Source organism: Streptopelia decaocto (assembly GCF_964273445.1).
Source record: "Streptopelia decaocto genome assembly, chromosome: 3".
Lineage (NCBI taxonomy): Eukaryota > Metazoa > Chordata > Aves > Columbiformes > Columbidae > Streptopelia > Streptopelia decaocto.
The window spans coordinates 114,136,880-114,281,058 of NC_138656.1; the positions used below are offsets into that span (position 1 = coordinate 114,136,880).

A 144,179-nucleotide genomic window follows, 5' to 3' on the forward strand; every position below is an offset into this window, starting at 1 on the left:
TTTAGTCAATGCTGGATCTTATAACAGTGAATCCACATCTTGCAGCACATGGCTGCTTTCTGAGAAGACTGGGGGGAGGAATTTTCTTGCACACACTAAAATGGGTCATTTAAATAAATGACCTGCAAGTGATGACTGATGTTGACCCTTAAAACCCTATAATATCATCACTGTCTGAGAACTGTTTCCTCTACTGGCCTATTTGTGTGTGTAGAAGTGGAAAAGTTCTCTAATGGACAGTTCTAAAGCCAAAAACCAAAGTGAAGATTTTTCTCCCCAGAGTTTTAGCCTTTAATGCGTACATTTGTTTCCTGTTTCTCAGAAGGCTTTAGAGATCATTCACATGAAAGCCATTATAGGAAGCCCGCCACAAAAAAAAAGAATGAGCGAAGCACTCCTGGTATCTATTACTAGCTCTACCAAGAGTCATGCCAATGGAAGAAGATAATGGCCTACATTTCTAAAGGAGGCTAGCAGTTTTGGGGGACCAGGTTTCCAAAGCAGCTGAGAACCATTCTTGACACCTGACAGTCAAGTCATGCATCTTCCTTTGGTCATGATACATTTATTGGCAAGCCTGAAAAACAGAGACAGCTTTGGAAATGTAGGAACTTTGCTGCATTTGGGATGGAAAAGACTCCGTTCATACAAAGAAAAGAAAAATGAAACACTCTTCTATAAATGAGCCAAAATCCATCTACCATGCCCAATTAAGATGTCTATATATCTTGTTTGACTTATGTCTCACTTCAAACTCAACATTGCTAATACCACATTCCTAACCTCCACTCCTTCCTTTTACTTGCTTTCTTCTCCCTTTTTCAGTCATTCTGAAAAATAACACCATCATCCTTTGCAACCAAGCTTATCATTTGGGGATGATATTCACCCAGATGGATTTGTCTCCATCACATCTAACTGTTTTTAAATCTTGCAGATGTTTCTTGAAAAATAGATGCAGATTTTCTAATCCATCCAGTTAAGTTGTATCCAGGCTCTGAGGACCTGATGTCTTAAGCCTCAATAAACATAATTTGGTCTTATTGATGTCTATCCAAAATTTGGGTGCAAAAATAAATTTCCTACCACATTGTTTTGATCATCTGATTTATTTTTGTCTATTTCTTTAACAAGAATTGTATATATTTTTACAAAGTCTTTTCTGTTTCATCAATTATAAGAAAGTTCTCTTCTCATGGTTTTACTTAGCTCTCTAGATCTTAACTCATTCTCTGTCATTTATCAGCAACAGACCTGTTTTCAGACCTCTGCTTCAAGCATAATGCCAACTTGCAGCTTTATTTTTTTTCCTTGTTTGGTCCCAGGTGCTTGGGATGAGTTCATCCAAAGTAACCTTGGGTTTATTATTAGTCTGAATATCAATAAGAATTCAGAATAACTGTTTTCCACAAGTCAGTGAGTTTAATGATTAGTACTGGGAAGACTGCAGCTAACTAGTAGCATAGGTGATATTACCAAATTCTGGTCTGGTATGTGTCATAGTATTTGTAAAAGAAGACCAGTTAAGAAATTATCTTGGACAGAAATATTTTTTTTTCACCTTGTTTATGGCATTGAGCTTAATGGAATGATACAATCTCCATCTCTAAGTCAAGATCAAAAGTAAAAAGCATTAGGGTAACAGGCATGCAGGCTGTAGGTCTGATATGCAACAAGAAGTATTATTCAGCAATTCTTGAATTCTTGCTGATCCACTGTGCTAAAAGGCAATGGAAAAAGTTTAGTTGATCCCTTAATATAATTATGTGTGCAACATAACACTATACAGACCATCTGTAATATGCAGGGGAGCTGAATCAGAATAGCCAAATAGCACCATCTGCCCATGATTTGCAAGGGCATGTCTTCTTTCTTCGTGGTTTTTCTTGACTGTCTTCTGTGATGTCTATAAAACCTAGATAACATACATCAGTTTCTTCACAACTACCTTTTTTGTTCACCTACTAAAAATATCTGCTGAAGGAGTTTTGAAGAAGGAATCACTTTGTCTTATATTTGTACAGTAGCTGTAGGGACTACAGTAAGATTTTTTAATTTTTTTTTTTTTTAAAGATAGCTAGTATATTGAGACCAAATTACTCAAACTGTTTCTAAAAGTGAACAGCTTTAAAAAATGCTTTTAAACAGCTAACACAATTCTAGTGAAATATCAAAATAATCTTGTGAGAGCCATCCCCATCTTTATTGAAGGTAATGACCTTCAAATAAAGGTATTTCTGAAAACATTTGGAGTCATCCTTCTCTATTAGACTCCAAAGCAAACATTTTAAATGGGGTCAGTGTTTACCTCACATCTTTACTGAACTGTTTACTTACTTTATTCTGCCTTTGTTACTCTACAAAATGAAACTAATTCCTTCAAATAATGGTCGATACAGAATGCTGTGCTACTTGGACGTGTTTACCTGAATTTTACATAAATGAATAAGTGAAGCGATGGTAGCTGTCGGTGCAATATTTCTCATTACTTGCTGAATTGCGAGTGCATAGTTTAAAGGACATAACTTATTAGCAATGACAATCTGCACAGGTTGTTCTAGCAAATGTCGTATTTTGTGCTTTTAACTTCAGCTGCAGCCTGGTGGTGAGCTGTATCAGGTATAATTCAGTTGTCAGTAAAACAGAGTTGTGTTGCTAGAAAACATCTGCAGCCCCACTGCTCTTCTGGGTCCTGCTCCAGAAGCACTCAAACAGGGACAAATGAGTGACGACCCTATCCCTTTAGACCCCTCCTGGAGGGAGGTGCAGGATGACACCAATGTCCCACAGGATCCCTGTCACATCTGCCAGAGCCAGGTGGGTGTTTCAGATGCTCTTGTGCATCACAAAATGTACCAAAGTCTCATGTGTGAGCAGTTTTATTGAGTCCCCAGGTCATATGTAAACAGGACCATGGACACCTTCAATTAGATGTGAATCTAGACTGGAATATCATTCAAGATGTCAAGACTAACATACACTGACTGACAGAATGAGAGTGGACAAAGGGGTATTCCCTGAAACTGCATCCATTCCTCTTGAGACAGAGGGAATTAAATGATCTCTGGACATGCCCTGAAGATCTGTGCATCTAGATGATCAGTCTAAAGTAATGACATAACAGTTAGATAAATAAAATTTGGGGAACTTATTTGTGTCCCTCTGAAAAAAAAAATAAAAAAAGATAAATAAAGAAAAAGGAAATCACAAGGAAATTGAGCTCATTATTTTTATCTAATAAAATCTGATGACTGACATTGAAAATGGACCGAGGTGGAGTTCATCAGCACTGAAAGCACATGACCCTATCAAATGAGCTGCAGAAATAGCTGCTAAGGGTCAGTGCATGCCAGACTGCTGGTACAGGATCCCGGTCTTATGATTGGAAGAAACTCCTCCTTTGAGTTACCTTTCCCATTCCCAGCTCTCTGTACAACACCACTAAATCTGCATTCAGCCTTAAATTGGCTTAATTAGTGGCACTGATTCAAAGTGAGAATCATAGGGGTGTGTAGAGCATAGATAATACTTTCTCAAAGACCTGCTCATTAAACTCTGATTTGCCAAGCACTGGGAAGGTAGTCATGGATTCTTGGGCAAAGTGGAGTGTATATTTTGTTGGAACTTGACCCAAATTTTATCCTACCTCAAGCTACTTTTGACATTAGCTCATGTAGCTAATAAAACAGAAGTGGTGTTTTAAAACAGCCCCATCTGAGCAGCTCGTGATGCATTAGAGCAATTTCTTGTTATTGCATAAACTGAAGCCATCTTGGCTCTAAGTTGGTGACACGTCAGATGTTAGGCTATTCTCAACTGGCTTCTGGAAAGATGTTTGCACCAATTTAGAGCTTGTTCCATCGAATACAAACACAGTCTCCTCTTCTCTAGAAGAACTGCTATAACTTGGATTTGGTAGGGTTTTAACAGTCCTTGTGTCAATGGACTTCACAGTGTTGCTTCTTATCTATGAAAAAAATTGTCACAACTACTATTTTTTGAGAAATTAGGTTTACAGCTTCGGTTCACACAAGAAACATGCCTGGAACAGAATCTAGGTTTGTCATAATTCCCAGAGAGAAAAAGAGATGATAAAAAGGGCTGACCCATCAACAGACTCTGTAATTTTCCTTGCATGCAAAATGATGCATTCTGAGTTGTTTTAGCTGAGAGATCACACTCAACATGCAGAGACACTGTTTGATTGCACAGTTTATCACACCCCTGAGTTTAAATCAGGAGCAATGCTCCCCAGTGCTTACTAGGGCCTTTGTGTTGCATATAAAACCTACCAAAACTCGTCCTCCATGAAGGAAACCCAGGTAAACATTAGTAATCAAGGTGGCAGGCCAAGCTGTGCCGGAGTTCCTAGCTATTCTACTACATTACATTACATTATTCTAGCTATATTTTTATCTATAAGCTTATAAGTTCATAGCTTATACTATTTTTTTTTTTTTTTTGCACAGATAAATATTAAAACATGTTTCTGTGCATTTCTCTGCATCTAGTTAAATGCAAAGAGTGTCTTCACCAGTTTTTCTACTGACTTACCTATACATTTCCATATTATCTCTTCCTGGGGTAGCAGCCACTTTATGTTCAAGTATAATTAGCACAGAGTATACAGCATGCATTTTGGCTGTGGTTTTCCCTTCAGATAATGCAGAAAACATCCTCTTCAATATTATCTTACTACAACTTGTATGTGGAGTGGTATTGCAACATCTATATTTTCCCAGTGACCCTTCAGGCAGCTGCATTCCCATAAACACCTGGGTGTTCCACATTATGCAGAGTGTTCTCTCTAAACAGCTGCAATAAATGACGAGATTCAACTGCTGAGGGAGTAACCTAATCAACATATAAGGTCACATTGAAGAGCTTGAATGTTACTTCCCAATTAGAACTATGTATCAGATGGAAGGCAAGAGATAAAATATTGATGATTTTCTTCACTGGTTAATGAATTTTTTTGGGGGGAGGTAGTTAAAGTTTCTCAGCTGTTGTTTGTATACAAGACACATTCTTCCACTCTGCATTTTTTTCTTCCTTTAAGCCAGTAGAATAGATCTGGAAGAAATTTTTAAAATATATCCTTCATTGGAGGCAACTCAGAGGTGGGTTTTTTCCATCATTCACATTGTGAATTGAAATCATAAAGATAATTGGCTACATTCTGTTTCCAATTACCCCTATTTCCACTCCACGGATATTACATAGATGCTGTAGAACAGAATTAAGCTCACATCTTTTCAAGGCAGTAGGTACTTCCATGTGCTGGGCAGGTTTTCCCACAGGAGATGTTCCTGGATGGGAGGGAGAAACATGATCTGGAGTCAGACCTGATGCACTGAAACAGCTGAATCCAAGCACGATGAGATGCGTTCGGTGTAAGGATGCTGGACCACAGAAGCAGTGAATAGGGCTTTCCCCCCTTTCTGCTATTAAAGAGTGATGTAGCAAAGTATTTCAGAGACCAGAAGAGACTTCCAGACTGTATCTTTCATAATGCCTGTTTCTTGGCTGTACTGTCACCCATCCATGCAGCTATAGACTTGCTGTTCATAGTTTTCTTATTTTTTTGCCCATTATCACTAATTCATTCCCTGCTTTTGGCATCATTAATTTGCACTATAAAATAAGTTTTTGATTAGAAATTAAAACTAAAGTATCTGCCCCCCCTCAAAAAAAAAAAAAAAAGTTCCACATTCCCTGGTCTTATGAAATGATCCTAAGGAAATTAAAAGGAAAAAAATGTAGAAGGTTCATGTCAAGTCCATCTACACTAAGAATACAGCTCAGATAGTTACAGGGCAGTAGCTGCTCTGAAAATACTTCTTTTGAGCTCCCATTCTTTGCCTAGACTCTTTGTATTCATTGAACGCTGGATATTCTTACTATAAAAACTGCTTCGTTGTGTAATTAATTTTACTGGAGAATTCTTTCATTCAGTTATTGCTTTGCATTATTCAATAATTAATTCCCTGTAAGCAGGTTCACATTTTTGTATATTCTTCATGTTATTCTTGATCTGTCTTCATTTTGTTAAGGTCACTGCAACAATCTTCTTCCCAGCCCTTCTCTCTGTCCTCTCATCACTCTTTTTCTGTCATCCAGCTCTCAGCCCAGGAGCAACATCCCATCCTCACTTTTGACAGCAAAGACAATTTTCATTCTTTGTTTTACAACCACATGAAGCCAGTTTAAAGACTCACACACACAAAAAAAGTGGATAGATAAGACAGCTACAAGACATTTGGGAGAATGGTTCAAACTAATTATTGGCATGCTCTGGGCTTCTTGACAGTGGTAGGGTGGTCCCAGGGAAGGGGCCAGTAAGTGTTTATGAGATCTGAGGTTAAGAACTGGGACGACTTTAGGAGATTTTATGAGGCTCAAAAGACCTGGAGTAAGTGAAGGGACCTGGGAGGAGATGTTAAGGTGCTCAGTGGGGGGAAACAGGATGAGACCATCTAGTGGGGTTTCAGAGGGCTGTTGATAGGAGGTCCTTTCTGCCTCCTTACTGTGAAGGGCCTCATAATAAACAGAACAATTTTGGCAATCTCACTTCTTCTAGGAGCTTCAGCAAATATCTTCTGTTTGTCTGGATCATAGCACTCAAGTTATATCCCTCATTGTGAGGGATATAATCCAATTGCTCTGGATTTTGATGTTCACAAAGCTCACCTTTTCTTCACAGGTTGGTTGTTTCTCAAACACAGGCTTAATCTCAATATCTGTTTCTTCATTTCTCATTGTTATATTGTCTATTAGTTGGTTTTCCCCTATTTGTAGTGCTTGATCAAACAAATCAATGGTAGGGTGAGATTTTTTATTATTGTTTTCTTTTTGTGTTGTCAATTATACTAATCACTGTTAATAAGTAATGACTTTTTGGTAGAATGTTGGCTTTGCAAATTGAATGTGACTTTTTATTCTTTTGGTTTAGACAGGAGTTTTGCCAGCATTATACAGAGTAGACTTTTTATGCTTCTTCGGTGGATATAGCTGGGTAAGATTGGTCCTTAAGAATTTTTTAAGTTAATTTGCATGTTTACAGGTTTGTGAATTTGCTGTTCCAAATATTTTCTATTTCCTCCAAGCTATTTTTTTTTCAAAAATTTCTGCAAAAAGATTATTTACTCCAGCATATATCTAATGGAGATGAATAAAAGAAAACTCAAAAACTTAGAACAACGTTATTAGTTGACTCCTTTGCTCAGTCCAAAAGGCACAATCCAAACATTCCTGATGACTTTATTTGCCTTTGGATTAAGTTCTGAATGCAAAGTTTGTTTTGTGGTGCATTTCTGAAGCACAAGACACTGTTCAAATCACCAGCCCAAAAGAGAACTGTGCTTCAGGGGAAAGAGCACAATTAAAAGATGATGTCTGGATTTGGCAAGCTTATGGAGACTTTTTTATCAAAGTAGAACTTACATCTTAATAAGTCAGGGCTCATCTACCTTAAATAGTCCATGATATTCCAAATATTAGCTTCAAAGTTGCTCATCTGAAATATTCTCAATAACCGTCGTTAGAAAAGTAATACAGACTTTAGGGATTAATCCAAATATCACAGGAGTTGCTAGGAGCTTTACTTTAAATACATTGGATTGGAGATACACCTGATTCATCTGCTCTTAATCTGTTTGGTTTGTAGCTGATTTCACAGCCTTTTGCAGGCTGATATTGGTTCGTTCAACCCACAATCTGCAATGGCTTGGAGCTATTGATAACAGCAGCATGGTACTGACTTTGAATTCTGATATCTTTTTTTTCTCTATAGAGCATCAGAATTGGTGTCTCACTGACTGCAACTGTGCAGCTTCTTGTCAGCTTGAAGTGTGGACATTGAAGGAGCTCAGGTCTCCTGCAGAAGATGCTGTAGCACATTGTCATTCATCAGTATTGAAATTCAGCAATAAAGGGAGAGCAAACATTTCAACCTCTGTCATTCAAGTCTCATCCTTTGAAAGGCTCTGGAAGGACAGTCTTGTGTAATTTGCAGAGTGCAACAACATACCTGATACTTGCCCCTGTTGAAGGCACAAAACCTTTGTTGTGGAATTTCTTTTGCAGGCACAGCACATCACGATCAGCACATTATATGGACTCAAAATGCTCAGAAAGTTTGCCCTTGCTTATCCCTCATTAAAACAAGATTTAATATGGACTCTATTTGAATGCATTAGCACACATATATTACCATTATTCCTCAATATTTTATCATGAGAACACATTAAGATGGCTCTATATGGGGACTGAGTCTCTGCTGGATGAAATTTGCGTCTATAATGAGCTCATACAGGATTTAAGCTTTCCCTCATCCCTGCCAGCATAAGGTATCGTTAATAACAGTAAAATTAAAAAAAAAAATAATTAAAAAAAAAATTAAAACTGAGCAAAGACAGAGGTGCAGTGGCACATGGTTCCTTGCCATAGAAAGAGAAATGAATTTCTGTTCAGAAAAGTTTAATATATTTAAAAAAAAAAAAAATAGACAAAGTAATTTAGGTTTAACATTTCTCAATGAAGTGGCAATTCCAAATTTAAAAAGTTACGGGTTACATGATAATTTTAAAAATTCTTCATCCTGATGTGTGATGAAAACTTTTGGGAAAGCAGTTTCCAAATGTGGAAATCTCAGTATTTTCCTCAGGATAGAGCCTCATGTTTGCAATTCCATTGCAGACTTTACAAATGCTGTGCACAAATGTTTAGGAAGACTATGTCCTCCATCAAAGGAAATGGAAAATGTTCTCACTTGGCTAAAGGTCTTGCCCCAGGCTCGATGTATACCTGCAACAGATCTCCGGTTCTCCATAATTTCTTGATTTTTTGTTCCTGCAACATGTGTCCATGGTCCATGGACACTGCCTATATCCCTGATGAAGATATTTCCTATGAGCCTACTTTATTTTGTGAATCAGTAATGGATTTAATTCTGACCATTAAAATCAAACCTTGTCATGCAGGTTTTCTGGTAGCATCTTAATCATTAAGACTAACTATGTACAAACTGTACTCCTTGATGTTTCAGAGAATTCTTCCAGTGAAGATTGAAACTATAAACTATTGCAGTTAATAAATTCATATCAGATTTCATCTGAGGTGTCCAGCTCAGCAGAGCTATTGACTTCTGCAGTTGCTGCAGAACTTACATGCTCTGTTGGTTCCTTCTTTCTTAGGAAGTTTCGTCTTAGGAAGAAATCTATAAAGAAGACTATTTTTGGATAAAGTTTGCTCCTGTAGAAGAAAGTTGTATTTTCCTCAAGAATTTCAGACCCATGAAAGCTATTAAAGAGAATGTAATTTTCAGTAAAGGATTAGTTTTTTTCACTGAAATGGAATCCTGTGACAGTCTGTTTTAACACTGATTCAATTTGATTATAGGTTAATTTTGAGAAAGCTACATATTCCAACTAAAATGTTGACCATCTCTGGTATTAGATGCTGAAATCTATCAACCTTTTAATTTCTAAATGTTTTTCAGGTTAAATTTTGAATTTTTCTGACCAGTAGAACACACTGATTCTAAGAAGAGTAGCCATGGCCTCCAAGAATGTCAAAGCATATAGTTTCTTCCTTATAATAAAAAAAACTAACAAAAAAACACCCCCAAACCTATTTATCGCTTGGTTTAATTCCCTTTCACTTTAATAGTAGATTTTTAAGCTATTTTTTCAGATGTACTCTTCATCCATTTCTCCACCATTTATTTCAAGTATTGATGTTCTCTTCCCTCAGTTTTCTTTCTGTCTTACATCTTCCTGCTCTTCGTTTGCCATTACAAAACAAACTCATGTGATTTGTTACAGTTATGCTCACCACTAAGGTATGAAAACATACCATGGTTTATATTTTTGGCTAAAACACCTACATAATTTTGCATTTTAAGTTTTTTGACATGTATTGATCTGTAAGACTTGGTGTTAATGCTACTGTCGTGCCAAAAAAATTAGAAGAAAGCAGAGACTCTGTGGCCTAAAGCTAAATTGCTTTCTTCCACACCACCCTCCACCAACTGTGTTTTGCATTATGTATTGGGCATTTTTTTTAATGCACATAATCTTTAATGTCACTAGAAAGTTAAGGAGGAAGAGAAGGGAATGTGTTTCTGTGTTGGGTGCCAGCCAAACCTTTTTTGGCAGGTCCAAGTTAAGAAAGCAAGAGTGAAGTTTTCAGAATCACCTTTTGAAGACAGATGTTTACCGAGAAAATAAAAATCAGATTGCCTCAACATATTAAAAAAAATATATATTGTAAAAGTGAAATCCTGACTCCATTGAAATCCCTGGCAAAGCTCTGACTTGCTTCAATGAAGCAAAGGTATTTGTTGTAAACTCTCTGATCTTGAAGGATTTTGGCTGATGGAAGTAATTGCAGATGATCCGTTAATTTGAACAATCAATTAAATAATGAGGAACTGCATAATGTTCAGAAGCTCACTGAAATCTTTAGACTGAAACAGACCAAAAATCAAGTCTGGGTTCACTATACAGAGCAGGATGAACCTCACCCCACCTTTTTTCTTTCAAAATCAGGCCTCTTCTGTCAGCTTGTTGTAGAGTCTGGGATTCAGCTCCAGCATCAGATATCTACATGTTGGCACCCACATGTGGGTGGATTCATGAAAGTGTTTAAATTGCCATTATGCTCAGTGGGAACCTGGTCAATACTGTCAAGCAACCCACAAAGCGATTTGACCGATGCTACACTCAATGTCGCGGTGCTGTTTCCAGTCACAGGGAGGAAAACAATGTCTCTGGTGGGAAATTTATCCCACTGCTTTGGAGACAAGGTGGACTGTGCACCCCCATGGGCCATTTGCTCCTCTACTGGTCACAGCAGGAGCCTAGAAAATCCAATTGAGATCAGACCTCTGAACTGTGCAAAATAGAAGTATCTTGTAACAGGAGAGCTTTTGCAAATGTTTGTGGCAGGCTAACATGTCAATCAAATTGATTCTTAATCATTACAGATGTGCTACTTGGCTCCAGCAGCTTCCTGGCAGATAGAGGATAATTGCCCAGGTTAAAATTTGTGAATGAGGGGGAAAAAAAAATAAAGTCAGAAAATGACTGACAGTGAAACTTTAAAATCAATAAGATACTTGAAATTTCCATTGATGAAACAGAAGTAAATGCATGTTTCAAATTTGAATGCCATGTTCATGTAGCATTATACCTTCTTCCTGGAAATATGTTTCAGAACATTTTCTTCCCTTAGCATGGAACGTTTTTTGATATTTGACACTTACTTAAGAATGAGTCCTTAGTGTGCTGCAGAAGGGAAGATGGCTGAAAATTGAAGGAATACTGTTTTAAGAATAGGAAAGCTGTTAAAAACAGGACACTATAGATTGAAAAACCTGAATATTTTAGAAGTAAATGGCTAGATGTAAAAAGGCAATTCCATGAATCTAACATTCACAAGTTCTTCCAGTCTGAAACACAGGAAATGACAGGGATGTGGTGCAGAATGGTTATGTGCTTAGAACTAGGAGATAAGGGAAAAAATGGAAATTAGATTAATACCTGCTTTGTCATCTAAAACCAAGATAGATTTTTATGTCTGTTATGGTGGCTATACATAAGTGTTATCTGATATACATCAAGAACTGTGTATATTTGTCAGAGTTAAGCAGTACCACAAAGCCCTTAGTGCCAAACTTTCCTGTTCTGAAATTACAGATAAGCAATTTGAAGGTGGTCAAACAAAATGTGAGGCATTGAAAACTAGAAATGATGGAGGCAAACATGGCAAGATTGCCATCTTTGCAAGTAGGGAATAGTACGAAACTCTAAAGAGAAGAGACTGTAAAGCTGTCAAATTAATACCCATAGCTTCCTTACTATGGCTGTACATCATACACTAGAAATTCAGTCCCTTGGTTGGAAGGGAAGCCTTCTTAATAAAACTAAAAATTTTGTGTCTGTTTCTAAAGACCATCAAAATCCCAATGGTAGGACTTATGTTCTCTGGGTAAAGGCTCAGAGGAAGCCTCTATGCTTGGATAATGAAGGATAACAGAAACAGGAAACAGACTGCAGGTAAAGCATAAATAAAATTGGTCAAACTAGAGGAGGCTGGAGTTGCTGTACAGGAGCTATGGTGCATTTTATAAATGAAATTCCACTACATGGTCAAAATGCTGCTACAAACTCTCAGCATTGGAAGATTTTGATCAGCTTTCTATCCTGGGAGCTAAGTCTATGAGTTTTATTACCTGGTTGCAAAAACCTATGGGAACTGTTTTTCATGGATTTATTTTTGTTTCAACATGAGAAATAATTTGCTAAGGTAACAAGAGGGGCAACTCTTATGGGTCTCTGGAGTTACCAGTTCCTGTAAAAAATACATCTTTAAGATATTGAGAACCTGTCTCTGTAGTTTCTTCCAGGAAGCATATATTTCTCAAGGTGTTATAAGACTGTAAACAGTGGCTTTTCATTGGATCCACAATTTAATAAGTGCATTCAAAGATTTTGTTGTTGTTGTTTGGCAATTGAAACAGTACAAAACACTATGGCAGAATGAGTGTAATTTTCATGTTGCATTGGGTTGGTTTGGTCTGTAACATCTGGCTGATCTTAGAATCTTTTACCTTCTTGAAGAAGTAAATTGAAGCTTATTAAATCCTGGGGTTTGTTTACATTACATTTTAAAATTGTATTACTGGTCACATGCTTAGGGGGATAATGTCCGATAAAGTGAATGGTATTACAAGGTCATTCTCTTACTTTATTTCCAGGCACAGTAAAAGGATTTTTAACATCCACTGAGAGGCTGTGATTCTGTGGTGTCATCTTGTCCCATGCTCTTCATGCAAGTAGCAAGTCCTGCTCCAGTGCAAAGAAGGAATAGGCCTCCTGTCTATCCAGTTGCCAGCACTTTTCACACCAGCACCCATTCTTCCTTACCAGGTGCCTGAGATGGTCCATCTCATGAGCCTTGATGCAATCCCATCACCTGTGTGTTCAAAGACCTGCCCTACCTTGCTCTGAACCTTCAGAAGTGTAAGGCTGGAAATACCCACGGAACTGTAAATTCAATCCCAAAATTTGCTTAAGAGATAATGTCAGTGCTATGCAGTGCTGTGACAGGATAATGGTCTCCTGACACAATAAAACTGCCAAAAAGAAGCCAAGCAGTTTATAGATAATAAATGCCAAGACGGAGGTAGATGTTTATTTACAGAGCATCACAAGCTATTATCCTGTCAGACCTTCCTGCTTCAATTTCTTTATTTCCATTATACTAAATGAATGAAGAACAGTGAGGAATGAGATATCCCGCAGGCCAATCACAATCCCCTTCAGCCCAACAACTCCAACAAGGCGTTAGCTCATGTCAACGTATGTCTTTATTGAGGAGCTGCATTGCTAGAGATCACTGACACATGAGCTTCAGACAAACAGAAATCCCTCTGTCTCTTCCAGGAAGTGTTTACCTGCCAACCATAAAGCTCTTGGTGCTTCTAAACCATCTTCAGTGAAGTGGGGCACATGTAGAGGAAACAAGGAGAAAATATTTATCACTGCATCACACTACTGGCACCTGGTATTAACTTGTCAGAGCTAAGCATTAAATGGGTCTTTAGAGGTCGTAGATGAGGGTTGTGGGCAGAGTCAAACAGATGTAAATTTTTGTAGGTACAGTGGCCATGAGAATGTAAAAGGCGATAACAGCTGCCTTCATTTATATCCACACTAGTAGTAGATGTAGGTTGAGTAAATTCAATATGATCTCTTATCTTGACATGTTTCCTCAGCTGAGCATTTTGCATTGTTCAGTCATATTTTTTTTGTTATTATTATTTAACTGTATGTATGTGTGTTATGGAATAGAATGGTAAGAATAATCTGATGCCCAAAAGAAATTTTGTGTGTTGCTTAACAGAAAAGGGAAGGGAAAAAGGAGCTGGTTGTGTTTTTTATTTGCTGTTGCAAAGCAAATTCAGAGCTGTAGTGGGAAAGATATCATGAACAAGCCATGCTGGTGTGGATCTGGAGAATGGATCTGAAAGACAGCAATTAGGAATGTCTGAAATGGGGTGAAAAGAGTGTTTCCAAAGGAAAATACACTGAGAATGAAAGGCCATCATGCGAGCAGAATGCTGTGGTGACATTTGGTCTCACAAACATTGTTTATTTTGTGTGCAGCTTTTCATGCACCAACTAAGTGAAGTCGAAAGGCCTCCAGAAAAAGCAGCATGACAAAGGAAAGTCCTGGCAGCTTTCCTATGCCTAGAATGCCAAGGGCATGGTATTAACCTTCAGAATTCTTGCTGGTCTTTTTCTCCTCCTTTGCTGGTTTTCCTGAGGCTGCTCCACCTTCTCTGGGGGAATGGCATTTCATTAACATTTTTTACTTTCCTTCTTTCTTTATGACTGAAGGGAAAACACTCAAGATAAAAACCCTCCACAGAGGAGTGTTCAGCTGAAGATGGGCCCTGGACAGCACCCTGGGTTTGACTCATGTTCTGCGTAGGAATGCCTGAACATCCAACAGTCAGCATGTGAAAAATGCACTTCCAGGGGGAAGATTGATCTGGGCACCAAGGGAAAGTGCCAGCCTGTCGTGATAAGGCTGTTTCAGGATTGTCTCATGGTGGAGAGGATGCAGCTCTTTGCATTTGCTCTGAATTGTAATTACATCTGTCATAGAATCATAGAATACCAAGTTGGAAGGGACCACAACGATCTTCTGGTCCAACCTTACTTGGCAAAAACAACCCTGCAGCCCTTTGCAGATTCATGTTGATTAACATCAATACAGAAGGGGGACAAACTTACTGAACTTACTGATTCCTGCCAAGCAGGAAGCTTCCCTGACCTTCCTTACTGGGTTTTTCTGCCCCACTGCACAGAATGATGTCTTTGGTAGGACCACCTGGATGAATGACGGTAGCTGACAATGCAAGTGACCTTCATAGTCTCTAAGAGTACATTCATCTTACCTGAGTTCAGCCATCTGAAGGTTAGGTGTCTGGTCTGAACTAACCATCAAGGAGCCATCAATAGTCCCTGGAGACAGACAGTCATGTCCAAAGGCTATTTCATCCCCACCTAGCAAAAGCTCTAAGACAAATCTAAGATGAATCTCCCAGTGAAGACGTCTTTTTGATTATTATTAAGGGACCTACCTAAATATATGAGACTAGGCACATAATTTTTAAACAGCTAATGTTAGGTGAGTTGTAACCTGTCCCATAAATGAATTTCATTACTTTTTATTGCATATTATTTTAATATTGCAATACAAAATACACTGTGTAAACTGAAATCACAGGAAAAATGGATAGATAATGAAATGCTAAAAATCAATTATATCAGATGAAATGATGAGATTTTCAATTATGTTTTTATTTTACTAATAAGTTTCCTTAACATTTAATTTTAAGTTCTGACACCTCCGTTAATCTACTTAGAATAAGCTAGAACTGAAATATATCACTACTGCCATTTATATAAATCATTTAGATTAAAACAATTTCAAGCAGTTCAAGGTTCTTAGCAAAGTTATAAAAATGTGAAACCATTTAACCTGTGAAAAGCACTGAGCAAGTAGCAGGAAATGGAATTTGTTAAAGAGCTAAATTAATGCTGATGCCACTAGACTTTGTCTCAGTGTGGAATATTTTCTGTTTATACCACTGATACAGTCAACTTGCTTAGCTGCTGACATGTCCAAAGTAAAGATATCAACTGGGAATCAAAGAAGTGAGAAAATTCTTTATGCCCAATTGGAAGAATGACTTCTCCTATTTTAAAGCTATGGTGAAGTCTTGCGGAGTTCTGAAGCAATCTGTTCAATTTATTTGTACAGATCATTATTTAACTTCATCCTAGATGCAAAACATGTCGTTAAAAGCTCTCCAACCCTGCTTATGCATCTAGGACATTTAAGATCATTTTATTTAACTAATAAAAATGATTTTTTAAAACTTTGGTTTTGTACTGTAATTAAATTCCTGGAGCCATGTGAAAGCTATTTGGCACTTTACTATGTGGGGGGAGGGGAATTTAATTACGTCTTTAGAAAATAAGAAATTTGTCATTCACACTTTTTCAGCAAAACAGAAATGAAAAAATAAAGAACATAATTGAGGTTATTCTGGGTTATTCTGTGTGTTTTCTTCTGTAAATACATATAGATAGACAATATCCAAGATTTGCAAAAGCGTGTCTTGGATTTTTCTGATAACTAAAGATGAACACAAGAACATTAATATTATAAATAGTTTGGGGTTCTTTTTCTTGCTCTTCTTGCTTTAGGAAAAAAAATAAAAGTATAATCTACTACAATCTGGGTTTTTATTTCTTTAATTTGCAAGAAGGATGAGATTGGAGAAATATGATCGGCTCCACAGCTGATGAGCTTTGCACCCATACTCCTCCATCAAAAGAAACTTCAAACGGACTACTGGGAAACTCATAGCAGACTCATAAAAGCTTTCAGTGCTGAAGGTTAGACCATGTTTGTGGGCATTCAGTGCTAGTGCATATCTGTTCTCTGTTTTGGTGCAATATCCACTAACCTGCTTACTGAAGTTTATTACGTTATCATAATTAGCAAGGTCATGCAAAACACATTAATTCTTCTTTCTTTTACACCTGATTTCCATATATTTGAAAAAGACCATCATGTCCCCTTTGTTCTTTGCATATGCATACTTCAAGGAATATTCTTCTTAAAGGGAGCAGTACTGTATCAAGAGGAAAGTAAGTGGGTAAAGCATGAAAAACTCAGAAGTTTGCAGAGGCAAGAAGGTTTAGGATTAGGGTGAAATCTCATAAATACTTGGGAAGGGAAAGTAGTGTGATATCCTATGCTGTCCTCAGAGTATCACATCATATTCAATAAGTTGGTCCTAATACACAAAGCACTTTGTGATCTTGGCATGACATTTCTCAAACACAACCTAATTTTCTCCTGTTGGCAGGATGAAGCCATTCACAGCAGAGGACAATCAGGTCAGCTTATAGCAGAGCCATGTGCAATTAGTTTACTGAAATTCTGCTTCATGCTCCCTCACCATGGGACAGTATGTCACTGGAATCAGCTCAGCAAAGGTAAAAGAGTTGCCTAATGAGCTTCATAGTGACTGGCATTTCAGCTGGACAACTTGACTTCACAGGAGATAGAGACAGAAATATTTTAAAAGAGAGAAATTTGCTTTTGAAAAGGTTTGTTTATTTTTTTACTGCAATTTGATTGAAAGCTATTGATATCAAACGATGAGTTTTCTGTTGTAGTAAGTTACTCATGCGATCATTTTCATGCTGATGATGACAGAATCTTGAAGTCAAAGCCAATAATTAAATTCAGCAAAGAACATCAGAGGAAAAATATTGACTCAAGCACCAATTAAGGGCTTGTTGAGGTACAGTATTTCATGCATTGCAGTGGACCCTGCTTGTAGTGAAGTCAATTTGATGCATTGTGGCTGTGGCTGTTTGTTGGGTAAATGGTGTTACAGGAGTGGGCACTGATACCTGAAACTTCTTATACAGACATGAATTTGCAAGGGATAAATGAAGAGGGCACTATTGTAATGAGAAAGATTTCCGCAACTTGAGGAAATCATGGAGACAGTGATTTATGTTGCCTTTAGGGTGGGAGAGGAGTGGCAGTCACATTAGATAAACACCTGACTTATCTTGTCTCCTTATGGTTTCTAATGTATAAGCAATGGAAACGATCTTTCAACAAACGAAGCAGAGGTCACCTTTTTTGGTCAATAGGTATAAATTTAAACTCAGAGTAGACTGGCTATCATGAAGCACAACTGAGATAAGATCTTTCAAACAGTGTCTGGTCCTTAGGCTGTGTCCTCAGAAAACACACATCTTGCTTGAGGATCCAGTCTAAGAAAATGTTAATAAGTATGACACATAGCAGAGTCCGTTCCCTCATGAGATGACCTAAACCTCCAAGGATTTCCCTTCTCCTGGCCAGGAAAGTACCAGCCTCTTGCAACAGAGGATATGAGCTGAGAAGAAGGACTCTGTCCTTGTGTACAACTGGTCCTAAAAAAACTTGAGGCCTTTGGTGAGGGCTAGGATCCACCAAAGCCAGAAGAACCTGGTTAAAATAGACTGTTGATAGCCACTAAATGCATATGCAGAAATAAGAAGGAGAGGGGCAAGTGTTTGTGTAGCAGAATGGGCTGGGACTGAAATGACCATTAAATTTTCCATGAATAGGTGCAGTTCATGTCAGGTTGTAATTGCCTATCAGTCTTCTCCCTATTCTAGCTCTCTGAACTCATTCTCATATTTCAAAACTACCATTATTTTTTCTGTAGCTGCCACCTCTCTCCTTTCCTCTGTATTCCTCATCTCCCATAGAAGATGTCTGAAATTGTATCCCTGCTTTTGACAGAGCTACTCAACAAAATCACAAAAAACTCGAGAGGTTATGAATCAAAACACAGGAAAAAATGCAGGCTGAGGCAACTTTCATGCCCCAAGAGTTCCTAGAAAAGCATTTTCTAAAATAACAGAATCCTGGGGATGTTCCAAAGAGTGAGAAACCTGCTGATGTGTGTCAATAATAACAAATGATGAATGAGATCTCCTGGGAAAGCCAGTGTAACATCAATAACAGAACTGATACAGGTAGAAAAGGCAAAATTAGTACAGAATTAATATTTTTTTTTAATATATAAGTAATCGGGAATATAATTAATACTACCCACCAAAATTCTACAGAAAATCTATCTCCTAAAACAAAAGCAATTTAAACACTTGATGATTTTCCAAAGCTGGCTAATTAAGGTAACAACAAAGATGTAATCTACTTAGACTTCTGTATGTTGTTTGACTTTTTGTTGCATAACATTTTGATTTAAAAATTAGTTCCACATAATATCAATAAGGCAAAAGTTAAGGAGATTAAGAACAGGCTAATTCACAAACCTCCACAAGGGTTTGTCAATGGGAAACCATTATGGGATGTTCTTAGTAGGGTTCTGCATAGACTGTTGCTAGGTCTGTTGCTATCCCATATTTCTGGAGTGAAGTTTGCAATCACCATTGGTAATATTTGCAGATAACACAAAGGCTGTCAGCGTGCTAAATAATGCAGAGAATGGAGCAACACTGCACAGCAATCCACATCCCTCAGAGAGGTGATCCCAGACAAGGTCATGTAGCCATCAACGAGGAGGAGGAGTGAGGAGAAGGATGCTCAGGGCTTAGCACGTCAATCACTCAAGGTGAGCAGTGATGTGTCAAGACAGGGACTGCAACCTCTGTGGATAGCCAGCTAGCAAATAGGGCAAGAAGGTGAGTCTTTGCTGAAGGACATGCTTTTTCCCTTTCACTGCTACCCCAATGTTTGCATTTGATTTTTTTTAATGTGTGTTTGCATTGGGAGGGATCCAGTTTGCCTTGGGTTGATGCTCTAAGCAACACCTGTATTTTTGTCTCCTATTGGAGCAGTCTCACTGTAAGTATCCAACTTCCCAGGCAAGTAGTGATGACAGACACCTTGAAGGGCTTGAAAGGAAGATCTGCTTTATCTAAATTAGATTATTAAATTTAGGCAGGCAAGATCTCTCCTCAGATGCCTTCAGAACACCCTGCCTGTCCCCATTGGCCACATAGGGATTTTCAGCTCTTCTTTTGGGAGGAACTTGACACCAAGTCAGGTAAACTGGATAACGTTGCCTGTGAAGCTACTTGACCTATATAAATCTATATTGTCTCTACTGATAGGGGAATGTGTCTTGTTTACTCACAAGTCTTGGCTAAGCAGCCTGTCTTGTTAATCCCATGAAATTAGGCCAATGCAACAAAAAGCTGATGCCATACATGAGAATCACCTTTGCATACATTGTGTCAAAAGTTAAGAGCGTACAGAGCTCTCTTTAAGGCCAAGATATGTCCTGAATCAAATTCATGCTTTGCCAGGAGTTTGGGGCATGAAAATTAAATTTTCAGCTGGTGTAAACTGGGACAAAATCACTGAGTTCCTGGTTTTATGGAGAAGTAATGTTCCTTCCTTTTTCTAATGGTATGCTTCTCTTTTCTCTTCGCCTATCTCTCAGTTTCAGTCATTCATAATTTAGTCTTCTATTTTGCTATTTTATAGCCATCCCACAGGAGTAATGTGAAACATAATCAATCAGTATTTGTAAAGCACTCTGAGGCTATCAGGTGGAAGGAAATGTATAAATGCAAATTGTTACGATTGCTCTTACACTGCTGCCAAGGGACCTGCAAACAGAATCAGGCCCTCGTATATTCAGACATACACAGATTTAGTCGCATCTTGTGAAAGCAGCCAGAAGATAAAACCTGAGGAAATGTAGTAAAATGGAAGTTTAATAAAGTATAGGAAAAGATGGTTTGGGGATTGTTTTTGGGTTTAAGATTGAATATTTGTTCTTCCACAGAGTTTTACAGAGTTTTGCTTCTAGCACTGTCTACAATACCTACATTTAGAGTATAATTACTCTGGGTTGTCTATATTGATGGATATTGTCCACAATGTGGTGACCTACTCTTTCCGGGCTACTCTTATAGTCAATGCTACCTAATACAGCTTTTATGGTGCAATTCATGTGACTGTTATTAGACATCCACTTAGTGATAAGTAGATCTCACATGAAGAGAGAAATTATACCCAAGTGTTTCTCTTCATTGTCTATATGTAGTCTCGGGTAAACCCAGACAACTCAGATGTAGGCATCTATATTTGATTAGACAAATCCCATCCTATAATTACCTCTGTCAGTAGATTTAACTGTGCCAGGGAACATTCCCAAGCACTGGAATGCAATCATCTATATCCTACAGTTTTTAGAATGGTGCCTGGAATGATTTGGGCCCAAAACAATCAGCACTTTCCCTATGCATTCCTGAGAGTGGGTCAGGATCCAGCACCAGCCAGGGACCGTTCTGAGCTATCAGGTTGGATGCAACTACCCTGTTCCAGAGACTGGGAGACTTTAACGCTATAGACACAGCCAGGCTGTGCCAGCTGGATCCAGGGCTACAAAATGCGCCCTGGAGATACTTAGTATACTCATATAGTCATATCCACAGCTCAATGCCCATCACAACTGTGGCTGAGAACAGTCAGTCATTCACCAAAATAGACCTGATGATCCCAAGTTGAAAGAAGACTTACAGCCCTCCTGGATCTAAGCCATTTAGCATCCCATAGGAACAACATTGCAGAGTCAGGAACAGGACCAGACCCTCTCCAGACAGTGTTCAAATGCTTCCCACTCCTGCAGCCACCATCCCACTGGTTTGGGGTTTTTTGTTTGGTTGATTGGTTGGTTCTTTTTGTGGTTGTTTCTGTTGTTGTTGTTGTGTGGTTTTGTTGGTTTGTGGTTTTTTGTTGTTGTGGGGGTTTTTTGTTTGTTTGTTGTATTTTTTTTTAATTCTGCATTATTCTTTAAAAGACAAAAAGAAAGAAGCTGGACTGAGACATTTTGCATGGACTCATGACAATGTAGGTTTGCTCTTTGCTCTTCATGAAACATGTTCACTGGTTCCCTATTATAAATATACTAAGGCAATGCAGATTTTAGGAAAAATACAGTACTTTATCTTGAGACTCTTTTCCTAGGTAACAAATCCATTAGTTTTCATGCTCCTTTTTACTTCTTGTTTTAACCACCATGTCATTAAACAGCCAGCACCACCAGTAGGTGAGATTTATTGCATATCTCTTGATTTCATATCTGTCTAAAGAAATAAAGTCCTGAAGTTGACTACATTTTACTCCCTCCCATCAGTTTCTGTAGCAGCTTGTTTTACTGCATTCAGCCCTGTCCTCACAGGACTTGCAGCAAAGGACATCTCAGGCCACCTCCAGAAAGGCAGACTAAGGCTGACAGCAGAGGAAGCCTGCAATAATGAAGAAGCAGGAAGCCTCTTAGGAAGATGCTTTATGAAGGTGGTCTCTCCTACAATACCTATAGGATTGTCTTTCCATTCTGAGCACTCCTTTGTAAACAGAAAATAACACTGACCTATGGCAACACCCTTTGAATTAGGCTAAATAACAACACAACCCTCCATTCTCAATGAGAAGGTGAAATAATGCAAGGCAAGTATCCAAGATGTTGTCAGATCAAGGTCTGATACCATCTATTTTATTATTTGGATTCCTGTGCTTAAGAGTGTCTTTTCCATCTTCCTTGGGAACTGTAGAGTTAAGAATACATTGCAGTAGTTTGAAAACTACAGGATAGACATGGTCTTTGTATAAAGCCCTTAAGGAAGACACGAATAGCAGGTATAATTTACAGTTCCACATATCTCCACCTAGAGACAGGTTGTAGAAGACACCTTTGTTTTCAAAGTACTTTTCCAAATAGACAGGGACATATATAAAGACATATGGTGATGGAAGAAATGAATATTCATAACCATTTATGACAGCAGGAAGCACAGTAAGAAGCGCTGAAAAGATGAGGTTTAATTTTTGCTGAAGTGATAAGGAGAAGCACATGTGGGAGTGTATTTATTTGATATTTTTGCTCATCTGAGGTAGCTTCCTCAGTCATTTCCATTTTTTCCAGCTGAATTAATATTTTCTTTCTAACAAAAGAAATCAAAACCAAAACTTAACCTCCCCACCTACACAAAACATATTACTTAACTGCCTGCTGCTCCCAGCTATCTTTGCAAGCTGTCTTCTTTCAGTATTTTAATTTTTCAGTCTTCTCAAGAAATACAATACATTAACATTATGCATTTTATGATTCTCTTACTTGTCACAGATGTCACAGCTCTTTGCTAGCACTGGAGGCTTTTGTCAGGTAGCAGTGTGAATTAGCTGTAGTTGCTTAGAAAACGACAAGGATATCTTTACAATCAAAAACCCAACCTAAACAGGAGCATAATCTGCTTATTTCTTTCTAGGAAATTTCTAAGAAAACTTCCAATTTTTTGTGAAAAACTGAAATTTAAAAGATTTGGAGAATTACTCAGGAAAGAAAAAACAAAACAAAACAAATATTTTTAAAAGTATTTTTAACCTGTTTCCAAAAGCTTGGTCTTTGAATTTGCATTTTTTTGCTTTTCAAAACTGAAACAATTTGCCGGTTATAGGAAAAAAAAATCCCATAAATGTAGAAAAAAAACACAGTGGTTTTTTGTCTGATATTTTTCAAAATCTGTTTTCCTTATTTGAAAATATTGACCCATTTTATTCAATGAAGGTTAACCCTTTGAAAATCCTGGCTTGACGGTCTTTACTTATGTGAGTAGCATTTTAGCAATTTCACCAACCGCCCTGTAGCTACTTCAGTGAATAACACCTAACTGTGGTTAAAACTTTTAATAATAAAGCAGAATATTTGAAAATATATCAATACATAAAGGATCCAATACTTGCTTCCTCCCATGTAAGAGTTTCTCTTTAGCACCTGTTGCTTTTGTTATTATTACTACAGCCTGTGTCTTTACTAACAGCCTGACCATCCCTGCTTTTCACCCATCTCAGGTGTTTCTGGTTAAAATCTCCAAAGTCTCTGAGTGAAGGTTTCTGGTGATACAGGACCTGTCTTACTCCCTAAAAGGCACGAAAGACCTCGGTGTTTCATACCTTCCATTTCTGCAGCTGGCAGGGTTTTCTCAACTTTTTTCAAAACCACCAGAGAGCACAAAAACAAAACAGCAAATTCAATTACGGTAACCACAATTATTTTATTCTTCCCCCCTTGAAGGGTCACCCCATCTCTTATGTCATTTCTCCAGTGCCCTCATCCCCCAATATTGTGCACAGACCTCCTCTGTCTCTCCCTTTCCATCCCTGCCCTCCCTGCCTGGCTCCTGCACAGCACTGGCCCTATAGCTCAAGGAACTTGAGAACTGAAATAAGAATTGGTAAGAAGTGATTTTTTTCTTAAATTCACATTTTTAAACTAAACTCTGTATCATACTAGAGTTCTTCTTTCCCATTTTAAGGTAGAAAATCATATCAGTGTATGAACATGAACCACAGTCTGAAACCTGTTTGATTTACTCTTATATACACAGACTCTGTGGCTATTCTAAATTATTCCTCTGATTTTTCACTATTTAATGTCTTTTTGTACCATTAGTTTTTACTAGATCCACCCAGGTATTAAACCATAACAACTTAAAAATCACTATGTCAATAGGACTGTTTGCAGCTTTACTTGTTTGTGAATCAACTATGACAATCTGGCTCTCAGGCACCCCACTCTGCCTTCTTCAGTACTGAATCAGTGCCCCTGTGTGAACCACTTGAGTCCATTGATAATTCTTATCTAAACTATTGACAGGTTTACTGTGTCTCCAGCCTTCTGAACAGAACATAGTTCCCCAGTGCAGCCACATCAGAGTAACAGAGGGACTATTGGGACTATTCCCTCCCTGCTTTAGGATATCTCTGCAAGTAAACGTGTATTGCTTTGAGTTTTTGCTATGTATGTCTACCATGTCACCTTACCTTGTGCTGTAATCCTGGGGTTTTTTTGTTGTTTTGTTTTTTTCATGCAGTATTATTTGTTCCTAAAGATGCCTCCTTTCTGACAGTAGGGAACTCCAGCTATTTTCCCCAGATACCGTTGCATTCTTTCCAAGCTGAATCTTGTTTCAAAGATTTCTGGGTGTTTTGAATCACTCTGTGGTTTGTTACTTCTCTGGGCTCCAGAATCCATAAACTATCATTCAGTTCCCCCAGCAACATCCCTGACATGTCAGTTATTCCCCTTTGAAGAGGATTCATTGGATGACACCAGAGAGTATACACATATCAGCATAACCCAACACCACTCTCAGGAAAGGTGTTGATGCCCTGCTTGTTTCTGAGATGTACTCCAAACTGACTTTTTAGATCCTCCATGGATTTTGCCATTTGAGATGACTAACATAATGCATTGATCACTTCAACACCCACATTACCCGTAGGGGCACTAATGCCAGATCACACTTTCATAGAATCATAGAATCATAGAATCATAGAATCATAGAATCATAGAATCATAGAGTCACAGAATCATAGAATCATTGAATCATTGAACCACAGAATAGTTTGGGTTGGAAGGGACCTTCATAGCTCATCTAGTCCAACCTTCTGCAATGGGCACGGACATTTTCAACCAGATCAGCTTGCTCAGAGCCCCGTCCAGCCTGGCCTGGGATGTCTCCAGGGATGGGGCATCCACCACCTCTCTGGGAAACCTGGGCCAGTGTTTCACCACCCTCAGTGTAAAAAATCTCTTCCTCATGTCTGGTCTGAATCTTCTCTCCTTTAGTTTAAAACCATCACCCCTTGTCCTGTCATAACACTCCGTTCTAAAAAGTCTGTCCCCATCTTTCTTATTCTTTGCTATTGTGTACTCCAATGGACAGGCAAGACCAGCTCCCAGTGCCCTTTGGCAATATTACTTTATTTTCCTGCTCAGAGAGGAACCAGCGTGTGCTCACTCACACCTTTCTTTGTACATATTTCTTTGCCCTCTCTTTGCACAGCCTGTGATTCAGCAGTGCCGTGTCTGAACGCTCCACTGCAGCATCCTGGCAGAGAGAAGTTGTCCAAGACCCGGAGAAGCTGCAGACAAAAAAACATCCTTTGCCATATCTTATTTAGGCACTAGAGGGACCTGCTCTTCCTAGGGTGGTCCAGACTGCTTGTGCTGGGTTCTTGAACTCTTCCTGTGGTCAACAGGAAGATCTGGCCAACCTCCTGAGCAATGATCAGCTCTCTGGAGGGCTTACTGGGCAAGGTCACGGTAACCAAGAAAAGCAATCGCAGCTTTCTCCCTGACAGACCAGGTACCAGCACTATATAAGCCCCAGAGGCAATGGATACCAAGGACCTAGAGGCTCCAGGCAGAGACTCTGCAGCCTGTGCTGAAGCCCACAGTGCTAAGATATCTTTGCCAGTAGCACCTATCACTTAGATATGGTGATATATTCTGTCAAAGGCTATTATAAGCCTGCACGTGTACAAATGAGGAATCAGGTTCTGACTTCCCGCTCAAGGTCTTGCTTATGTGTGTAAGTACAAAGGCTCAAAGCCTTTGCATTTAGACTTTATTCACTGGGAGCACTCAACCATCAGCATAAGTGTGTCATAAAATAGACAAAGAGCTGTAATTTGTACCAATGGAGCCCAGCATTTCCTGGGGTGGTTGAGGCAGATTTCCATCATGAGCAATAGTTTAAGGTGAGCAAACAGGAAGCTGATAGTGTGTTTTCTACAGAATTTCCCACCTTCAACCTCTCCTTGTGGCCTGTAAGAACTCCAGCCCACATTTGCAAGTGACTCCAGATCAGCAGTATTTAGGCCACTAAAAAACAGCCTGAATTTAAAAGGCATGATGTGCTTACAGCACCCATTCAAATATCTAAAAATTAAGCCATTTTCACCAAGGCAGTTGTAAATCTCAGCCACAGATTTCAGTCAGATATGTTTCCAATCCAAAGCTCCTAGCCTCTCTGTTGCATCATTTGAGAGAAGTTCACATTTCTGCACTTTTTCAGGATCTCAAGCTCCCAATCTGTATTACTATCTCTAAGACCTAACACAAGTACTCCAAAACCCCCAAAGATGGGTTCCTTCTGTGTACGCCCTGTCCATGCACACAAAAAGGTGTGTGTGGGGGGGAGTGTCAGCATTAAAGGGATTGCTGAATAAGCTGTTTTTCTTCAAAGCACTCATGATTACTTGAAGCCAAGCATAGCCTGCTTCTTGTCTAGTCCTGGATCAGGCAGTCTGATAACTGACAGTCTTGAGCTCCTCAGTTTCTAGTCTCCCTCCTTCTGTTTCAGTAAGAGTTTATGATGGAAGAACCTTGCTCTCTCAGGCTTTGCACAACATCCTTGGTCCCGTCCCAAACTAAATCAATTTCTGGTTGACAAAACTAATGAAAATACAGCAGGAATCTGGTAGAGGGGGAGGCACTGAGCAGAAACCTGCATTTTTAGGCTTTTGGTTTTTAGTTACATTTTTGCATTTTAGGCTTATAAGTACAAAACTTCTGCAAAACAAGCCTGCCTTTTCTCCTGCTTTGTCTGCAAGTGGCTATTGGGTCTGCTAAGGCTGGATCTGCTGTCCCAAACAGTCCTGGCTGAATCTCCTGGTGGAGCAGATCTTGCTGCCTGGAGAGCTGGTGGGCAGCTCTCCTGCTGCAAAATGCATGCATTTCTCTGCTGCTCTCCTTTGGTCAGGGAAGCTGCAGAATTTTTCTCCTCTTATGTAATGGTCTGCTGGTGTCTTTGCTTGGAAAACCTCTTTTTTTTTATTATTATTTTTTTTTCCACTGGAGTGTCAGGACCCCTGTCCTGCCCCTCTTGGGTGGGACAGGGAGCTGCTGGACGGGGGGAAGAGGTGTCAGGCTGGCAGGTAGAAGAAGGGAGCAGCTCACTCTCTTTCTCCCCCCCGGCTTGGTCCAAGCCCTTCTCGTACTCACTCTCCCCCTTGTAGGAGCACAGAGCGGCTCCCCCTGGGCGACCTCGGGCTGTAAATAAGAGAAAGGAGAGAGGTGACAATTTTGGGCTAATTGCTTTGCCTGGAGTGGTGCGTGTGCCCCCCCCCCCCCCCCCCACCACCAAAACCCATAGCGCGGCTGGGGCAGGGCGGGATGCAGCAGCCGTGGGACCGGGGGGACAGAAAGCGGAGGTCGGAGGATGCTGCTGCTGTGAGAAAGCGCTTCCCAAAGTCTCCGGACACAGCTCTCCGTTCCTTCGGCAGCCGGCAGGGAGCGGGGGAGTCCAGAGTGGCCCCACGGCTGCGGCCGGGAGTGGGGGGGGGGGGCGAGGGAGGGGCACGATGGGGTCGGTGGGATGTTAAAATGCAGCATCATCCTCCCGCCCCGGCAAATTCCCCGCGTGTGTGTGTGTGTGTGTGTGTGTGTGTAAAGGGTGGAGGGAGGATAGCGAGCAGCGGCGCTTTGCAGGGAAGAGGAGCGGGGGGGCGGCTGCTGGCGTTGGCTGCACCGCCCCGGAGAAGCGGTGCCCGCCGCGGGGCTGCGCGGAGCGGCCGCGGGCGCCCAGCGGGCACTGCAGAGCCGGCAGCGCTCCCGGTGCAACGCCTGAGCCTCGCCGGAGAAAGGGGGGCACTCGGACGGGGGGAAGGCGGGAGTGAGGGGGGAGGAGAGAAAAGGTGTGGGGGGGAGAGAGAGAGAGAAAAAAAAAGGCAAGGACCCCCCCTTCTCCTCCCTCCTCTGCCCGGTCCCTTCCACCCCCGACACACACACACACACACACACACACCCCATTGATCAATATTTGGCTGTCTTGCTGCAACTTGCTGCAGTCTTTTAAAGGAGTAGTAGAGAGAGAGGGAGAGAGAAAGGGAAACTGACAGGAAGGGGTAAGGAGCTACACATGTCACATGTGCTTTCTAAGACGGCCAGGAGCATCTGCAGGCTGGATCTGGTGGAGGATGCTGCGGCAGGTGATACACAGAGGGCTCCAGTCGTTTTTCTACAAGCTGGGTTTATTCGTGAGCAGGCATCCGGTGTTTTTCCTGACTGTGCCCGCAGTCCTGACCATCATCTTCGGCTTCAGCCTGCTCAACCGCTTCCAGCCTGACACTGACCTGGAGAGCCTGGTAGCCCCCAGCCACAGCCTGGCCAAGATCGAGAGGAGCTTAGCCAGCAGCCTTTTCTCCCTCGATCAATCCAAAAGCCAGCTGTATTCGGACTTGCACACCCCGGGGAGGTATGGCAGGGTGATTCTCCTCTCCAAACCCGGAGGCAATATTTTGCATCAGGCTGATGTGATCCTGCAGATCCACCGAGCCGTGCTGGAAATGAAGGTGAACTACAAAGGCTATAATTATACTTTTTCCCATCTGTGTGTGTTGAGAAATCAGGATAAGAAATGCGTGCTGGATGATATTATTTCAGTGCTAGAGGATCTGAGGCAGGCTGCCCTCTCCAATAAGACAACAGCCAGGGTGCAAGTGAGCTATCCCAACACTAAATTGAAGGTATGCTCTTACTGCATGCTTTTGCCAATTAAAGAGGCAGCACTTCATTTCTTGTCCTAAACAGCAAAGAGAAATATAATCATATCTATCTCTATATATCTAAATGTATGTGATCTGGGATTTCCTCGGGAAGCAGTTGAAACTGGTGCCTTGCAATTGTTCTGTACGAGGAGGGAGGGTGGGGGGACTGTACACTAACGCACCGGGAGAAGCAGGGAGTGGAGAACAGCCTTGGGACTGGGAGACCTTGCAATGCCTGGAAGGGTTAATCCATCGGGGAAAAGGGACAAGAGGTCGGTGTGGGGTTGAGAGCTGGGTTTCGCTGTCACCTTTTCTACCTCCACTGCTGTGGTGGGATAATTTACCCTTAATATGGACAGAAAAGGCTTTCCTCAAATGCACAGTGAGCTCCTGTATCTCCCTGCCTCTGCGAGTGCCATAGGAGCAGTAGGAGGTTTGGGCCAGAAGTGATTTCAAGTGTCCTGCCTTCTTTTCTTTAGCTGCATACAAAGAAGGGGAAGGGAGGTGGAATTTTTTCTCTTTGTGTGAAAATAATTAACTCTGTGGCTGATGGATGGGCTGGAGTTTTGGGACAGATCTCATCAGCTAGAGGCTACCAGCAAAGGGGAAACAAGGTAAAAGGTGAAAGAAGTTTAAGTCCTTCTGATTGAAAGAATAAACAACTTAGTATAAATTATCTCAGGAATATTTCCTTGTCATACAGGCACCCTATCTGCTTTCCCTCTCACCTGGAGCAGTCCAGTTCATCAGCACTAACCTGCTATGAGCAAATAAGGTGCAAAGTTTGCAGGTGGCTGCTCAGAGAAGTTTCTGTGAATTACAGTATATCTCCATGCTCCCCCAGGCATTGCACCAGGGGCAGGATTTATTTAATAGAGTGTAGCAAACTCGCTAGCACACCAGTTACTCATGGCTCAGGTCATAAGGAAGAGGATATGGTCCTTTGGGGTTATCTGTCCCCCTTTTTTTCAAAGAGATCCTCAGGGATGAGGAAGGTAGTGCTTTCATAAGCACTTGCCAGATACTGAAATTATTGTTTGTTTCTTACTGTTCAATTTATCAGGAAAAAAAAAAAAAAAAAAAAGAAAAGAAAAAAAAAAAGTAAAGCCAGTTCATGCCCCAAAAACTGAAGCAGGGACATTGATTTTATCAGGGTTTTTTTTTTCTTCAGTAAAAGGGCCAGGACAGTTGGGATTTGGTTCCATTCCCCTAGATGTTACAGCAATAGCTTTGTGCAGAGTTGTGGCTGTTTGAGTTGCATGTGTGGAAACGAAAAGGTGTCCTTGCTGCTGCTGCTAAATCCTGAGCTCAAAGAGTTTTCAGAAACATGAGTTATTCTGGATTAAATATCCTTGAAAAAAAAATTATCTTTAAGTTCACAGTGAAGACAATCCTGCAATAGCAGAATTAAAGTGCTTTCTTTCCATTTTGCTTATTTTTAAAGTGAAGATCAAGCTAGTTTGGTGGAGAACACTGATAATCTAAATTAACATCATTATAAACCAGCTGTATGCAGAAACAGTCATTCTGCTCTCTCAATCCAGATTTTCTTGTGTAGAGGAACCTGAAGCAAGCTTGGCAAAACTAGGATGGGGTCACTTGCAATGTGTTTTCTTTCTAGGAGAGCACCTACAGCTCCTTCTTTTTTAAAGATAAAAGGAAAGGAAATTTATTGGAATAGAAGTGGTTGGTAGATAATTCACACAGAGAAAGACTTTCCCAAAGCATTGGTGTCTGACTCCAAATAGCGCCCCTACACCTCCAGCCAAGAAGTTGTTGTGTATCATCCTCAGGATAAAGGAATAAATGCCTTTAAGCATCTAGGTTTAAAGTCAGAGAGAGCAGGCAGATATCTACCCACTCCTCAGTGAAGGGAGGTAAAGCCACCAAAATTTGTGACTGCTCTTTAGAAAAAAGCTAACAATTGCAGCCCATTTCTATGAATAAGGGGAGTCCCTGGTGTTGCTGAGAAAAAAAAACACACTTCGCCATGTTTTTTCTTTTTCTGGTACAGTAAGGACTCTGTTGCAGGACCAGAGTCAGCCCTTAACCTGGGACCAGCTTTCAGCTATGGCATGTCTTCAGAGACTCACTTCCTCTGGTCTCTTTGGCTGCAGCTGCTGGGAATAAATTACTACTTTGTATAGGTTAATTCGTTAGGCGAGCCTCCTCTCTGTCATCTCTGTTGTCCCATCTACCAAACTACAAGCTTGGGAAGTTATGGGTGAACATCTCTTTTGCTACTTCAAGCCATAGCCAAAATATTGATTTAATCTAGGCTCCTAGGCTATTTACCAACCTCCCTCTCTCTGTACCTCTGAGGACAGGCCATAGAAGTCAGGGCTTGTGCTGCTTGTTTTGGGGTGTCTAGATGTGTTTAACCAGAAATGGAATAGTGGATCAGGCTCTGGATGTTCAGCAAAGGGAACAACCCCTGTGCTTGTAGCTATAAAGTTTTTAATATCTTTTTACTTGAGTCATGACGTGAAAGAGAAGTTGTGGATGGACCGTATGGGAATGCAAAACAGAGGGCTAAACCTACCTGCCCTTATTCAGTGTGGACCAGTGTTCATTACACTCATGGGTCCATATCCTTGGGAGCTTTGTCAGCTAAACTTTCCCCCACCAGGATCTGATAGTACACATTCACATTACTTGGTTAATACTGGTAGATTTTTCTCTGTCTTGTTCATTTAATAACGTCCTCAGATTGAACAAAATTCTTCTAAGAACAATACGGTGGGTTTACAAACTGTGAAGGTGTCCCAATTGTGTTAGCCTGCAGCTGGAATGGGTCAAGTGCCAACCTGTACTGGTTTGGGAACCACAATTACAATATTGAGCTGTTTCAACCTCCTGTCCTGCTCTATCTGGGAGCTGAGAAAACACCTCGTAGATTGTTTTTCTGATTTTGTTTTTTCTCTCAAGCCTTATGTGCACCTCTCACTTTGTCCCTCTTTCTATCTCCTGCTGGAGGCCAAATCGATTTGTTTCTCCCAGGTGAGGATGACTGGAAGCTGGCTCTGGGTGACCTCTTGCCAGGTCTCTCACGGGAGCTTTGTGGGAGCCATATGAGCAAGTTTCAGCAAACTTTTCTGGGTTAGAAACAGCTGTTATTGAGCTGCAAGATCTAATGAAACTGCTTAGTTTTTCTTAAGAAAATCTGTCTGTGAAGGGTTATGATTGGTTAACTGTTACTTGCTGTAGTGTCGAAAGACCTTATATTCTTGAACACATTTGGCTTCATTGTCTCCTGTGAATCGGGAACTCTTGGTCTCTCCATTCACCAGAGGAGCAGAGAGATGACACTTACATCCAGCATGCAGACTGCAGTGTGGTTTCAAACGACTGGGTTTAAAATCCACTCTGACAACACTGGAGTCATTGTAGGCAAGTTTACTCTTCTGAAAGGCCAGGTGAACCAGGTTGTACAAAGCTGTCTCCTCCCATTGCTTTGGGAACACTCTCTAGCCCGTTCACAGTCACTGCTACGCTACGCTGCAGTCTGCAGCCCAGCCAGAAGAGTCACTTGCCCAAGGTCATGCAGACAGACCATAGTGGAGCAGGAAAACAAAGCTGGATGTATGAAATCTTGATGAAGACTTTTGAGATATGTCCTGGAGCAAGGTTGCTTGTGCTTTCCAGCCTGTGGCACAAAACAGATCTTCCTGTCCTCGGGGTCTGGATTGTGCCCTAACCACGCAGACTGTCAAATGTACACTAAGCTCTGACCCTAGGTCATCAAACTGTTAACTCGCAAGTTTTAACAAATCCCAGCATCATTTTTGTAAATTAAAGGTTCAGGGTAGTGCCTGAGCATGGTTTGGGAGTTAGCATGGGAAAAGGGTGCATTCCTAGTTGGTATATTTACTTCATTCTGGGGATCTGTGTATCTTCTTGGTTATGTTGTGCCCCGGCCCCCAGGGCCAGAATATGGTGTGAGGCACATTTTATTGGTTGGTATAGACAGAATTATTGATTACATGGGGATTACTTCTTGTGTACTATCAGATGTGAGGAAGGAGATTGGCTTATGACCCTGATTGTCCAATAACCCCAACAAATTTGCTGTCCTTGTCAGGAAAAAAATTTTTTAAAAATCACTACAAGGAATGAAAATTATTTCTGAGCACAGTCGTTACCCAGAGGAAAAAAAAAAAAATGAAAGCATTTTTTCAGGTATTCCATCTTTACTGTTTCTTTTCATGTTTATTTGCTAGTTTGTCAGACAAAGCATAATAACTTAGAAATTATCTCTCTGAGATCAGAATGAATATGACAATTGCTGGTTGAAAGGAGCCTTTGTAAGCAGGTTGCTTTTTGTATATCTGCCTTCAATTAATTATCAGTCATTTATGAACAGTAGGCTAAACAGCAGCCAGTAAAACAGACATCTCTATTGCCATGTTTGTGATAAGCACATGAGCTGGATATTGAATCCTTTATTGCTTAAGTGGAAAAGTTACTTGCTTTCACTTAGCAGCTTGAAATCTGTAATCGCGGACTTGCCACTGGCCAGATTCTCAATTTTTCTCACGCTGACAGCTGTACTTTTAAATAAGCCTTTCTCTGCTTGCATTCGTGGAGTCTTTCCCACTGTTTTAAGATTAATTCCTTCTTACGTGACCCTGAGGCACCAACCACCTCCATGGGACGACAGGATATAAAACCAAAGACCACTTACATCAAAGCAGGTATCTGCATATCAATAATATCCACTAACTGATTCAGTAAAGTCAGTTCGCGTATAAGATTACTTTGACTCCAAGTACCTGCTTCCTCAGAGGCAATGTGGCTCTGTATATATTTGTGATACCACCCATCTCAATCGGAGCCTGTGGCTCAGGATCCTATGAAGTGCTCTGTGGCTGGCAAAAGTTGCTGAGTCAAAGCAAAATAGTGATAAATGAGCAGGGAGAAGATCAGAAGAGGAAGGATGGAGGCTGCAGGTAGTTTTCATCTCATCCTCTCAGGACTGGGCAGGAGTAGCTGCTCAGTAGCATGAAAGCAAGACAGAAAGTGTTTGAAGGCAAACAGCCTCTTCTGGCTGACAGGCTGGGAAACTTATTTAAAGGAAAAAAAAAAAAAAGACCCTCTTGTTCTTCCAACTGTGTTTCCATACTGTTTGACAGGAGGGCTCCTTACCCACCTCACCTGGAGGGCCTGGCGGAGCTGGTATCTGCAGTGGGTGAGCTGTGCCCTTACTAGGAGGTGTCCCTGCAGCTATCAGCTCTTGAGGACATATCAGACTGCCTGCCTGCTTCTCATGGGCAAGAAATGAAACATTTCCTTGCAGTTTTAGGAAATTTCTCCACTCTTTCCTCTGCTTAGCACATTAGGAACAGTTTCTTTCTCAGCCCTGCTAGACCAGGTGTTAAGACAACCCTCTTGCCCAAGAGGGAGGCGAGACAATGAGCCTTGACTATATCAAGGACATGCAACAAGGTTAACCTGTACCAGGACAAGCTGCCCTCATATAAACAAAGAGCAGAAAGACAGCAGGAATCTATAAAAGCAAGGATGGGGTTTAGGGCGTTCTTTTTGCATTGCTGTTCTTCAGTTATGAGCTCAAGTTTCCTTGCCTCTGGGGTGAATTCTACCTTCACTCCACTGGGGCTGTAGGTGAGAGGTTGGTTGGGTGTGAAGCTCATTCCTTCCCATCGAGCAGTTGATAGCAGTGGCCCTGCAGAAGACTACAAAGAAAATATTCTCCATTGACCTCTGAGATGACCTTGGTCAGCTGCTTCATGCCTTTCCCTCCCAGCTATTCCAGTCTTCAGTTTTGTCAGTGTTTGCAGGGAGACATGGCCTTTTATGCAGTGCCAGGCCTTCTGGAGACCTTGCCGTGATGTGAATAATAATAAAGAAGCAATTGGAAGTTTGTTTGGGTAGAGAGAAAAGGAAGATGCAACTGCCAGCCCCTTCAGTTAGTAACAACTGCTCATCACTGTGGATCTGGGATGCATGTCAACCACTTGCCAAAGGTAGAAAGTGCAGTAGCACTTTGCTGTCTTCCTACAATACCTACTTTTCTGGAGACAGAAAAAAATAATTTATTTCCTTTACTAATTTTTCAGATAACTCTTTGCAGTGTTTCTATGCTGACATAACATCTTTTAATCTCAACCATCCCTATGCCTTTCCAAAATGTCTTTGAAGCCCTTTACTGTACTGACTGTGTAAGCTATTGGAGTGCTCTGAACTTCTCCCTCTGGGTTTACAATGTATGGGTATTCTCACTATCTGTAACAAGATATTCAGAAACTGCCATGCTAACAAGGCAAGAGAACACAACTGACAAGCCTTAATAAAGAAGATTTGTCATCTTCCCAGCCAGAGAAAGATGCTTTAAAGGAGAGGGGAGGAGAGGAGAGGAGAGGGGAGGAGAGGAGAGGAGAGGAGAGGAGAGGAGAGGAGAGGAGAGGAGAGGAGAGGAGAGGAGAGGAGAGGAGAGGAGAGGAGAGGAGAGGAGAGGAGAGGAGAGGAGAGGAGAGGAGAGGAGAGGAGAGGAGAGGAGATCTTTAAACCAACGCTAAAAGATTAAATATATGTTCTGCAGTAGAAGTGGGACGAAGTTTGTAAGGAGAAAATTAGATTAATAAATATGTTTTTAAAAGTTCCTAAATTATTTAATGTCAGTATGCGTATTACATATACATCTTTCTCAGTTGGTTAACAATGATGTAGGTAAGGTTGTGCTAGACATTTTGAAAACAGTAATCTAAGAACACAGCCAGTATTAAGCCTTTCAAGACATTAAGAGATAAAAGACCCCTATGCAGAGCTCTGGACAGTTGTTATTACAGAAGTCACGGTGAAATAACCTGCTGAATGGTTTTCTAAGAGGAGGGAATTGAGTTATTACAATCATGATCTCACATTTCAACAGAAAGCTTTTAATTTATGCAGACCACACATCCCTTGCACACTCCTAGTGCAAACAGTGAGACATGCTGTGCGTGACCGGGACTTGAGCTGAAAGCAGCTTTAAATACTGATGAAACAAAGTCTTCAACAATGTAGAAAAGCAAGTGCTGTGTGTAGTGGAGAGGAGAAGGTAATGGGAGGCAGAAAGGGCAAGCTGTAAATTCTTTTATACCTCTATTTCTTACTACATTTGTCCTGTTCTCTGTCTTCCTACCTACTGAGGTGCAAGATGCTCATGTGGAGAACAGATAGCAAAGGAAGTTCTTGGTGGTGGGGCTCTGAGGCATCCTACAAAGGGAAGGAGCAGTGCAGAGATGATCACGTGCAGTGGCACATGTCACTGCCCCAGCTCTGAATTCACTGGGTGTGAATTAGTCTCACTTTTACAGTGATTAGGCTATTTGGGAGCAGGAGCTTTGAGGTAAGTGCTTGGAGATCTTTGATGACCCTGGCAAGTGTGATCTGGTGGCAGTGGGAGGATTTCCAGCTTAAAACAATTACGGTGGGAAACTGGGAATAGTTTGTTAGTGGGCAGCTCTGGTATGGCAAAGAGATTTTACTGAAGCTTTTTTCTTTTCCTTAACCCCACTCACATGTTGACAGGTAGCTCTTGCACAATGTCAGTTCTGCTTGCCCAGCAGCAGCTGAGACATCAGACAGCCATCCCACAGCCCTGAGTTGGCCAGATCAGGTTTTCTCCCTCATTCTGCATTCCGACACCAAACATGCCTTCCCCCAGTCCACTCCTGCTGGCAAACTGGTACTGCAGCCAGGGAGCTGCTGGGAAGATCACACATTGTGAGACCTGCATGTCACTACCCAGCTAATATTGCAGCAAGGTTTTGGCCTGATAATGATCTATAACTAAGACAAGAAAAGTCAGTCAGAACCACAGCTGTACAATGTTTCCTTAATACATATGACAGTAAATGTTTTGGCATCTCCCAGATAAATTTTTCATTAAAAACACAAATTTTACAAGCCCTAAAGCCTGTTTTGCCTACCTGTCCTGTGCCTTTGAAGGCAACACCACATTGCAGAGACTTTAAGTATAATGCAGCCCATATCGCAGAGTATGTAAATTTGCATTAAAGATCAAGCTCCTAATGGGCCAGACAGCCACAATTAATTTCCTTGTGCAGTCGATGGGACACCTGGGAGGTGTCATTGAATACCTTCACACCCAAACACCTAACGTTTCCTCTCGCAATATATAAGGAACATAAACATCACCTATATGATGAAGTTAGGTACCTAAACAAGACAGAAAACTTGCCCTTGCATAAGGCAGGGTCCTGCTTTTTTGACACCTTGCATAATTTTTTCTACCAGCATTACACTAGTGTTGTCAGTCTGATGGGGAGGTGTTATTCTTCCGACATACATGGTGTGTTTTTGCACATGTCAACAGCTTCTTAGGAGGGTGCTACGATTCAGAGGTGGCCATGGAGGACTTTGTTACTTCTGTGCTAAATCGCTTATTTACCTGTGCTAAATCACACGATTATCTGTGCTGCAGGTAGGGTGGGCACATAAAATTTCAGCTGAATCTTTTTCTGTCAGAAATTACAGTATTCTTGAAATCAAAAGCATCTGTGCAACAATGTCTGCCTTGCCCTAATTTCTGTCTCGGAGGAAGAAAAGAGAAGAGCGGGTACCCGTAGTTTCATTTTGACATGGACCTAACAAAATCCTTCTGTTTTTCTGTGTTGAAATGGTTCTTTGAAAGTATTCTTTCAAAAATATTTTGCTCTCGCATTATACTATAGATTAGAAAATAAAGGAGAAATTTAAAAAATAACGTTAAAAGGAAATGTTTTCCCATATAGAAACTTTGGGGAAGGAGAAGTCACTCTGGTTTGAAAATAGCTGAGAAATGAAGTGACCCCACCAGCTCGGCCTGGCAGAAGGACACAGTGCAGTCCCTGTTGACACGAATGTGTCCCCAACAGGCTCTTGTTAATGCTGTTTTTCACTGGAGACTGATGCACTGTATTGATGGGCCAAATGATCCTCACTTCCAGTTTTCCAAGCAGGTTTAGTTTGTAAAACTATTTACAGTTCGTTAAGAAGAAAGATGCTGTTAACAGTACTTCATTATGCAACAAAATCTCTTATTTGATGGGGCCTGTCACTTAACTATAAATCACCCTTTTCCTAACCATTTTCCAGGATGGTTTCTTAGAGTAGATTTTGATTCATTAACTAAACACATTAACAAATTCAGTGCTGAGCAGATGCAACACAGAAAAATTCATGTGCATTTTTCTCCTTAAAATCCACACTTCAGTTTGCTCATTTTCTTGATTCCTGTTCCACACAGAATTTTGGATAAACATGATAAAGCAAATTCTCTTCAGAAGTGGCTGGAAAGTATAGTAATAAATGCTCTATCAGGGGTATCTCTTTGTTAGCTAACACTATTTTTTCTGTCCATAACTGATTTTCTACCTGCATGTAAAAAACACTGGTCACCCAGTTGATGTAAACCAGATTTATCATTGTTAATTGCACAGAAAGTTGAGACACCAGCAGAGAAACTTGAATGTTTCTGAACATTTACAAATGTCTCTTTTCACAGACTTTGAGATTAGCACAAATATTAGGCTTTAGGTGTACACCCAAAAATAAATTTCACAAGCTTGACAAGGTTAAGAGCTCCCCTGCTGCCATTAAGTATTTAATGATGTTACATTTTTGAGAAGAATTTGATTTTAAATAAAATGTGTTGGGTTTGGTTTTTCTTCTGCTAAAAGAATAAAAGTTCCATCCTTACAACTTTTACCATCTTCTTGCCTCTAGTGTAAGATTTTGAAGGTGGGAGAAAGGAGAGGACATCCTTGAAGCAAAAAAAAAATGTTATATAAATGCCAAATACTGTAATTGCATATTTTCAGTGGTCTTTTCATCAGAATATTCACCTCAAAAGGAAAGTTAAAGCAGGTCATTTGTCACTACTTAACAGATCTGAACAATACTTCTTTAGGAATGATTCTGATACTTTTTCTGTGTGGAAAACCCAATTACTCTTTGAAGTAGCAAAAATGACAAGGAAAAATAAAGGCAAAATAGGACATTTTTTCACTTCCTTTACAGTAACTAAATAAAAGGTAACCAGGATTCAGCCCAGAATGAAACTCAAAGAAACTCAAGTGCATCCTGAAATGGTAGTGCCAGTTGAACTGGGTCTTTCCTGCAGTCTTTTCATGAAGATACTGCGGACAGAAAGGACATATCTGATGTTGCTTTGTGAAGGAGCAGTTTGGGGTGTCAGATGGTGATTTTGGTGCAACACCACGTATTCAAGAATTCATATTCCGCTGCAACTCAGATCTTTCTCTCCCTTACATTGATTTTCCTGTCATAAACGAATGCTGTGGTGGAGCTGGAGAAATTCAGTCGAAGAGCTGTTGGTGTTTTATGAGCAATCTCATCTCTTTTCTGTGTAACATCAAGAGGTCAAAGACATAAATATTTATAAGGTCAGTCTAGCCCATTCCCTGGCCTGTGCAGGATTACGAGGAAATCCTAATATAAAAATTAATTCAATTGGCTTGGATTGGAAATCAGTTATGTGTGAGTTGGAAGCTGGCTGAAAGACTGTAAACGAAGAATCATGATAAATGACAATGTAACAAGTTTATGGAAGGTATCTTGCAGGGTATCTGGAGAATTTGTGTTAGGTCTGGTCTCATCTAACATCTCTATTAATTATCAGGAAGTAGAATTGAATTGCACAGAAATAAAATTCACAGATAATATTAGACAAGGAGGAGATGTCAGCAACACCTGAGTCAGAGATTTTACACAGATGGAACCAGAGCAGTTAGAAACCCAAACAGAAAACGAAAAAAACATTTCTGAAGAGTTTTGGTTGCATTCTGGTCCCCAAATGGCAATCTAAGGTCCTTCTTTGAAACATATTCCTGGGAGCTGAGTTTTGCAAATGTCAAATTGAAGATGCAGTGTTTAAATTATAGAACCAAGGTCAAAGACAAATTTGCTGTTAAAGTTGGGATTTTTCAGCCCCCAAAGAAAAGGCACTTAGTTTTATTTCTGACTCTGATACTGCTTTACAAGTACGGACATTTTGCTATTCAGTATTGTCCTTCATTCTTCACGTTCTTGCAGATCAAGTTCCGCAGGACAAAGAGAGCTCCATATGTTGAGTTTGAATGGTGCTTTGGAGGCTGTAGATGATGTGTTAAATAATCAGTGAAGCCTTGATAGATTGTTGCTTTGCTTTGGTACTTTTGTTATCTTTCTAGAGTGGAATCAGTCTTCTTTTGGAGTTTTGTGCTGGCTGTGTGGATTTTGGATGGGCTAACCTTGAAGTTGTTTTGCCATATTGTGCATCATCTGATTGTTCCCCAGCACTTCAAATTTGAATAGCCTCATACCCCTAAAGTCATAAATTGGCTCAATTTTGTCCCTGTTTAATTTTGTCATTCTTTAATTATATTCTGATTGTGCCAGGGAAAAGTTCTTGTAGCAGACAGTCTTAAAGCTCGAGTAGGAATAAAAAATATTCAGCTGGATCATTTATAATGTTTACTATCCAACTTGAGTGTGATGGCAGACCAAATCAGGAACAGTCTGCTGATGTTTGTGAAATGGATTGTGGAGTCAGGCCATTTCTTCTCATCTTCTTAACAAATGTCCACAATGTCAGGCCATTTGCTGCAACAGATGGTTCCTGGTCTGGTCTGCAGAGCCAGGCTGTGACCCTGCCTTACCACAGAGGGCCCATGATGTAGATATTTGTGGGTGTTCATGCAGAAAGTCATGATGGTAAAATCCAAAACCGACCAAAGACAGGCTGTTTTTTTTCTAATTTGAACTCTTTCATGTTTGGCATCTAATCTAGACTGGCCCCAGTGTGCAATCAGAGGAGAGAAGGGTGAACCTCCAGAAGCAATGCATTTCACTTTTTCTAAACAACTGCATTAGGTGGGGATGAATTAATCCCTCAGAGACATCATGGGCAAGAGGAAGAATGTTCAGATTATGCATTCATCTTTCAACAGGTTAAAATTAGGTGACCTGAATCCCACTATACTTCCATTTCAAATCACCAAAAGAAAAAAAAAGTCTATGACATTTTCATAAACATGGGAATATGCTACTTTTAAAGATCTTTATAGCAAAACCTTATGTCAGATGAAGTGTTTCTGAATAACCTAGGATATAATCTGCATTTGCACTGACATCAGAAAAAACTTCCCGTAACAATTTCATGGGGAAAATCACAGCTTCTTCTCAAGCTCATTGCAGCTTTGCCTCACACCAAATCTTTGGCAGGGTTTTGAAAGATTCTTTTTGGAAATTATTATTAGACTGTTGCAATAGAACTAAACTACATTAATCTGAGGAATTAAATGGGATTAAATGCCATCCTCCTGCAAAACAGATTGTCAGATATTGGCACTTTATTGCAGCAGGGAGACTAAAATTTTGCAGAGTACGCGGAAAACAAATGCTGAGGTTCTATCATCTGGAAGTGCTTTACCATCTGATTACACTTTGGCTTACTTTATCAGAATTTTCCCCTAAATATTTATTTGTCTGAAATCCAAAGATGCCTAGATACCACAATGTCCCAGCATCTGTAGCACTTTCATTTTAAAATTAGAAGTCAAATCCTTTCTGTTCTACCAGAGCCAAAACCTTTCCAGATAGGTTATACTAACATGAATTGAAAAATCACTTTGCATTCCAGGGGACTTTGAACAACCTTTAGAAAACCACAAAAACCAAAAAAAACCACCACCACCACCAAAACCCCATGTATTACATTAAAGTAACTGTAAAATGTCTATCTGGGGAAAAAACTTTTGGTGTCTTGCAGGGAAACATCTCAGATAAGCTGAAAAGGTGGTGGTTGTTGTCATTATTATTATTATTATTGTTTGCAATGAATATACTGTATTTCTTCAGAAGTGCTTATACACAGTAACTAAATATTCATTTTATTTGGTATCTTGAACTCATTCTTAATAATAGATGTAATAATTAACATGTACATCTAAGAACATATATAGCCTATATTAAGCATTTTAATGAAAGTGTTTAAATCAAGGTTTGGGACATCGCAGGCTTTAGAAGGATTAAAATCCCAAAGAATTATATTCAGTCTATTTAAGATCAGAATTGCCCCCTGGGGCTGCCCTGTTTTTCTCTTCTTCTTGATCAGGCAGCCTGGGAGTCCTGGCATTTCTAACCTGGCAAGTCTGGTTAGGCAGGCCCTCAGAGTCTAAATCCTGACTTTTCATGTTTTGAGTCCTGTTCTGGCTGGAGAGGCACATCCGAATCACAAACTCTGCTTGAAGTTAATGGGAACTGTGTACTCGCACAAAAGGACAAATACTCAGCTGTGAAATACAGCCACCTCGGGGATGAAGCCATTGAGGTGTTGCACAGCTGACACCACCACTGGACTATGGGCTTTGAGCACAGGAATTAAAGAAACCCTGAGCCAACTGGCAGCAAGGAGAGGATTAAATATTTTTTTGTTGTTTTTTTCTTTTTTTCCTACCCATTGAGTTTGCATAAACCTGGATTAGTTTTCCAATCCAGTTCATCACATGCTACAGGAACTGCTGCTCCCCAAGCTTGGCAGGGAGGAGGTGCAGGCTCAGGAAGGAGAGGGAAGGGGCTCCTCTTTTGTCAGCATCACCAGTTCATACTCTGAAATACAGAGACTAATGAAACTCCAGCATCAGATGGGAAGAGCTTTGGAGCATGGGAAGCTTCTCTAGCTGTATGTGCACAGCACCTTGCACAGCAGGGTCCTGGGCCATGCCTAAACCTCACTGGTGACCAGTGATAATGGTCTGAACTGAGACCTCTGCATCTGCTGTACCTCATAGAATCATAGAATCAGAATGATGTAATGTCCTTAGTTGGAAGGGACCCACAAGGATCATTGAGTCCAGCTCCTGTCCCTGCACATGACAACGCCACAGTTCACACCGTGTGTCTGAGGGTGTTGTCCAATTACTTCTTGAACACTGTCAGACTTGAAGCTGCGACACCTCCCTGGGGAGCCTGTTCCAATCCTCTAACACCCTCTGGGTGAAGAACCTTTTCCTAATATCCAACCTAAACCTCCCCTGGCACATCTTTCTGCCATTTCCTCTGGTCCTGTCACTGGACCTCGTGTGAGTCCTCCCAGACCACAGCACAAAGGCTCCATAAAGAGGAATTGCTCCCAGCACATGGAGCTTGATCAGTGGCAGTTGTTAGCAGCTCCCGCAAGCTCTCAATTAAGGATTTGGGCTGGTGTAGAATTTTCAGGTTTCTGCACGTTGTTATTTAGCACTTGTTTTTCATTGCAAATGTGCTGTGCGCCATCTAAGACAGCACGAGACACCCTCTCCCATAGAGTATGGCTTAAAAAAATAAAGCTGTCCCTCATTATGTCAGCAAACTTCCAGTGTGAGAGCTCTCCAGTGATAGGAGGCAATGAGAAGCCCAAAGTGGAGAGGATGCCATGAGCTTTACTTTTTTGATTTGAATAAGAATTAAAGAAAATCTGTTAGAGAATTACACGTCATCACCTTCATCTCTATGGACTACTAAGAACATCAGATTCATGAAGGCCACATGATACGAGGTGATCTTGAGAGAGATTTTCTAAATATAAAAACTACCTGCATATGTGGGTGCGAAAAATCTCTTTGAATGTACTGATTTCAAAAGTACCTTCAGTGGGAGTCAGTCATCTCATATGCAGATCCACAACCCCAGCTTCAGTTATATTTTAATGCTTAAATACAAGCCTACTTAAATGCCTCATTTCCACTCCCCCTTTCTAGATTTTGGTCCAAAGTTATGATTAAAAAAAAGGAAATACATTTGAAACTAGACATTTTTTTGGCTCTCTCCAGCTAATGATTGGCCAAACTCATTAAAAAACAGTGTGTGCTGGAGGACAGGGAGGGATGCTTCAGGGTAAAGAAATTGTTTCATGATGCCAAGTTTGAGATTTTAAAAGAAAAAAAAAAAAAAAACAAACAGAAAACACACAACCACACACACAAAGAAAACTGATTAATTATCTCTTAAAAAGGAAGACTTTCCACCTGAAAGTGCTAAGTGTCCTTAACTGTATCTGCTCCGCACAGTGCCTTGTTAAGTTCCTGAACAGAACTTGGAGTAAGAGAATAGCACAACTTTGGATTCAAAGCCTGGGCTTAGCTAAACCTATGAATTACGTATCTGGAAGTTGACCTCAAAACTATGTTAACCCCCAAATCTTGCCACATTCATGCTTGGCTCTGATTCTTCATTATTTCTTTACTTCTTGCCTTTGATAAAACATTATCATAGACTTTCAGTACTTTGGCTGCTGGTCCCCAGAGAAACCAGGAAAAGCAGAGACAAGAGAAAATTAAAAAGATGTTTGCCAACATGAAACATAATTTAAAAAGAAAAAAACACCCTTTTCTGTGTCATTATTGAAACTTCAGATTGTAAGAGCCTAAATGATTCCTGTGGATTTGCTTTTCTTCTCACTTCCTATTCTCTGCTGTTTATTTTTTAACATTTCCTTTAGATGGAGTAATAAAACCAGGCAAATCCAATTCCTTTTGCTTCCTGGCAGGTTTTCTTCCTATTTCTTGTGTGTGTATTGGACTTCAAGAAGTGTAGGGAAAACAATTAGAAGAGATACACAATGGGATGCACACAAAGTGAGAAGGCCTACAAAACTGTCAGTGGAAATGTGTGACAGCTTTTTAGGATGTCCTTTTAGGGACAATTATTGGATGCCACTCTTGTCTTCCCAAAACCCTTCAGCTTGGTCAAATGAAGTGTGTGGTGAAGTTTTGCGAACAGTATTGTGCCTTTTTGCTTTTCTAGATATGGAAAGCAGACAAGAAAGGGAGTTTTCTCAATTTTTTAGTGTTTTCTGCTGTCTCTTTTTTCTCTTTTTTTTACTTTAGGAATAATGTTCTTGTTTAGACTTTGTCTCCATGGACTTAAAAAAAAAATAAGATTAGACCTTCACAAGAGACAGAAAGAATTCTGGTGGAATATTATCCTGTTTACTCCCATTTGGAGAAAGAAATTACCCTCTTGAAATAGCAGAATTCTCTTGGATTTCACTATGGCACAAGATGGCTTTATTTCATTAATCTTGCTTACTCTTTGTTGCCAATTTTATTTTTGTTGCCAATTCCTGCATTTGGGGGAAGGAATTTCATTAGAAATTGGACAGCTACATTCTTTCTCACCCTTCCCAGGAGCTCATTTCACTTTTTTTTTTGTTAAAGAGCTGGAAAATCCATGATAACTATGGAACTCTCAAAGGCATCTTCTAGCTGTGTTATGGAGGACACTATCTTGGTGTGTCATGCTTTAGAAATGCACAGAGACTGAAAATTGTGCTAGATAGACCATTAGCCTGCACTGAGAAAGCATTTCTTGACTTCTTGCTCTCTTTATAATTGTCTTCCTTTCCTTTGAATGTTTTTTGACACTGAGTTTGAGCTGTGGATGAAACCATGGAGTATTCTTTAACATAAAATATTCATATTATAGATTCCTAGACTTTGCCAAATATGAAAGATGATTAAAGTGTTCTTCACACACATGCCTGCATATGTGAGTGTTAAATTCTATATATCCAAATATTGGTGTTTTCTGCATGTCCCTTGAGGCACTGCAGCCTCCTTAGCCATTCATTCCTATATTTCTCCTTGGCAAAACAAAATCCTTTGAAATGAACAATAACTGCACTAGGGAGCCAAACTCAGCTTTTGTTTAATTGGACCTGGGTATTCTTCATGGCTTAGAAACTGTCAGAGACTTAGATGTTCATGGAATCGTAGAATAGTTTGGGTTGGAAGGGACCTTCAAAGCTCATCCAGTCCAACCCCGGCCGTGAGCAGGGACATCTTCATCCATTTCAGGTTGCTCAGAGCCCCATCCAGCCTGGTCTGGGATGTCTCCAGGGATGGAGCATCTACCACTTCTCTGGGCAAACCTATTCAATGTAGTCCCAGTTTGCACAGGTAGACCACAACTGTACCATGGTATACAGGAGCTTGGGTTTCCCCTCCTTGCAAAAGTCTGTCATAAAGCAGGATTTGAAAATATTAAACATATGAATGTTGTTCTGCTTGGTAAAGAAACATGGAGGTCCTGGAGCAGAAAAACAGTTTGGGAGGAAATTATCACACCTCAGTACAAAGTTCCTGGTTAGATGAATCAACCCATTGTGCTAGGAACTGACCTGCAAACAGTGCAGGTAAGAGGATGCAGCCAAGTATCTGCAGTAATCAGGGCATGGTCCTGTACATGGTGAGAGGAAGTCACTGACCTGTAAACCAAATCCCTGTTTCTTTCCAGGCCAGAGACTGAGCTGGAGTTATTCATGCCACCCATTCCTTCTTCCCCCATCTCTCACCCTTTGCATGTTGCTCTGTTACACTGGGGAGACCCCCAGAACTGGGGATGGGGCTTGAACCCTCCTGTGCTGTACAGGTCCTTGAAAAAGACATCTAGACCAGCACAGTTTGGCCATGCAGAGCTTGCAAACCAGGTGCCCAAGAGGAGATAGACACGAGCAGGAAGAAAAAACGTGCTACCCAACCTGAAGTGTGACTTCTGGGGTCAAAATGCTTTCCTATTCTTCTGTTGGAGTGGGGGATCAGTTTAGGGTATCGAAACCCAGCTCTGAGTTATTGCCTCTCTGCTCAATGCTACCATGTGTCCTGGGGAGGTGGGAAGGAGAGGCTGGAGAAGAATGGGGATGGGGGCTGAATCAGGGAGTGCAGTGCAGGGCTGAGCTCATCTGCTGTCACGGGCATGGCAGCACAGGGGACGGGAGACACTGCTCTGCTATTTGCAGGAGGATGTCAGAGAAACTTTTATCCCACCTGCATTCTCCTGTCCTGTTTCTGGGTGGTCAGGGTGCAATGAGAACTGCTGCTCCATTACCCCTCAACCTGTGTTTTCTCCTCCCTGCCACCTTCTTTCTCACACCTCCAGTCACTTTAGGGCACTCCACTCCATAACCTTACTTTTATTTCACATTCACAACAAACTCCACTTTTTTGCATCAGTGTCCACTTTCTTGCTACATAAATCCCCCACAAAGCACACTTCCCGCTTGTTTATTTTGTCCACAGACATCCCTCAGACAAGAACCCTTTCATGGATGGGCAAAGGAAACTGTGCTGGTCTGCAGTGACTATTTTTACATCATCCTTCATCCTGGAGGATTTAGGGGCTACCTGCAGTCTGACTTTTTGCTCTGTGATACCAGGGAAGCTCCACTGGCAGGGACAAGCAGTGAAAAGCAGAGGGCTGAGCCCAAGGTGACTGTCTTAAGGGATTTGATTCTGGACAAGGCAGAGCACAAACTCAAAGGACAATATAAAGTGAGAAGGGAGCTGTGGCTCTGTGCCTGCTGGAAACAAAAGGACAGGAGTATTTTAAGACCTGACCTGATAGACTTACACAGCCAGGCTTACCTACAACTTGAGAGGTCCTACTGACATGAATCGCCTGTGGAAAGTGAATCAATGTCACCAACAGCAAGTTTTACTGAGCCACCCGCTGCAGGGCTTCCTCTCCTGCCATCTCACCAGTTTCACCAGTCCCCGGGCCACTGGGCACCCAAAGCCATCTGCACCCTTCATCCTTGGATCCAACTTGCAAGCCTGGGGTGCAGCCACCAGTTCATTTGCTGCCCCTCTACTCTGTAGTCCTACATCTAGATCTGGAGCCCTCAGTGCAGGAAAGACATAGACCTGATAGAGCAGGTCAAGTGAAGGGCTACAAAAATGGTCAGAGGGATGGAGTACCAGGTCGAGAGAGCTGAGGTTGTTCAGCCTGGAGAAGAGCGGGGTCCAGGGAGACTTTTTTGTGGCCTTTCAGTACTCAAAAGGGACCAATAAGAAAGATAGGGACAGAAGTTTTAGCAGTGCCTATTACAATAGGACAAAGAGTAATGGTTTTAAACTAAAAGGAGGGAGATTCAGGCCAGACATGAAGAAGACATTTTTTACAATGATAGGACAAGGGGTAATGGGTACAAACTGGAACACAAAAGGTTCCACTTAAATTTGAGAAGAAACTTCTTCTCAGTGAGGGTGACAGGCACTGGAACAGGCTGCTCAGGGAGGTTGTGGAGTCTCCTACTCTGGAGACATTCAAAACCCACCTGGACACCTTCCTGTGTAACCTCATCTGGGTGTTCCTGCTCCGGCAGGGGGATTGGACTGTATGAGCTTTGAGGTCCCTTCCAATCCCTAACATTCTGTGATTCTGTGATTCTGTGGTGAAACACTGTCCCAGGTTGGCCAGAGAGGTGGTGGATGCCCCATCCCTGGAGACATCCCAGGCCAGGCTGGACGGGGCTCTGAGCAACCTGATCTGGGTAAAGATGTCCCTGCTCATGGCAGGGGTTGGACTAGATGAGCTTTGAAGGTCCCTTCCAACCCAAACTATTCTATGATTCTATGATCTCCCAGCAATACCCTTCCCCACACAGGGAATGTGTGTAATTGCAGGTACCAGAGTATTACTCAGCACCTTCAAGGATACCATTGTGTCCTTGGGTGGCCAGGTGCAGTTCAAGACAGCTGAGGACAAAGCTGTGCTGCCAATGAACTGGTCAATAAATCCATTCCTCTTTTCACAGAAGAACTGGGTTGGGATCTGATATGGACCGAATGGGAATCTGACCTTGACAGTGGAGGAGTCAGCTGAGCAAAGAAGAGTTTAAGATAGAACAAAGAAGGCTTGGAAAGGATGTAAAGGTGAAATACAGTCCAGTGTAAAGCTGAAATATAGTCTAGGTGGGAAGGTTTAGTGTGGAGTGAGCTGGTCTGCAAGGGTTTATCTTGTACTTTTATTCCTGAGGGATGTGCAGGGAAAGCAAAGCTGGAGGGGCAGCCTTTTTTTGCTTTCCATCTCTGGCCTTCCCCTCTTTAGACAGCTGAAAACCTGGTGGGGTGATACTGAAGGAGCAAAGAGGGAAGGACCATTCAGAAATACAGTGTGTCCAGCACCAGAAGCTCCTCCACACAGAAGAGGCCTCCAGTTGTAATCACACTCTGCTATTGCACCCTTATGAATTCCTCCATAATTTGATTTACTTGGAAGGAATAGATCTGTGTTAGGAACACTCCTCTTATTCTCATTGATCCTAGAGTATATAATTCTCTTGAAATACCTTTCTCTTGGTCTTGTCTCTTTTCAAATTCTCTGATCAAAAACTAGAAACCCAAAACAATAAGAGTCTGGACTTCAGCGTGATATCATACTTATTAGAAAGAGGTACCAGACAGGTATGGTTGAATCTGGGGTGTTCTGGGTACACATCTGCACCAAAAGATCACACCAGCAATCCTTGATTTCCCTTAAAGGGGGTCAAGGTCTGTATGGTAATAAATGTGCAGGATGTGTCTGTGAAGGGGCAAATATGAGCCAGGGATAACAAGACAGGTCAGCTAGTTTTGTGTTTGCTTCTGCCACTGAGGATGAGTTAATATCTCCTGACTTTTTTCACCTAACAAAAGAGAAGATTGAGCCTTAAGTTATCTTGTGCCTCTGCTATAAACTGAGAGAGTAAAGCAACTGCAGAGGGAAAGTCTGGTTTTTACCTCTACTTGGGAGTGGGACGATCATCCTTTGGATGTGCCTGACTCTTCCTAGTGACTATAAAACAAATTTGCTTGACCAGCTGGTAAGTTGAACCTCAGCATGCCAGATAGCTGGAAATAACTGAATTGCTCTCTTTTGCAGCAGAGACCTAAAGGATTAGTTCCTGGATGGTTTCTCATGGCCACTTTTATACGTTTTATTTTTACTGAGTGAACAGACCACATGGTCATTGCTGTGTTCCTGTTCACAGCCAGACAAGGTGTATTTTTAGCTCTAATGTGATACCCTCAGAGTTCACTGGCCCTGGACTTTCTCTCCATCAGTGAGCTGTACAAAATAGCTGCACGGGGACAAGCACAGCAAGCAGTCTGGTGGGTGTGCAAGAGCATCTACACAGCTCTGAGGGCAGGAAAACTGCTGCATTGACGTAAATCAGCATTACATGCAATCGTTTGAAAGGGATGCTTCAGGAACTGTTGGTAATCAGTGGCTGTGCAATAAGGATCAATTGGTATAAGCTCTCCATGGATAACTATACTAGAGACAGGGACAGAGAAATCAGTTCAGTTGTGGAGGAAAAAAATCTCCTTACAGTTTTACAGTGAGCTAGAAGGAGGTAAAAGCAACCAAATATATCAAACCCAAAATAACATGTTGAAGAAAGGGGATTTTTGTGCTATTTTACCTTGAAAACTTTAGGTGAACTAAAGCAACTGACCTCATTCTAACTTCTCTGGATTTTAGTCTAATACTTTCTATGACCTAGGTTTGGTAGAGTTGGAATGTCCTTATCACGAGGAGAAACAACTGCATTGATCTCATTAGGATGTTTATCACACAATATATTTCAGACCAGACCAGACCAGACCAGACCAGACATTCCTGGTTGCCCTCTGTTGAACATTTTTAAGCTTTTAAGATAAAATAGAGTTTAAGCAGGACTGGATGCTTTATCCTGACTTTTCTAGAATGTAGCTTGATGATTATCCATCACCCCAGTTAATAAGAGGTAGCAGTTAAAGAAAAATAAAAACAGAGATCAATTTGCTGGCAAAGGTTCTGCAAATGTACTTGAAAGAGAGTGATCTGGCAGTAGGGTACAGGGGCTCCCCTTGTTGCCAGGGATCTGAAATGACTTTTGGTCCTCTCAGCAGCCTTAACCTCCACTGAGCAGGGTGCTGTGAAGGCAGTAGACATGCCAAATAAAAAATACAGGAAACCCTCTGTTTTTCCCATGAAAGGAAGTCAGCGGAGGCTGATGCCATTCAAAGCAGGGACGAGGAGGTGACCTGCCCAGGGCGGGGTGGCAGCAGGCAGTGATCACATGGGACCCAGGGATGGGGGTCAGGATTTCAGAAACCACACTGAAAATATTAAGGAAACCAAAAAGTTTCAGTGTAATTTAATAGTAAAGGAGTATTGCTAACATCCCTTTGGGCTGCATGCAGGGAGGGTCTATGCCTGTGTTAGCACCAGCAAAAGGTATTTATCTCAGTAGAAACAGCTGGTTTTGTTTAACCTGAGAGGTCCTGCACTCACCTCTGGAGCAAGCCAAATATCCCCGTGCCATTTACACATCTTTTTAGACTATTAAGGGTTCAAGCATCCTTGACAGACAAGTTGCTAGCCTGAGATATGGTAGGGATTTATTCTGCATCCATCCATTCACTATTAATGATTTTTACTGTTGAATGGTACGTGCAAGGCCAGGTCTGAATAAACGCAGGTGGCACAATTTAACAGTATGCATCAAAGCAAAAATATTTTTCTTGTCCTCTGTTTAAGATCAAATATCACATACCTCAGCAAGTGATCTATGTGATCTATATTTCATGCCATTTTTAAAGATGGTCAGGTCTGGAGAGAGTCAACTGCCATCAGAATGGATGATGGCCCTTTTTGTCCTCTGGGAGAATAGACACTGTGAAGTTTTCACTAGATATTAAAAGAAAAAAAAAAAAAAGAGAGAGAGAGAGAGAGAAAGACACATAGACATAGCCTGGGAATCTGAAATTTAGGTTCCTGCCGTGCTAGTAACCTTGCTAAAGACAGTTACCACTTGTGTTGTAGAAGCTCTGGAAACACACAAGTGTAAAATGGTTTATGACCAATAAGTATTATTATTCTATTTTTGAATTTGTTTTTCTGCATGTAGGATAAGAGAATAGCAACATATGCAGGTAAAATGTACAAGGGATCTGTAGTCTGAGACATGCAACTATTGTTATGAAATTAAAAATGGCATCGTGTAGGCATATACCAGGAAGGACGCAATAATTAAGTGGGGTTTTTTTCACTGAAGAACTAGGCAGAATGAGGAACCTTGTTCCAAACCTGCCTGGTCTTCAGGCCTCATTTCTACAAGTCACTGTGTCCTCCTTTTGTTTCACAAACCTTAGGCTTAGCACAGGAGCTGAGCCATCCATGTCTCCTTCTTTCACCAAGATGGTCCTGTAGGACAACAGAGAACTTGAGATGCTGAATAACTCCCCTCAAGTGCCCATGAGACACCAGGAGTTAGTTAGGCCCCTGGTTTGGAGGCCTCTAGGAAATGTTTGGAAGTCATATTTGGCAGCATTGGGTCTTCATTTTCCCACACTTCAGTCTCCACCTGTAAAATTGGATGAAAGGCAGTATTTTTCCCCATCTTTCTTCTGTCTTACTTGCTGAGATTGTCACCATGGCTGTGAGCTTTGCTTAGCACAACGGAACCTTTATCTCACTTGGAGCATTTGGCCAAGCCAGCATGTGAACTGTATTAGAAAAGGGCCTCATTTCCCCAAATGCCTGGCGGCAGGTTCATGTTTGCATGCTATAAAAGCAGCAAAGGCAAAACCCTTGCGTAAATAGGACGCAATCTGCCTTTGGAAGGGAGGGGATGGACAAAATGACCTCAAAGCAATTCAGCATCTCTGATTTCCTCAATTCCATCCGAAAGCTCGCTCTTTATTTTGCTGACATATGAGCTGGATGCTCTATTCTACATCAGTGTAACAAATAGCCGTTATCTTCTGTTTCATGGGAGATACGGGGGAACATGATTTATTTGTGCCTGCTCTGTTGCCTCTTTTGAAATGTTGCCGTTGTTCAGTGCACCTTACGCAGAGGAAGGCAGATGGTCATCGCAAAGTTTCCCATAACCTTGCAGCACAGTGAATCAATGAATCCTGAATTACAGTCCATTGTCTGAGTTTGGAGCTGTGCTGCTAAAGTATCCTGCAGTGGCTGAAAACATTTGAATGTCAACACTGCATACATACGAAGAAAATGTAACATTTCTCCCTAATATTTCAAAGTAGTGCCAAAAGGAATTTTTAACCACAAAGTTGCTTTCCATGTGAGCAGGGACTGCATTGCTCAAACCTTAATTATCGGACTGGAAATTTACCTTTCGTGAGTGTGTGAGTGTTGGGTATGACGCCTCCTTAGAAACAAAAAAAATAAATAGAAATAATGAAATAAAGTAGGATTCTAATATGAAATGCTAGACATGAGGACTTTTTTGGAGCCCAAACTGTACCAGCTGCCCCTCAGTGTTAGCTGTCTCTGCTTATATGACATTTGCAATGAGGCTTCAGGTGATTTGAGAAGCTGGCATTAAACTGCAAATCACCTTTTGTGTAGTTTGTGCCAGCATACCTTGCCAGAAGCCATTATTTCAATAGGAAATAACAACTGGGAATAGGGAAAAAATGAACTTCTGAAAAGCACTTTGTCACGTTCCCTGGGCTGTGGCAGGCAAATGCCGGAGATGGTGTGAGCTCCTGCCATGAAAGCAGGCATAGGCAGAACTTTCCCAGTGGGAGGATTTCCTCCATTACATACCAGAGACAAGGCAAGAGGAATATATAAAACATTTTCAGCGCTGTCTCTCAATTTCTGATATTTATGTGCTGTATGAGTAGACATGCTGGAAGACATTTATGTTTCATAAAGCTGGGTACCTTGCTCCATTGATTTTTCCTTAGGATGGGAATCATTAAGGCAAACAGGTCTGGTAATTTCAGATGACGACCTGCATGCAGCACAGGTGTTTCTAGAAATGGTTCATGTCAGATGTTAAAGTTGTTAAAAATGTCTCCCTCAAATGCTTCTGGCCTTTTGCAGATGACTGCTTCCATGTGTGTGTATAGGGCAGAATGTCGCCCAAATTCAGGCTGTCAGTCAGATCATTCCATAAGACATCTAGGCAAAGAGCATTATCTCATGTGAACTCACTGCTGCAATATGTTTTCTATACTAACTGGCTTGAGAATTTTATGCTTTTATTAAATACAAGAGGAAAGATATCTGAAAACTTATAATCTAATTTACAGGAAAAAAAAAAAAGAAACATTACGTGGTGTGCAACAGACATTTAATCCCTGGGTTTAGAGTTTTTTGATCAAAGAGATTACTTATGCTAGGACATTTTTATTCAATCTACTGGAGTCTTCTTCCTCAGTTTGCAACTGGGTTTGATCTTCTAAATCCACTCAGGCTTCTCCTGTCTTGAAAGGGGCACATTGCAGCTATTATAGAGAACTAGAATAACCAGCGGCTTAAAAGCAAGGACCTTCCTTACAGGATCTTTATTAATAAACTTGTCTTATAAAAAAACAAATGAAACCAAACAACAAAACAAAACAAACAAACAAACAAACAAACAAACCAACCAAACAAACAAAAAAAAACACGACAAAACCAACCCACCATATCTAAATGGGACCAGATAACTCTACAGAAAAAAAAAAGAGACTTGTAAATAGACAGGGGCTGATCCTGAGTGCACCTGATATGTCCTTTACTGATTGTCATGGAGTTTTTTATGTCCTAGTATACATTGAAATAAGTGAGAGCAGAGTATGGTTTTTATTCTTGAAATACATATATATAAAAACTGGCTAAATTGAGGTGTAAGGTAGATTCTCTTCCTATGTCACTCATACAAACCCCTGAAATTTCAAATAAACACTCCAAAAAGTATGATTTGAATTTTACTTTTCTGGAGCCAGAGTAAGTGTTAAACTTTGTGGATACACCTACATTTACATCTGTGTGCTGAGGAACCAGACTGCATATTTCCAACTTTTTAAAAGCCTTTCCAAAGTGTTAGGAAATCACAAATCTTCCAGAAATTGATTCTTTGTCTCAAATAGTTTTTATTTCAGTAATTGGAGATTTGTTGTTGTCTGTCACAGTTAAAATGTGGGGAAGTGGCCCTCTCTTGTAGGGTAAGGAGCTTGCATGTTTCCTTTTAGTTCTTAAACATCTGTGACCACAATGAGTATCTGGGCAGTCCCTGAACTGCAGCATAGAACTGAAAATGATTCTCTAATGAGTAAGGAACAGAGTTGTGGCAAGGAAAAGGGATGGGTCCCAAAGCCCACTGAAGTGAATGGCATGACTCCTGTTGACTGCAGTGGCCTTTGAGTTAGGTCTTGGCATGTCTGTGGAAGGAAGGTGGAGTCGTACAGTATCACTGTGATCACATCTTACACAGGATAACCACATGCTCATCTTTTTTACTTTCCCTCCCAGGATGGCAGGAGCAGTTTTATTGGCCACCAGCTCGGAGGGGTCATGGAAGTGCCAAACAGCAAGGACCAGAGAGTCAAATCAGCCAGAGCCATCCAAATCACTTACTACCTCCAAACCTATGGCTCTGTCACCCAGGACCTCATTGGGGAGAAGTGGGAGAGTGAATTCTGTAAACTGATGCACAAGATGCAGCTGGATCACCAAGATCTGCAGCTCTACTCACTAGCATCCTTTAGCCTCTGGAAGGACTTCCACCAGACCAGTCTCTTGGCCAGGGGCAAGATTTTGGTGAGCCTCATGCTGATTCTCCTGACTGCTACCCTCTCGAGCTCCATGAAGGACTGCCTGCGTAGCAAACCTTTCCTGGGACTCTTGGGAGTACTCACTATCTGTATTTCCAGTGTCACTGCGGCAGGGATATTTTTCATTACTGATGGAAAATATAATTCTACTCTGTTGGGAATCCCTTTCTTCGCTATGGGTAATTATTTATCTTCATAATAACAGGATTAACCGAGCTTAATGACAGGATTGTAAATTACATCTTGGGTTATAAAGTGCAGATTTTACCTTGAGTGAAAGTCTAAGTTGTTTTTATCTTGTTAAATTGATCTGTGCCTTGCCAAAAGAAAAGGGAAACAAAACAAAGCAGTAGCAACAATAAAGAGCAAATGACGTTGCTGGAATCTCAGCCAATATGAGAAAGGAGCAGTTTTATTGATCTCTGTTACAAAATGAAGGAGAAATTGTTATTGAAAACTAGTCAGCTCAGCACAGAAAATGGATATGTGTTGACCTGTCTTTGATGGGAGGCCAGTCAAAAGAATAAGTTAAAGTAGGAGGGCTCTGCAGAAGGAAAGATTTTAGAATCCTTCCTGAGGAGAGCTGCTCTTCCAGCTTTGTCTGAGAGGCAAAGGGGAACAGCTTGGTGTAAGAATAAGATTGATGGACTTTATCTCAGAGAGGAGATTACTGTTGTGGTGTTTGCCAGGCTGTAAGCAAAGGGGCCTGTCAGTATCTGTAGCGCATAATCCCTTGGTTTGTGAAGTCCCAGATCAGCTGCAGAGATTTCCTTTGGGGGGAAGGTGCAGACAAAGAAAAAATACAGTACTCAGCTCTTTTAGCAGAAGAATTGTTTTCATCCCTTCTCTTCTCATTTCTGTTCCAAGCATTTTAGTGCATCTGAATGGTTAATGAGTTTGCTGGAAAGGTATGTTGGAAAGGGAGAGGGGAATGTGCCCACAGTGGCTTGCTGAGGCAGCGTTGTTCGGTTCTATCACATCCAAGTTTGTCAGAGTTTCATTGTAGCATGAGTTTTAGTCCCAGCAATTACTCTAGGCAAAATCTCAGTAGTGGCAACCCAAACATTTTTGTGATGGTGGGAAGCCTTACCTGTGGACAGAACTCTGTATCTTTACAGTGAATTTCTTAATTTCCATTCATGCTTCTGGTACTCAAGCCCAAGTCCTGTGCTATGTATGGTGAGAGATAACTAGATATGCAAAGCCACAAGCTAGAGTCGAGGTTTGGAGAAGGGTCTTTTTTTTTTTTTTTCTGAAAATCCTCAACCCCCAAAAAGCTACATTTGCTTGCTCTTCCCCTCAAGAAAAGCCCCCTATTTTGTTTCTCCCTGTTAATGCATCCATGTTACTGACCAAGGGGACTGAGCCGTGGCCTAATCAGTCCTGCACCCAGCATCTCTAGAGCAGCTGACTGAGGTGGGAAGGAGGGGAATGGAGTGGACGGTTGAGATTCCAGAAGGGAAAGAGAGGCGTGAGGAAAAAGACCCCAAGGAACTGCATGATTGGTTCAATCTCATTAATACTGGTAAACAAAACTGTGCCAAAACCTCTAATTCAATCATTTGCACTGTTAAATTGTGACAACAGCCCCTGGCATGGGCTGCCCTGTGCCAGCTCTTCAGATACCATGCAGAGCTCTGCAGTGTAAGTGGGTTTGCTGGAAAGAAAGTGCGGAGAGGGGGAAGAGGCCAACAGGAGGAGCAGAGAATGTGCCAGATTGTGACACGGATGGATCCTCACCTGAGTGAGGACTTAGGAAAAAGAGATCTGCATGGCACAATGGAGGAAATGATGACAGTGGGGAAGGCGAGGCTCATGGCAACCTTTTTGTTAGTTACCAGGAGGTGTGTATCAAAGAGTGGGGCCAAATGGTGCTGCCTTGCTTGTGCAGCAACTTTTACTAAAGATTAAAAAAAAAACACTGAAGTGATGAAAAGCACCTTCCTTCATTTTTTTATTCCTCTGGTGGTGTGCCTTTTTAGACAGCTGTAGAGAAGGGTGACCCATCTTTGCTTGACAGGTCCCAAATTTGTCACTCCCAAGGAGGGCCACATAATGCCTGTAGGTGAAGCTCACCTTTAGGTTGAGCTCAACAGCATCAGCATCTGTATAGACCAGGGGCATCAATTTAAATGACAGTATCATTGCACTCAATATATACGTACCTTGCAGCCCCAGGATGAGACAAGGGTGGGAGTTTTTCCCAGTGGTTCAGTTTCCCATCGAGGATGCTGGTAAACCAGGAGTTTGTTTGCTGTCTGAAGAAAAGTAATGTTTATAACTTTCTGTTGTGTTTTGCGCTGTCATTCTTGTCACAGCCACTGCCAAGAGCAAAAGAAAAAAACAAAAACAAAACAAAACAAAAAAACAAAACAAACCGACCAAACAAAAACCAAACCAAAACCAAACCAAAAAACACCTCTCTTGAAGTGAGGTATTTGCAAGGATTACTTCTATAACATTACATTGAGTGAACTTCAGGTTGAAAAAGAAAACATTTAAGTAACCCTTCTACAGAAACTTCACTCAGGAGTCTCAGATTGAATTGAAAATATTAAACAACAGCTTGCAATGCCTGGGAACTGCTGCTGGTAAATATTAAGCAATAATTTTACAGTTTGGTGAACTAAAAGACAGGAAGCCTGTCTTACCCAAGTAATACTGGGTTGCATCCTGCAAAATGCCACGTGCCTTTAGTCCCTTGCACGACAGTGTCACCTAACGACACCTCATTCTGTCCATGATGTGCCCAGGGCCCCACAGAACTCAGGTCTTCACAGGGCAAGATTTTCTATTGAACCTGGTTTAACCATCAGAGTAGATTCATTGAAGACCCCAAGGCTGTTAATTTTATCGGGCAATAAGTAACTGTGGCCCATGTTGTACCAGCATCCCTTGCTGCTAGCACAGCAAATTCAAACAATAGATCAATAACTGAGCAATTATAAATGAACAATTGTGCAATGGTTTCCCAGAATTACAAATGCCAGATTTGCAAGTCAGCCTTTCAAAGTCAGGTTACTTAGATTAAAAACAAAACAAAACAAAACAAAGAAACAAAGAAACAAACAAAAAGCAAAGGGCACAAAGCAGGCATAATAGCCATAAAGTGCTTGCAAGTGAAATGCTACACAGAATACACAGGCAACCCTAATTCTGGCAGCTCCTAACTTTGGAACCTTTCAGCCTGACATTTCCAAAGCGTTCATTTAAAGTATACTTTTTTGGTCAAAAATATGCAGTTTCTTCTGACATTCACTTTTCAAAGGACTAATTTTAATGGAAATTTTGTGATGTTCCTCTGCACTCGTCTTCTTTCCTGCAGAGATGGCAGGATGCTGCCACCTCAATGACAGGAATATCCCTGGACTTGTACAAATGTTTAGGTCCGTAATTCCTATTCCAGTGCAGAGCTTCTGTGACTTTCAGTAGGTGATAGAAGCCTATATAATAGTGAAATGTTTAATATTTTTCTAAATTTGTACTGAATGACCTGCACATTAATTATTGGCTGTAGTCCTGCTGAGAGGTAACGGTCTGCTGGGATAAAAAGTATCTCTGATGTACTGGGGAAAGAGTTTAAACTCAGACTGGCTTTTCTGTTCTTTATCCTTGAAGGTGAGAAACTTCAGCCTTAAGTTAGGCATCAGGACAGTGGTGGAAAATCCTGCTTGCTCTTACTCTCTCTACCCAGTATGACAAGTCTTCTCAGACAGCTGCCTCAGGAAAACCAGTTTCCCCAGTACAGTGTCTACCACTACATTTTTGGAGTCAGTGAGGAGCATCTCTTCGGAAAGGTTGTGTGTGTGCTAACAATGCTCTGCCTGCTAGGATCTCCTGCAAACAAGAGCAAGAGGTGCTGATTTTCAGCTGTTCATACCCCAGACAATCAGCTAAAAGTGGCAAGTTAGAGGTGAGATGCTGCTTTAGTTTCAGGGCTTCCTGCTTTAGGAACTGAACTGGACCTAGATGTTTTGTTTGTCTCCTGGTTTTTTTTGAGTTGGGTTTTAGTAACTACCATGTCAAATCAGAATATGGGACAGTTCTACCTTGCATTTCTCTTCTGGGACAAATGCAAACTGCAGTTTCTTCTGCAAGTTTGACACCAGCGGAGCTATCACCATTGGATGTGATTCAGAGAAAAGATAGAGAGTCAAATCATTGAGCTTCGGGTTTGTTCTAGATGTTGGAAATGGACTTGGTTAGATCTTCACATCTGCCTTTTGTGTTTGGATTCACAATGCAGTTTCAAAGTGATGTTATGTACGTGACATAATTATGGTTTCCCATGACTAATCATCACTAATTAATATAACCAGAAGGTTAACTACATAATTGAGATGTTATTGCTCCCATGATTTGCTTTTTAATGCACAGGAAACAGACATATCATCAGAGAGATAATGATTTAACTTAGAGCTGAGTATCTGTATATTTTTAAATGCAGGTGTATTCATTGTGTCATTTTACACCTTAATTATTCTGGGCAGTCCATGAAGTACCTCATTATATATATTAATGGAAATCTTAGGTTAAAAATATAACTACAGTGTAATTAGAGTGTAATTATGCTTTTTGTATTATGAAGTGTATGTGTTTTTAGAAGGCTGGATTCGTAGTGAGTGGATGTAAGAAATATTTCCCAACCATTGTAAGTTCAGACTATGAAGACCATAAGATTGTGGGAACAGCTGTTTCTTATGGAGTCCTCAATGAATGTCCTACAACACATTGCACTACTATCACTACTACTACCAATAACAATACTATTAGTAGAGGTGCAGTAAAGTGATACAAAAACTTTAAGAAGCAATAAGCTACCTCTTTCCAGCAGTAACCCCATGCCTGATGTAAGAGCGCAAGATGGATGGCAAAGACTGTACTTACAGTGCAGAGTTTTCCTGTTAAAATTCCCAGTTATCCCTTCCCCTGAGCTATTCAAATCGAAGGAGGAATCAAGGCAAAAGAAGACAAGACTCCAGGCAGTTATTAGCATTTCAGACAGAAGCCATTTAACTGCTTCTGGATGGCAGTTAAAATAATGGCTGGTCATCACCTTTAAGTAAATTTGAAATGTCACAGTATTACCATTAGTGGTAGAGTTGTGGAAAGTTACAGAAAAAAATCCTACTGCAGAGGAGGAAAAAAAATTTTTAAATCTCAGAATACAAATGAAAATGCTAAAGTGCATACAATTGCTGGTTTACTTGTACATGAAGTATTACAGTGTTTCTAGCCTTTGCTTCATACAATGGACTTTCTGATTACAACTGCAACTTAGAAATATTTCAGGAGTGACTCTGACTTTGGTTTCGTCTTTTTGGTGCAGCAGTAAAGCAAGTCCCATATGAATTTCATGTTATATGATCATCTCCCATCTTTATGAGGAACAAGAAACTGACCCCTTGGACCAAAGAGACCTATTGACATAAAGCCCTGTCACTCCATGCCTTAGAAATACAGAGAATCTGTCATTCTATATGTTGTAGCAGTTCATGTCCCCACCCACGCAGCAGATCATTAGGGATTTGGAAACACCTTGTCCTTAACTAGAAAATGTCTGTTCATGAATTTTACAATAGGAAATGGTAATAACAAACAAACAAACAAACAAACAGTACATGTGACAGCAGTAGAAAAAAAAATGGAAAGGTATAAAAATGTTTAAAATTACCTATTTGGATAGGTAGATAAGATAGATAATTTGTATTAATGGCTTCAGACATACTCCATATCTGTAAGGTTGATTTCCCCATAACTTGGTATACTTCCTACCAAGTCTGTTCCCAGTTGCAGAAAAATGGGGTTTTCTTGTTGTTGTTTGTTTGTTGGTTGGTTGGTTTGGATTTTTTGGTTGTTTGTTTGGGGTTTTATTTGTTGGTTTGATTTTTTGTTTATGGTGGTGTTGGTGTTGTTGTTTTGTTGGTTTTTTTTCATTTCCTTAGGAAGGCACAACCCTCCCCCCAAACAGCCTTTCCTGGATTTTGAGTAGAAAACCCAAGTCTGTTTGGGATGCTCTGCTATACCTGCACCATGCAGTGTGGCCCTGCGGCTGTGTCCTGGAGCTATCATGGTTAGGGAGAGGTGACAGAACTGAGGTGGTCCCTCATACCCTGAAACAGAGGCAAGATGATAATATCTCCACAAGGGTCCTTTGGGCCTTCCCACATCTGGCAGAAAGGGATACAGCAACAGCACAGCCAGCCTCAGTCCTAACAACAGGGTTTGTAGCACCTAATTTCAGCTGTGTGAAATGTTCCTCCCTTAACTGAAGTGACGCAATTTCAATTTGCTTTGTAGCCAATAGAAACAAATAGGTAGCTCCAAAGTCATTTGGACCACCACTTAGTACATACTTGGGATGAGCTGTGCTAATCTCTGGAACATCCTATCCACCTCTGAAAAAGCTATGGTGACTGCTTAGGCTTTAACACCTAGGATTATATACATAAGATCTCACATAATATACAATCATGTATGCAGATATATGCCTAAACTGACTTGAATCCCTTACACATTGAATTCTACCTCTTCCTGTACGGACTTAGCAGAAGGTCTTTTATCAACTCAAATGTCATCATCCTGTAAGGCAATTGCTCCACCCCAGGAGGTGGGTCTGCAGGTCTGCTGATCAGTGATTCTGAGGCTTAGCTCAGGTCAAAGCATTTATCTTTGGACCATTGTCCAAACACAAACCATCAATACCAGACCCTCCATAATGACAGACCAAATACAAAAGATGTTGGCTGGGTTTGTTGCATGAGAACATTCAGCTAAATTCATCCTCCTTCTGACTCTAGCAGGAACTCAACCCATTTGTCCCAAGTGAAGTCTCCAAATACAGTTGTCTATTATTATTATTATTATTATTATTATTATTATTATTATTATTATACCAGCTTCCTCAGCTCTCCATCTGCAGCTAACAGACTCATAGCTGTGAGTTGAGCTGCTTCTAATTTGCTGCAAGCATTTCTACAGTCCTTTGGAAAAAAGTGGTTTAATAGGAGGAAAGAGCAGGTTTTGAGCTAAAAAGTCAAAGGCTAGAAGGAATGGTTTTCTTTTGCCCTCAAAAGTGTCTGTTTAGTACTCTGAATCAATACACAAATTCTGTTCACATAGTAAAGGATGTTTCTTTTTTAGATGCCTCACACATTTCTCTGAACTCCTCTTGCTTTCATTTTTCTACCCTTTCATGGCAGTGCTCATTCCAATGACTGAGTTATTTAAGGTTCTTTATTGGATGCACCTTTTCTGCGTGTTGATCTAATTTAGCAGGAGTTTCATTCCTTGTACTTAGTATGTATCAATGCACATCACATTTACGTTTGGCTCATTTGGGCTGGAAAGGAGCTGCATCATGGCAGAAATGATTTAGCTCCATATATATCATCTCTAATAGGGCAATGTCAAATCCAGCCTTGAATAGCACCATTGCTAGCAATTCCATAACCTCCCTCGACAGCTTGTTCCAGTGCTTAAACAGCCATACATTTATAAAGATATTTCTTAATATTTTCACTGCTGCAGCTTATGCCTATAACTTCAGATTCTGTCTGGCCTGACTGTGGAGTGTAATGATTACCAATAGCCATATATTTGCAAATACTTTTAGGATATTTTATATGTAGAGCTGTGCATACTTCAGCTTGGATATGATTTCCTACTAGATTCCTTTTTCCCCAGATCTTTCACTGTAGTTCACACATTTCTGTGAACTCCATCCACAGGGGAGGATTGATGGTGGCTTCTGGTCTCTGCTGGAGCACTGCAGATCTTCAGGAAAGAGCAGATGTAGGATAAACTGAGCTTCAGAAAGATGTGTCCTATGCTGTTTGGTGTGTGGTGGAAAAATTCGATCTTGCATTGTCCTTTTTTTACTGCTGGGCAGGAAAGATGAGCTCTGCTACCTGAGGAAGAATAGCATGAATGATTCCATGCTCTGTCAAGCACACTGCTCTCCTCGTGTAACTGGTTCCCCTGCAGGGAAATCCAAGGTTTTGCCTCTGTTTTTTATGCAAAAAATGAAAGGCAGCAAATGCATTTACCTTCTCCTGGAATACACTTTGTGTGCAAATAATCCCTGGAACTCACTGTTGCAAGATACGGTTGTGACTCAAAAGTTCAGAAATAGTTGGATTTTTACACAGCTAGCTAAAATACGTTCAGTATTTCGAATATTATTGTAACATTAAAACATAACAGTAAGGAAGAAGTATAAAAATTAATGACCATGCTCAGAAGCCCAGTTAAAAAACAGACACAAAGAAATCTCACTTGTAAAGAAATTTTCACATAGGTACCCTCTCTCAGTCTGATAATTTCCCATTGAATAACTAGGAACAGAAGATAGAACTCAGTATAATGTTTGCCCAAATGTTCCAAATCAGTATTTATCTGCTATATTCATCTGCAATGTCAAAAACTTTGTATAGAATTAAAAGCTTAAAGAGTCTACTGAAAATACAATAGACCCCACTCAATATTATTTAAATTATGTCATCTTTTGTGCAACCACTAGCCAGCTGAGATTTGAATAATTCAGTTTCAACCTTTGTCACGTCCCTCCCTCAGGTATGAGTTGGGGGAGAATTGATTCAGGTTCGTGGGTCCCCTTTGGTTGGAAAACAGTACACACGGTAATTAAGGTCCGCAAACAAAAGGCTTTTATTTTTGAGCTTTGGCCCAAATGGTACATGATTCAGTGGCAGAAGGATTTACATTATTGTAGGTTCAACTGTAAACATAAAAATTTTGCAGCATATGCAGGGCTGTAAATCTTATATTACTATGTTACTTATAAAAGGGAAAACAAAAAGATAGAAGTATGGGAAAGAAAGAAAGAAAAGAGAAAGAAAGATTTCAACATCCTTATGGCTCTGCTCTACATGTGATGGAGTTCACAGTCTCAGGTCCAGCGATGTGTGGCATCCTCTGGTGTCATGTTCAGTTTATGTGGTGAGACTGGTGGGCAGAGTGGTCCTCAGGATGGTGGGTGGGCGCTGCCCAATGCTTGCACAAGGTCGGCCTTTATAGCCCTCTGGGTTGCCTGCCTGTGTAACTTTTGGTCTTTTGTGGAGGTGAAAGAGAGAAAAGTCCTGGGGGGAAGGGGTGATTGCAAAAGACAAAGACAAGTCTCGGGCCATGTTGAAGGGTCTCAGCTTTTCCCTTTATGCCATGCTGGGTGTATCAGAAGGTGGAGCTGTGTGTCCTCCGGCACATCCCCCATCTCCTGTATGGGCCAGCTGGCCTGGGCTGTCGCTCCTTAGCTTGTCGTTGATATGTAAATCACAATTCACCCTATTCACCCTATGAATGTATCATCTCCTGTGGATGGATGAACTGGTTTTGCCACAATGTTTCAGCCATTATCTTTATCAGTACCTGACAACTTTCCGTTTCCATTTCCTTTTTTTACTTCAATTCTTTCCAATTAAGCAACTTCTCCTCTCTGGTAAGATGACTGCCTTCAGTAACACACAGTATGCTGAACCTACGCTGGCTCCAGGCTCACTGCTCCATGAGTAGTAACAAATCAGGCTAGACATGAGGAAGAAAATTTTTACAATGAGGGTGGTAAAATGTTGCCACATGTTGCCAGAGAGGTGGTGGATGCCCCATCCGTGGAGACATTCAAGGTCAGGCTGGATGGTGCTCTGAGCAACCTGATCTAGTTGAAGATGTCCCTGCTCGTTGCAGGGGGTTGGACTAGATTTGAGATTTGAAGGTCCCTTCCAACCCAAACTATTCTATGATTCTATAATTCTATTAAATGTTAGCATAAGCCTCCATTGTTCAACAAGTATCTTCTGTGTCATTCACATAACTCCATGCTACTGGCCTTCGGACAAAGGTATACTCAGGTATTACAGCTGAGGCTTTCCATGTGTTAGTCCTGCTGGATGTGGTGAAGCAGGTCATGTTTCATCCACACTTGTTGGACTGCAAGATGAGGATATTTTGGATGCTCAAAGTGGTAGTAAGAGCTCCACCAGCAACAGATGTCAGCACAGAACTGCAAGTGGTACCACCAAATAAATGAGACAGAAAAACTCAGGCTTTGCAACTTTGAATCACTGTAGATACTCTTTAATTTTTTTTCTGCAAGAGTGGGTATACTGTCCTCACTATCTTGGCTGAATTTCATGGGGGATAATTACATTTCTATCTTCTTCAAATTCCCCCTGACATACAAGTTAGATACAGGGTTGGTGACCACTGCCAGGCTCAAAGTGCTATACAGGTGGTGCTCTGCTGAACAGTGGCTGGTTTTTGCCCAGGCACGACTGTATTTCACCAGTGAATGCAATAGTCCCATTATGTGGCTCAGCAGTTTCTAAAAGCATTCTGCATTCCCTGAGAATATGCAGCTGTGTCTTGGCAAGTTGTCATTGTAATTTCCTGTAGTATTTCAACAGCAGGGAATCTTTTCCTCATACTCTGTTCTGAAAGTTCAAGGAAGAAAAGCACCTTTTTACAGCCTGATATACCTGCCCAACCTATAAATCCCAAGCCATATTCAAATGCAGATCTGCTACAGAAATTTTAGATGCTGTAGGTTTTCCTGGTGTTATGAACTTCATTGCTGATGATAACTTGCATATGAAGGAAAATATCTTGCTAGCATAGCTGTGAAACAAATCAGTACTGTATCATTTTTCAAACGTTACATAAATTCAGAAACCAGAGGTATAATCTAGTAGAAGGAGCACTTACATTGCTTTATAAAGAAGATCAAAGGGTAGATTATGGCACATCCAGTGAGACCCTAGCAGGTGAACTTTTCTGTGTTTCTTTAAGTTTCTAGTTGATATTTTTATGGTTACTGTTGGGAAATTATCCTTCAGGGAGGATACAGAGTTGCAGAAGGTGAAGGCGGAGAGGTGTTCTGCACACTGAGTGCAGAGCAGGGAAAGCTTTTGTCCTTCTATAGTAACTTAGAACAGTTCAGCACAAAGTTTCCAGTTAGGGCAATTTAAACCTTCTGAAACTAGACAGAGAGAACTGGGAACAAAAAGTCTGTTTGTGCTTAGAGCTGATACCACAGCAATAAGAAACTGTGCGAAGAGCAACCCCAAAACCCTTCTAATGCACAATCTTCTCATGGGGACAGCTAAAATAGGAAAACACCCCACAGGAGAGATGCTAACTACACTACTGAAAGCATTACCAGAAAGTGTGACATTGGGGCTATACAAAAAAGAAAAGGCAACAATAACAGTGCAAATATTCCTCCCACCACACTGCCAGTCATCTTCAAGGCACAACTTTTAGGACTGAGAGCTGTCGTACTAACCTAGTCTTCAGCTCTCTGAAAAAGTACAGCTCAGTGCCTTTTGTAATCCCTTGCATGGGCTTTCACCATCTCTCCCATCAGAGCCAAGAAACAGTGAGAATATTATCATGCAGTTAGCCAGATTTAAATTGAATAACCTTGGTAGGATGTTGAGGGAGAGAAGGCTTTACTAATCATAGATACAGATGTTCTACCTCTTTCCTAGGTTATTAGAAGTCAAGCTCTGAACAATGTGGCTAATGAAGCAAGTCTCAAAACATCTCTCCTACGTGGATTTTGACCTCTAATATACTTACTCTTTCCCTCAGGGTAAAGTAATAGACTCTTTTTACAGAACATTAAAAAAAAAAAAAAAAAAAAAAAAAAAGGCAGAAATTTATTGTGATCGAAATCTCTTCTGCTCTGTCACAATTTAAAAAAATTTCTCAGGAGGTACAAAAGCAATCGGTGGTCAAGGACAGACAAACAAACCCAAATGCATATACAAACATAGAACATTGGGCAAAACAAAGCAAAAATGTCAATCAATTTTCCTTACATACAGTATAAAAGTAAAAACCGTATAAATGGTAAACAGTCATGATTCAGCTTTCACAGCATTGAATCATTAAACCTCATCCATTCAGGAGTATTGTTCACAAGTTGGAAAAGATACTTTGCCAGCTTTTATATTGCAAGAATATTGTCAGTGCTCCAGGAGACCTTTGCTTGTCTTTTGTGATCTCTTTTACCCAACCCTGTCATACCACTTCCTCAGGACCTTACACTGTATTGCAAAACACACATCAAATTATGCATTCCTTATGGAACTTTTTGTTTCAGCTATTGATAAATTTTCCTTGGAGTTTTTTCCATGTTTATTTTAAAAGAAGGAAATATCTTTAGTTTCATTCAGCAGTGACACAAATGTCCCACTTACTGCCTTTCATGGGAACATATTGCAAGGTTTTTTAACTTTTAGGAAGGATTGTTTGACCTGGCATTAGTATGAAAAAGTGAAATGATCATAAACACTTGTAAAAATAGGTTGGTTTGTTTGTTTGTTTGTTTTAACCCACAGATCACATTTTTCCATAACTTTTCCCTTAACAGTGTGTGTAAATCTATCACTGACCTGCTGATAACTTACATAGGCAAATGAAATCATGGGTCATATTACAAGTCTCTTACAAGCTAATTTAAAAATGAAGTTGTTAAGAATTATTTTTGTTTTTCATGAAGAGGATTGGTTTAACTTTACATGACAAAACAAAGATAACATGTTTCAGAATGATAAATTTTAGCTTAATACCCCTCTGTTTAGTTTTGTATATTGAGTAATGGGTGAAATTCAAAGGAAGCTTTAGGTCATTGAATCCAACTTTTTGTGACTGAGAAGTCTCCATCTTAGGATATCTTAGATCTGAAGCTCTGTAGACAAGAATCATTTCAACTAACTTTAATCTTTTAAAATTTGGGCATCTATTCTGATGTTGAGGGTAATTTATCATCTCATTTGGACAAAGAATCTAAGAATTATTCCACCAAGTCAGGCCAAGGTTTCAACTAATTAAAATACCCTATCTCTGGCAATGCTTGGTAACAGATACCTTGAAAAGAACAGCAGGACAGGGAAAATGCAGAGTTCCTCTGGTTCAGGGAGCCATAGATAATGCCTCTACACTTAGCAGCTCCCATTAGATTTTTCATCCAGGATTTTGTTTGGTTGGTGTTTTGTTTTTTTTTTGTCATCACATAAACTTGTAGCATCCATAATTTCAGCTTCACTCTGTGTTAGTGAAGAGTTACTTCTTTGAGACTGTCATAACTATATCACCAGTTAGTTTCACTGATGACCTTGGTTCTTGTGTTGGAAGATACAGTGTGCAGGTCTTCTCTAGAGATCTTCCCTGTATCATTCATGACTTTATAACTGTCTCCTCCATAAGATAGATGAGGTCCTATCTGTTTAGACATCTGTCACATGAAGCCACTCTCTATGGGTTTGGCTGTGCTAGATGCCCTTTTAATGACATCTGGAACCCAAATTCTCTGAAAACACTTTGAAAAGCCAGACCCAAATACTGTCAGGAATTTCAAGTTCATCAACAGGAAAACTACTAGCCTGAAGAATTTGCAGTTTAGGGAAAGAGAAATCTGATCAAAGCCATAGCACCCAGCCCATACACAAGTTTTAGTATAAAACAATCTCCTGAGAAATATCTATTTCTCTCTGAGAGTTCCTTAAAAAGAAAAGGAAGTTCACAGAATGATAGACAAAACGTCACTGTAATCTAGACATGTAGCTGGAACCTAAATTGCAATAGCCAACTTAAATCTTGATTGCCAATTGCTAGGTAGCCAAAGGCATAATGGACCATCATCAGAAGGAACTTGCTCAAGTCTCTTGAAGACCTTAGATTTTGTAACCCCTGATTAACTACTGTAGTCAGAAAAAAACAAATTGACCCTTGTTGTCAGTATCTGGATTAGTACAAAGTTACTGAGTGTTACATGAGCTTTATCCACTCTAGATTTCAGGACAACTAGCAATTAAAAATATTTCTCTATATTTTTTTTACTCTCCCAACAATTTAGGGTTTACATTTCAAAGAACCTTCAGAGATTTTATAACATAGAATAGAATAGAATAGAATAGAATAGAATAGAATAGAATAGAATAGAATAGAATAGAATAGAATAGAATAGAATAGAATAGAATAGAATTTGGAATAGATCAACAATGATCATCTGGTCCATCTGCCTGACCACTTCATGGCTGACCAAAAGTTACAGCATGTTATTAAGGGCATTGTCCAAATGTGTCTTAAACACTGACAGGTTTGGGACATCGGCCACCTCTCTAGGAAGCCTGTTCCAGTGTTTGACCACCCTCTTGGTAAAGAATCACTTCTTAATGTCCAATCTAAACGTTCCCTGGTGCCACTTTGAACCATTCCCTGGTGTTTTATCACTGGATCCCAGGAAGAAGAGATCAGCACCTTCCTCTCCATGTTCCCTCCTCAGGAAGATGTAGAGAGCAATGAGGTCACCCCTCAGCCTCCTTTAGTCCAAATTAGACAAACCCAGCTTTGTTCTTTCACCAGCTTTGTTGCCCTTCTCTCGAAACATTCATGTACCTTCAAGTTTTCCATTGTTCACCAAAAGTTAGCAAAATTTATTTTTCATAAATTCCTCTGAAAATAAACTAGTAAAATTTTTTTCATTGCTCAAAGTGTAGGAAACATTTCCTGGAAAGGAAAAAAAAGGGGAGGGAGGGTGTGAGGAAATGGAGAAAGGAAAATACCCAGAAGTCCCTTTTGATTCTTAAATTGTAAACATACAGAAAAGAAAAGAACATATTTTAGTATATAAAATATTTAAACAAAAAGTTCTAACAACTTTATCTTCTAAAACCTTAATGTTAAATACAATGGCAACAGATGTTTTAATACCCTAGATCAAATATTTATCTGGAAAAAATTCAGTAAATCTCATCCCCTTAAGTGTTTGGGTTTGTTTTTTTTTTTTTTTTTAATGATGCAATATGTATTTCCATGATACAATGGAAAATAGGTCTTATTAGATAAACCTGATTTTTAAAAAATTAATCTCCAAGTTTACACAGGAAAAGAAACCATGCTGGTGTAGTATATTCAAATAATGGTAATATGATTTACTTCTGCATAACATTTTGATGCATGGAGGTATTTGTACTATATTAAATCACTGTAGCTTATATTCAATGTAATAATGAAATATTAGTTTTTAAATGTGCACTCTTCCTTCTGGGAAGATATAAATAATGGGGACAAAAAGAATTTCTTCAATGTTATTCAACACCTTTCCTCATGTTCTGGAGTGAAAAAGAAATCAATAGTAGCAACATTCTCTGACTATGCCAAGGTTTGGCAGATAAAAATAATGAAAATGCAGCCCAAGCACATTATCAGGCAGGCTCGTTTTGTCAACATGTGCTTCATCACAGTTAAGTGCTAGATTATGTATCTAGAAACAAAGAATGTATTCACATTTGCAAGATGAGGAATCGCATCTCCGAAAGCACAAACAATGAGATCACAGTAGATAATACATCGAATATGAATTCCTAGTGTGCTGCTGTTGTTAACATGGGAGGATGAAATTGCAAATATGTGTAATAAGAGGAAGGTGACATCAGTTAGGTGAACAGCTTTAGGAAGATGCTGATTGGCACTTTGAGTGAGATTCACCTTGATAAAACGTGGATGTCTATGTTGTGCAGTGTATCTATGGCACTGTCGAGCCCTTCCTAGAGTGTGTTTCAAAATTAGACCACAAAATTGGAGTCTTGCACCAGGAGGAATATGATGTTCATGTTGTGTTCCACAGCAGGCAGCGTAGGGCAGGTGGAGATGACATAATAAGGTACAGTGTCTGGAAGTTACAGTTAAACCACTTCATAACAGAATAAAGGTGCAATTCTTTTACACCAGAAGCAATTATCCACTGGGACAATTTTTCAGGGCTTGACAGACTCTGTATGACTGGAAACTTTCAGAATAAGACTGCATCTTTTCAATGTATAGGCTATACCTCAAAACCTGTGATTTTGATGCAGAAATGACAGACTACAATGTTTTGGCATGTGATCATAATAGTTTTCCCTAGTCTTAAAACCTATGAATTTTCTGTTATAGAACATAAATTTTGTCTTCCATCTGTGTGACAAATCAACTTTACTTGTGTTCATCCTATATTTTTTTCTTCTCAGCCTTATCCCACTATCCCTTATTCCACTATTCCTCTTTTAGGCCTACCCTTAGGGAACTTCAGATAATTGTGTTCCTCACCAGATTTCTACAAATATTCATACAGAATAATCTTATGTTCATATATCTATGTTACATACGTTTCAATTTACAAGGCTTCAATAATAAAAACTGCTCCGGCATTTGATGGCATTTTGTAAAACTACCACATTACACCCAGCATATCAAAAATACAAAATCACTTCCAAAACTTTCTTCTTAGTACATTTTGATAAGCATCCGAGCTCCATGGACATATCTGATATACAGAGAGGTTTCTAAACTGATTTCTTCTGTTTTTCTAGAACATTTTTAATTTTTAGACTCTTCGGGGCTATTATGACTCATCTGGCAAACTCTTCCAGGCCTACATGTCTTTTTGCTCATATAAATCCAGTGCATGTAAGAAATACTGGAAAGCTAATATTGTTTTCATGGCCCCTTGGCTTTTGAGCACGTTTTGCTTGAACTCATGTAACAGCAGGACTGCGTGAGATGTTACATTACAAGGATATTCGCTAACCAAGACCTACTGCATCGCTTCTGTTATTTTCTGTTTATATATTAGTGCTGGCTACATATTAGTCTTAACAACATTGCTCTTTCATAAACCCATCCAAAGTTTCTACGTTGTGACTAGTGTGGAGTCCCAACAGAGAGCCAGTGAAATGCTTGTATATTTATTAAACCATTGACTCTCAGCAGAGGCATTAATTTCACCTGGTTCCCTTATCTGGTACCTTGTTAACAGTATTCCTATTTAATACTTATCCTTCCTTTTGCCTTGGCATAAAAGCTAGTTTCAGTGGCTAGCAATGCTGTACTCTACCTCTTAAGATCAGCACCACAATTGGTTCTTCATATATTCAGTCCTTTGAAACCCCTTTTTACATCTTTCCAACACAAGCTGGCAGGAATTGGGTGAAGCTGGTCACAAACATCATTCCCTTCACACTTGTATGGTAGAGGAGAAGGCTGAGTATTTTGGCTTTACAAAATACTGTGAAGGAAGAAGTCTTGGTAAGAGCTGAAATTCAAGCTCCTCTTGATCTGAGTTATTGAACTTGCTTCTTAACAAACGTGCTGGTTCTGTGATAATCACAATCTGGATTTCACAACAGCATAAAGCCCATACACAGTGACTCAGATTGCAATACAAGGCAGAAATAGACCACTTAAAGTTTTCTCTCGTCAGAGCTATCCATCTATGGCTTTCTTTCAGTAGCTTTAATTCCTCAGGTCACTGCTGGATACTGAGTTTCCAGTATAACAGATTAAGGTAATATCCAAATCATTTGGGAGCTTAACACTTTCTGGAAATCAGAAACTGCTGCTTTAAGCAATGTATGGTTAGAATTACTAGCAAAATGGAACAATTTATAAGTGAAATTGAAATAAAGCTGCTATATTGCTTTTTGCTTTTTGTCCCTATTATGGCAGTTTTACTTGCAGCTGACCATCTTTCAGAGACATTGCTATGTCATTTCCCTGTTTCCACAGATTCATCTAATCATACATCTTTCTTCTGCTGTATTTTTGGCTCCTATACTCCAGGCTTGGTCCATGTAGTCAATCAGAAGTTCTTCCTTTACCTTTTCTTCCAACAACCTTACATGTCCTTGGCTCTTCAGGATCAAACTGTGGTCTTTCTTGTTTCTTTGTTTCCAGCTATAGCATTTGATTCCTATTTTATCAAGCATATGATGTGACTATGAACTTCCTCTAACCACTTTGTAAATCTCTTCTATGGTTCCCAAAGAATTCAGGATATCATTTCCCCACAATGTCTTCTTCTTAGAGGTAACATTCTCACAAATCCGTCTCTGCCAGCTGCATGTGTTGACAATCCCCAGATGAGGTGACATTGTTGAACCATAATCCATAGTCTCCGTCTTGCCTCTTCATACTTACTACCTGTTCTTTTAATAGTCAGACACAACAATACTTCGAATTACAGCCAAGGTTGTATCTTGTCTTCATGGAGTGGAGGAGGATCCAAGCAGAAAGTAAGGCTAGAAGGAGAATTTGCTTCCAGCCCCATCACAGCAAGGGTGGTAGAAATGGGTGGTAAAAGAGAGCAGTAAAATACTGGAACAGGTTGCCCAGAGAGTTGGTGGATGCCTTATCCCTGGAGACATCCCAGACCAGGCTGGACGGGGCTGTGAGCAACCTGATCTGGGTGAAAATCTCTCTGCTCATTGTAGGGGTTGGACCAGATGAGCTTTGAAGGTCCTTCCAATCCAAATTATCTTATGATTCCATGAAGCCTGCAATACATGCTGTCTGCTCACCCAGGTACTGGTTTTGAGTGGCTCCCCACACCAGTTCCTTGGATCCGGAAAAACACAGTTTCTTGTAGAGGCTGGGAGTAAGACCATGTTGAGGAACATCGAAGGACCTGACTAACTAGAAGGTACTTCGGCTCTCAGCATTCTGTCACCTTCTCTTACATCTTTTGAAATTATCTCATAGCTCTTCAGAAACGTATGGGTGAAATGAAGTAGGCTACACTGTTCATATGCACTTTACTTTTTGGATTTTGATGGGTGAAAATCTGCCATGGACTGCAGTAGCTGTGATGCTACGTGATGTCTGTTCATACTCCTTCAGGGTGAGTCCAGCTCTTTGGTTTCACTTGTCTCTCAGACCCTGATCTTATCTGATCACTGGCAGTTGAGTGCCTACACTAAGGACCTCCGTTGACTGGAGGGAGCCCTGAAGAACCCAACAATGCCTGTGTGAGGAAGGACTTGCTGGTTTGGCCCTCATATGTGCGGAGAACAGAAGCATCATGAAACAGGAGAGATGCTTGTACCAGATACTTCCCAATGCTTAATTAAGATGTTTTTTTATATTTTTCTGTTATTAAAAAAAAAAAAAAAAAAAAAACAAGCCAACAAACAAAAAAATCCACATATACATAATGTTGGCTTTGTAGTGACACAATATATGGATGTGGTGTGTCAGACAAGGAGCTTCTCTACTTCAGCTTCAATCAATCTTTCCCCTTCCCAAAACTCTTTTCAATAAATCAGTGTGGAAATGGCAGAAATCATGCCCTTTTCTCCCTGGCTTCTCATTGTCATGGCTAAATTCACAGGATGAGTGTATCAAAGTCAATGGAAATGCCTCAGAAATTAATTTGTTTGGGATAACTTGCAACAGATGTGCTGTTGGCTTCTGCTTTTATTATTTCTGTGCTTGCAGCATAGCCCTGTTGTGTGAGATCCATTCCAGGCCCTGAGGACCCTGCAACACAAACTCAGTCCGGAGACTGAGAGAAAGGAAAACAGAAAGACTTGACCAATGTCACAGAGGAGACCTGGCTTTAGAAACTTAACATAGCCCTCGTGTCTTCCTTGCATGGTCTGTTTTTGGCCCATGTCACCCATCGGCTATAAACATGAGTGGGAGTAACCATGGAGGAGGCCAGATATCTGCTTGAGAAGGTATCCAGGGCTTGTTATCAACATGTGAAAAGAGAAAAGAACAAGACACTCAAGCTACTTTCTAATTTTACACTTGTGTTTGAAATATTTTATCTTACCGCAAAGCATTTATTTGCAATAGATGCAACTGACCTGGGTTGAAATCAGGTCACAAGTTACTTGGCTAGGGAGGGTATTGCTGCAGAGGTGGAGGTGCATTGCACCACTGGGATATAGCTGTTCACTTGATGTTTTGGCCGTGAGCCATCACCAAAACTCTGTCAAGAGGACTGAGACAGCTGCTCTAATGCTATATATGTCTATGCTATGCACTTTGGGACTTTCATTCAGGTGCAGATTAGCATTTAAGGTGAAAGAGGATAAAGGGAAGCAGCTTGTTCATTTGCTGTTCTGCAGCCAGACATGCCCACTCAAAGAGCTACAAGCAAGTAAGAATAATTATAATGATATTGGGAAGGTCAGTGCCTTGCTGGAAATACCTCAGACATACTAGACATTGGCTGATAAAAGAGAAAAGAGGAAAACTTTTTTGCTCAATGAAAAGATAAATGAACAAGAGTATCAGCCACTGTGCCAGCAGAATTGCTACAGGTGCCAGTTTCACCGGAGAAGCAGCAACAGCAATGGTAAAAAATTTTCATAATCCCTAGCTGATATCAGCATCTTTCTGCTCAAGTATCTAGCTGAAGTCACAGCATACTTAACCTTGGCAGGGTTTTCAGAGCAGCAATGTCCTGAAGAGACTTGCACTGAAAGAATATATACTGTCACATACGTGAGTAGGAAATTCATATTGAAATCTTACCAGATGAGCTTTTATAGGAATGAAACGTTAAAAATGAGTTGTAAGGCCTGAGCATCTGTTTGCAAGAGATCCAGAGTCACAAGCAGGATGAGGCTCAGGTACACCCTTTCATAGTTACAGAAATAATATTGTATTATGTACCTAACTATGGTTATCCAAGTGCTATTGATTAGGTGTATTCATCCTTAATACACAGTTCAGCTGTCCTGTACTTTAACATCAGAGAAGACACTACCTCCCTAGGAAACACCAGCACGTAGTTTTACACACTTGTTCCTGGTTTGTGTAGTTATTTTATGAGAAGCCCCACATCCAGGATGGGCAAACAGCAGCCATCATTGCAAGACTGTTGATAAGGCTTTATCCTGCTTCATCCTGCAGCATTGCAATGCCTTTAGGTAAGAAAAAGGCCCAAACTCACCACATAAATATGCATTAATTAAAGCCAGATTTTCTCCTTTGAACATGGATTATTGAATAGATAAGAAGGTCACAGTTTGGTAAATTACTGACCAGGTTTTTGATCTGAGAACTGAACAGAACAAACAACCGTAAGCACTTTTATGTTCTTCCACCAGTAACATCTTCTTGCACAAAAATGGAACATTTATCTAATGTGGAGAAAGTGAAGTGTGGGGAGAAATAATTAAGATGAAAGGATGTCCTTGGATGGATGAAGAGATTCAAGATGAGGCTCAGGAGAGGAGAAAAAAACAAAACAAAAATACAGCCCAAATGAAACTACCACACATTCTGACTCTTTTATCTATTCTGATGAAGTTTTAATGACTGAAGTTTCTTCTTTATGTTAGTTAAAATATTTGTGATTTCTCTCTATAAAAATAAATTTCTACTCTGATAGAATAAAAAGGCTAAAGAGATATATCCTCAGCTACTATAATTACACTGTAGTTACAATGAGACTATAACACAGCTACATTGCAGTTAACTTAGAGATACTTTTCATACTGATTTTTCACATAACTGACAGCTCATTCACATGGTGGAATTATTGATTTTTTTTTTCTCTATTTCTTCCATACAAGCACAGTTTTTGGCACAGAAATAGTGACAAAAAAGCGTTTTAATCTAAAATAGGTTTATACAGAAACAACTTCAAAATTACAGCATAATTGAAAAGCTATTACCCTCTACCAGCATTTTTTGTACAGTGAAGTGTACTACCATGAATGTATAACTGGTAACTTTAGAAGTGATCAGATACTAAAGTGGCAGATCTGGTAGGAAACCAAAGACAGATATGCTAAAAAATATTAGTGTGTTTTTCTTCAGTTTTTGCACCAGTTCCATGGAAGCATGTATGTTTATAAGCCACGCTTCACTCATCTTTATTTGTTTAAAATAGAATATTCAAAACTACAAATTAGTATACAGCATATGGCCTCTTCACTCACTGAGTATTTTAATACTATTTCAGCTTTACCTTTCTGTCCTTCTATCATAACCTTAACTTCAGTTTAAACAGGAACAAGCTGAAATTAGGATTCTTTGACTTATGAATTAAAATGTGAGTCTGATAATTAATGAATTAAAATTGAGACATTGCTCTATGAAAGAGCCAAATGAAAAAAAGGGGCTAGGGGGATATTTTAATAATCATAAACATGGAACTCTAATTCCTTTTTATGCTGTGTGATCACATACAAAAGATCCAATAAAAATAATTGCATTAGATGTCCTATTTTTGGAGAAATGCATAGCTAGTATTTAGGAAGACTCTTATTGCTCTGATTTATCTATTAATGAAGCAAAACCTAGTTAATTACCTAATTTGCATGATATTTTGCATCCACATAGATTCTCGGATGAGCACTGGGGAAAGGTTTTGCATCAATCCATTTTTAATAAGGTAATGAAGTTGGCTGGGTTGAATCTGTAGATGAAATCATTGGATGTTTCTCTCCTGTTGATCTGAGAGCTTGTAAATCAAGGTACAGATGAAACAAGCCTGTGACCTGGGGAAGGCAAGACCTTTAACCCACCATTTCCAAGGTCCAGCTACTGCACTGGAACAGCGGATGGGTAACCTGCTTGAGGTCCCAAATTGGTGTGTCCAGCAGGACTAGGGAAGTGATCATCCCCCTGTACTTGGTGTTGGTGAGGCCACACCTTGAATCTTGTGGTCAGTTTTGGGCCTCTCACTACAAGAATGACATTGAGGTGCTGGAGAGTGTTCAAAGAAGGTCAACGAAGCTGGTGAGAGGTCTGGAGCACAAATCTGATGGAGAGCAGCTGAGGGAACTGGGGTTGTTTAGCCTGGAGAAAAGGAGACTGAGGGGACACCTCGCTTTCCACAACTACCTGAAACGAGGTTGTAGCACGGAGTGTGCTGGTCTCTTCTTCCAACTGATAGGTTGGGAGGAAATGACCTCAAGTTGCACCAGGGAAGGTTTAGATTGGATATTAGAAAAATTTAGTCACTGGAAAGGTTATCAGGCATTGGAACAGGCTCCCCAGGGAAGTGGTGGAGTCACCACTTCTGGAGGTGTTTAAAAGATGTGTAGATGAGGTTCTTAGGGACATGGTTTAGTGCCAGTGTTAGGTTATGGTTGGACCTGATGATCTTGAGGGTTTCTTCCAACCAAAATGATTCTATGTTTCTATGTTGACATTGTCCTATAGCCTTGAGTGGAGGCAAAGAGAAGGATATTGTAGTTTGTACCTTCCTGTCTCTCAGCTTCTTGCCTTCCTGCTCTATTATACCACCACTCTGAGGCAGAACATAACTTTGTAAACTGACAGCCAGGTCAGGTCAGTAATGTCAAGCAGAAAGTGGTAGGTCTACTACTTCTTTTGCCTCATTTTTACATCACACCTTCTGTGTTCCATGGTGTTTCTTCCCTCTCTTTGTCACTTCTCGGTCCCATTGTGTCGGGCTGCCTTTTCTCAATCCACCCATCCTCTTGTCAGTGTGTGCTTGATGTTTCTGCACTCCATGTATCTGTCAGGGGAGAGCCAAGACATAATTTCCTCAAGGAAAAGACCTAGACAATTTTCTGCAAGACCTTCCCAAGCCCTGTGCAGCAGAGGGTCTGATTTGCCATGTAAAGATAATTTGTGCATGAACGCATCTTCCCTGACATTAGCTATTTAAAACCAAGGCATCCAGTCTAAGCCAGTTAGTTGTCCAGGCTGAGCTCGCAGTGGCCAGGCAAAGCAGTACCTCCAGGGACTGCTTCTTCCCATCCTGAGGTGGGAATTGGAAATAGGTTTGAATCTCTTCTTTGATATTCTCCCCTCCTTCTCTGTTGACAAGAGAGGGAGCCAAAGACAACAAATTTAGATTATACACAAAACTGTACATGGCTAAAGTTTGGAGAGATTAATTTCATCCTTAGGGTCTTCTGAAAAACTCCTACATGCTCTATGCAAGCACAGAAAAAAGTGTCATTAAATACAAAAACTCATGAAACAAACTAGGTCTTAAAATTCAAACATCTGCCATTGCAGAAATTAGGGGATTTGGCAGGAAAGAGCTCTCCAAAGAACAGTCTATAGTCTTCCAATCTCTGCTGCTTCAAGTAACAGTTACTACATTTGAGCCATTTAATACTGAAAAGAGGGCAGACTCTCATCACTAGAGATAAATTACTAGTTCTGGAAGCTCAACTACAGCATAAAAGTAACAACCAGCTAAAAAAAAAAAATATTGTCCTAATTACACTGGGTCGTATATTGAAATATGGTAATTTGAGTGCTGAGTCACTAAGAGTGCTTAGGAAGTATGTCCTGCTATAAAACGGAACTGGTGAAGTCTGTTTTCTGTTGTTAAAGCCATCATAGGGAATAATCTAAATAAAATCACATGATCTTTTGATCTAATGAATGTGGTTATACTTGATTTTAATCCACTATTTTAAAAATGCATTTGGAATTTTATGCAGATGATTTACCTTTGTGTCGAATATGAATATTAACAGCTAACATAACAATGAAGCTCAAGGAGCAATCTGAGCTCCTTGTTATCCAGGGCAGAAAAATGTTAGCTATCTCAGGACACAGCAGAGAGAGATGTCTACATAAAAATTCAACCTGTGTATTTTAACTATTCAAAAGTTAGTCTTCTAGCCTAAATTAGGGCAGGCAAGTGCCACCTCCAGCAGCAAGTGTTTGTGATAACATCCATATCATAAACATCTGATCATGCTTTACTGTTTGTAATGGAGAGATCCTTCCTTTATATTTTTATTTGTGTTTGTTTTCTGAGTTTTAATTCTGGCAGAGTGTGGGTTAAATAACTTGGTGCACACCAAGCCACTGTTCACCTGTGACTTCTCTGAGAATAATGCAGGATCTGTGTAGCTCTCATGATCATGAGATAAATAGTACTCTCATGGCATGCCATGTAAACCTGACATAAGAGATAAAGAGACGCCTAAACACAGGCTTTAAAACCTACTTGGTTTCATTGAAAAATGTGCCTGCAGCCTCCGTTTCCCTAGTGCTGTGCAAGGGAGGACAGGGGCCATCTGATAACACAAGAAACAAAGATGATAAAAGTCTCAACTCAGTTTTAAGGGTAATCTCCAACTTCCTCTGTTTTCTAAATGTCTCCTTGAGCTAAGTTCAATAATTATCTGTGGGAACTTTTGAGAATTAGGTTTTGATCTGAATTGCTTAGTTGCCAGAAAGATAATGAAGTAGGGCTAGATCATGACAAAAAGGAAAACGCAACCAACAAATTTCAGTAGCAGTCTAACTACTGTTATAATAACACAGAAAATATAATGCAACATTTGGACCCAAAATTCTGCAACAATGTTTCTATACTTGCCTTCCTGTTTTAAATTCTTGTGCTCTTGAGGAATTATATAAAATTTTCCAGATTCATTAGGCTAAAATTTCCAGTTCATAGTAGCACATAAATGTGTAGTAGAGCTAGTATAAATCAGTCTCAGTTCAATGAAGCTTACAATGAATTGAGCTCTGCTCTTTTACCCAAGTATTTTTCCCCAAGCATTATTTTCATCCCTTGATGATGTGTCGATGGACCCCATTGCTTCACACAGTACAGGCTCACAGACACAGGCACATAGACCATCGGCACTGGGACCACATTTGAATCACAGCAGCATCACTATCGAATTGTAATAGGCTTCATTTTCTAAGCACAGTGGTGGAAAATTACACGTGGTGGGGGGGGGAAAGGTAGTAGAAAAACTGTTGGTTCTAGAATGTAATAAGGAATTAGCTGGTGGCTCAAGAAACTTACTTTCAGGAGATAGATACATGAGAACAAAAAAAGACAGAAGTTTATCCCTTAAATCCTCTCTCCTTTTTTATTTTTTTTTCAGAAGAATGTCTTTCTCTGGCATCTTAAAATCACTGTAAAAGTCATCTCTGGCAATAAAAGTCCAGGCATCTCTGAGCTTAAGCTCTGTCTGAGAGCAAATTAATGATTCTTCTCTAATTTCCATAAACTTAGCACACTTAGCACAACTAGATATCAAAATTCCCTAATCAGGCTGGCATTTAATTGCTCTATCCAATGAGATGGGAAAATGATCTTAAAATAGAAGTAAGTATATAAATATATGTTTGTATTTCTGAGTGTCTTGTTTCATTTGTGAGAGCTTTGCAATTTTTTCTGCAGCTGAATCTGAGGTCTGATGAAGTAGGAACATGTTCTCTGGGCTGATTAAACCAAGTGAATTTCAAAGCCTCAGCAGATGAGGCCTGAAGGTCTCCTGATACAGCAATGGTGTTGTGCTCCATTCCCAAGAGGTGGGAAAGAATTGTTTCAGGTTTGCTGAGGGCTGGGATTTTTATGATGGGTTTATTGCCACATTGGCCTGTGCTAAGAGGTCCTTCCTCCATGGGGAAAAGCAGCTGACACTGGCAGTTTTGAAGTATAATTCTTTGCAGGACAGAATAACAAAAGAGACCATTGTGATTTTCTGATGTGAACTCCCTTCTAGGACTGACAATAGAAATTATTGCATTTCTGCAACCAACTACATAAAAGCAAGAAAAGAATGAAAGACAAGACATTCTCATCCTACTTGCCTAGCTACTTACCTTTACTTCACTGAATGTGATGTGAGTCTTTGTGAAAAGCACAGACGGAGATTTTTGAAGATGGCACCCCAAAGTGAGTGAAAACTTCTGAAAATGTAGTCTGCAATTGTGTTATTCCCCAAGTCAATGGCATTGGGTCAGACAGAAGGAAAACAGGCAATACGTAGAGGGTATCTGGTAAGGAATATGACCATGGGGAGTAAAAACACTCATGAGAAGGGTATAGGAGGAGAGAGAAGCCTTTCTCAGTAGGTACAGTTCCTGGGAGTTTGTCGGTAATGGCAGACCAAATGAAACATGGCTCTTGCGAAGAGGAAACAAACAAAAAGGCAATACAAAGTATAGAAGGAACTTGCATAAAGTGGAAAAGAATGAGGGCAAAGGAAAATAAAAAGAGAGTTTGCTTAGGGACTGGCCATGGTGTTCCAAAAGATAGAGATGAAAAAATGTTCTAGCAAGATGGAGGTGGGAACACATGTTCCAGGCTCTTCAACAACCTCATAACCTGTAACACCAACAGCCAACACCCGCATATTGAAAAAACCCCACTGTTGTCATCACCATTTAGATGTTTCTCCAATTCCATCGTGTGTTGCAACAAGCATCTTCCCTGCAGTCCTTGGGTTGTAGAGGGCATGGAGGAGGCTGGAGAGCACTGTGTGCTTGGGTGGCACTATCATGACAACGTAGTCCATGCTTGGAAGAGCATTTTGTCTCTCTGTTGTAAGCTCATTTCTCATCCATTCCTACTTGTGCAGAATTACACCTCATTCCTCTAGTGATTACACAGTCCTTACTCAAACAGAAAACCACCTCTTAGAAGAAATACTCCATCATAGCACATGGAAAAAAAAATTGAAATTAATTCACCAGTGTAAAGCTGATATGACCAGATATTTTTCTTTCCTTTGTGTACATTCCCTTCTGGTATTTATTACTGCATTCCTTTTGCCTTATGTTTTATTTTCATCAGAGTGTGATATAGAAACTTCCTCCTCGACTGGGTTCTGGAGACAGAAAGTTGCCAGGAACTGCCTCTGAATTAGACTCCTTTCTTCAACTCATGATTAGTTTCCTGGAAGTGCATCAAAAGATCTATTTGACATTTTTCTTTGGTGCAGCCTGAAGCTCCCACTGCTCTCTCCTAACTTGAGGCACTCAGCTGAGATGCTGGCTTGCCCAAGGCACTTTCTATAGCCAAAGGGAAAGAGGGATCTCCAGCAGGTGTTTCTGATCTCAGTAGCATCTCTCTTCCTAGTGATTATGAGGAAGCCTGGTGTAACAACCTGCTAGTGTAGGTATCTTTTAATTGCCTAAAATTAGGTAGGATGAAGCTAGGCAGAGACATCAAAAACTGAATGCCATATTCCATATTCTTTGAAGTAACGAAATACAAAACATACCTGCTTGATCTGGTCCTTTTCAACAGTAACAACCATTAGTTACTCCATCACTACTTACACAAGTATCTGGATCTTGTCTTCCTTTTTGTTATTAGGTTGTTGTTTTCATTGTGATTTCTTCTGTCCATGAATATAATTCTGTGGAGTTTTGCATTGTTACAGGACATGCTAAGAGTACACAGGTTGAAAAGAGATGATCTCCTTTACAAAGAGACAGAGCCCTCACCATTCCTAGTAAACTCAAGATGGTCTTTTATTTTTCAGTCTCTCTGAAACTTTATTTGCTCTATTTTTTAATTCCTGAATCACATGGACAGCTGCAAGGAATGAAGCCGGAGCCTGGGAGGCTAAAATATGAGAGCAAAATCTCATCTACGCTTTGCAGTAGACTTCTGTGGTAATTGCATCCAGCATCATTCACCACCACCAGGGAATATTCCATGATTTATCACTTTAATCTATTTCTTTGTCACCAGTTTTTGCCAAAAGGAAAAAAAAAATCTATAGATTAGCTATTTGAGTGAATAGGAATACTTCCAGTTAACTCTGTAGGCTTGTGCTCTCCAACACCCTGTGGTGGATCTGGTGTTATCTATCCCTCATGGAAGAATATACTAATGCAATGAAATAAAATATACCTTGACACATCTGTGGTCCTGCAAGAGCAATGCTTTGGTGAAATGTCTTCCTTAATGCAATATAGCGCAAGCCTTTGACTGTCATATCACTGAATAAGAATATTAGTAAAGGTACAACATTTTATGCAGTTGAGAATATCTATATCTTCTTGCCTTTTTTTTTTTTCTTTATACCATTCTGGACTGGAAAGTGTGATGGGAGTAATTATACAAAATTAGCTGAATCACAAGGGAAATTATTTTCTCTATTTAGTAGTAGTGAGAACTTGTCTTATTTGTGTATTTTGATAACGGGGGAAAGAAAACTGAAGAAATTCACTTTGTGAAAGCATGCTACTTTCTTTAAACTTCAAGGTGTTGGTGTTCCTCCAAAGAATAAAGCAGGCGTATAAATTTATGTTGTTGTAATTTTATAACGGATGTCTCTAGCAGATGGCACATTTTAACGAGGTTGAAAAATCCCTGTGGGCTCAAAAGAAGAACAGAGAACATAGCAAACATTTCATAAGCAAGCTAAATCCAATATATTTAAAAAACAAAAGAAGAGCTTTTTCCAGTAACCAACCTATATACTGAATGTTTTTATTCTCAGAGGTCTTTAAAACAAACCAAACCCCAAACAGTTTTAAATGTGATTGAAAATAATTTGGGTCTCCTCTAGGATGTTTCTCATTAATGTTTTCCCTCCATTTTCCACCATGGGCATGTTTGAAGAATTCTGTGGAGAATTACTATAACTGACAGTGAATTTATATTTCCTCAGGGCTCAGACAGATAAAAATCACCAGTTCCCTAATTCCCATCAGGACAGCCTCATCCTTGGTGTCGTTTCTTAGATGACTAGAGATCTACTTCGTATAAAATGGAGCTGAACCAATGGAGGTCATTTATACAGGAGTGAATCCAAAGTAATTTAAGAAATTTTAGCAGATGTACTGGTGTTTAAGGCACTATAATTGAGATGGCAATTCAGAAAAGTATTTAAGCACAGACATAACTCCATTTCTGTTCATACTCAGCTTTAAACATACATTTAAATCCAATCAATTAAGTACATGCTTAAGTATTTTCCTGAATGGGATGTTTTCTTGAATCACAGCCTAGAGTCTAGAGTGATGTTCCCATTTTACGATGTGCAGTATATTTAGGTAATGTCACACTTCACAGGCACTCAGAATGGGGAACTTAAAGTGGTAGTGATGTTTTAGAAAAACCTTAGCATTTTTTCTGCAGTTTTGGCTTGTGGCTCTGTGTTTAAGGCTGTTTTGACTTCCTTTTCTAATTCAAAAAACAATCCAAATTCCTTATTTTTTTCCACAGAGCTTCAGTTACTTCATCATTATGTTTTGAACTCTTAGTCAGTAGGTCTGAACAGCCCCATGAAAGATTATGAGGAAAATCAGGTGACATAGGTTCTATAGTGAAAAATGTACGTGGAATTTCAAAGCTTTGTTGGAATATCTTGACAAGTCAAAAACGTTAACTATTGAGATAGACACCTTTGTTTCACATCCAAACATTTACAAAGCTCTCTCTTGAAACACTCACTGTTCATTTTTTTCAGACTCTGAACTGCAAGATTTGTGATACTTAAAAATTTCAGATCTCACCCACACATCCATCCTCAAAAAGAGTCTTTTGAGAGATTAATCTCTTTAAGAAGATCAGTCATTACGGGCAAGAGGCTGGGGAATTAGAGGGAAAAAAATCTCTTTATATCCTGTGTATTGTCTAGTACAATTAAGTCTTTGGATATTATTTTAAAATAAATAAACCATAATTTTTATAATCAAATCACTTTTTAATATTTCTCAGTTGACAGAGATACCTATCTTAGGTACCTGGAGGGTCTCTTTTCTCTCTCCAGTGACCAAAGAGGGAGCAGAGATGACAATTTTGGACTAGGTTCCTTTCTTTGTGGCTGAAGATAGGGAAGATGACCCCCAACAACCCTTGGTGTCCATAACATTATCTTTGCTATGGAATGATCCATTACTGCAGAAGAGGCATCTCCATTTCTAGACATTTCTAGGTTCTCTGAGACCACAAGGCAGTAGCTGACAAAGTGTGACATAAAGTCATTCTTCATTATGGCATTTATGCAAGCCTGGTTTTGAGATTTGCATTTATGTTTCCTCACTTTTTCCTTCTAAAGTATAACTTATCAGAAAATAATTCATTGAAAGCATTCTCATCTAAAGAATTTCTGTGTGAAAGTATGTGTTTTTCCCCCCTGAGGTAATGCTTATTTGACAAAAACAAAAGACAACCGTTGACTCTGCTTTTCAGCAAACACTTGTTTTTAGGCAAAAAGCAGCACATTTTGACTGCTACACATCTGATGGTTTCTAGTTATCTGTAATTGGTTAAAAGTTCCAGCTACCTGAAACAGCAAAGAAATGAAGACATCCCTTCAAAAACTTAACCAAAAATGAACATTCTGATAAAAAATAACTCATTTTTTTCTCACTAACTCTGATATTCTGAACATTTTTTACAAGCACGACTTCTTGAAATACTGTGCAGTCTTATTTTGAATGAGATCTGCTGTGAGTATGTAGCTAATTTTGTGGAAATGTATCTACTGTGTTCACCTACATCTGTTTAGATATCTTGCATAAGAAAAAAAAGTGGGCTGACATTTCTTCACACTTCAGGCTCTTTGTGTTCACTACACCCTCACATTTCTGAACTGAAAGCATTACTGGTGTCACCACCACCACACTGCAGCTGAATAATCTTGGTTATTTTTGCAATTAGATTTTTGTTTAGATTAATGTCGTAGAATATAACTTCTTCCCCTGCATTTGAATCTCTTCAAATAACATATATTATAGTCTTTGAGCTATAAAGAACCTATGCTAATGCATTTCTAATCCTGACAGGTGTCTTTGGACAATATTTTAGCAAAATACACTTACTGCCAAATGCCTTTTCAAAGTTAATGGTCCATTGTTAAAAATGGTATCTCATGGTAGTTTGAGCTCTTTCTGAATTTGAGACACTTCACTGTGCAAAAATGTAACCTCATCAGAAAGAAAAATGAACTGATGAGTGGTATCCTTCTTTAGTTTTCAATATACACCTTCTTGCTCAATACGACTAGATCCATTTTGCAGGAGAAACACAAAGTGAAATAAAAAGATGTTTAAATCCAAAAAGCATGTTTTCTAAACCCACTTTTATTAGAGCTTGCAATATGTTTTGCTGGCATTATATCTGAGAGAAATGCTTTGGGGCTTCCTCATGCTCTCTTTTTAAACAATGCTGGCAATCTGATCCAATAGAGATGGAAAAGCAAAAAGCGCAAGAGAAGCTGCAAAGCTTTACTTGCCCCATGTGACACAATGCATACAGAGGGTTGTACCATGATATTGGTAGGACAACCTTTGTTTCCTCTCCTCTCATGCTTCAACCCCTCTGGCAAATGTGTCACCTTTTCTTATTTGAACTCATGTTAAACGATGCAACCACTATAAGGTGCTGTAAATTTGTCTCCAATGTGAACAACACGTTTAGATCAAAGTCAATGCTTGGAGATGTGAAAAATTATGTTATTTTGTATCTCCATCTCATCTTTGGAAAGATAGGGAGGAGAAAATAGCATTCTTTGATCTCTTGTTCCACAGTTACAAATCAAGTAAAGCCTGAATTTTCTGAATTAAACTTTCAAGTTATGTTTACTCTTTTTGTTCTTCCTGGTGCGTGCACAACTCTGTCAATGTTTGCTGACCTCACAGAAAATTCTTGCTGAACAATGATTGAAAAACTTGACTTCCAGACAAGCTAGTTAAGATAGATACTGTTTTTATTATAGGGTATGCAATACTTTTTTTTTAAAAAAAAGTCACGTCGGGAAATCATCATATTGCACAAAAAAAACTTATTCTTGCACTGACAATCATCCTTATTCTGCTTTTCTAAGAATGTATTGCACTGAGAAAATTAATTCTACAAGCTGAAAGGCAAGATTCAGGAGAAAAGTGTGGAGGGGAAAAAATCATTCTTAACTTTTGAGGAAAAAGGCCAAATGTATTAATTTTCCCTGAGTTACAATGATGGGAAAAAGCAGGTGGCAAAACACTACGTATGAGTGGGCTGGTTGAAGAAACACCATTTATGAAACTTGGTAACTGCTAGTGCTGTTGAGAGTAACTTCCAAACACGTTCAAGACAGTCCCCATCAAACAGTGAGCCTTTGGATCATTTCAGTCTTCTGGAAACAAAAGATCTAGTTCTTTCCCCCACAGTTGTTTAATATGGCATAAACCAGAACATGACAAGATTAAAAACAAACAAACAAAAAAAACCAACAGCAACAAAAACACCACACCACTGTTTCCTGGCTGATGACTACTGTTGTCAATATTAACTTCTTATCTACTTTATCTGCTTGTACACTTGGTGTTTTCTGTAGTCATTGTCATCTATTTATCATATGTATTTTCCTCTTCCTAAGTATTTAACTTACACATGGAGATTACATAAGTCCCTGTCCAATGTCATGTCTCTCATGGTAGCCCTGATGATGAAGATAAGAGTCCGAGTAGGATCTTCCAGGAAGAAGGCTTTTATTTCTGTGAATGCTTCCTGATGGCAAAACAATTCCAACAATTCAATTGTTGAAAAAAATCCAGTCTGGTTCCAGGTCTGTGACTCAAAATGTTCCAGGGTTCCTAATGCCAGTCTGATAAATATTGGAATATGTGATATATAAGTTGGAAAGGTTTACCTCACGGGCAAAGAACTTTACATTGGGCTTTTGCTATAGAGGATTACCTGATGCTGGAAAACTGCAGTGGTGCTTTGGTGTTGTCTGGCACCCTGTGCAGGAGTTAAATAGAATTTCATTGCTAGACCATGATATCCGTATGGTAGCAATCATGAAGACCTTTTCTTGACATTGGAGAAGAATCATGGCCAGCAAGGGAAGAAAAGGTGTTGAGAAAGTGGGAAAATGAACCAGAGGAAGCAAAGTCAGGTATTAGATGACATTTGCATCCTCCCCTCCATTTTAATGGTTTATCCGTTGCAGAATATTTAGTCTCTTTGCAGAAGCATTCACTTGCTTTTTAAATTCAGCCAAGGGGCTGTGCATAAGCTTGCAAAGCTGTTTACTATTTGCACATTTCACAACTTGCAGGCAAAACACACAAATAAAATAAATATCTTCTCTAAGCCTTCAAGTCAGAGAGGAAATGTCACTCAGTCCAGGACAGAAATTGAATATAACAAAAACCCAGAACCTCAAAAGTGTTTGGATATCTTATCCCATGAATAAGGTTAGGGTGCACCTTAGAAGATTAAGGAAAGATCAGAGGGTTTTTAATTCATAAGACACCTCTACAAGTCAGTTACAGGGAGAAAATGTTAATACAATTACTGAACTGTGTTAATTATTTAGTCAGACCATCTGAACAAGCAATTGAATTAAGACAGTTTGGGAATCTCTGTTGACTAATAGGGGAGAAATATTCAAGAGCTTAAAGGCAAGGAGTGAATTGAGAGTGAGTGTTTATTAATACATGATTGAATTTACTACTCCAAGGAGAAGTTTATTAATTTGTTGCAACTCTTTGGTCTTCATCTACAGAAAAGAATAATTTGGAAAGGCTTTAGAATTGTTAGGCAGACTCTGAAACATAAAATCATTAAGACAGAAGTTAGAGGAAAACTCCTAAAGGAGAACAGATAAAATGTCCCTTGATCATCATTTCTGTGCAAAATGGAAACTAGATAAACAGGAAAGAAATCAAGTAACTAGATGAAGAACTTCTGTTTGTTTGTTTGTTTAATTAAGACAAAAAATTAATTACACAGAAGAAAACATTATTACCACAGAAAACCAGAAAGGCAACACAACAGAGTGATCTCGAGCTTGTTTCTTTTGGTTTAAGTCTCTTGGTTTCAGTATTATGATGGCAACTAACATTTGCTGTGCGGTAAAAGCTTTGTAAAAAGTAAATTAGAAGGCAAAATTGAAATCCTGAAAGTCACAGAAGCCAGAAATAAAGGGTGGGCTTCAACTGTCACAACCTTAGCCATGCACAGTATAGCTGTCTGAGTTGGTTCCCTTTGCAATCAAATGGATGAAATATGCACTGCTGGGTCAATTCATCTGTCCTGATTTAGATGCCTTCTTAGACGGAAATGAATTGTCCCCTGAAAATATTCCTCTTTCGTAGACTAAGAAGAGTCTGAGCAGCCAGCTCAGTTACCTGTTTCCAGATGTACCTGACTCCAGATGTTCTGTAAATGCATGAAATTCCAAGGAAGAAAATAGTCTATTTGATTCTAATTAGAATCTGTATGTAGCAAAGAGGGTAAAAACAAACAAACAAACAAACAAACAAATAAATAAATAAATAAATAAATTGAAGCTTGAATTCCCATTAAGGTTTTAGGCACCCAATAACCACTGTAACTAATGGCTGTATCTTTGTCAATTTCCAAGACTGTGCCACTGTTTATTTTTCACCCTGGAGGCCAGTTGGCATTATCTGATAACATCCGTAAGTTTCAGTTCTCCTAACCTTCAAAAGAGAGTGACTGTACCCAAATTTCCTATTGGCAATGCTTCCTGGTCTATAATACATCCTAAACTGTGCCTGGGAACTATTTGTGAGAATGCTACTCGGCCCTGACCAAACCTATGCCAGGAAACCCTCTGGCAACCAGAAATATGGCAAATAGATTTGCAGTGCCCATTCCAGGGTGTTGTTTAATGTATTGATATAGAAGTACCCCACAGCCTTAAGAATTTGGGTTTCAACTACCTGTAGCAGACTTAGCAGAGGCAGTGTCAAAGAAAATACCTCAGTGCATGTTGGATCTAGCTCCAAGTTATCCTGTCTCCATTTTCAATAAAATATAAAAAGAGATTTAGAAGCTATCAAAGAAGGTCATAATATAGTGAGAATGAATGACAGCTGGTGCAGATAAAGGCAAATATTTGCTGGGTAACCTAAGTATATGTGAATATAAGAGATACAATCAATGGGAAATGAGCATTAAAATGATCACTGGCAAATAACTAAAGTCAAAGCAGACCAAAGGAACTGAGAATTTCTACATCCTTTATTTCTGATCACTTTATATAAGGACATGAAGTGATCACAACAACATAGAGCTAAGCTTACAGCTTATTTTTTAAGCTGAGAAGAGGATAAATCCGGAGTTCCACGATATTACACATTGGTAGATGAGCAGCAAGTGTTCCAGTGTAATAATGGGTATGTCTGGACAACTCATACTTGATCTCAGTGGAATAGCTGGAATAAGAATGCCACCAACTGTAACACTATCAAAATATCTAGATCAGTCTGAAAATACAGCCTTTAAAAGAGAGTGGCAAGATGATTAAAAGCCAGCTTGGGCTCTTGGGAGCAACAAGCAAGACCTGTATGGTTACCACCAGGCTTTCACTAGTGCCACCATAATTTTAAGTAAGTGGTACAGTAGGATTATTGCAAAAGATAAGCTTTCCCTATGTAGGAATAATATTACTGTAATAATTATACTTAGGAATAGTAAATGTTTACATATCTTACATAAAGGAAGTTGATTCAGTTGCTTAGACAACAATACTTAGGAATAGTAAATGTTTACATATCTTACATAAAGGAAGTTGATTCAGTTGCTTAGACAACAATGTCTACTGCTGCTTGAATGATGCTAAGGGACATCATTTTAGAGACCTATGGGAAAAACATGCTTTTCTTCAATCACAGGTAGAAATCCAGCAGGCTGTCTACCCTAGGATATCTTCAATGGCATGAGATGCCTGTCCAGGGACATTTGAATAAAATAAGGCTTTCTTGGTTCCCATTGTATCAACAGAGGTCAAAGGTGGGATTCGGCTGCTTAAATAAAGGTACCTTGTGCTATTTAAGAAGTCTCGGGATAGACTCTTTCTAGCCTCCAGCTGCCAGATGAAAAGGACAAGAGGCCCTGTTTCATCCTGCCATACCTTTTTCAGTGTGTCAGATACTCAAAGGTATCTGAAATGTCAGTGAATGTCTATGTTTGCATAACTGTGTTTCATCACCAGTAAGCAAACAAAGTCGAGAAAGCTTTTCAGTTAATCAAATATATTTGTCCACTTCAGGATGTGCTGAATATTTTTATAGATTTTGCTGACTATTGAAAAGTCTTCCACTGCATTAATACTTACCTCCTAGGTGCATACCTACACTGCAGATAATGAAATTTATGTACCTGAATCTGGATCTGAATCCTCCCCCTTTCTGTGGGTGTCTAAATCAAATAAATTCCTCTTTCAGGACACAGTTCAATTTTCTAAGAGCATGAATCCTCTCAGCCACGTTCAAATATCCTGAATACTCAAGTCCTGGACATCTATGTTTAGGTATCTGAATCAATTCAGATTTTGGTCAACCAGATATTGTCAGGTAAGATATATGTCTCCAACACAATAGACTCTGATTAAATTTATTTTCCAAACATTCAACAAACTATCTGAAATAACCTTGTAAATTTTAGCAGCTATTACCTTAGAATTTGAAGAGGCCAGAGCAGGCCCCAGAGGATGAGGAAAAAAAGGATCCAGAAACTTATAAACCAGGCAACATAACTATGAAAGTTGCAAAGACAGAGAAGATTGTTGAACAATCCCTTTGCAAACACTGACAAGATAATCAGGTGATGAGAAACAGTTAACATGTATTTGTCAAGAACAGGTCACATCCAGCAATATGATATCCTTTCCTGATGGAGCAGAAGCATAAAGTTAATATAAAGGCATATAAAGCAATATATTTTAGTGATATTTGTATTTATTTTCATTTTCCCATAAATAATGGATGCCAGATCATTAGTCTCTCTTCATGTGCTTTTTATGTATTGCATGTGGCAAATGCGTCTTTTAATATGTGGTACCTTTCCTAGGAAAATGTCATTTTGTTAATTGACACTCTGCAGTAATTGTCATACCTTGGCAAGAGTGATATGAGGCATATGTACTAAAATTTGTGATGGAAGTATTGCCGCTATGAGAAATTATTAATGTCCTTGGGGGATCACCCCCGTTCTACATCTGTGTCTATCATGGTCAGTATTTCTCAGTTAATCACATTTGGCATTGATGCTATCAGCCTGATTTCCCCAACACTTACGTTCTTACTCAGAATGCAGAGATCATTAAACTACACTGATATAAAAGAGATATGGATCAGGCTCTTGGGTTACAGAAACAACACCACATGCAAAAGCCTTTTAAAGCAAAAAGAAGTCTTCAATAAAACGATTTGTGAAGGTCCAAAGTCATTAGGATTTAGTATGAAAATTATTGGCTAGTATTTTTCAAAGCCTAAGGCTTTGCTGTTAATGCTTTTTGTGCTAAAGATTATATAAGTTAAATGTCTACAGTGTTCAATTGTTTTCTTTTTTTTTTTCTCCCTGGTACTATCATGGTGGACTTTTAGTATGGACTCCTAATCATAATACTTCATTACATGAAACCTGCACCAAATTATGTTTGCTTCCAGTAAAGTTTTCAGCATCTAGAAAGATTTACAAATACTAAATAATCATGATGCACTCATTTTTCTAAGTATATAGATTGTCAGTATTTTCTCAGCATTTTTAGTTTGGAATAATTCTCAGGAAAATTGGTAGGGTGGTATTTGTGAAGTGGAGCATAAATCAAATTTCAGAAGTGTCTAAGGGAAAAATGACAAATATTAAGATGTCTACACATGCATACATAGCAGGATTTTTAAAATGATTTTGAAATAGATGGAGAAATGACTTAGATGTTTAACAGTCAGTTTAGATGTCTACATACTTTTAAAATTGCATTTTTAGTGTTATGAGTGCCTAAAATCTCTATGTTATCTCACCTACAGTTAGCAATCTGAAAATTAGGTTCCTAGACTCCTTCAATAGTCAGTGATGTGAGGCAGGTATCCTCAGAAGATGATCCATTCTACCTATTTTAAGATCCAAATAATAGGGGGTTTTCTCTTAAGAGAAAGCTCAGGTGCCTATCTTTGGCTTGGTATCTTTGAAGATTAAACAAGAAGTATCAGGGCTTACTATGTACAACGTTGCAGAGAAAATAGCTGGGAGGGGGAACTGAGGGAGCGTCAGGCTGGTTGTTTCCTATTTTCCTTAATTATGGACTGGAAAATGAATGTGAACAAGCAGAGCATGTAAGAAGTTGCAGTAGGAGAGCATGAAGTAGAGCATCTAAAATTCATGTGAAAGTTAATGTTTGCCGGGGCTGTTTTCTGACAGATAAATATTTGGGTTCTTCTTACAGTCCTCTAAATATTTATTTGAAGTTCTTTTCAAAGTTTCTTTGAAGTCTATCAACTTACATTTAAACACCAAAGGATTTTCTGTAAGACAACTTCTTCATGGATTTGTAAAATTCAGGATCAAGGTGGGGGGTCTCAGTCTAAAAAACCTGCATCTAACTTACCACTCTTTTCTTGCCAAAATGCTGGGAAAAAAATATTTTTATATAAAATGCTCAATTCAACCTGAATCAAAGCACTTTTTTAGACAAGAAGTGTTTAACAAATGATGAAAAGCATCTCTTTCCTGCCAGTAGATCAATGGAAAGAGCACCTACAGTTGCTTAGATCCAGGTCCAGGGTTAATTCTGTTGTCTGCCTGAGAGCATCAGTGCCCACTTGGTTCATCGTCCAGCACAGGCTCAGTGAGGCAGTGCCTATCTAGGCACCATTAGTCTGCCTGGACAATATTTTTGAATCAGTGATGGAATTGAGATGTCACTGGATTTGGTCCCAGACGAGTGACATAATCCCCAAACAAGACAGTCATTTTCTGTTCTCCCACTTTGTCTCATCTCACTTGGTTTATTCATTTAAAAGGCATCTTTAAAACCAAATCCTAAGAACAGGGGGAGAAAGAACTATGTGTTCCTACAAAAAACGTTAGTTGGTTACATTTCTACTCTATAAATTTATAGCAAACCAAACCCAACCTTTATGGTACAAGACAGCAAACACAGTAAAATATATGGCAAAATTCAATCAGCTGCCTGAAAGAATGATAGAAAAATTTTCCCACCAGGATACCTCGTCATTCCAAATCTACTCTCTAATAACCCCAAAACACTCTTGTGAATGATGAACATTTACCAACAATGCAAAAGTAACTCATCTTTATCAGTAAAAAATAAGAGGTGGATAAGAAGGATTATTGAGACATGATGGGATACTGCAAAAGCAGAGATAAAAATTACTAAATATAACCACAATAAAAAGATTTGCAGATATCTTATTTTGATTAACTGCATCTTTGAGTAGGTATTCAAGTCAAACTGTGCCTGTATAGGTTAGAAAATGTCTGCAAGGTCCTTCTTCAAGGTATTTATGAGGTAAAATACTGTGTGAACAAATTCTCCAGCTAACAAAAGTGAAATAGCCAAAACAAGAACCTTGTCTTCAGTAACTTCTATACTTGTATTTTACAGTTTGTGTTCTTCACCTTTGTAGCCCAAGAACTTAAAATTGTCACTTCTTTTGACCAAGAACTTGTGATTTCCTACAGAAATTTGTCTTTTGTTTAAGGCAAGCTCAGGGCCAACTGACCAGCACTAAGCTCTTTGCATTTGCAGACAAAACTGGGGTCACAGGAATGCAATTGTTCACAGCAAAGCTGGGACTGGGTTTCCTGCCACACTGCAGGAATCACTGCAGTCATCAAGTGTCAGGGGACACGGGCGTGTGTCACTGAGCACCCTGTCACCAGCGAGTAGACGCCACAGAGGAAGAAAGTTACACCTGAACAAGCAAATCTGTGAAAAGAAGTTGAGAAAGGTCTCAAAATTGCCTGTGCCAAAAGAAAGATAAAAAGAGATAAAAGGCTCAATAGTGAGAATGAGCATTTTGTTTACTGTTTTACTCAGTTCATACCTGAGAGCCCAGGAAGCAGAGAGGAAATATAGGAACACACCCTGCCTTCATCTGGGCTGCTGGCAAGTCTGCTTGGACAAACCAGCTGCCATTCTCCTGTTCCAGAAGTAATAAAATCTGCTGTCATTGTTCTGCTAGTGCCAAAGGCAAAGAAGAATTTTCTGTGGAATGGTTTGCAAGAAAATTAATTGATGACAAGCTTCTTGGCAGCTTGCAACCATAACATTTGTATGATCTGCTGACGCCAGGGCTTTATTCCCTGCTAATCAGATATTGCTCTCTTTACTATGCAAGGGCATCTCTTCTAGCTGTTGGCATGGAGCAAGCAGTCCTCCTAGCAGTAATAACTCAAGTGCATGACAACTTTCTCTTCATATCAACACGTATTTTTATAAGGTCTCAGAGTACTCCTTGGAGACAACCCCAATGCGTAACAGCCAAAATGTGACAATCTGCTTGACCACTTCATAGTGTGGAAATCCAGCTTTGCCAGCTGCCTCCTTGGCTTCAGTACAAGTCCCTACCTCAGTCAATGAGACAATTCTGAGGAGGTAATCTTGGTCTTTATTTACGCACACCTGGACTCATCCCACTTGGCATAAGTGAGTTGTCTACAACTGAAGCTGTCTTCTTGAGGTCCCTCTAAGTCAACTGAAGGAGGCAGACACCTATAGATCTCCAGATAGACAAGCTAGTGCATTTTCCTTTCTCTCTGGTTACCAGGGGAGCTTAGGATGATTAGACACCTCAGATAAATACCTAAAGTTACACAGGAAAGAGAGATGGATCAACTGAGAGAAAGAGATCTTCTCAGGATGTCTATGTGGAACAAGATGAGGTTCTTAAGGACATGGTTTAGAGGTGAACTTGACAGTGTTATGTTGACAGTTGGACTTGATGATTTTAAAGGTCTTTTCTAACCAAAACTTTTTTGTTATAACCTTGGGATGACCTTCAGGCTGCAACTATATTAGTAAAAACACTGTGCCAGAAGATAGGCAGGGCAGGACAGTGGATTCCCATTCTCTGTACAGAGTCCCTGGCATGTTTTTGATCAGGGACAACTCACGTTTCCCTAACCAAGTATTAGATGTAGATTGGGAGTCAAGAATTATTTAGAGATAGGTATTCAATCTGAGAAGAGAAATTTAGTATTAAGGCTCTGACCAGGTTCTGCAGCTGGCCTCTGGACCAGGAAATGGAACCTGATTTCATTTCTTTAACAGCATAGATTGAATCATATTGAATTCTTCATTCAATGTGGACGGCACTATCTATAGAGACAGTTGGAGGACTGAAGCAAGCTGGACTGCAAATAATCAGAAATCTAAATAGAGGAAAGCTTTGTCAGATACACTCTAGTTTGGAAATATTTGTTCTGCTGTAAAGCAGTTTGCAGTAAGTAGGGATTGATGACTACGGCAATGGGACATCTCAGCATGAAGCATGGCAGAACATCTTCACATCACCACACACGGAGATGGCAATGACTGTGGCCTCCTGCAACTCCACACCTTCTCACAACATGCCTAACCCTCCCTGTGTCCCACCCTACCCAAGTACTTTCTCTTCGCTACTTTTTCCCACAGTGCTCCAAAGTCTTCCGAGGTCCATTAAGTGCCCATACCAGAACACTTCCAGCTCTTTCCCTTATATCTTACTTTTGTCACCGTATCAACAACTTCAGCCATGTTCTTGCTTCTCATAAATGCATTGTTCCAGAAATATCACTATATAATTCACCTTCTGTGTCCCTGCAAGGGCAAGTGAGTCTTCTCTCACCCCCACAGAAAAAAGAGAAGCAGAAATAAGTAGTCTGGGAGAAGAGTGCAAGCCAGCCCTGACATCCCATGGTCAGGGGGATGACCTACATCATTGCAGCCTGTGACAGTGACACAGGCTGGAGCTGATCAGTACCAGATTTTGCACCTAGGACATGGCAACCCTGGCTGTACATACAGACTGGGGGATGAGATGCTGGAGAACAGTTCTGTGGAGAGGGATCCAGGGGTTCTGGTTGACGGCAAGTTGAACATAAGCCAACAGTGTCACAGAATCACAGAATGTTAGGAATTGGAAGGGACCTCAAGAGGTCATCTAGTCCAATCACCCTGCCGGAGCAGGAACACTTAGATGAGGCTACACAGGAATGTGTTCAGGCAGGACTTGAATGTCTCCAGAGTAGGAGACTCCACAACCCCTCTGGGCAGCCTGTTCCAGTGTTTTGATACCCTTACTGAGAAGAAGTTTCTTTTCAAATTGAAGCGGAACTTCTTGTGTTCCAATTTGAATCCATTACCCCTTGTCCTATCATTGGTTGTCACCGAGAAGAGCCTGGCTCCATCCTCGTGACACTCACCCTTTATATATTTATAAACATTAATTAGGTCCCCCCTTAGTCTCCTCTTCTCCAAACTAAAGAGCCCCAGCTCCCTCAGCCTTTCCTCATAAGGGAGATGCTCCACTCCCTTCATCATCGTCGTTGCCCTGTGCTGGACTCTCTCCAGCAGTTCCCTGTCCTTCTGGAACTGAGGGGCCCAGAACTGGACACAATATTCCAGATGTGGTCTCACCAGGGCAGAGTAGAGGGGAAGGAGAACCTCTCTCGACCTACTAACCACCCCCCTCCTAATATACCGCAGGATGCCATCGGCCTTCTTGGCCACAAGGGCCCAGTGCTGGCTCATGGTCATCCTGCTGTCCACCAGGACCCCCAGGTCCCTTTCCCCTACGCTGCACTATAATAGGTCGTTCCCCAATTTATACTGGAACCTGGGGCTGTTCCTACCCAGATGCAAGATTCTACACTTTCCCTTGTTATATTTCACTAAATTTTTCCCTGCTCATCTCTCCAGCCTGTCCAGGTCTCTGGATGGCAGCACAGCCTTCTGGCATGTCGGCCACTCCTCCCAGCTTCATGTCATCAGCAAACTTGCTAATAGTACACTCTGTTCCCTTGTTCAAATCATTGATGGCAGCCAAGAGGGCAACCGTGTCCCAGGGTGCATCAAGCACAGCAATGTCAGGCTGGCAAGGGAGGGCACTGTCCCGCTCTGCTCTGCACTGGTGCGGCCTCACCTGGAGCACTGTGTGCAGTTCTGGGCGCTACAGGATATAAAAGATACTAAGCTTCTGGAGAGTGTCCAGAAGAGGCACATAAAGTTGGTGAAGGCTTTAGAGGGGATGCCATATGAGGAGCAGCTAAAGTCACTGGGTTTGTTCAGTCTGGAGAAAAGAAGACTGAGGGGAGAGCTCATGGAGGCCGCAGCTTCCTCACAAGGGGAGGAGGAGGGGCAGGGCTGAGCTCTTCTCTCTGGTGACCAGTAACAAAACCCAAGGGAATGGCAGGAAGATGTGCCAGGGGAGGTTTAGGTTGGGCATGAGGAAAAGGTTCTTCACCCAGAGGGTGCTGGACACTGGAACAGGCTCCCCAGGAGGGGGCCCAAGCCTGACAGTCTTCAAGGAGAGACTGGACAACGTCCTGAGACACATGGTGTGAATTTTGGGATTGTCTTATGCGGGGACCGGAGTTGGACTCAATGATCCTTGTGGGTCCCTTGCAACTCAGGACATTCAATGATTCGATGATTCTTTTCCAGGGGAGGGTCGTCTCCAGCAGTAGCTGTTTTTCTATAACACTGGCAACAGCAGGAGTGGCCGCAGCAGCAAAATTATCAATGTGTTGACTCTAACAGGTTAAATATAACCTTTTTTTCAGTTGTTCACTCACAGAATATCTCCCCAAAGTCTTTACCCAAATCCCATCCTTACCCCACAAGCCTCCACCTCTCCTTCTGTGACGTGGTGAGTCACTCAGGGCAGTCACTGTCAGGCTACTGTGGGCATGCTGGCCAGTTGTCAGGCTTTATGGGACAGAGTAAGTAGGAGGAAAACTCCATTCCTGCCTTGCCCTGGAAGAAGGCACTGAGGAAATCTGTAATCTCTACTCAGTGAGATTAAACTCCATCATTGAGAGCAGTATCCTATAAAACTAATAAGCTTTTTATGTGGTGGGTCATTATCAGCTGAAATCGTAGCAGCTGATGATTGGTTTACTGCTTTACCAACATTCAGGAAAAAAAAGAAAAGATATATTAGAAGAAGGAGACATCTTACATTCCATAGATAATTTTTACAACAGTAAAAAGTTGCTAATTAGAAAGAAGATAATTCTGATTTCATGGAATTTATCCAGAAGCATGAGAAGTGTTTACAAGTCAGTTAAACTGCCCAGGAGAAGGTTCAGTAGGGTGAAAGTCTTGTAGCAGAATTCACCACGACATTTGCTTTAAATTTCTGTGACTGGCAAAGAGGAAGAGAAGAGGGAAAAATAAAGTAATATTTATGGCTGTTTCCTGCTCTCCTGGTAGTCTGGTATCAGAACGTGGGGGCTTTCTTTGCAGAGTAAGGGCGTAGAAAATTCTGTTTTGCTCAGCCGAGGGTCAGGATTCTTGCACAGTCCTGGGACACCAGAAGTTGCAGCTGTTAGAGGAATCCCAGGTGCTGTTGCAAATCCTAAGAAAACAGCACAAGGTTGCAGTAATCTGGTGCTAGAGCAGCAGAACTCCATATTTAGTGAGAACACGGCTACGTGAAGCTTTCATCTTCCCATTTAATTATATATGTATATTTACGTATTTATATGTATTTATATATATATATATGTATTTCATAATAAGTTCACATGTGTAACAATAAGATTGTGTCCAAAAACAGTTTTCAACATGCAGATTACGTATTAATTTTTTTATGGGTAAACATTTGTTTCAGTAACTTATTGCATCTCTTGAAATATACACTTTGAAAGACATAGGGTACATCTTACAGACCCCAGATAATGCAAGAAAGTGAATTTTAATATTCCTTGCTGTTATATTTTTAATTTTTGCCCTAGCCCTTTGGTTTCTACTTAGTAATCTTTTTAAGTTTGTACAGAGCAGTTGGAGCCTTATGAAAGAAAACACCATTATAACAATCATTTATCAGCTTGGGAGATATAGACTGAAACTGTACAAACTTCTGGCTCAGTCTTATGGTGATAACTCATAACAATATCTGAAATCACTTTTAGTTCTTTAAAACTGAGGGGAAACAGCAATTTGTGATGTCATAGTTTGGATGAATGGGCAACACTCTCAGAAGCAATCATCTAAAATAAACTGATGGATAGGTTCCTGAAGGAGGCAAACAATCTTCAAATCTCCTTTTAAAACAAAACATAATTTTATATTCTGTCCCACATTTAAATTGTAGTGATTTATAGATACAGTTTTTTCATTTTATATTTATTGTTATTTGCCTTTCTGAGTAAATTCAATGTACTGCTAGCACATTATGAAGTGCTACTCACGAAGCTTTGCTAACATAAAAGTAATAAAAAAAAACATGCCGTGAGATCAGTGATCCATTGAGAACAGTCAGCTCCTTGCTTCTGGTGTAGATTATAGTTTTCTTTCTTCTGAGTTTAGCAAGCAAAACCTTCTTTTGTTAATAGACTAACAGGTTGTTTCTCCAACTTTTTTACATCTCTCAGTTACAGCTACCAAGCAATTAAATGTGGTCTGTAGCCTGGGCTCAGGTTATCTCTGCCTGACACATACTGCAATGACTCAAAATGCAACATTTTAACATTTATCTAAAGGACTAAAACTAAAAGGGTTGAAGGAGTCTGATTGAGCGGTTTCCTCATTCCTCCTTTTTCTTTCACAGTACTTTGCTTCTTATAAGGGGTAATCTCCTCTTTGTCAGACTTTCTAGAGAAGGATACCTGAATCAGCACCTCAGATGAAAAAAGAGGCAGAGATCATCTCTACAGTTCCTATTATTGCGAAAAACTCCGCTGTTTCTTCATGGTCAGAGAAATTAATGAATGCACACAGTAAAGTCAGGTAGTGGTGATGGTCTCAGAACAGCTGAGGGTTTGGTCCTAAAGCTGGTACTAGCGACACGGTATTGTGTCAGTTATCCCAGGGAAGTGGTGGAGTCACCATCCCTGGAGGTGTTTAAATGACGTGTAGATGAGGTTCTTAGGGACATGGTTTAGTGCCAGAGTTAGGTTAATGGTTGGACTCAATGATCTTGAAGGTCTCTTCCAGCCAAAATGATTCTGTGATTCTATGATTCTATCGTATAAAGCAAGGCAGCTCCTTGGCCTTCCAGCAGTATAGCTGTAAGTATGTCCAACCCGTCTATCCATCTCTACAGAATAATGATATACTGTGCTTTCTCCCTGTTCACAAAGGGATTAAGACCCCTCACCAATGTTTATAGATATAAACATGAAAGTCAACTCACCAGAACTAAGAAATTAAGCATCTATGTGATTCTTGTGCATGTACAGTGTCAGAGCAGCATCACCCTTTGTCTGAAGTCTTTACTAGAAAACAGAGCACGGCTGGCTTTGTAGCTGCTTATTCAGTATTAAACTGTTTGCACACTCCCTGGCATGATTTTTCCCTGTCCATGGCACTTTCTCAAGAAATTCCCAGGTGCAAATTAGGGTTTGGATGTGGCTATTGGATTTTGGAGGCTAAAGAAGTAAAATAACATAGAAATGCTCAGATTGCACCACCTGGCCACAGTAACACAAAATCGACCCTAGAAATATGTAATTCATTAGAATGGATATAGATTAGGAATCTCCAATGACCTCTGTAGGGACTGATGCACAACAAAAGATTCATCAGACAAAGCATTCCCTCTTCAGTACTCCTACCACTGTTTCCTCCTTGAGGTGCTAGGGAAGTACACATTCAGTCTAATTTAATGTTCACAATTATTCATATCTGAAATTATGGATATTCAAAATAATAATAGGAAAAGGGTGGGCAGCCAACTGGCTGACTGCTCCTGGTATTCTTAGCAAAAAGCTCCCTTCCCTCCCCAAACCATAATTTTTTCTCGTATACAGTTTTAAGGCCACGGTGAGTTTAGCCAGAATAATAATTAAGTGAAAAGCTTAATTATACCCCCCTGGGACAGACGGCTAAAGGTCAGGTTTCATATGCATTAATGAGCTGCTAAATGCTGATAACAAGGAAAGGCTTTTTTTCAAGTCCTGCACAAGCCAGCCTGCCCATATTTTTAATGCCAACACTGGGCATATCAGATGTCTGTGGGAGTTTTGTCATGAAAAGAAAGCTCATCTTGTGCCTTATTTACAACCATTTCACCAGGTTTTATGAGAAGCAGCTTGAAGATGAGGCCACGCACCACAAAACTGGGAAGGAGCTGCTTGGTCTAATTCCAGCTCTTCACAGGTTCCCTTGGCCAGGGATTTGGGGGGTGAATCAGGGCTATGCAGGGAAGGAGACCTTTGTTGGTGACAGCCGTGCCTTTTGAAAAGGTTGAAAAGCAACAAGGGAAGGAGTCTAGGGCTTGTGGAAAATGCAGCAAGTGTGCTATCTTCCAAATTGGGAAGGCAAAATATTTTAACAGATGTCTGTTAGTTTGCATGGTTTGTTTCTTCTGTTTCTTGGTCTAACACTCAAGATATGAATACTTGAAGTACGGCATATGCATATATTGATTGATATACCAGGCTTTAAGGATATCAATTGCAATAAATGTCCTGTGTTATATGAGAACACCAAGATCTGCTCAAGGCTAAGTACTCACTGATGGATCCTGGTGATTTTTTAAAATTAGATTTCTTTTTGCTTCAATTTCCCTACCATAAAATTGAGGTAATGCCTATAACAATCTCACAGAGGTCATGATATTCATTAATATATGTAGTACATGTGGGAATTGATGCATGCACTGCTGTATCAACCCACGGCAAAATAATCGATTTGTACTGTGTACAAATAGTGAGGGTAAATAAGACCTAGACCATGCAGTGAATAAGTCAAGTATTTATATCCATTCAAAGACAAGTTTATAAATGATATTAATATAAGACTAAAATTAATAAAGTCAAAAACTTAAATGACAGAATTAAGAGCAGGAAGAGTTGCATAGCTTTAATTCATTCTTCATGTGCATGTGGATTTTAATGAAGTCAGCCCCATGCATACATGGGGATGTAAAAGACTTTTTTGGGCCAAAAGTTTTATCTAGCTCAGCATCCTATTTCTGATAGTGGCCAATGGAAAGTGCTTTAAAAATGAGGATTTCAATAGGTCAAGCATAAACTCACACTTTCCCAAAACGTTTCTCCAGGCTCCAGCTGCTTCTTGGCTTAGTGGCTTCCTCATCCAAATGTGTTGTCTCTGAATTAAATGACCCATTTCCATGCAGTTTTCCCCCATGAATGCATTCAAGTCCTCCTAACCTCTTGAAAGGTCCGTATTAGTGTTATAGGGTTTTGAACCATTTTGATATGTGTCTAACTGAGAGTCATGGAGCAGTAGGCATTGCATCAATATGGTGCAGTTGTAACTTTTCAACAGAGCTGCATAATGAAAAGTAAGGAGTAGGGTTTTATTCCAGTCATTTGGATAAGTAATTTCTCTCTCTTTGGTTCATTTTGTTTTTTACTCTTTGTCTAATGAGAGGAAACTCTTAAGTCCAAGAATGGGCTTTTGTCCATGCAGAGGCATGCTGAGGATTAAAATAACAATTTGGCAGCTCAGCTGAATGAATTCCTGCATGCACAGCATTCCCTGGCGCTATTCTTTGATAAAAGTTATATATGTAACCTACACATTTTAGACCTACAGCCTGGGATCTCCAGGGAAAATTCATAGGGACAAGTTGGACTTTTGCTCCCCTATAATGTTACTGTCCGAGCAGCACAGCTGATGCATCACAATGTAGGGCAGCAGCCACGTCACTGTATCAGCTGCTCGGCAGCTGCATGTGTCTTGCAGCTGAATTGGAGGATGATTCCCTCTCTGACCAGTCCCACCAGTGGGATGGTGGGGCAGGGGCAGCCCTGTGCTTCAGAACACCCAACACCTCCTTCCCCAGCAGCATCTTGGGCTTGGCAAGGGCAGCTGAGCATCTTCCCTCCACAGCCTTGTGCAATGCAGAACCTGGGCTTTTTGGAAAGGGAAAGGGAGATTTAACACCTATTTTTCAAATTGCTGAGTCAGTCCTCTGTATTTTCTTCACTCCCAGCAAACAGAAGTGAAAGGTTAATGTTGCCTCCTGCTCTGCCTTCCCATCCCTTTTCTGAAGTAAACAAATGTCAGCAAATTCTAAGCTAACAGCACTGTTAAAAATATCACTCTGTCAGCAGATGGGTTAATTCCCTTCGGTTTGGAGCTATCTTTTTATTGCAGACAAGGTGTGCTTCTACATCAAGATAAGTAGTTTAGATGGAAACCCCAGTGGCCGAGTGAAGAGCTAGAGTAATTTCGAGATACAAATTATGAGAGGAGAAAGGGATTTGATTGCATTAACTATCAATATAAAAGTTATCCCTGCTTTTCTCAGCTAGAACCTGGTACTAGGGAAGCAATTGAAAATGAGTTACTTCAGCCAAGATGCAGTACTCCTGCTCTATAGTGTATTACCTTCTCCACAAACTGAGTTAACCACAGGACCAGATCTTCAGCCAATGTGAAAAGATAGTGCCTCATCTGGCTTTGGGAACGTATAAGAAATATCTTCTATCAGGCAGCCTAAATCCCTTTCAAAGGGAGATAAAGCCCCACAAAGCTTTGTCCAGGAGACCTTCCAGCTGTTCAAGCAAGGGGAGGTGGGTTGGACAGACAACTGATTTCATTGGAGAAAGCTGCTTGTTGCCTGTTATACTTTGGCATCCTGCACTTTAGAAAATGCAGATGGGAGACAAATGCATCTTGTCACTGCAAAGTAAAAGTTTTCCCCTTACGTAACTGGGTTCTACCACTGAAAATGTTGTACACTTTCCTCATGGGGTTACTCTAGAAACTTGTCCCACTCTCTTTAAACACTCGTGTATTCTCTTCCTTTGCTCAGGCTTACAAATGCACCAGTCATTTTTTTGATGCATATCCTTACACAAACAAAACTTAACTGTTTTGTTGCTTGTCTTTGAAGAATCCATAATTGTACTCTCTATGCCAGAAAGTAGGAAATGACCAAACTCATTGTTTCTATAATGATTCAAGTATAGAATATTTATTCTGGATGTCAGAATCCACACCTGATCAAAGCATTTTCCTTTCTTGAAACTCAATAGTACCTTATTCATCAGATTTTCTTTTGGAAGTTACTGGATTATCAAATCCAGGTGATAAAACAAGTGTGTTCTGATCAGTGTCACAAATCCATCCTATGCTTTTAGCATAAATGAATATATAATATATTCATTAATAGCTTAATCTAAATTCATTCCCTTGTCTTCTATATGTCACTTAAACTCCTATTGATGAATAGCAATTTCGATGTGTTGTCCTTGTTTGCAATGTTCATTAAAAGGCTTAGATGAGAAACAGCAAAAAGCATTTTAATTCACTGCTAAGCACAGCAGAAAACTAAGCAGGATTCCAACTTTATATACAATTTGCAAGCAGTATACGTTAGCTCAAACATAAATCTCACATAATGAGGTGTGTAGCCTGATGAGTAATCACATCCATTGAAATGTTCTCCATGTTCAGCTCTGTTTTAATGCATAGGGTGGGAGGGCTGTTATTTAATATTTCAGTTCCTTCTAACAAAATAAAAGAGATTCTAGGCATGAAAAATTGTAAAGTTTGACCTTAAAAATGAACTGCAGCAAACAAACCTTGAATATGAAGTGGTGTCACTATGGTTCAGTTAGAAACATGTTTGTGTCTGGACTAGCAGGCCTTTGGCTCGTGCTCAACTCTGGGCTTCCACCCAGTGCTGCTTATGATAAAGCTCTGGGAAGGCCTTTTCAATATGAAGGATGCAAAACTGGATAAGATTCAATATCAGAGATGCCAAATTCATGTTAGCCTTAATTATTCTTAATTTAAATCAAGATCAAGGTCCCGTTACACTGGTCTCTGTGCAAACAAGGGTAATAGTGTTTGCTTTGGAGAGTCTGAAAAATGAGAAACAGAAACTGATGAAAGACTGAGGACGTGCTGAAGGGATGTGACGTGTAAGTAAATGATCACCATGAGATTTAGCCCAGTTCCCATAGATGCTTGCTCATGTCTGAGCTTCTTTATGTTGTCTAGGACAACATTTATTTTGAGGTGGCTGGGGAAGGATGGAGTGAGGGTGCTGTCAAGGACTGTGGAGCTGATTAGCTGAAGGAAGCACATGAAAGGAGACCAAAAGAGCAAGGGAACTGTTCCTTTTCATCTGAGTTTCCAACAGATTAGCATTATGTAATTTACAGATGGGTGTTCCTTAGGATTTTGGATCTTTAGGATCCTTAGGATATTGGAAACTGAGGGTGGGTTCCATTAGGACTGGTACACCATTACCTTGTTTTCTTCTTCCAAAGGCATATTTTTCTGTATAGACATCATTCTGCAATTTCAGAAAACAGGATGGGGACAGAAAATATGCTTAATCTCACATAAATTTAGCAGTCTAAAAGTCAGGCTTCTAGGCTAAACCAGTTGTCTCATCCCCCTTTTTACCAGGTAAAAAGAGAGTGGCATTTTCATCGGGAGATTCATGCAAACAGGTAACCTGAGGATAAAGCAGCCAGTATCTCCTGCTGTAGTTACTGCAGGGAGATCAGCTACCACAGCTATGGCTGTAGTTGAGAACTTTGCGATATTTTATGGGAGGAATGTTAGGCTGATGCTGGGCTCTTTTGAAATACCCTTGTACAGCAAACACCAGATAGAATCAAACCTTTGCCTCTCTCCTCATTGCTTTTCAACCTCAAATACTCACTGGGTTGCTGTCTGCCAGGCTCCATTGAAAGGCCCATGAGGAGACTGACTCTTATGTTTCAGTCTCATCAGATATTCCCAGAATTATTTAAAAGGCTTTTAGAGTACTCATGCAAGCAGAAACAAATGCAATCACTTGGAGCATACATGAAGGCAACAGTTATAGTCTGTATGGTTAATAGGAGTATTCCATGATGCACTGTTGTTTTATAATGGGATTCACATTGTATTGGGGACACACCGAAACCTAGGAGCTGAAATACAGTAATGTGTTCATTCCACCAAATTTGCCATAGGCTGGCAGAAATATTTCCAAGTAAACTGAAGTATCTACTAGGCATAACTGACTTCATTTACTATATTTGTGCTAGCTTTAAATGCATTTACTGCGTTTATCAAAAGTGCCAAAATCTAGCAATACCAAAATCCCTTGTGTAGCACTGGAGATTTCCCTGAGGTCCTGGTTGCTAAAGGTACATAGTTCAGGTGGCTGAGTCTTCATTGCACTTGGTAAAACAGTCCAATTATAGAACACAGCTCTGTAAATTAGCCAATTTATTATGATAAGGATCTGTTGCTTTAAAGAGCAATTCTACCCTGAATTATTTTCAAGATAGAAAGGCACAGCAGGGTGTAAACCTCTCTAACATGTCTTCATAAATCTGGTTAGAGAAAAAAATGTGTATGCCATGTCATGTCATCACAGGAGAATATACTTTTAAATTACTTAATTTATCTGTTTAGATGTTATTAATATTACAAAATGTGATGTCTCAAATGAGATAAAGAATCATGTGTTTAGTGAAAACGAAAGAGATTGTGTCAATATACTACTAACGGCCATGGCCTCTGATGCCATGGGACACTGATTAGATAAAGCAAGCCCAAACTTTCCAGGAGATGAACTGGCCTCTCCTGTTCAAAGGAAGAAAAAAAATATCCATGTACCCTGTTTGTCTGTATCCAGGGGAAAAAAAAATGTGATTCCCCCCTCAAGGAGTTATAGGTTGTTTATCTATACAAAATAATGGAAAGATCATTTCCTGTAGACTCACAGCAAAGAATTTTAATGTAAAAATAAACTTACTGCCCACCACTTCTTTTTCAAAGAAAGCTGTCCTGGCATCCTGTATATACATTACAGGAGTACAGGTGTGGCTGTTAATGAAAACTGAATGTAATTCTTGGGTTTCCTAGTGCAGAAATGTTGAGTAAAGTTGTGCTACAGCACTTACTCCTAAGACTTTTTTCTATGATTAAAAACCCTGTGTTTTTTTCCCCTCTGATTGAAAACCCCATTACAGTATCCATTACAGTTTTGATTTGAAATATAGTATAGACAACACGGATATCACCACACTGAGTGTTATGACCTGTAGCAGCAAACCCTCTTTCATATGTCTTGACCCAAAAAATGACAGTGTTCCTTCCAGGCAAGTTTACAAAAGCTGGCAGTTCCCAGCCCCTCCTTCCAGCAGTACCTAGTGGCTACATGCTGAAGTCCCAGTCAATACTGAGTAATAAATGCAGATCAAATTCCTGTCCCAAGATGTTGACAAGTTGTAGCAGAAGGAACAGAAAAATGCTGAATAAACATGCTTTGGTTAAGACAACACAAAAGGCAGACTCATTTTCATGTTTAAGTAACCCTCAATATCTTAAGTTAAAATTAGGTAGGTATTTTTTCTGCAAAGGACAGCAATGATTCCTTTTCCTCATCCCAAGAAGAAAGGAGAAAGAATCGATTGCTGTCCTTTTCATAATAACTTTTTCATGTTGAATGTTATTGAGTCCTCATTGGCATTGTGGTCTATAGCTGAAAAAAAGGCCAACTCATGCATCTTTTCTTTGTGCTTTTCATATTTCACAAACACGCTATTGTTTGCGGCTTCCATTTCCCAGTCAGACCAATTTTTTCTTTTTTCTAATAGCCACAGCAAGGGGGAGTGCAACTAGATGATCTTTAAAGGTCCATTCCAACACAAACCATGATTCTATGATTGTGTGAAAATATCATTCCCCATTTCAAAAGAGTGTTCCAGTGTATTCCTCCATCATATCAGAGGAGGCAAAATTTGTTACCTCCAAATTTTTTTTATTATTGTTAATTCAGCTTTTTTTTTACATGTTGTAACAGAATATTTGAAGTTCCACACATCCTCTAAGCAATCTTCTGTCTCACTTCTCCTTCAGCTGTTATTCCTTATTATGCTTTTTTAAAATTTGATTTCCTCAAAGTGCCTTGTATCCATATTCACTGCATTTCATCTTATTGATTTCTGACGACTTCTCCAAGTTTAAAGTCCTGCTCTGGAGCGGGTTTGACCTCCAGTTTATCTTCACACACAAATTCCTTAAGTGTGCAAATCATTAATGGAAAATATGAAAAAGAACCAGGCCCAAGATGGACTTTTGATGCAATCTCACTGTGAAAATTGATAGAACATTGGAAAAAAACTCTGTATGTGCACAATCAGTTGAAGACATATTTCCTATGTTTTCCTCTAGACAGTATTTCCTCAAATTTTTGTCAGAATACTAAGTGCAATAGTATTAAAAAACTTACTAAGCTCAATATAAAGATATTAAAAGCCTTACTGAGACAGATAGCATATCTGCTCCTCTTTCTTTGCATTAGACTAGTTACTTTTCAAAACAAGGATTTAGGCTGACTTGAGATTTTTTTTTTTTTGATAAATTGATATCAGTTTTTTCTGATCATTTTCCTGTCCTCTTGGTGAAGGTAAATTGGTATGCAATTGCTTATACTATTTTCTTTTGAGATAGGAACTAAGCTGATGGACATTAAGTTCTACAGGTCTTCTTTTTCCTTTTTGAAAATAGATACTTTGTTTGTCCTTTCCGTTCTTCTTGGACCACCTCATCTCTATTCATTCTCTGAGGTTCTAATAGTTAGAATAATAATTCAGAGGTTACTTTGCTTCAGCTTTTAATTGATTCATTTCTCCAGGTTCTTCCAACCTGAGTAAATTTAATGGAATCAAGTGGTCTTTAATCTGTTATTTCACTCTTCACACTTTTATCCCTATCCTTATCAAACTTATTTTAAATATCTGCTCACAATTAAACTTTTGTTTTGAAAATTAAGGGAGAGAAAAAACATTCTAAATTTCAGTCTGCTCTGCAGCCACCCTCATTTGCTCTCCTAACTTCATAAGTAATGGAATAAAAAATTATCTTGTCTTCTTTCTTCTTAAGTAGTCATAGGCCATTGCTTGTCTGACAAATAAAATATTGCTGTACTTCGTTCATGTCATGTTAGTGCCAGAGAAACTTGGCAGTTTTGACCCAGAGCGAAAGACCCTGTGAACCTTCCTAGAACTGCTCAGTGAACTTAACTCCACTGTCAGTGTTGTCAGTGACATTAGTGATGAAGCTGAAGGAACAGAATTTACAGAGTGACTGTGGTGTCTGACTCATCAGAAAGGACAGCAAAATATTGCTTTCTGTCCAATCCTGAAAAAAAATGGATTTGTGTCCTTGGTGGTAAAGGGGAATGGACCTGCTTATGTGGGAAGAACAACAGAGGCAGACTGGAAAATTTGGTATAAGAATAACGATGTAGCAAAACCAGTCAGGGAAAGATTTCTTCCTGTGGCAGCAAGGGAATTACCACATTGTATTCCCCAGTTCCTATATTTGTGAGATAGTGCTGAAGTTTTACATTTCTGTTCATAAAAAAATTAGTGCCAGTTTTCAGACTTAAAGATGTTATAAATATCAATATTTTATTTCCTTAAGATACTACCTGTTCTATTAGAAAAACAGTCTAGACTTTAATTACAGTATTTTAATTTTCAGTATTAACACAATTTAGTATATACACATCAGTATATGCTCTTGGGTAGTCTTTGCATGCATATATGTTTCACAATAAAACCCCTTTCTATCACCTTTATGTACCTACCCTAAGATTAAATGCACTCATATAGTAGTCACTGAGAATGTGATACACTAAAATTTATAGATTAATAACAATAAAACCATAATAAAAACACAGTTGAGAACATACCCTTTAAGGTGGGCGCATAAATGAGACTTTAGAATAAGCAGAGAAAAGTTAATATTACTGTAAACTATTGATAGAATTGGTGGAGCATTGATTCACCTAGGGCTTCTTTGAAAAGTGTCAGTCCATCATAAATTAAGCCATTTCTGCGAAAGGACTGCTTTTGCTAAATTTCCAATTTTTAAATATTACAATGATCCACACTATCTGTTTTAACATTTTCAAAATCTTTTATTTTTCCTTTGATTTTGCCAGTCACTTTTTGTTTTGATTCCTAACAAGAGCCTACCACATTTATTCTCCTCATACTTTTGCACATATAACAGTCTGAAAATAATGGACCCATTTCAGTCACATCTAGAAGAGGGATAGAAATCTCAGATACTACTGCAGTCCTGGAAGCTTTGTGGAAATTGATGCTTAGAAAGGGGAAAAATTCCAGGTTAGTATCTCCTGGAGGAGGTAAAGGGCAGGACTCACCTGTTTTATATATAGTTGGTAACATCCAGATGGTAAATTACCATATAAATCTTGGATAGACAAATAGGGAGCACAGACCCAGCTGTGGACATGTGGTCAAGGAGATGTGACATAAGGGTGAGGGATGCTGAGATTGTTCAGATGGGAAATCCCAGGGACAAAGAACAGGTTTTATTAAAGACTCTGCTTATCGACCAAGGCGTTTACTTTTTGCTTAATTCACCCATAAAGTTATACTGGCTGGGAGTCTGAAACAAATAAAAGCCAGTTCTTCTTTCATTCAGAAAGTAATGAAATTATACTGGGAGAGTGGGGAGGTAGAGAGGAAAATGAGATTTAAGAACAGTATCTCCACTCAGTGAGATCACTCTGTTCTCAGTGGAAAAGTCTTGATGCGGTGGGGAGATGGGAAGAATGACACCAGCAGGGAGAGCAGAAATCCTGCACTCATCGCCTCAGCCTTCCTCATAAGAGAAGAAAACAAAGAGAGGGAGAGAGAGAAAGAAGAGGGGTGCCTAAAGCTGAAAGAGAAGGCACAGGAGTTGCCTTGGAAAGAGGGGTGTTATTGCCATATAAGATACGAAAAAGTTTTAAGTGGCAAAATCAAACATCAAAGGGACCTTTGTCAGAAACGTCTGGAAAAGAACTATCCAAAATCAATCGGTAAATGGAGAGGGAGTGAGCACAGATATCTGAGGCAGATCTTCATACTCTACAGTCCCTAAAAGAGAATGGAACACAGTTCCTATAACATTAAATTAAGCCATGCCAGGAGGTGGGCACTGTAAGTGGTGACCAGCCAGCCTCATCCACACCCTGCAGGGTATTTGCACACTTGCTTTAGGCATAATATAAAATTTCATCCAAGTCACTGGATTCTGCAGCTTTTCTCAGTCCAAGGAGCCAGTTCTTTCTGCCTAATGGTCCAAAATTGACAGCATGCGAGACAGACGTGCCTTGAGAATTTGAACAGACCTACCCTAAACTTACCAGGGAATTCAAGGTCCCTCCTGAGCCAAGATGCTGATTCATAACTGAGCAGCATTTCCACACAGACTCTTTGCTAACTGCAAGACTTCTGTAATACTGTATGTTTATCTTTCACTGGGGACACTGATTTGCAGTAAAACAGGTAACATTCACAGAACTTGACAGTTTATGCTGTAATTTTCCTAGTCTAGAATGGCTGCCAGGAGTCCGCTTTGGGCAACATAAGCAGCTATATGAATCCAAACAATTTAAATCAAAAGACAAACTCAAAAGACATTTTTTTCAGTATTACACACTTCATTATTTGCAAATCTCCTGTTGTCGTATTTCTGGTTTTATGACAAGAAAATTACCTTTGTGCATGTTTTGTTGCATACAATTCTCCTACTGCAGAGCAAAGGCACACAAACAGAAGCACAAGCATCTGCAGTCTGCTTCTACTTCTTTCTCTGCTGAGTAGTGTGTTTCCTTACACTGTGCAGAATTTCGTCAGGGTTTGATTCAAAGTGCGGAAAACCTTCCATTTTCTCATTCAAGTCTAAATCTGTGGTTTTAATTTTTGACCAAAATTTTTATTTCAAATCCAAACCCTTTTGGCTGTGTTTTTAATGTTAGTTTTCATATTTCCCCTCAAACTGAAAATCTCTAATGGCAAATAGAAGATCTATAAACTAAAAAAGAACTATAAAGTCTATTCTAATGTGTGTATAAATATTCTCAACATATAAATTATACAAATATATATAATGAGTAACTTTTACTACTTTTTCCAGTGAGTTTAGTTTCAACTTTATCATTCTGTCCCAAAGTTTAATAGTTGTAGACTTCCCAGACTGTGACTATAATGAGTAAAATGAAAGTAGGTTTGTATTAGACTTTGATTTGTTAAAAAATCATAACCCAAACATGTTTCTCAGGATGGAACACAAAGTAAGAACCTGTCATGGAGCACTGATCACATCTGGCTCTTTTCTAAATGTCCTCTCGTGTAAGTTCAAAGAATTCCTTCCTAAAAGGAGATCTGGATAGGACAGAGAAAAAGACAGGGAGACATAATAATGAAAAAAACCCATAACTTTTCTAGAAAATTGATGTGGACCGGTGATTTAGCCAGTACTGTACTCTCTTTCATTATCACCAGCATGTCAGTGTGGAAATTTGTGCACTGCCACTGAGAAGTTCCAATTTCATTCAGTAGGTAGACAACCATCATAGAAATTATACTGGCTGTTTGTACTTAATGGGAGTATATTTTTTTCCTTTGTCCAGCATGAAGAACCAAGGTGCCCATTTCTTGGTCGCACCTCCTCATTTCTCAAATAATGACTTTAATTTATACTCTCTGGAAGAAAATGTTTTTAGTTGCATTAGTGTTTCACACAAAATACCTTAAGCATTGAAAGGTGTAGTGGATGCCACAAGGAATTTCAAGAATGAACCGCAGACTTGAACTAAACTTACTGTTCTCCTTTGTCTTATATAGGCTGTCCATTTGGGAACTAATTCAACGTCCATTACAATCAATGAGTGTAAGTTAGTAGGTGTTTTACCATTTCATTACTGAGCATGGAGAGTCTCAGAATATTGTGCTGTTAATTTAAGCATCTGCATATAAATTCAGGTATCTAGCTTTAGACAGGCAGTTCACAATTTTGCGTTTGTTTAACTAGTGACAAGATTATAACTAAACTTAGCTGCCAAAATGTTTTGCCTGCTACAGGAAGAAAAACCTGGAGGATGATGGGACCCACTTTATATATGGACATGTATATAATTTGTTTTCTCATTTCAGGTCATGGAACCAAAGGAGTGTTTGAACTTCTTTCAGGATGGCGTCGAACGAGAGAGAATCTGCCATTCAAAGACAGAGTAGCAGATGCCTACTCAGATGTCATGGTCTCCTATACAATGACAAGCTCCTTGTATTTCATAGCCTTCGGTATGGGGGCAAGCCCTTTCACTAACATTGAAGCTGTAAAAGTTTTTTGCCAGAACATGTGTGTCTCCATCCTTTTGAATTACTTCTATATCTTCTCCTTCTTTGGCTCCTGCCTGGTCTTTGCTGGCCAGTTGGAGCAGAACCGTTATCACAGCATCTTCTGCTGTAAAATCCCTTCAGCAGAATACCTGGACCGGAAACCTGTGTGGTTCCAGACCATGATGAATGATGGCCATCGGCATACTTCTCATCATGAGACCAACCCATACCAGCATCACTTTATCCAGCATTTCCTCCGAGAGCATTACAATGAGTGGATTACCAACATCTACGTCAAGCCGTTTGTGGTGATACTGTATCTCATCTATGCCTCTTTCTCCTTTATGGGGTGCTTACAGATTAATGATGGAGCCAACATTATCAACCTCCTTGCCAGTGAATCTCCAAGCGTCTCCTATGCCCTCATACAGCAAAAGTATTTCAGTAACTACAGCCCAGTGATAGGTTTCTACATTTATGAACCTCTGGAGTACTGGAATGGCACTGTGCAAGAAGACCTAAAAACACTAAGCCAGGGGTTCAACACAGTGTCCTGGATTGAACAGTATTACCAGTATCTTCGAGTTGTTAACATCAGTGCAACCAACAAAAGTGATTTTATCAGCATCCTCCAGAGCTCCTTTTTAAAAAAGCCAGAATTCCAGCACTTCAAAAATGACATTATTTTCTCCAAAGCTGGAGATGAGAACAACATAATTGCTTCTCGTTTGTACCTGGTGGCCAGGACTAGTGAAAACACACAGAGAGAGGCAGTAGAATTGTTGGAGAAGCTGAGGCCACTCTCTCTTATCCAGAGCATCAAGTTCATTGTGTTCAATCCTACCTTTGTTTTCATGGACCACTATGGTTTATCAGTAACTATGCCTGTCTTGATTTCTGGTTTCGGCATCCTCCTGGTGTTAATACTGACCTTTTTCCTGGTTATCCATCCTCTGGGAAATTTCTGGTTAATTCTCAGTGTCACCTCGATAGAGCTGGGTGTCCTTGGCTTGATGACCTTATGGAATGTAGACATGGATTGCATTTCTATACTGTGCCTTATCTACACTTTGAATTTTGCCATAGATCACTGTGCACCCCTGCTTTATACATTTGTACTAGCTACTGAGCACACCCGAACTCAGTGTATAAAGAACTCCCTTGAAGAGCATGGGACAGCCATTTTGCAGAACGTTTCCTCTTTTCTTATTGGGTTGGTCCCCCTTCTCTTTGTGCCTTCAAACTTGACCTTCACACTGTTCAAATGCTTGCTGCTTGCCGGCAGTTGCACACTTCTGCACTGTTTTGTTATTTTGCCTGTCTTTCTAACCTTTTTCCCACCTTCCAAAAAGCACCACAAGAAAAAGAAACGGGCCAAAAGGAAGGAACGAGAAGAGATCGAATGCATAGAGATTCAGGAGAATCCTGATCACGTTACAGCAGTCTGAAAGGCTTAGAAATAATAATAGTTTATTCTCTTTTTAAAAAAGTGTTGCACAGAGATGCAGGGAAACTAGAGCAAAGATCTCAGCTGCTTGTGCTGGCCAGGTCTGACAAGGCAAAGGAAGATCAAGAAGGGGTATTCATGACACATCAAGGTGCAAACTTTTTTTTAACAGAAATAATGAAAGTAAAAATAATCTCAATTGTTTCCTTTGAATCCTCATTCTCCACCAGGGAAGAGTCTGTTGACCATTAAGTGCTCCTGAATCTCAGCCTGTAGCTCTAATGGTAATTGTTTGATCTGTTGTATGTAGGACTGAAGCGAAGGTGAAAAAAAGAGTAAACAGTAGGGAAAAGGGCAGATTTGTTTGATAAAATTGTCCGCAGAAAAGAAAAAAAAAAAAAATTCAAATGAGAAAAGGGAACAAGACCAAGAGACGAAAAAATGCCATGATATATTTTCCTTATTTTTTTTGAGCAAGTTGGTTAAGATAAAACCTATGCACTTGGGAAGTAAATGTTTAAAACAAACTAAGCCAAAGTACTTCCCAATTCTAGTATGCCATGTGTAACTGTAACACCACAGTTAGAGTGTTATTGTGAGTATGGATGGCAAAGCTATACTGCTAAGGGATAGAGGTACTGTTTATATAAGAGAAGAAATAAGCATAACCATTTGGAAATGTAATGTTTTGTTTCTTTAAATGTGACACCTGACCTTTATGCCAAGAGGTCACAGCTGGTACTCAATACCATACACATGTTTGGATATTTCTGAATTACAAAATTCCCCTTGAACTAACAGATCTCACAAAACTAACCCAGACCATTACCACTGCAGCAATATTTGCAGTTCCTGCAGTGTAACACTTTCGAATTCTAATTTCTCAGTGTTGACATTAAATACTGAATATTAATCAAACCGATGCTTTAAACATAATGATGGATTGCATATCATAGGCATAATGTGATCATGGAGCTGCTGAATGAGCTCTGGAGCACCCGCACTGTATTATCATTATATTGAGTCCAGTGGACAAAGGGATATGTTTGCTGGTCCCTGCAATATGCTGCAGAAAGTGGGATTTTCCCCTTCTTTAAGCAAAATGTCAGTCAAATATTTGCCACACACAGAAAAAAATATCTTGTTAATGTTTGCAGGGGGCTGAATCAACCCCTGGTTCTAAAAAGACATATCAGTCCCCTGTGGGAAGGGGAGGGAAAGGTGAAATGTCTTTATTATGATTATACTTGAGTGTTGATCGTCTGCAACATAAAGCTTTGTTATGGCAGTTGAAATTTCACAGAAGAGTGCAGTAAATCCACAGTTACTATGTGACACTAGAAATTGTACTGTAAAGAACTATGAATGACTTTCTCTGCTTTGTAAACTATACAGCTTAGTAGCCCAAGAGGAGGGATGAAAACAGATCTAGCCATTTCAGTTTGCTCTTGGCCTAGTTCTGCGCTGGAGCTTGCCATGCCCATCTCCCCTTCAGTATGTTAAAAGGGCTTGCTTTCTAAACTCTGGAATATGGTATATCATCACCTACATGAGCAATGTCTTCCTGAATATATAGTACCCATGAGGACACTATGTAAAGATGTCACTACATGGAGTGTTTATGTCTACTTTGTATTACTTGTGGGTACCTTTATAAGATGTCTGAAAGCTGTTTGCCTTCCAAAATGTGTATACATGTCTATTTGTGGCTGTTTATCTCAGTCTCAATGTGCAGAGTCTGCTGATGAGGGTGTGTACATACGTTTTACTAAAAAGCTCTCTGCAAGAAGTTGATTCTCTGTTATGTGACACGTCTCACCTCCTCCTACTGTTTCATGGTTAGGGAGAGTCAGAGAAAATTCACCTGCAGCACAAAAAGCCATTTGAACGCCAGTTCTAATGTTCATTAGCTGCTTCTGTTTCCAAGGAATGCAGTGCCGCATATTCTCTGTACTTTCTGTACTTTGCCATTATCATTTGCCAAAAATGACCTCTGTGTTTTAGGAGTGGTCAAAGCTCTTGATTATTTGAGGGACCTTTTGCAAGCAACAGGTTTTAGAGAAAGACAAACTTTCTAGATAGATAAAGCTTCCAAAGTTTGAATCCAGATCTAAATTTCAGGTGTAGCTAGATCAAGGTTATTGGTTGGTTCCAAGATATTCAAGGACGAGCTGCAAAACTGAAATCTAAATAGTTTAGTAAGATTTGGATGTTTTAATGTCGGGTTATGGCTCAGATGCATGTCTCTAGTTGGGAAGTATTTACTGACCTTGATTTGCATCTTGAAGACATTGTGCAATATCCATCCTTTTTAGAACAGTTGTTTATAAATACTAAGCTTTCCATACCTCTTCTTACAGAATCACAGAATCACAGAATCGACTGGGTTGGAAAAGACCTCAGAGATCATAGAGTCCAACCCTTGGTCCAACTCTAGTCCATTTATTAGATCATGGCACTAAGTGCCATGTCCAATCTGAGTTTAAAAACCTCCAGGGACGGCGAGTCCAGCACCTCCCTGGGCAGGCCATTCCAACGCCTGACCACTCTCTCTCTAAAGAATTTCTTTCTAATATCCAGCCTAAATTTCCCCTGGCAGAGTTTAAGCCCATGCCCCGTTGTCCTATTGCTGACTGCCTGGGAGAAGAGCCCAATCCCCACCTGGCTATAACTTCCCTTCAGGTAGTTCTAGAGAGTGATGAGGTCACCTCTAAGCCTCCTCTTCTCCAGACTAAACAAGCCCAGCTCCCTCAGCCTCTCCCCATAGGTCTTATGTTCAAGTCCCTTCACCAGTCGTGTTGCTCTTCTCTGGACCCGCTCCAGCATTTCAATGTCTTTCCTGAACTGAGGGGCCCAGAACTGAACACAATACTCCAGGTGTGGCCTCACAAATGCAGAGTACAGGGGAAGGATCACTTCCCTTGTCCTGCTGACCACGTTATTTTTGATACATTTCCTCCACAGTCTATACAAAACCGGGTTTGTTGCAGCACAACTGTGACCCTTGGGTATCATTTCTGGAGGTGCCCATTTTCACATCCGCTCCATGCATCACAGGAGAAGTTGCTGGTCTTTTCTTGTACTGCCCAAATCTATACCAGGGATCTTTGTCACACATTATATTGAGGAAAGTAGCTTTTTCCAAAGCCATCAAAACCAGGATTCATCTCATCTAACTTTGGACATTGACAAAGTAGATATTTATGTCTGAGCTCCCTTTATGGCCATAGGAGAGGGGTAGACACTTCTCACACATTTTACAGCTGTGCATAAGGAGTAAATGAATCACACCTTAAAAAATGCATATTCCTGTCCATTGGTGATAAAGGAATCTCAATGTGCTTAGTTCAGACACAGACATCAGCTACGCAGACTCATCCAGATTTGGTGAGATTAACCCCACTTAAAATGACCAAATATCAAGTGAAAGAGGAAGGAAGAAACTTGCCTCCCAACATCTATTTTAGGGATAATTCCCAGGAGCAACTCATCTCAAATTTTATGTTTGGTTATGAGGCTTTTATGCAGAACAGATTGTTTAAAAATTGCCACTGGAATTCTCATAGCAGAAAATGGTGAACTAAGAAATCAGAAGATATTAATGTTGTGGGTGGACTCACACAAATGAACTAGAGTATGACAAGATGTCTCTTGATATCATGCACGCACAGTAGCACTTGTATATACCAGACACAAGATACATAGATTACGCTCTGGGAATAGAAGTTTTTTATTTCTATGTCAATATGGGAGTGGAGCAGAAAACAAACCAGACCTTTCATGGATGTCATTTGATTACTTTATTTATCAACCTTTTTCCAGATCTACCAGGGAAAACCATTGCAGCCATTAGTCCTGCATCAGTCTCTGTGAACCAAGGAAAACTTTCATCTCAAGCTGAAAAAAAATAAATTATTTTCTTCTATAATTTGGTTCACACTGAACTCCTTTGGGGGCTGGGAGTCTAGAATTTTTAATTCCTTCTCCTTCTTTTGCTCTTTTTGGGTTTCAGTCCATTTCTATAAATTCTACCCTTTTTTGCAGCACCTGTTCAGCTCAACTGGCGCTACATAGGTACCTATCAAGGAAGGTCACAGCTCACACACAGCGATTTGGCACTCTGATACGTGCTGCGTATTGGATCTTCATTATACTTTTTTTTACAGTTATCATAAGTCCCTTGGGATATTGTGTATATTCCTTTAACGTCTGGTTTTATATATGTTCTACATAAGCTGCCAAGAACCCTATGAGCATTTTCCTACTTGCTTTGGTTTCATTCCCTCAAAGTATATTGGAATGAATTCACTGTTGAGATAACTCTGTTGAAGTCAACAGATTTATTGCCATGACATATCTGGCTTTGCATGCTTTCTTTCTGGTGAGAAGTGAAATCATGACAAATGAACCTCTTATGTTATTGATATGCTTGTTGAACAATATATCTGTCTATACTCTATAGCCATTGTTGCATGCTGCATTCTGAAGTCTGCAGTGAAGATATATTTTCTTTCTGTAATTTTTTTTCTTTACATTTTTCCATACAGGTTCTTTTAACCTTAATTAATCTATTCCTCTGCCTTTTATTTTTTAATTAGAATTAAGTCTTCACCTCTGCAGATCAGTACCTGATGTTTCATAAACTTATTGCTTAACAAAGCAACAAACTTTATGGCCAAGATAAGTATGGATGCATGGTACCTTGCATGAATAGTTTAAAGAGATTATCTTCAGGGTTATCATTCTCAACCTTTAACTTCAAACAATTTCTATTTAGGGTGTAACATGTCACATGCTGATATCAATATTTGAACTCACTTGAACAACAATAGTTTTGAAATTTTCTCCAGTGAGCAGGAAAAGAACAAGAGGGATAAAGAAGAAATATGAAGTAAAATAGTTGTGTAATCAGTGTTCTTTTTTCCCAAAAGGCTCTCACTGCTCTACTCTTAATTAAGTCATTCTGAGTAGCGACTCTAGCATAATTAAGATTTATTTCAATGGAGTTATTCCATATATCACTATGACAAGAGCTTGGCTTATTGTCTTTATGCAAGTACCATGCTAAGCCTCTTTGATTAATTTTTCTGTAATTATAAACTTTAATAAGTTGTTTTTCACTGCAACACTAGGTTTTTGAGTACCTCAAGCTCTCATTTGATGTCCTAGGAAATACTGAAAGGAAGTTATGCAGTTAGTGAGAAACAGACGTTGTACTGTTGGCAAAAAGGGATACTTCACAAAGAGGCAGCGTATCCTCCAGCAAGGCTCTAAATTAAAAAACAAAATGATGTTATGGCTGTCTCAGAAGATGCAGGTAAAGTGGAAACCAGTTGAAAACTGTTGTGTGGAGGGTAGTGTAATCACATTATAGACAGTCAAAACTTTGATTCTTCTTCCATACCATCTTACACAAGCAAGAAGGCATTTGGACAGGGAAGGAAACTGAATATGGAGAGAGGCTCATCACAAAAGGCTGCTTCTCCCTGTAGCCTTGCATAAAGCAATGCCACAGACCAAGTGAGAGCAGATTCCCCCACCTCAGTATGGGCCACTCTGTGACCTGCTTCCCATGTGCAGCGAGGAAAGGATTCCATCTTGGATTTCACACGCCCTTGGGGAAGAGATTCAGAGCTGCTTCCTTACCTGAGGAAGCCGTGAACAAGAAATGGAAGGTGCACACCAGGCTGCAAGCACAGACGGTGCATAATCCCGTAGTTTGCTCTCTTCTTTCTTACTAGTAGCAGCGTCACAATCTCCTGGAGATGCACAGAGGTACCTACCACTTAGTGCCAGCATTCATAATTTCCCAAGGAGTAATCTGAAATTGGTGAACACAGCAGCACACGTGCACACACCTCTGACCAAGATTTCAGGGGGTTTTTCAGAGGTGTTCTTTGAGAGAACATTTCTCACTACAGAGCCCCACATATCAACTCACCCACCCGAAACTGGAGAATTGCAGCTGCTGCTTCTGACACATCTATCAGGTAAAAGAAAGTTTTCCAGAAGTTCTTGCTTTTAATCCTCAAGGCTTTCTTTTCTCCAAGTTTTCTGTCTCCTCCGTGGCTTAAAAGCGAAGGACCCAAGGTGAAACTTAGAGGTTCATCCTAGCCACAGTGGTGTGAAAAGTCAATGTTTAACCACAGGGTTGATGTGGGTTGACCTAAAATGTGTCCACAACACTCTATACCATTTTCTTCCTGCTTCTTCACTAAAGAAAATTAAGTTTTTCTCTCCCACTCCCTGAGGCTATCTTTCCTTTGCAGCTCAACTTATTTTGTACTTTAATCTTCTGTGTGTGCTTTCAACCTCTTCAAAATTTTCCTATTTATTTTTGAAAACTCTAAGAGCATAACTCTGTTGAAATAAATGGAAGATGTTTGGATGCATCAAAGTGCAGACTCTGGTACAGAACTAGCTAATTTATAACAGCACTCAAATAGCTAAAACCTTCTTTCAGACAGGAAAGTGTCTGTAAGAAAACTCTGAAAATAATTAAGCCTACATTTTCATTTTTCTTTACTTTTTCTCTCATAAACTTCTGCTCTTTCTAGGTCTTTTTGCTATAGCCATTTCTTATTTTCAGCACACTTTTGTAACAGAAATGCCTACTTTTTCACTTCTTTTCTTTCTCAGAAACAAAAATGAATAGCTATTTCTTCATGCCCTCGAAAAGAAAATATTGCCCCTGCTTGGAACATTTTGTGCCAAGTTTCTGTTCAGAACACATTTTCCAGGCTGAATTATACAAGCCTCTGGAAACAACTATTCTGCTGAAAATGCTGATACAGCCTTAACTAGAGAAAAATTAATTTCACCTCAACAGTGTCCTATTAATGCTTAACTTCAACCCCTCTGCATCAGCCTCCTAGGTACTCCAGGCAGTATTTCTAACACAGACTGGTAACGGTCTCCCCATTACTTGCAATGCGACCATTTTGGCAATATCATCTGTATAGTCTTCCTGAGCACACACCAGAGTCTACCCTGCTTATGTAATAAAATCATGAAAAAATTAACACAGCTTCTGCTGGAAAAGGAATATATCCCAGGGTAAGGCAGTGTAGTAGCCCTCTGCTGCAAGACAGCTTCTCACTTTCCCAGCTGTGTTTTGAATGTTGTACCGAGTTCTTCCGTAAAGTACAAAAAGCATCTCTTTCATTCCAATAAGCCACTTGAGAATAAGATATGAATGATTTCAGATTCAGTCATGGATATATTTATTTTTTTACATGGGAGTTTGAGTAGGAATGTCAATTGAATAGACAGTAAAAGTCTACATGAATAGAGAAATCTTGGTCCAAAACATCTTCATTTCTATTTCTCTTGTAATTCTGGCATGATACTTCTTTGATCTTATTTCCTTTCATCAATAAGAACTGAACTTTTTTCACACTTATCACACCGAAGATAATTCTGAGCCACAAAAGCATCCTGTCTGCCAGAAGCAGACTTTCCCTTGTAGGAAATCCCATTTGTTCGAACTCCATGTCAAAGGAGATTTTGTGACCTCTGGCACAGCAGAAGTGTTAGTACATACCTATGCAGACAAAGACCCTCATTCCCAACGTGTAGGCCCAAATATTAAATATGTAGGATTTGTGGGATGTGTGATTTTGCCTCTACAGAAAAATAAGAGGTAGTTGCAAAATTCAGTTCTCCAGCCAGATTGATTTTCAGCCATGATGTCGAAAAGCAAAGACTGTCAACCTAGCTGCAGTCATTGTGCTTGTGTGAGAACTTCAGAGTGGGTTCATCTAGCTGTGAAAGCCTAAATCGTGAAAGTATGTAGCCCTGAACAAGAATTTGTTCTCTTCTCACTACCTCAGAGAGCCACGTGTGTAAAAATAAAGTGCTACTGATCAGCACCATGAAAGCTGTGTCCTGGGCATGATAAAGCCAGTGGAACATAGAACTTAGGGTGCAACCTCTTAAGATGAAGGCAGTTACTTTAGAGGTGATTCCAGGTTTTATAGTGACACAGGTATCGGAATTTAATCTTCAAAACTATTAAATATCTAAGGAAGACCCTTGCACAGCTTTGGTCCAGAAAACCAGGTCTCTCCCCAGCAATTCCTGGACACAGTCCAGGTGCTGGCATGGCACAGGGGGCATTCCCAGCAAACAGCTTGTCTACAGTTACCTGTTTTTTAAACTACAGGAATGTTTAATAGTACAGATATTGACAGACCATGCCAGCCTCTTTCAGGGACACAGAGCAACCCTTGACATTGCTTTATTTACTAGCGGAGTTATAACTTCAGACACCAGTGCAGCCTATATTCATACTCTGTTTTATTTCTGAAGATCATCTGCCAAAACACTCCGGTAAATGATTTAGTTTAATCAAATTCTTAAGTTTCATGGCTTGAGACATCTTTAAATTTAAATGTATGTTAGAGGATTGAGCTGAACAAGAATAAACTTATCTCTGTGCTTCAAGTTAAATATCAGCTTTGCAGAAAAAGAGGCCTTAAAAGTCCTTTTTTACCCATAACATACTAAATACTACAATTATAGTAGCAATTTCACAATATGTACAAAGCTTGTGCCAAGTCCATATATTTTTCAGGGTTTCAATTTCCCTGATGTGAGACATCTCAGGGACATTTTAGTGATTTGTTACAGTCATACAACACTCAGGCAAGAACAAAGCCTTGCTGAGCATTTTCCTTGAAAAATAACAAGAAGATATTTGACTCAGAATGAGAATACAGTATTTTATGATGTTAAAGCTCATTTTTAAAAGAAAAATTGGAACTTTTCATTTAATGTAATTCATTATTTCTATCAAGTGATACTCTGGAGAAGGGCTGGATATGCCTCTGTTACGGATAAAAGAGGAATTGTTTGATGAAGTTAAATTCAGCTTCACCAAGAAAAAAAAAAAAAGAAAAAAAGAAAAAAGAAAAGCTGGCTTTGTGTCTAGTGTAAAACTTGCCTTGGCATCGTCTGCTGCTTTTTAATTAAAGTAAATGTGAATGGTGACATGAATGGGGCAGAATTGGAGAATAATGATATATGTATCCTTGGGCTGCATTTGGTGAGGAACACTTATGTACACCAGGAAAAGAAATCAAGTCACCACTCCAGCAGAAACAGGTGTAATTGCCAAGCGATAAACATTGTGAATAATCCCATTGGCTTCAGTGAAGTCATCAGGATGTATATATAAATATATGCCCATAAGTCTTTGCCAGTTTGAGGATTGGGATAAGCAGATATTCTAATCTGAGAAGGAGACAGAGGGTCTTAAATCAGACATTTCCTCAACATCCTTAAAAAGGTTCAGTGTAACTGACCTCTTTTCCTTAAAACAATTTTTTTTTTTTTTTTTTAATACTGTGCCCTGAAACATAGTCTCAATAGAAACACAGGCTCTATGAGCATTTAAGACTCTAATGACAAACAATGTCTTTTCATTAAATAAGTCTTCCCACGTGACGTCTGTAGCCAATACTTTGCAGAAGCACACAACCAGATAGAAAGTGACCTGTAAAAATCGCATATCAAAGACATCCCCTCCTGCCTACTGTAGTCAAAGGAGATAAATAGGTACTGCAATTCCTCTAGCTGAGACAGACACTTTAAGATGAGGGCCCTTGCATGCATGATGTTAAATGCATGATGGCAGCTACCAGATCTGGTGAACAGCCCAGGATAACGAGTTCATATGCTTGAGAGCACACTTCTAAAGTGGGGTCAGACTAATCCCTCTGAGGCATCTCAGCTCACTGAAACAAAAATGTTGATAAATAATTTTCAGGTGATGGGCAGTAATCACTTTGACTTTTCACTTTATTCTTTAGGGGCTTAAGGTGGGTTGTTAGGGCTCCAGGGTGGCAGCTGGGTGATTGGAGCATTACAAACAACACATTGTGAGCAGCCAAGAGTCACTACAAAAAGGACTGAATTAAGCAAGTACTGTAGGGAAGATGAAGGTCCTCTTTTCCAACTGTTATTTATGTCTATTTGCACCCTAATTTAACATATTGTTTGTTCTTTCTTTTTAGCCCATAATGGTCAACTTTTCTATCTCCTTTTAAGTTGCAGAATTTGCTTAACTTTTCTTTGTATGAATTTAGCATTAGGTGTTTAATTACTGGAATTTCTCAGGTGTAGGCAACTTTACTATGCTATGAATAAACTCCATAAGTCAACATTGGTTATCCTCCCTCACAAAGCTCTCTTGTTGCTGAAAACTGTTAATATTTTTCAAGGTTATACCATGACCATATTTGTATAAGAGCCTTTTACTGAGCTTGAAATTCTATACCAAATCCTTATGTCTTTGAAAGACTGAAATCTTCAATAAAATATATTACTCTTAAATATTAGAATTTTCCCTTTCTTTAACAAAAAGATACTCAGTATTAATGCATATTACATGACCATTTTGTCACGTGCTTGTTCCCTTGCATTTAGTTTTAGAGGTAAAAAACAGAGTTTCTTTTAAGAGAAGATGTGGTGCTAAAACCTCAGGTAACACCATGAGTTGGCACCTCCTTCCTCACAAGTGGTTCAGGGAATCTCAGGGCTTGGGAAGAAAAGGTCAGAGCAATTGGCAACCCTGAGCTGGCATATTGTCCCTCACAGGCTATCGTCAGACAGTTTACAGCTGCCATGAAGCTATGCTAAATGCAACCAAATGTTTAAATTTCCCAGACAGAGCTGACTAGACAATGGCCTCTATAGGACATAACCTATTTCCTTTCTTCACCAACTGTTCATGTCAATAGCTCATTTCTCACCAAATTCTCTTGCGCTTTCACATCCAGCCTTGTCTCCTCTTCTCCACAAGCCTGGTAGGTCTCAGCTCCTCTTCCCTCTCTAGCAGAGTTGGGGGTTCAAGCATTTTCAATGGAAAGGCACAGATTTTCTCTGGGGTATGGTTTTCTCAGTTTTTCTCTAACCATTTCTGGGAAGCCTGAGGCAACGTGCCCATGTCACACTCAGCGCTGCCCCATGACTATGAGGTCTGACTCCATCTCTGTGCTATCACACCTGTCTTGGTCTCGATAATGAAGGTAGTAGCATAAGCATCTCTCAGATCCTTGAGTAGATTGTGAGCTTAGAGGGACGCATCAAATAATGTACTCCATATGCAGAAATCCCTCTACATCCATCCAGTGCAAATGGTAACCTTTGGGATTTTCCTTGAAGTATCTGACTGTATCCTGAAGTCCTGGTCCTCAGTACCCTGTCTAGCGGAACCCTACTGGATTAAGACTCTGTCCTTATCCTTGGACCTGGTTTCCTTTCAAATGGAAAGGAGGCTATGGTACAGGATCAGAGAACACAACCTTGTTAGTCATATTGGAGAGGGTGCCTGATCTAGGATGTAGGCCTGTCCCTTTTTGTCCAGCTGTTTTCCACAGATACACTTATTTTCTGTTTCTAAATCAATCACCATTTCCCCAGGTGAGTTCCAAAAAAAAAGGTACTACTAGAAAACTGTCTCTGCTAGGTGTTGCTGAGGAAAGGCTCCTTGGTCAAAGGAAAGTGGTTAGTTGTCGTCTCATATGGTGAACTGGTAACTGTGTTTCTGAGATGCAAATCACCTCCACTGTCAAAAATGGGTAATACTGAGTGCAAAAACATGTGCTAGTAGAATAACACTGAGGTTGTTCAGTCAAATTGCAAGAAGTCATGAAATTACTTCAGTTGAAATATTATTTATCATTAAAATTGTATATCTCTGGTTGAAAATCAGTAGTCATACTACAGCAATTGACCAAGTTTCTCCCTAGATATTCAGGACTACCAAATACTATACCCTACAAGATACATACTCAGCTGTAGCAACATATCTCTGCTGATCCCACGTCAAAAGCCCTCTTGTAAATCCATTGCACAAGCTCCTCTGGAAACTAAGTTCATTAGCTTATCAGAATGATTCCTGCGTATACAGCTAAGAATCTCAGTTGATACAAGTTTGTCTGAATCATACAGCTGCAAAGGAAGTGCACTTCCCTACCTAATGAGAACTTTGTCCTAAAGTTTGTATCTGACTTAAATATGTCATTATCAGAATGTTTAATCAATCAATTCACTAACATTGCCGCAAGACTTTCATTTTCTTCCATTTGCAGTTTTTAGTTTATTTAATTGCTTTGGTGTAAAGGACACATTTTTGTCCATTCTTCTTCTGTCAGATTTATTTGAAGGGCAAATATAATAGAATTTTCCTTGATTATATCATAGCTAACTTTACAGTCTTGCTTGGGACTAGATGTTCACAACAGCCAAAATGAATGAAGCAGAGAGCTACTGTTGCCTCAGAGGCTCTGGTTTTACATGAAACCAGAAGTCAACATTATTTCGCTTGGCCTGAGCTAGATGTTGCCACTTCTGCTCATGTTGGTCCTGTGCTAGTTTCACTTTCATGAGAGAGGATGCAGATTTGACCCAAAGTAACAGAGATTCCCCAAAGAATTAATGTTCCTCTTTTTTGAATTCATTTTTCATAAGGAATGCCTAGTCCAGAAACTTCATAAATTGTTATGATTAAGAAAAGGTAGTCTAGAACTGTGGTAGGAAATTGTATTCTTCATTGTCAAGGACGTAGAAAAGTTTGACAAGTTTTCTGTGCATGTTACAAATAAAACAATTAGAGTCTTTTTCAGGCACCAAGGCCTTAAACTCCACTGAGCTCCAAGAAACAAGGGTATCGTATGCCTGGCTATAAGAGAGATGCCCCAAAGGCTTGAGACTACATTCAAGTTTGGTAGTGGCCATAACATGATGAGGGCTTCTGCAACTATATTTCTACTAAAATCAGAGAAAAGCTCCGTACAAATTTTGCAAATAAATTTAGCTTGCAGAAGATCTCCAACCAAGGAAAGTTTCTCTCTCTCCCAACACAGGTCGGGTCTGGGAAATTCTGATGATAAAGAAAAATCGATGACAGGAGAACTGTCTTTCTGTCTTTCAGTGATAGGTCTGACCTGCTGTCCATAGGATCTCATGTTTGTAGCTGGTCACTATCAAGAAGCAGCAATTACTGTTCTGGTAGAGAAAGTCACTTAGTTGAGAATAGAGGGGGTTTGCTATGTTAGATTATATTGGCACTTATACTGCCCTCCAGTGATAAAGACAGTTGTTCCAATTTGAGTTCTAGTCTTTTGTAGCAGCTTATTTCTAGTCTTCCCTCAATTCTTGCTGAAAACTGCAATTTCCATTCCAGAATTTTAGCCAGTTCTTGTCTAAAAATAATGACAATAATATAGTTCCAGTTATTTTAATTTGTAATTTTTTGAAAAGTAAAAGTAAATGCAGATCAATATATTGTGAGAAATAAAAGGTAGCATGGATTCAAATATGAAAGAAAACATAAATACGTAATTTTGAACCTACTAAAGTTAAACTGTCACTAATTAATGAGATCTTTAATTGATTCTTTTTTATAATGCAGCTTGACTTTTTACTTTCAATTCTGCCCCAAAAATGTCCATTTGCATTGTTGTTATTCCTGAAAATAACTACATTGTACTCTCAACACTGGATCTGTATGGATTTTGGTAGTGTGTTGATTGATGGAACTTAGATGTATTCTGAGTTGTTGGCTCTCTCCCACATACCTCAGAAATCAATGCACAGTGTGAAAGACAAGTGGTGTCTTCATGGCAGTGTACAGAAAAATGATGCAGTGGTTGTTTGCATTTGAAGTTTCTAGGAGCTCATGTCATCATGCGACAAAAATATGTATATGGTCCTGCAACTCAAAAGTTTGGTATAGTTTCTTAGAGCAAATGAGGTGTTTCAGAAACATTATTGGTGATGGTACTACAAGAACCCCTAATCTGCAATGAACTGAGCTATATCCTGGTTGATTGTGGGTGCATGTATTCATAGAAGCATTAGAGACTGGAAAAAACATTTAGCATATTTTCCTCTGCCCATCTCATTCATGCTCACTTTTAGTTTTCTAAATGTAATGTGCATTTGCCTAGGAATCCTGCAGTTGTGCTGATGGGTGTTTCTCCATTTCAGGTCTCAAATAATACAATTATCTAGTGCTCTTTCCTAAGACACATCACAGAGATGTGACCGCAGCTCATATAGACGTATCTGAGTTTTAGAGTACAGGATGCAAACAAAACATTTCTGAGAAGATAAGTGTCTGCATGATTGAAAATCAGAAATCCCTGTTGCCCAAATTATCAGTAGTAACTATGCTATTGCTGTTAAAACTAAATTAAACTGTGTCTCCCACACACATTGTGGCACTCTGGGTTTGCAGGACAGGACAGGTCAGTACTTCTGTGGTCTGAATCTGAAGGAGGTGGCATGATCTTCCCTTGCTGAAGTCAACCACCAGCAGTTGCTGAATTTGTCAGGTGTAAGATCAGTCCAGGATAAGCAGCTTTTCAACTACAATGTCATGATCAGAGACCCAGCGTGAGGTGTTGTGTCCACAAGATCACACTATATGGAAAGAAATGTTTTCTTGCATTTTATTAGACTGGGATGGCAATTTTACCAATTCTTTTGGTCTAGAATCCTCTGAAATGGTATTGAACAAGAGCTTGGACAGGACTGTGTAACACCCAGGGAGAAAAATTGCTCTGCAGATCATAGTCATTGAAAGAGTAAATATCTGAAAGGTTTGTAGATTATCATCAGGGCTTGCTGGATTTAGGTTTGATTTTCAACAGGCAGCTCAGGAAATGATTTTATGTTAACAGATGATGTGCCCAAAGGTAGCATTGAAGAAAAGGTCCAGGGATGGAAAAATACGAGACCCAATACTGTGCTAGCAGTTTTTACATCCTTTACACAATTGGAGCTGCCCTCCTAATCATCTCAATCTGGTCCAGGTTAATTGAAGTCTTGGCAGCTGTGAATCAGTCTCACACATTTTCTGCATCTTTGCTAATTAAGAGAGTTTTCACTTTTTATAGTTGCTTTAGTATTCAGAGCAATTTGCCATGGGCTAATTATAATCATTGAGTGATGGCTTTAGAATTTTATGTTTGTGATGACATTTTATCACATTAAATTGGAATCCAATAACTCTTCTTGAGCTATGATAGACAGGGAGGTCATGTCTATTCTGGATGTTATCTACTGTGTGAGTTTGTGCTGATATTAGGCAGCTACTACATTTTCATTCAGAACCATTAAAATCTCTTCTATTCTTGAACTGAAAAGACTGAAAACCCAGTTAATTCGTGGTAGAGGAACACAAAAACACTAAGTTCAGGATCCAGGGCAGAAGCCCTTTACTTTTATCTGATAGATGCTCTTGCTTTGTGCGATTCAGGTGAACTAAATACAAGAGCATTGAGGAGATGGCAGATACGAGCCAAGACAACACACTCTTTGCATCACTACTCCTTTATTTCCAAATCCATGGCATTTTAAAAGCTTAATCACCAATGCAGTGTGGAAAGTCTTCTGTCCCCTCAAGCTGAAGGAGCAAGTAGAAGAGCTCAGTCTCACAACACAGTTGTTGCTTTTGGCAAGACTGATCCTACAGTGTGCAAGGGAATATATTTACCAAATTCAAAATCTGTACAAATCCATAGCCTTGCATAGAGTATTTCTACATTGAGCAGTGCTTTAATGATAAGAAGACTAGGCAGCTTTGCAAGCATGGCATCATGCTGGAGCTAGTTACTCCTGCTCAAAAATAAGGCTACCACGTAACACCACACCAACACAAATATGCCACTTTCAAAATCAATCTAGTAGCTTTACACAGATCTTACACAAGTAACGCTGGTATCTCTACACCCAGCATAGCTTTACAAGCATAAATATTCCCACTTTTGTTCATATCTTTCAAGCACAGGCTCATACCTCACTGACATCTGTGGGAGAGAGGCATGTGCTTATGATCTTTGTTCCTTTTGTTCACATGGGATTTGAGGAGTTTATTGAACTGTAAGTAGCTGGATATTTAATTCCTTCTAAGGCAGTAATAAATACTAGTTGCAAATGGGATTTGCTTTGTTCTTGGTTGAGAAAAACAACAACAAAACTATAAAGCTAAAAGTGAAATTAAGCAATGCAAAGAAGCAGTCATATCATAACTTCTTCTTGGCTTTTGGTTAAAAGAGAAAATGTTTCTGGATACAGAGGATAAGACTAAGGAAACAACTCCAAGCAATTTAGAATTTGTTGAAGTGCTTTTTTTTTCAGCTCATGTGATGCTGGAGCCTGTTTTTCCTGATTTTTAGATAGTCTTGAAAATTTGTATCTAGGGGGTTTTCTTGCCCAGGAAATAACATCAAAGATAATGATGGAGTAACTATCACTGTAAATTTGAAGCTTAGGACTTATATATATCAGGTTTGTATTTCTTCTGTCCACAGATAAGGTAATCTCTGACTGTGCTCTGTTGTGCTGTGCAGATCACAGTCTGTTCTGAGTAGTTGACAAAATATAATCCCTTGAGTGTGTGCGTGGACGAGCTCAAATTTTATCCGGTTTGTTTTGTTTCTTCTGTGCCAAAGGGCCATGAGATTTTGGGAAGCCAATGCTTTCTTGTGTCAGCTCAAAGTCATAATACTTAAGGAATAAGTATTTGGGTTTGAAGGTAATGATGTCAGCAGAGGTCAGCAGAAACAGATTTGGCCAAATCCCTGAAAAATACTGCTAAACATCTGTTTCTTGGGGCTACATAATAAAATGTGCACCTGTGGCAGTACAGAACTGCTATTCTGAAAAACCTCTCCAGGCTCTAGCATTTTCAGAATAGAGAGTTTCAGAGTTATGCAGCATTTTATTTCAAAGGTGCTTGCTAATATCTCTCAACACATGGCTGGAAGTTTGCGGTCTTAATCAGTTTCTCAGAGTACATCTTAAAAGAGAACAACTCTGAAAGATTGCACAAACCTCAGAGTATTTCTAAACCTACAACCGCAGAAGGCAGGGAAAAACTCATTCCTTTCCTACATGTATAATGCTAACACCAGCCAACAAAAAGATTGATGGAAATTCAGAGTAGCAGATCTCTTCTTAGAGTTTTAACTTTTTTTTTTTTTTTTCCCTTCCTGGCAATTAACCAAATTTTGGAGGCTGCAGTCATTTCTTTTGGCAGAAAAAATCGATAAAGAATTCAGCTATTTCTTCAGTGTCCTCCTCTTTCACTTATGAGACAGGAGGAAGCAGCTTCTCTGCCTGACAGAACGTGCCCTCTTTTCCACCAGTTCAAACCAAGAAGTTTTCCATAGCCATTTTTCAGAACCACATGCCCAGTCTGGCTATAGTCTTGGTTATTTCTATGTCTTCACTTTCTTGATGTCTTCTCCAGATTTCCTATCTATCTTTCCCTCCCACACAGAGCTTCGAACACCCCAAACCCATCAAGCTGTCCCTTCGCAGATAGACCCTGTGCTCTCTGGATAATATCACAGGCCTGTGATGGATGGAGATGCTGGGAGTTGTTTCAGAACCTGGTTCATGTAGCTGTATACCTCATTTTACTGTCTTAGCCTTCTTTTTCCCTTTTCTCTGAGGCATATACTATGTGAGCAGTTATGCAATATGGCTGGGGGTAAAAAAGCATCTCTTAAGGTATGTGGCATGCTTAGTAATGGTCAGGCTCAGACACAGCGTTATCCTTGGCTTTTCAGTAGAGAGCAGGGCTTGACCTCTGAGAGCTCTGAATTCAAGGTTTAATATATACAGACAGTTGAGACCAGAGTTGCATCAGGGAGATACTGTACTATATCTACCAGGCAAAGTAATTAATCTTTCATTGAAATCCTTTTTCTTGCCATCAGCAATTATTTGGCTATTGCTGTAAATTAGTATTATAACCGTGATCATAAAAATGCAGTTACACTGGCATATATTTCCCATCTATATTCAGCCAGAGAGATAACAGAAAACTTTCTAAATGAAAAGGTATCCATTTCTGTGTATAATGCAAGGTAATGTTAAAACCCTCCCCTGAATCAGTTTGTACATGAATGGAATACAAATAAGGGTGACTAAATCACTTTCTTTTCTGACACCGTTCTAATGGAAAAGCCTCAGTTTACGGATAATATAATTGGTAACAACTGACAGCTTGGTAGCATATTATTTTTGTGTATTTCTGTATGTTATTATTCTATCATTTTTCAAGCATTTAATTTACCCCCTGGCACTCAAACATAGGTGGCCCTTCTTTCTTTAAGATTTCACTGGGATATTTTACAGCAATAACCTCTAAATAGCACAGTTTTCTCGTGTCATCTTGGCCATCCTGTTATAAATAGCTCATCTCCCTAGCATAACTTTGCACTTATGTTCTCAATTAGCCAAGTTTCTATTTTTAATTCTTCTAAGGAAATCCCAGAGGAATAACTCTCTTAAGACTACAAGGGTATAAGGGATCTCCTGCTCATAAAGTCTAACAAGTAGTCCCTTGACAGCTGAATACTGGAAATGTGATTCATGTGTTGAATTGCCTCAAATAGATATGGCTGAACCAAAATAGAAGATCCAATGTAACAGAAACCCCCTTGAAACATTGACAAAAGTATAAGCAACCTCCATAAAGCACTAATGACCCAAGCTGGCCAACATCTACAAAAGTCAGGAAATGAGGCATATTTTTTAAGAGATATTTAAAGATGGTGCTTAGATCCCACTCAGGCTTAATGTTTAGGAGCTTTTAAAAACCCAGTAAAAATGTACTTTTTCCACCTAAAGTGTTTGAAAAGCCTGGCTATACAGCACCTATGAGATTGCCTCATTAGTAGATGTCTCCAGACTGAGAGAGCTTCAAGAAGACAAATTTTCAGAGCTTGTACTTTCACCACTTCTGTAGCCTATAAGGGATATCTAATCAAGGACCTGAAAATCCTTAGATGTGCTTGAATATCCTGGCCATCCTAGTGTTAATGGGAGAACACAAAAAATGTGAAATTGCCTAGAGATAAAACTGAAATAGTCCAAATAAGTGTCACTGATTTTGAAGAGTGCATTGCAGAAGGAAATGGGAAGCAAAGACAGTTAAAAATGCATTAATATTTTAAGAACACATTCATTTTTAATATCATAAGGTATAGATTCCACTACTGATGCAGATAAAGTCAATTTAAGGAGGCTTTCTTTAAAGTCTTGCCAGAATTCCTTTGATGCATCAACCACCTACCTTCACCTAATGGAAAAGAAAGGCTCAGTCCTAGACCCGAGCAGACTCAATGAAATCAGTCACATTATCTAGAGCTCTACCCCAGCTGACCCACTTACATGATCAGCTACTCAAAACCAGTAAATCTGTAATCTGGAAGATTAGTCCAAGCAAAAATTTAATCCTGATTACATCACAGTTTAAGTGCTCAAAATGTAAATGCTTTGGGAAATACACATGACACATCTGTGGAAATTCCATCTAAGTGGAGCAGAGGCAAAGGGCATACATAGTTGAGAAGAAAATAAATTCTCTTTACAGAAGCCCTTCCTGTGTGAGCTAAAGCAGAGAAGCCCTATGAACAAGGGCTTTTTAATACTGAGGTAGCATATTGCTCTCATCCCCCCTGTTCTGCAGGGGGCCTGTCCCATCCTGACATGTCTCTGGTCAGCAAGAATTGTTTCAGATATCTCACTGATGACTGAAGAGCACTCAGCATGCAGACGTGACTTTTAGATTACACCTTAAAACCACAGAGTTACTTGCCAGAGAAACGAATCACATCCATACAGTCATTTAGGTCATTCCCAAACAGAGACAATCTGGATCTGGGGATTTGTTTTCACTCTCTGAAGAGCCTGGGATTAGATGTAAAACTGTGTCCTCATATGATTTGTGCTTCTGAATTCTGTTTTGAAGTTTAGGAAAAACTGTATCTGAATGCTTGCTGTCAGGACTTGAAAACCACATAAATGAGAGCAGAACAGAGAATGTCAAGTCACTTTATACTTAGCTGAGTAAGGCAAGAAATACAGTACATTTTTCGCTGTGGTCTGAAACTCAATAAAGTTTAAGCAGAGCAAAGCAAAACAGGAGCCTACTTTTTAATTAGATAAAGCAGACAGAACAGAAAAACTAGTTCTACATCAACAGCCACTATCAAGAATACATTTTTACAGGCATCTCTGACATAGTTAGCACCATAAACTAAAACCTTTGAAAAATGAGGGGACTGTGCAGACCACAGAGATATGAGAAACTTGATGACACAATAAATACATCCACAGTGTCATCAGGCATGACAGAGAGAAAACTTATGAGGTGGTGTGCAGCTCTTGGGTTATTACAACCAGATGCCATTAATTTCTCCAAAATCAATAGCAACTAAAGGATTCAAAATTTCTAAAGTGTGTGAGAGTCAGATCTAAGGCTTTGGATAAGAGCATATCAGCAAATTTCTCTCTTTTTATGTGATCTTAGTAGCTGTGAAAACTGATGGAAGTCCTGGAAACATAATATCATGATGTAGCCAGAGGAGAGAGAAAGCGTGAAATGCCAGATAACACAGTGAAGAGTGTATTGAGGAGCAGATAGCAACAGAGCAGGAGGGTAGATATAACAACAGAATAAGAGGACATTGTTAGACTGTCAATCTGTATGAGCAGCCTCTTGAAGGAGTTGTGAGGAGCTGGGCTGAGTTATTTTGTTCTGTGAGAGTTTATGCCTTTCTGAAAGATATTTATGTGCTCCTCAATGTCCACATCTCGCTGCTTTTGTGCATTACCCAAAGTGTTATATTTGCGTGAATGCTTTTGCATGGCTTTAAGTAAAGTATAAATACTCCACCTAACTCTGAAATGGGGTTCTCCTGGACAAGCCATGCTTGCTCTGATAGCTATTGAAAACTTTTTTCTACATGGAAGGATACAATTATTTATGTATTGGTAGTGCAAACATCTCTTGCCCTCAGAGGAGTGTGTAAACGTCTGTATATTTATTTGCAGACAGGCAAGGCCAATTCTTTGTGTAAAGAGGTGCCTAGAGTTAAGTTTTTCGTTTACTATAGGTACGTCCTACATCACATTGCACTCAACAACATAACCTATGAAGTTTTCTCTGTGTAAAGTTTGAACAAAGATAAAATACTAACTAAAGCGGCCCTGGGTAGGAAGACTCCTTGGTTAAGCTGTTGGCAAGTTCTCAAAGCAGCAGTGGAGTTTCTGCCCCCATTGAGGCTTTTAACCATGAGCAGAGCTGGGGAGATTCCCTAAATCAAATGCAGAAACATCTGTTCTCAACATCAGCTCAGCATTAAACCCCATTTGTGGATGATACTCAGTACTTTGTAAGAATTATTATACAAAGATCTGTTTCTCCACCATGTATTTGTCAGGCTCTGCAGCCAAATGGTGCATCTGTGGTGCCAAGGTGGTGTATCTATGAATACCCCTGAACAAAATGGTCACAGGAGCATTGTATCCTTACACTTACATTGGAAGTGGGGGAGAGGTAGTCCAGCTCTGAGCCAGTCAGGATGCTCACACTATAATCCTGAAGAGGAGGCAGTGTGCCATGAGAGGGGATTATAGTTTAATGTCCCAAAGACAAGAGCTGAAAGAATTTGAGTAAGTTCAACAAACAGAATCAAAACATTGTGGTGCTGAAAAATTAAAATGCTCCATCCCATTTCAAACACACCGAAGTGAAACATTTTAAAATCCATCCCTTCCAGGATTTAAGAATAAAATTAAGAATAACAATTACTATATTGTAAATAACAATAGTAATAGTAGAAAACAACTTTCCACCCCAATTTGTAAGAAAAGCAAGGGTTGAAAAAACAGCAAGACTAGAAACTGATCTGTGCTGAACCATTAGTTGTACAGAAGAGCTCACAGGGCTCCACTGTCTCGGCTCCCTTGAAACTAAAAAATAAAAAACAACAAAACAAAGATTGCAGCAAGGCAGCTACAACCCCAAGGAGGGCAGGGAGGGCAGATGGATAAGGGCATGTAGAGTGAGGCAGAAGAAATAATGAAATAGTGTGATAGTTACTCATGAAATCTCCCACACTGTACTACCTATGTGATATCTCTCCAGTACCGTTAAAATTTAAATTAACAGAATTACGATGGATTTATTTTAGGGAAAAACAAACAATCAAAAAAACAAGCTAAAACAAAAAAAAAACAACCCTGAGTAGATATCCAGCCCTCACATTTCCCTTTTACTTCTGTATTGTCCTAGGTTTTCTCCTGTGACAAGTGGAATTAAACTATGCTGAACAAAAATAAAAACAAAACATAACAGACAAAAATAATAGCAAAAATATAGGAGCAAGAGGCCATTTCTTCTCTGCACGAAAGCCTCGGCAAGGAGTACCATGTGTTCTTCCATCTGTGCAGAAGTTTTGTTAAGTGCTCTGGATCAAAATCTCAGACAGAAGAGACACCAGGGATTTTATTTCAGAGCATAGTGTTGTACAGCACAAACAAGAAAAGTTTCAGTGAATTTTGCATCCCTATTCTTGTTTTCCACTGCAGGGATAAATAATGGATGAGCAACCTCATATTTTATTGCCAAGTGTAAATAAATGATTCATTTCTTTTATATGTGTATATGTATATTTAAACAGCTGCTTATAATCAAATTATAGATTCTACTAGCTCATGACCCAGAGTTTAGTTCATGATCCATGAGGATGAAAATTTACAGTATGAATCAGCAAACGGTTCTGCTTTCTCAGCACATGCACTGTGAAGTGTGATTTTGTATGCATTATTCAAAAAAAAAATGCAATACACACTATAAAGGAGAAAGTCTTTATTTTCTGGCTTGGTGTTCCAGCATTTCCCAATATTAGTTACCACTGATTATTAAAATATCCAGTGTCTTAGTAAAATCATTTAGATTATAGTCTCATAAGGGTAGTGTGTCTAGTGCTTGCTGAACAGCCATTTGTGCAGCTCTGTACATGCTTTCATGTTATGACCATCACTAGAGTATATGAAGATCAAACAGTGTGAGTCCTACAAAAGCTTATGAGACGTTTAGTTACTTGACAGCTTTTAACACTTGTGTCCTTCTGGATCCCAATTTTTGCTCATTTTGTCACAATTTGTATATCACTTGCTTGCACTGAAAACTGCTCCACAGCCTCTTGAAACCGTTGGAAATAGGTCCATTGATTTCAGCAGGTTTTGCATCACCTGCAGGGGGACAAGAATGGGCTATTTCCAAAATTGTTGGTGTTACTTGACTGAAATATAAGTGACCACAGCCTTTTAAACAGAGGTAGATAGATTAAGAAGCAACACAAGGACAAATGCATAATCTCCAGGGTAATATCTGTTCCTTTAGTCTCATATTTTGAGTCCAAATCTTTCACAATATCAATTCAGGACAAAAAGGAGACATTGCCATAGTTTCTGATCTATTTTATTTTCATCTTTTCTTGTTCCTTTGGAATATCCAGATATAAATTTGGAAGGGAAACTGTGTTACATTTATTACATGAAGTTACCTTCTGAACTCAAAACTCTTCAATTTCATGTTTGAAATTGAACACCAGCACAATGAATCCAAAACTGCAGTCACATTAACCTCAAAAGTTCCAATATGTAAGACCTGTCTTTTTTTCTTTTTTTTAGTATACAACACTGCTAGTTATGAAACACTCAGTATTTTGAAACATATAGAAGAGTTTGAAATGCACCCATATGTTTAGCCAAACCACCTACACAAAACAATGTTGATACTTTTGATGATGATCAGTTAGAAAAAAAAAAAAACAAAAACAAAAACAAAAACAGATTTCCATTTCATTCTATTTTCTTGATGGAATCTCCTATCCACCTGTATTTTCTTAACTAAGACAAATTCTTCCTCCAGCAATAAATTAGGATTAGGAACCTATGTGCAATTTCAAGGTGGCATTAATGAGAATAAAGAGTTAAAATCAGACTTTTCAGCATGTTCGAGCTAAACAACCTCACTGGCTTTTGCAGTTAAATTTTATTTGACCTTGATCAGAGTCAACAAGTAAATGATGGCTGTTTTTATAACTTCCAACCCAAGAATATAAATATGATCCAAGACACCAACATGAGAGCCTGGGATTCTTCTGACCCAAATAAGAGCATCTGTGTGTAAACCCATATTTGTAGAGTGCATGTCTGGCCAATGGACAGAAGGCATTTCCTGGGCACAATCCATTGTATCAAAACAAAGGTGAAAAGAAACCAGAACACATTACTTGTGCCCTAAAAGTACCTCTGTCTCTCAGCTGATGAGTGTGGGAGTTTGAGAGGCCTAGTTCAAGCATAGATGTTGACATTGAAAAGTTGAGGTGAGGTGAATAAGTCCTCTGTGATTCTGAAGGGATTTTTTTTGGAGTACATCACATTTGACAATAGCAACAAACAGACAGACCAATGGATATAGCCAAATATCTAGGAAAACCTTTTCCCAGGGAGCAGCAGGAAAACCTCAAATATCAGGATGAGGCACATACAGGACCTGCCTGAAGCCTTGCAACAAGAAGAGTTTTTTTATGAACATCAGTGGGCTTTGTAACAAACCTGCTGAGAGAGAGATCTGAGAATGTGTTGACAAATGCACCTCACAAGAGGTATGGACACGTACAGTGGAATCAACAATTAAGTGTCTAACAAGAACAGCTGCATTATTGCAATATTCATTGCTGATCATCACCTTAGGGTGATAACGGTTAATTGTTTTCAGTAAGGCTTCCTTTAAAATTCCAACTTAAAACTACATACTTATTTGTAGCTTGGGGGGAGGGCAAGATCACAGAAAATTATCTAGACGGTGTCTAAAAGTTGGTAATTTAACAGTGACTATTTTAGACAGTGCAATATACTTAGTGTAGTAATAAATTATGTGCAGTTTGCCAAGTAATTTACCCGGTCCTCTTTTCATCATTTCAGCTTTAAAATGCTTTAAATAAACTGGGGCATTATGTAGATGACTATGTATTTATTTAACTGTTTCTCTTAGACACTAATCATGCAAGCAAGAAAATACCGGGTACTAAATGGACTATGCAAAATAGATACAAAATCCCAGACTTTACACTCTGTTCTGTTAATTAGATATGAATGATAAACTGTTCATAATTTTAATGAGGAGCATAAGTTAATGTAGATAACTGTATATTCATTTTTCACATGAGATTTCGTTTCATGGCTTGGACACTTCTTTCCAGAGAAGCAGCTGCTTTGTAAACATACAGTAAAAAACTTTGGACTCTTTCAAGTACCCTCGCATGTAGGTGCATGGTTAAGTAGTGATCATGTCATTTAATGCAATTCTATAAAAATGTCCACGTTACAGTCTTGCAACTTTAATCACAATCTCTTCATGCCAGTCCCATGTGAATGGAAGCCCTACAGTGTTCAGCTGGAGAGTTCTGGTCCATAGGCATGTCCAATCCTCATAGCACAACACACCAGCACAGCATTAGCAGCACTCTGGTGCCAAAACTGTATGGAAAATTGCAAGCTTTACTGTGTAACCAATTTTAATGTTTTAATGCTAATTAACACTTTGATTTTTCTTCTTTTTTTTTAAAAAAAAAAAAAAGAGTGTTGTAATCATTAAATTTGACTCTGCTCCCCTGCAGATAGTTGTTTTGTTGAGTTCAGAACATTAAAATTACATGTATGGATTTAGATCCAAGCCTGCTGCATTTCCACTCCTGCCAGTCACAGTAACAGAAAATGATTTATAAATCATCAAATATTAATATAATCCCTTCAAGTCATAAAAAGCTTCAATATATCTAATTTTTAAATAAAAGTTGATGACTATAGGCTTTTTTGTAATAGGTAACATACCAGCGGGGCAGAGATTATCTGATGAATGTTATTTATTTTAACTTTTATATTAGCTTCATAGAAAAAGATTCTCTCTATAACCTACCAAGATTTATCAGCCTGTGGAATTTTGTAATAAAGAAATTTTGATTTTCTAATTAAAGATTTGTCAAATAAAGAAAATATGTGTGCATGTATTTTCTCTCTTTGGGGGACAGTCGTGAAATAAAATAGTCAAGCTGCATTCGCAAAGTCCCGTGTCGATGCATTTCATTGCTCTGTGTACATCTGTTCAAACTTGTGGGGGCTGAAAGTGGTTGTTGACGCCAGTGCATAAAACAGAGAATAGGGTCATCTCTCTGAATGCTTAGCCTAGCATTAATTTCAGATTTAGCCTACCCATTCTTAGATGCATATTCCCAAGGTTCTGAAAGCAGCATAGCTGTGCTAAGGGGTTCATATGGTTGTTACATCAATATAAGATATTATCCTATGCTTCTATCTGTCCACTGACTAACCAGAGAGACAAGATCAACAGGGTTTCTAAATCAAGTGTTTGAATTTTTGCTCTACAGGACCTGAGATGAATCCAAGTTCTGAATTTCCATGAGTGGGGGGAAATTCCTCATCAAGTCCTACCAAAAAGCTTGTTAAATCCAGGAAGTCAATGCCTATCATTTGCTAGATGGGAGAGGGATGTCTGGATTCTCTTGGATTTAAGCATCGAAGATCCTCTTGGATGTTGTGGTGAAGGGATTTGCAGGATGAACTGTAGCCTTATGACTCTGGAGTCTTGAGGCTCTCAGTCCTGATGAGCAGAAGTTTTTGTTAGACCTGTGGGAAAAGGGAAAAGATATAGTACAAGTGTAGATCTCAACAAAATAAAGAAATATGAATACTGATTTTGTTCTTCTCTTAATACCACAAGTAAAAGCTCTTCTGGATGTTGATTTCAGCAGACACAATCAGTTAAAAATAGAGAATTAGCATCAGGTGGTTTCCTTTTCACATCTTCTCAGCCACTTCACAGGGGAGTATTAGCTGCATGTGGTAAGTTGAACGGAGTTAAATAGGTTTTTTAACTGTCCTGCCATTCGTCCTCAAAGACTTTGCACACATAAGGTAAGAAACACCAAAGTTTTTCCATCACATTGATCAAAATCTATAAGAAAATATCATCTGCCTTCACTGAATGGGAGTAAGGTCATTCACTGTGCACTACCTTGTTAAGATGTAAATGATCAGCCAAAAAACCCCTATTTGTGTGTCCATGTATCAAACCAAGTTAACTCTTCACTGTGAATTGTATTAAAGCAAGCCTAAATCAACACATTATCTTCTCTGAAATACCATGGAAGCCAAAAAAAGTTCAACCTACAGTACAAAAAGGATCTTGTCTAAGGCAAAAGCTGCATCCTTATGTTTCTGTACGTTCTTGCCAACACCAGAAGAATGTGAGGTTGCTGCACTGGCTTACAACAAAGTTGCATTTAACCACATACCCTGTTTCAAAAAAAATAATTAAAAAAAAAAGTGTCCAGGTCAGACATTTACAGAAAGAATATGAGAATGTCAGTCCATATATGTTATTCATGTGTACAGCATCACAGTTTCTAGAAGTGGAAGGTTTCTGAAAGAAGACAGCCTCCACTGTCCTGGTCCCCTTAGTTACGAACACAAATTCAGCTGCCACTTTTACATGGTATGAATGATACTTCTTAAGACTCCAAATTTGTCTAGACCTATTTGCATCTACCTCCACAGTGCAATACTGTTTTCCTGTCCACTCAACCAAAACCAGACCCAGGCTCTTCCCAGTTGCAACATTCCTCCTTTTTGACTTCGAGAGACAGTCTTGACCTGTCACTATCTGTCAGCAGTTTTCTTCTAGCTCTTGACATCCCTTGGAATAGCTCTGCAGAACATCCCAGAAATCTGAAAAACTACCACACTGCCTCAACTTTGGAAACCATTCCTGTCATGGTGCTCATGAAAAAGACTTAGCATTAGCTGGAGTGCTGCTGTGCAGAAACACAGGTCTCTCATGATGAACAGCTACCCTGTTTCCCTGAAAATAAGACCTACCCCAAAAATAAGCCTTAGCATGATTTTTAAGGATTTTTGAGGATGCTCAAAATATAAGCCCTACTCCAAAAATAAGCCCTAGTTACAG

At 39.6% G+C, this 144,179-nt stretch overlaps 1 protein-coding gene across 2 annotated transcripts; it reads left to right on the forward strand.

The window, feature by feature from the left end:
* Positions 1-28,344: 28,344 nt before the first annotated feature.
* On the forward strand, positions 28,345-116,315 carry PTCHD4 (patched domain containing 4; the record flags this gene model as incomplete). 2 transcript variants are annotated; one of them, XM_082048183.1, is made up of 3 exons in its annotated part: positions 28,345-28,944; positions 55,030-55,510; positions 114,682-116,315. In XM_082048183.1, 3 exons carry the CDS (start codon positions 28,345-28,347, stop codon positions 116,313-116,315), a joined length of 2,715 nt encoding a protein of 904 aa, XP_081904309.1. The 2 variants fall into 2 exon arrangements, with proteins under 2 accessions (XP_081904309.1, XP_081904310.1); XM_082048184.1 differs by having other exon boundaries at positions 28,345-28,770.
* Between the last annotated feature and the right edge of the window lie 27,864 nt (positions 116,316-144,179).